The 144179-nt window shown below is 45.3% G+C and overlaps 2 long non-coding RNA genes across 2 annotated transcripts; both read right to left on the bottom strand.

Moving 5' to 3' along the window:
• Positions 1 to 45076: 45076 nt before the first annotated feature.
• LOC149120424 (uncharacterized) lies at positions 45077 to 126718 on the bottom strand. The gene is made up of 3 exons (XR_016226377.1): positions 126403 to 126718; positions 67216 to 67386; positions 45077 to 46822 (listed from the first exon to the last, which is right to left on the bottom strand). It is a non-coding gene; the product is annotated as an uncharacterized LOC149120424 (long non-coding RNA).
• Positions 91509 to 116161, bottom strand: LOC149120425 (uncharacterized). Its single transcript, XR_016226215.1, has 3 exons — positions 116034 to 116161; positions 92042 to 92111; positions 91509 to 91780 (listed from the first exon to the last, which is right to left on the bottom strand). It is a non-coding gene; the product is annotated as an uncharacterized LOC149120425 (long non-coding RNA).
• Positions 126719 to 144179: the final 17461 nt, after the last annotated feature.

Here is a 144179-nt window from a genome sequence, read left to right as displayed (position 1 = left end):
GCATAACAATGATAGTATATGGCATCAAAGTTGATTATTACATCATAATAGTGACTTATGACCTCAAAATTTATGATAATATCACAATAGTGGTTTATGATATACACTTGGATGTGACATTACAGTGATGTTTTATGACATCAGAATGGTTTGATGACATCTAAACATTTACAACAGAAAAATAGATCATGACCATGGTTTGCTTATTATATCACAGTGATAGGTTTATGTGATCAGTTATTAGTATATGACATAACAATGTTTTCATAACATCAAAATTGATTATGAAAACACCATGGTGTTTATTATATTGGACTTTTAGGTTTATGTCTTCTCAATGTTGTTGTTTATGACATCATAATGGTTTTTCCTGACACCCTATTGGTTATGTCATCACAATGATAGTATATTATGTCACACAGATTTTTGCATTCTCAATTGATTATCATATCATAGTGCTTTCATGACATCACAATTGATTTTGACATCAGAGTGAATTTTGTATTCATCACAAGTGATCATCACATCATGATGGAAGGTTTATGGCATAAAATTGGTTTATAACACCATTTCATTACATTGCAATTGGATGATTATCAGAATGTTATCACAATTGATTATGACATCCCAATAATGCTTTATGACATCAGTAGTGAGTATATCACTTGGTACATTTATAATATCACAATGGTTGTTTATCACATCCAAATTGATAATGACATCAAACATTTTTATGAAATTAAAATAGATTTTTGACACCACAATATTAGCTTTATATCACACTGATTTATCATGATGTTACAATTGATACTGGCATCAGAATTGTTTTTGTGACCACATAATTGATGTTTATGACAACAGTGTGTTTTATTTTACATGACAATGCATGAAAATATCAGTGATTTTAGGACATCATGATTTATTATAACACAATAGTGGCTTCTGACATAATATTAGTTATGAAAAGCCAATTGATGACAAAATGATTGATTTATGACATCAAATGGTAGATTTATGTCATAGAAATGTTTCATGACATGACACATGATTATGACATCATGATGCTGTTTTATGTGATTATTATTGATCATGAAGTCACAAACGCAGACCAATAACCTCAGAATTGGTTATGACATGACAGAGATAGGTTTTTGTTTTCACAATGGTGACATGTTATAAACCAATTGTTTATGACATCACAATGGATTTTGGAGCTAAAAATTAAGTTTTGTTATCACAATGGTAGTTTATAATATCACAGTTTTGTTAATGGCATCGAAATTGAATATGACAAAATAAGGGTGGATATATAACAATATTAGGTTTATGAAATAACATTTTATGACTTCGCATTGCTTATTTTTTTAATTTATTTATTTGACAGAGTTAGACATTTAGAGAAACAGAGAGAAAGGTCTTCCTTCCGTTGGTTCACTCCCCAAATGGCCACTATGGCCGGAGCTACACCGATCTGAAGCCAGGAACCAGGTGCTTCTTCCTGGGCTCCCACATGGGTGCAGATGCCCAAGCACTTGGGCCATCCTCCACTGCCTTCCCGGGCCACAGCAGAGAGCTGGACTGGAAGAGGAGCAACTGGGACTAGAACCCGGTGTCCATATGGGATGCTGGCACCAGAAGCAGAGGATTAACCAAGTGAGCCACAGCGCCAGCCCCATGACATAACATTTCATGAGTTCACATTGCTTATGACATCACAATGGATAGTTTTGAAATCACAATTGATTATGACACCACAGTGTTAGTTTATGGCATCACAATAGATTTTGGCATTGTAATCTTCTGTGACATCACAAGTGATTATAACATATAATTGCTCACTGACATGACAAAAGGTTTGACATAATATTTTAAGGTTTCACAATTGCTTAAATATCACAATTGTAGTTTATGACACCACAATTAATTATGAAAACAAAGATTGTTTTATCACATTGCAATGGTCTATGTATGACATCAAAAAGTTTTATGGCATCATAATTAATTATGAAACCACAATAGTTGTTTATGACATTCCAAATGATTGTGACATAACTATGGTAGATTTATGAGATCACAGTGAATTATATGTCTGCACAACTGATTCTGTCCCAACAATGGTTACTTCATGTCATCACAATTCATTTTATGACTTCACAATTGATGTTGACATCACATTTCTAGATTTCTGATCTCAAAATTTCTGTTTGTAATACTAAAATGGTCTTATTAATGTCACAAGTGACTATGACATCACTATTTCAGATTATGACATCACAAAGGTGGTTTCCTACATAATAATTTATTGTCATGTACAATGTAGGTTGATGACATCAAAACCATGGCTTAGTACATCAACATTTATTAAGAGAAACAACAGGGTTGTATATGACATCACACTAATTGTAACTCACTATGGTGGTTTATAGCATCTCAGTCATTGTTTATATTCACAATTTATTGTGAGAACACAATGGTTGGTGTATGAAATCACAACGTAGGTTTATGGCATCACAATATTGGTTTACAGCATCACAATCACTTATTATGACATGATGCCAGTTTAAACACTAGTTCATAATATCAGAATGCTGGCTTTATAAATATTACAATGGGTTTCATTACTTCACAATTGATTTTGTCCATTAAACGGTAGAATTAAGACATCATAGTGGTTATCCAGATATCACAATTGTGACATCATAATTGTTTTCATGTCATAATGATGGAAGATTCATGACAGTTATATTATCACAATGATGTTTTATGTCAGCACAATTGATTAAGTCAAAACCATGCCAGATTTAGAATATAACAATGATAAACTTTGACATTACAATGGATTTTATCACTCACATTGAATATGATATCACAATTGCTTTTAAGGAATCATAATTCATTATGATATCACAATGGATGTTTTGGACATCACAGTTGATTGAGATAACATGACAGTAGCTTTACGACATCATAATGGTGGTCAATAATACCACATTAGGTTTAGGATGTCACAATTGACATGATAATGATACAGTGGTGGTTTAGGACATCATAATTGACTATGACAACACAGAAGTCAGTTTCTGATATCACAGTGATAAAATGTTAGTATAATAATGGTAGTTAATATCATCACAATTGATAATGTCAGCACTATTTGATTTATAGTAACAGGATGTGGATTTATGACCTAATAGCTGCTTTTAATAATAAAATGTTTTGGTTATGACACCTTAATGGTTCTCTTATGAGATCACAATGGCGGTTTTTGACAACACAATGTTTTTTGTTATCATCACGATTTATTGTCATTGCAATGTGGTCTATAACATCACAGTTGAACATGACGCCACAACAAAGGTTTATGGCATCATAATTGATTATGACACCACAGTGATAGTTCATGACATCACAATGTTTGTTTATGACATCTAAATATATATTTATGACATCAAAATTGGTTACAAAATCACAACAGTTTAATAACACTACGATTGATGGCACCAAAGTGGTGGTTTATAATGTTGCTATTGATCATTACAACACAAATGAATGAAGAACATTCCAATAGATTGTTGATTTAAAAATTTAGGAAAACACAAATGTTCTCAAAATACAACAAAAGGGTAGGCTCATGATATATAAATTTTGGTTTAAGACATCATAATATTTTTATGACATGACAATTGATTGACACCACAAAATATTATGCCACCAGTGGTGTCTGGGGATATCCCAAGTGATTATGAACAGATAATGATTGGTTTATGACATCAAAATTGAAGCCTTGTGACAATTCAATGGTGTTTCCTCTGGATATTAACAAAACAGATGTCATGCATTTACCATGTTCAAGTAAAGTTAAAGTAGAATACCACACTGCCCTCCCTTCTGTTTTTCATCAAACTCCTCCCTCCTTCCCCTGTCTTCTTACATCAGCTTTTGCAAAGACATAATTTTAAATCATTCTATATTCACAGGCTTCATTTATGGCTAGCCATAATATTCAACAATAAAAAGTGAGAAGACTAAGGACATTAATAGTATGAACAAGTACTAAAAATGGCAATTATATCACAAAGTGTCCATCTCATTCCTACATACTTTTTTGTATTCTATCTTAGTTGCAAAGATCAGGAAAAATATGATATTTGCCTTTTTGGGATTGCTAATTTCCCTAAACACAATGGTTTCCAGTTGCATCTGCATCCATTTTGTTATAAAAGCCAGGATTTCATTGTTTCTATGGCTGAGTAGCATTTCATAACATGTGTGTATCATATTTTATTTTTCCATTCATCAGTTGAATTGATTCCATGTCTTAACAATTCTTAGCTGACCTGTCATAAACATGGAAATACAAATAATTCTTTCATATGTTGTTTTCATTTTCATTTTGTTTGAGTAAATTCCAAGGAGTGGGATGGCTGGGTCATATGGATGATTTATTTTCACATTCCTGAGGAATCAACATACTCTGTTCCATAATGGTTGAACTAATCGACATTCCCTGCAACCGTCAATCATGGTACATTTTTGGCCACATCCTCTCCAGAATTTATTTTTTTTTTATTTCTGTATGATAACCATTACAAGGTGGTATCTCTTTGTGCTTTTATTTACATTCCTAAGATGGAAAATTACCCTGGGATTCTTTTCATCTGTCTGTTGGCCACTTGAATTTCATCATTTGAAAAATTCATGTTCATGTCCTTTGCCCAATCCAGTTATTAACTGGATTGTTTGACTCTTTTGTGGTTGTTGAGTTTCTTGAGCTCTTAATATATCCTGGACATTGAAGCCAGTGCTGTGGCACAGTGGGCTAGAGCCCAGCCTGCAGCACCGGCATCCCATATGGGCACCAGTTCAAGTCCCAGCTGCTCCACTTCTGATTCAGCTCTCCGCTGTGGCCTGGGAAAGCAGTGGAAGATGGCCCAGGTCCTTGGGCCCCTGCACCCACATGGGAGACCTGGAAGAAACTCTTGGCTCCTGGCTTCAGAACAGCTCAGCTCTGGCCATTGTGGTCATTTGGGGAGTGACCCAGTGGATTGAAGACCGACCTGCCCATTCCAGCTCTACTACTGTATGTAACTCTGTATTTCAAATAAATAAAATAAATCTTTGAAAAATATATAGCCTGGATATTATTCCTTTATCAGTTGTATAGCTTGCAAATACTTTCTCACATTCTGTGGATTGTCTCTTCATTTTCTTGAGTGTTATCTTTGAAATTCAGAAGATTCTTAGATTGATGCAATCCCATTTTCTCTATATTTACGTTTATGCCTGGGCTTCTAGAGTCTTTTACAATAATGATTTGCCTGTACCATTGTCTTGTAGTTTTCTCAATGCTTTCCTTTAGTAATTTGAAGGTATTGGGTCATTGATTTGGATCCTTGATCCATTTTCATTGATTTTGCATAAGATGTATGTCAGGAGTCTTGTTTCATGCTTCTTCATGTTGAGATCCAATTTTCCTGGCACCATTTGTTGAAGAGAATATATTATATATTTTCTCCAGAGATTGATTTTAACTCCCTTATCAAAGATTGGTTATAGATGCATGGATTGATTTCTGGGGTCTCTGTTCTGTTCCATTGATCTCTATGTCTATTTTTGTGCCAGTACTAGGCTGTTTTGATTATAACTGTCCTGTAGTATGACTTGAAATCCTCTGATATTGTGATGTCTCTGGGTTTGTTTTTGCTGTTTAGGATTGCTTCAGGGGTTGGCACTGTGGTGCTTTAGGTTAATCCTCCACTTGCAGTGCTGGCATCCCATATGGGTGCCGGTTCTAGTCCTGGCTGCTCCTCTTCCAATCCAGTTCTCTGCTGTGGCCTGGGGAAACAGTAGAAGATGGCTCAACTCCTAGGGCCCCTGCACCCACATGGGAGACCAGGAAGAATCACCTGGCTCCTGGCTTCAGTTCGGCACAACTCCGGCTGTTGCGGCCATTTTCGTGTGAACCAATGAAGGAAGACCTTTCTCTTTGTCTCTCTCTCTGTCTGTAACTCTACTGCTCAAATAAATTAAATAAAATCTTTTAAAAAATTGTTTCAGCTATTTGGAGTCTTCTCTGTTTCATATGAATTCTAGAAACATTTTTTCCTAAGTCAGAGAAGAATGTCACTGGCATTTTGATTGGGATCATAGTGAGTACTATGAACATTTCCATGATATTAATTCTCCCAATCCATGAACATAGAACATATTTTTGCTTTTGTTTCATCTGTTATTTCTTTTGTTAATTTTTTTTTAATTTTTCATTGTGGATATTTTTCACATCCTTGGTTTCATTTATACCAAGGTATTTGAATTTTTGTAGTTATTGTTACTGGGACTCATTTTACAAGTTCTTTCTCAGTCATGGCATTGTTTGTGTAAATATATATATATATATATATTTATGTTATTACCATATATATATGTAATTGATTTTTGTATGTCGATTTTATATCATGCAACATTACCAAGATCTCTTTTTATTAGTGGACTTTTTATATTGAATATTAGAGAATTTTGGTTCCCCTACACATAGGATCATGTCATCCACTGACAGTAATAATTTGAATTCCCCTTTCCATTTTGTATTCCCTTGATTTCTTTTTCTTCTCTAATGTCTCTGGCTAAACCTTCAAGAACTATATTGACTGTGGATATAGTTGTATGGTTCTGGATGTTAGTGGAAATTTTTCTAACTTTTCTTCATTCTATTAATAAGATGCTGGCTGCGTATTTGTCATGGATTGCCTTGATTGTGTTGTGGAATGTTCCTACTGTATTCAATTTGCTTCAGGTTATAATCATGGAAGAATGTTATATTTATTCAAATAATTTTTCTGCCCTTATTGAGATGATCATATGATTTTTATTCTTTAATTTGTTAATGTGATATATCACACTTATTTATTAGTGTATGTAGAACCATCTCTGCAAATAAAGGTTAAATCCCACTTGGTCAAGGTGAATGATCTTCTGGTTGTTTTTATTCCATTAGCTAGTACTTCGCTGTGGATGTTTGCATTTATGCTCATCAGGGATACTGGTCTATAATTTTCTTTGTTGCATCTATTTATGGTTTTGGAATTAAGGTAATGTTGGCCTCCAGGAAAGAGTTGGGAGATTTCCCTCCCCTTAAATTGATTTGAATACTTTGAGAATAATTGGATAAATCATTTATTTAAAGGTTTGGTAGAATTCAGCAGTGACAACATCCAGTCCTGGGCTTTTCTTTCTATTTTTTTTTTTTAATTTTTTAGGCCAGCGCCGTGGCTCACTAGGCTAATCCTCTGCCTTGCGGCCCTGGTTCTAGTTCCGGTCGGGGCGCTGGATTCTGTCCCGGTTGCCCCTCTTCCATGCCAGCTCTCTGCTGTGGCCAGGGGGTGCAGTGGAGGATGACCCAAATACTTGGGCCCTGAACCCCATGGGAGACCAGGATAAGTACCTGGCTCCTGCCATCGGATCAGCACGGTGCACCGACCGCAGCACGCCAGCCACGGTGGCCATTGGAGGGTGAACCAACGGCAAAGGAAGACCTTTCTCTCTGTCTCTCTCTCACTGTCCACTCTGCCTGTCAAAAAATGAAAAAAAAATTTTTAAGATTTATCTACTTATTTGAAATTGAGAGTTACAGAGAGAGAGGAAAGGCAGAGGGGGGAGGTCCTCCATCCAATGGTTTACTCTCAAGATGGCTACAATGGCCAGCACTGCGCTGATCCAAAGCCAGGAGCCAGGAGCCTCTTCCAGACTTCCCACATGGGTGCATGGGCCCAAGGACCTGGGCCATCTTCCACTGCCTTCCCAGCCACAGCAGAGAGCTAGATTGGAAGTGGAGTAGCTGGGTCTCAAACTGGCACCCTTATTGGATGCTGGCACCTCAGGCCAGGGCGTTAACCCACTGCACCACAGCACCGGCCCCCTGGGCATTTCTTTCTTAGAAGTATCTTTATTACTGATTCAATCTGTCTTGGATACTTGTCTGTTTAGGTTTTCTATCTCTTCATTAATCAATTTTGGTAGATTGTGCATATCCAAAAATCTATACCTTCCATTTATTTGAGATTTTCCAATTTGTTAGCATAGGGCAATTTCAATTTTATTTCTTTTTATTTTGCTTTATTTCATTTCTAATTTTAATTATTTTCTTCCTGCTAATTATGATTTGTTTTGTTATTATATCTCTAGGGCCTTGACATGTATTGTTAGATCATTGATTTGATGCCTTTAAAATTTCTTGATGTTGTCAATAATTGCTATAAACATCCTTCTTAACATGGCTTTTGCAGTATCCCATAAGTTTTGATATGTTGTGTTTCATCTTCATTCATTTCCAAGATATTTTTCTCTTTGATTTCTTCTATGCCCCACTGTATATTATAAGCTTGTTGTTCAGTCTCCATATGATTGCATATTTTCTATATTGTTGATTTCCAGCTCCATTATATTGTGTTCAAAAAAAGATAAATAGTATGATTTCAATTATTTTGAATTTGCTAAGACTTGCCTTATGGCCTAGTATATGTTCTGTCCTAGAGAAATTCTCATGCACTGACAAAAAGAATACATGTTCTGCAGATGCGGGTGAAATATTCTGTATATACATTTATGTCCATTTTACCCATAGTATAGATGAATTATGTTGATTATTTGTTGATTTTATGTCTAGTTAATTGGCACATTGATGAAAATAAGATGTTGAAGTCCCTCGTTATTATTGTATTGGAGCCTATGTGTCGCTTTAGAACTATTAACATTTGTTTTAAATAGGCATGCATGCTGGAATTGTGTGCATATACATTTCCCATAGTCACATCTTCCTGTACAATTGATCATTTAATCAATACATACTTTTTTTTCTTTTAGCAGTTTTTTCATTAAATTCTATCTCTTTCTGATAATAAGGTGGTTACATCTTCTGCTTTTGATTTCCCTTAGCATGGAATATCTTTTCCATTCTTTCACTTTGATTCTGTGGGTATCTTTTCCCACAGAAAAGGGTTGAAAGCTATGTCTAGGATTAGGGTAAGAGCTAGAGCTAGAATTATGAATAGGATTAAGGCTATTCTAAGGTTATCATTCACACTATGTTTTGGGCCAGTATTGGGTAAAGCTTAGCGTTACTTCTATCCCTAGGCCTATTAAGTTTAGAGCTAGTGATAGGGCTATGACTAATTTTAAGTTTCAGGCTAGATCTTGGGTTACCGTTAGTATTACAATTAGAGGTAGAGTTAGATTTGTTGTTGAGATGAGATATAGAGGAAAGATTAGAACTACTGTTAGTTTTAGGGTTAAGCTTAGGTTAACATGTAGGCTAGGGTTAGGGTTAAGTTTAGGGTAAGGTGTAGAGTTAGAACTACTATTAATGTTAGGATGCAGTTTGCATCCATGTTATGGTTAGGGCTATACTTAGGGTTAGGGCTTGGGCTATGGTTTGGTTAAGTGTTAGGGTGATGACTCGTGCTAAGGTTAGGATTAGTTTTCTGGTTAGGGTTACTACTGTGGTTTTGGGTTTTTTTTTATAATTATTTATTTATTTGAAAGTCAGAGTTACACGGAAAGAGGAGAGTCAGAGAGAGAGAGAGAGAGAGAGAGAGAGAGAGAGAGAGAGAGAGAGAAGGTCTTCCATCCAATGGTTCACTCCCCAATTGGCCACAATGGCCAAAGCTGCGCTGATCTGAAGCCAGGATCCAGGAGGTTCTTCCAGGTGTCCCATGTAGGTACAGGGGCCAAAGGACTTGAACCATCTTCTACTGCCTTTTCAGGCCATAGCAGAGAGCTGGATCAGAAGAGGAGTAGCCGGGTCCCAAACCAGATACCAGCATTTCAGGCCAAGATGTTAACCTGCTGTACCACGGTGCCAGCCCCTGTGGTTTGTGTTTAGCCTAGGTTTTCTGCCACAGTTGGACAGGACTGAGATTAGGATTAATGCTAGAATTAGGGCCCTGGCTTGTGTTAAGTTTAGAGTAAATGATAGATTTAAGGACTGTGTGTGGATTAGGACTACAGTTAGGATTAGGCTAATTTCAAGGCAGTTGCCTAGCATTGCTGTTAGAGTCAAGGTTTGGGTAAAATTAGCCCTAGGTCTATAGAATTAGCCCTAGGACTTGATGAGGTATAAAGCTAAAGCTAGGTTCTTTTTTTTTAAATTATGGCTAGAATTAGTTAGGGCCATGGTTAGGTTAGTGTTAGTGTTAGATGTAGGCATAGGGTTATTTTAGGTTTTAGGCTAAACCATGGGTCAGTATTTTAGGGTTAGGAGTATGATTAGGGTCTGTGTTATTACTACATTTTGATTTAAGATAAGGCCCAAGTTTAGTACTATATTTATTGCTGGGGTAGAGTTGAATTTTTTTGTAAGTTTAATTAATCAATTTATTTATTTGAAAGGTAGAGTCACAGACACAGAGATGGAGAGACAAATGTCTTCCATCTGCTGGTTCATTCCCTAAATGGCCACAACCCTTGAGGTGAGCTGATCCAAAGCCAGAAGCTAGGAGCTTCCTGTGGGTCTCCCATGTGAGTATAGCAGCCCAAGGACTTGGGCCATCTTTACTACTTTTCCAGACCATACCAGAGAGCTGGATCAGAAGAGTAGCAGCCAGGACTAGAACTGGTACCCATATGGAATACCAGCAACACAGGTGGAGGCTACACAACAATGTTGGCCCCTAGAGTGCGATTTTCAGTTATGGTTAGTGCTAGAGCTTTATATTTAGGGCTAGGGTTAGGGTTAGAATTAGTTCTAAAGGAAGGGTAAAGTTAGTCCTTCTGTTATTGCTAGTGTTTGAACTAAGTTTATGATTAGGTTTATTGCTATCATGGGATTAGAGTAGAGTTAGGCCTAGAGGTAGGATTAGGGTAAATGTTATGGATAGGATTGGGTTTAGGGATAGATTTTTTTTTTTGGTATGGGTAGGATTTTGGTTACTGTTATTGTTATGATTAGGGTTAGGATTATGTTTAATGTTAGCACTGGTATTATGACTCAGGCTAGGATTATTTGGAGGGGTTGGAGTAGGGCATTGTTGTACTTAGTGTTAGAGTTATGCTTTGCATTAGCGTTAGGAATTGGACTAGTGTTAATTTTTAAATAACTGCTATAACCATGATTAGTAATATGGCATGGTATAGTGTTATATTTAAGTTTGTAATAGAGTTAAGACTAGGGTTGTGGTTATTCCTAGTGTTAGAGTTTAGTATTAGGATTAGGGTTACATTTAGTGGTAGATCCTAAAGTAGCTTTAGAGTGAGAGTTACTTTTAGATCTGAGGAAGTAGCAGTGTTAAGGTCAGGGCCAGAAGCTAGTCTAGTTAGGTTTATGGTTACATATTTATTGGGAAGGGATAGGGATATGCCTAGAGCTAGGGTTAGGATTCAATTGCAGTTATTGAGGGTGAGAGCTAGGCCTGGAATGAGGTTTTGGGCTAGGTTGGACTGGCCTGTTCTTAGCCTGTGTTCAGGGTTAGAGTTAGAAGAGCATTATAGGGTTAGAGTTAGGATCTTGGGTAGGTCTATATTTAGACTTAGGTGTAGTGAAATGGCTAGGGCTAGGCTTAGGATTAGGTTTATGGCTAGGGTGATAGCAAGGTGTAGGGTTAGTGCTAGGGTTTGGTCTAGGGCTATGGTTGGGAGTAGAATTGTACCTAGAGTTATGTTTACAGTTATAGATAGGTTGAAGGTCAAGCAGTGTTTAGAGGTAGGAGAGGGCTCAGGTTAGGACTAGGTTTAAGGGTAGAGCTGGAGTTACAATTATAACTACATTTGAGTTCTGGGTTAGAGCTAGGGTTATAGTCAGGTTAGGTTAGAGTTATGGCTTAGATTATCTTAATGGCTAAGTGCAGATGTAGGGGTAGGTTTAATGCTGCTGTTTGGTTTAGTGTTGGGATTAGTAGAGGACCAGGTTTAGCATTAAGATTAGGGCTAGTTTTAGGGTTATGGCTACAGATAGCTAGGGTTTGAATTACTGTTAAGTCCAGACTTATGCTTTGCATCAGGGCAAGTGTTAGGGCTTGATCTGTTCAGGTGTAGTGCAAGAGCTACAGTTAGTGTTATCACAGGACTTAGGCTACAATTAGAGTTAGAACTAGTGCTAGGTTTACAGTTAGGTTTCTGATTAGAGTTGCAATTACTCTTAGGTTTGGGGTTAGGTTTCGGTTAGAAGCAAACTTAGGAATAGGGTTAGAATTAGTGTTAACATTTGGGACAAGACTTATGTAAAGTTTAGAGTAAATGTTTATTAAGTTAGATATTTTGTAGACTCAGAGCTAATGTTAGGTTTAGGTTTATGTCTATGGCCTGGTGTTGTATTATTGTTATGCTTGGAGTTAGGCCTAGGGTTAGCAATATGGATTGAATTTTGGTGAGGTTTAAGGCTAGGGATATGTTTATGGTTATAGTTAGAATTAGTGTTAGGACATGGGTAGAACTATAACTAGATTTATTTTTAGGGTTAGTGTGAAGGCTATGATTATTGTTGAATCTAGGTTTAATACTAGGATTAGGGCTGCATCTAGGGTTAGCTTTACCATTATGCATAAGGTTAGGATGATTATTAGTTTAAGAGTTGGGGCCAGGGCTGTGATAGGGTCTAATGTTAGCTGTAGAGCCAGGACTATATTTTGATTAAGGCTATATTTTGGTTTCAATTTTGACCTACGGTTAGGATTAGGCCTAGAGTTAGGTCTAGGTTTACATTTAGGTATAGGGATAACATTCAGGTTTTATATATATATATATATATATATATATATATATATATATATGTTTAAAGGAATGGATAGAGCTACTATCAGGTTTAGGGTTAGGATGAGGATTAGTTCTAGAGTGAGGGTTAGAGTTATGAATAAAGACAGAGTTGAAGGTAGGGTTAGAGCTATTGTTAGGAATAATGTTATGGTTGCATCAGGGCTCATTTTAGGTATTTATGTTTAGTGTTACATCTAGGACTATGGTTTGGCTAAAGGGTTTGGGATTCAGGCTAATGTTAGGATTAGAACAAGCTCTAAGCTAAGGCTTAAGTTATGGATTACTGAAATATTATGCTTAGGACTATAATCAGGTTAGGTTTATAGTTAAACTTAGCTCTAGGTTTAGTGTTGGTACTATCATTAAAGACTGGGCTCTAACACAGCAAGGGTTAGGCTTAGAGATTGTATGATGGCTAGGGCTAAGGTTAACTTTAGAGCTAGGTTGAGGGTCTGGTCTAAGGTTAGGTTCCACTTAGGGCTATTGCTAGAAAAAGCCATAAGTTTAGGGCTTTTATGTGGTTTAAAGCTACAGAAAAGTTTATTATTATGGACTTAATTAGGGATATCATCATGCATAAAAATATGGCTACATTTACATTTTGGGTTAGTGATAGGACTATGACTAAATCTGTAGGTAATAGTTGGACTCTGCTTAGTGTTAAAGCTCCGACTAGATCTTGGGTTATAGTGTTTATTACAGTGAGGTTTAGAGCTATGTTTATATTTAGGTTTAGGTGGTAGGGATAGAGTTAATGCTAGAATTAATGTTTAAATTAGGGTTATGGTTAGTACTAAAATTAGGAAGAGTACTAGGGTCAAAATTAGATGTAGGGTTAAGCTTAATGTTAGGGCCAGGGAAGGAGTAAGAGTAGTCTTCCTGGCTGGCGCTGTGGCTCAATAGGCTAATCCTCTGCCTGCGGTGCCAGCACCCCGGGTTCTAGTCCCGGTTGGGGTGCTGGATTCTGTTCCAGTTGCCCCTCTTCCAGTCCAGCTCTCTGCTATGCTCCAGGAGTGCAGTGGAGGATGGCCCAAGTCCTTGGGTCCTGCACCCTCATGGGAGACCAGGAGAAGCACCTGGCTCCTGGCTTCGGATCAGCATGGTGCACCGGCTACAGCGTGCCAGCCACAGCAGCCACTGGAGGGTGAACCAATGGTAAAGGAAGACCTTTCTCTCTGTCTCTCTCTCTCTCTTACTGTCCACTCTGCCTTTCAAAAATAAAAAATAAAAAAATTTAAAAAGAGTATTCTTCCTGTCATTGCTAAGGTTCTGGCTAAAGCTATGTTTAGGTTTTTTGCTAGAATAGGGATAGAGCCAGAGTTAGGTTTAAGTGCTAAGATTAGAGTAAGGGCTAGGGTTGGGTTATGGTTAGGTCTAGTTTTTGAACTAGGCATGGCATTTGGGTAGGGTTAGGATTAGGCAGAGGGATAGGTTCAAAGCTCTGTTAGGTTTAGTGTTAGGGTTATAGTTTTATGGTCAAAATTGTGTTGGGGTTAGGTTGATGATATTTGGGGCTAGACTGATGTCTAGAGCTACAGTTAGGATTAGGGCTAGGGCTATGGTTAGGTTTAGTGTTAGGGTTGGGGTAGTACTAGGTTTACATTTAGGCTTATGGTTAGTGTTATGACTAGGGTTAGGGTTACATTAAAGATTAGAATCAGGATTTGTCTTAGAGTTAGTGTTAACATTAGGACCTGGGCTAGGGTTAGAGTTAGAATTAAATTTGGTTAGTATTATATTGTGGCTTGGATTAGTTTGAGTGCTAGGTCAATAGCTACATTTAGGGCTATGGTTGGCTTAAATTTAGGGCTTAAATTACATAGAGGACATAGACTAGGATCAGTGGTAGAGCAAGCATTACCTTTAGGGATAGGGTGTAAACTATGGATAGGTTTTGGTCTAGGGCTTTGTTTATAGCACTGTTAGTATGAAGACAGGACTAGGTTTAGTATTAGATATATATTTAGCATTAGAGCCATGACCAAGGCTAGAGTTAGAGCTTGGATTACGGTTGTTTCTAATTATGGTTAGAACTATTGAAATCACCAAGTCTATTGTTAAGTTTAGAGTGGAGCTATGGCTACGGTTATATTTATGAGAATGGGTAGCATTAGTGGTAGGGCTAGAGTAAACCTTAGAAAATTCTTGCCAGTGTTTGTTTTTGTTATTTTTTGGGTTAGGTCCTGGGCTTGGGTAAACCTAGGGTTAAAATTGAGTGTAGATTTAGGGTTATAATGTTGAGTAGGTTTGGGGCCCAGCCTAAGTTTCAGGTTAGGTTATATTTAGGGATAAGATAGGCTTAGGGATACAATTAATGTTAGGGTTAGAATTAGAGATTAGATTAATGTTAGGGAAGGGATTAGTGTTAGGTTTATGAGTAAGGCTTTGCCTAGGTTATGGTTGGAGTTAGTTTAGGGCTAGGTTTGTGACTGGGTTAGACTTAGGGCTACAACTGTGGTTAGGGCTGAGTTTAGGTTGATGGTGAGGGCTAGGGTAATTATATTAGGAAACAAAAAGATCCCCATAAGAGACTATCAGAATTATAAGAGAATTCAGCAGCTTCAGGATGCAAAATCAACACAAAACATAATATCATTCATACATGCCAACAACTACCTGAAAAAGGACTTACAAAAACCACCTCACTGGCCGGTGCCACGGCTCACTAGGCTAATCCTCCACCTTGTGGCGCTGGCACACTGGGTTCTAGTCCTGGTCGGGGCACCGGATTCTGTCCTGGTTGCCCCTCTTCCAGGCCAGCTCTCTGCTGTGGCCCGGGAGGGCAGTGGAGGATGGCCCAAGTGCTTGGGCCCTGCACCCGCATGGGAGACCAGGAGAAGCACCTGGCTCCAGGCTTCGGATCAGCGTGATGGGCCAGTCATTGGAGGGTGAACCAATGGCAAAATGAAGACCTTTCTCTCTCTCTCTCTCACTATCCACTCTGCCTGTCAAAAAAAAAAACAACAAAAAACAAAAAACAAACAAAAAAAAAAACACCTCACTCACAAAAACTACCAAAATAGTAATAAATTTAATAAGGAATGTGAAAGATCTCTACAATGAAGATTCTAAAACATTAGTGAAAGAAACAGAAGATATAAAAAAAGAAAAAAATCCATGTTTCAACCACTGGAGGAATTAATACCCCCAAATGTATATACCATCACCAAAATTTACAGATTCATTGCATTCCCATCAACACTTTAGGTCTATTCTTCACAGACATAAACAATCCTAAAATTTAGATGGAAATAAAAGAGACACTGAATGGCAAAAGTAGTATTAACCAATAATAACAATGTAACCAATAATAATGATGGAAGCATTACAATATCAGATTCCAAGACACATTACAGGGATATTGTAATCAAAACAGCATGGCACTGGCATACAAATAGACATGTAACCCAATAGAACAGAATAGAAACACCAGAAATAACTGCACATCTATAACCATTTAATATTGGACAAATTGCTAAAAATTCCTTGAAAAGTTACTGGGAAAATTGGATTTCTGTGTGCAGAAATTTGAAACTAGATCCCTACTTATATTCTATACAAAATATTGACTAGAAATGAATCCAGGATCTAACTTTAAGATCTGAAACTATCAAACTACTAAAGGAAAGCATAATAGAAATATTGCAGGACACTGGCTTAGGCAATGACTCTTTGTATAAAGCCTCAGAAGCATAGTTAAGAAAGCTAAAAAGAGAAATGGGATTCTATCAAATTTAAGATGTTTCTGCACTACAAAGCACAGAGTGAAGACAGAAATGACAGAATGGAAGACAATCTTTGCAAACTATGCATTTGATAAAAGATTAATATCCATAGTATATAAGGAGCTCAAGAAACCAACAATGAAATAAAAAAGTTGAGAAATGGGCAAAGGATATAAATGGATTTTATTTATTGCATTTTCTTCAACCATACATGCATCAATAGACACCTAGGTTAATTCCTTACCTATTGTGAGTTATGTTGGAAATTGGAGCTCAGGTATATCTTTCAGCTGCTTATTTCACTTCAATGAAACATACGACTAGGTGTGGGATAAATAGGTCATAGATAATATCTATTACTAATTTTGTGGGGAACATGCACTCTGATCTGAAAAATGGCTGTACTAACTTTCATTCTCACTAACAATGTACAAGGGCTCCTTTTTCTTCACATCCTCACAAACATTTATTTTTTTCTGAGAATAGCTACTTTAACAGGAGTTCTAGTTTGCATACTTCATTCCTGAAGGCATAGAAAACCTAAACAGAATAATAAACAAGATGTAGTTTGAATAAATAACAAAGAACCCATTGTATGGGTTCTATTAAAATTTATTCCTCAAGCCACAGAAAACAAAACAGATCAGTAACCAAGATGCCAATCAAGACAGAACAAAGACCTTCCCAACAAAGAAAAGCCCAAGACCAGATGGCTTCACTGCTGAATCCTAACAAACTTTTAAAGAGGAACTAATTCCCTAATCTCAATTCTTCTCAAAGTATTCAAAAAAATTAACAGGGAGAAAATCCTCCCAGATTGCTTACATGAGGACAGCATCACCTTAATTCCAAAAGCCAGAAAAAGATACAACAAAGAATGATAATCACTGACATTTATCCATGATGAACAGAGCAAAAATATTCAACAAAATATCACATAATTGAATCAAACAAAACTTCAGAAATATTGTTCACCTGGAACAAGTGGGATTTATCGCCAGTACACAGAAAAGGTTCAACATATGGATATCAATATAAATGACACATCACATTAACAAACAAGTAGAATAAAACCATATGATTATGTCAATAGATGTAGAAAGTCATTTGATGAAAGACAACATCATCTCATGATAAAAGCCCTTATTTCTTACCGCCATCAAGACAATATATGACAAACACACAGCAAGCCTCATACTGAATGGGGAAAAGCTGGAAGCATTTCCACCAAGATCCAGAACCTGACAAGGATGTCCACTCTCACCATTGCTATTTAATATAGTTCTGAATGTTTTAGCCAGAGGCATAAGGCAAAAAAAAAAAAAAGAAAGAAAAAGAAATCAAAGGGAAATGAGGAAGTCAAATTGTCACTGTTTGCAAGATGGCATAATTCTATATATATATATATATAGAATTATATATATTTATATATATATATATTAAACCAAATGACTCCACCAGGAGACTACTGGAACTCATCACAGAGTTTGACAGTGTTGCAGAATATAAAACCAATGCACAAAATCAATATCCCTTGTATACACAATGCCATGGCTGAGAAAAACTTGTAAGATCATTACTATTCACACTAGTTCCAACAAACTTAAATACTTTGGAATAAATTTAATCAAATATAGGAAAGATCTCTACAATCAAAATTACAAATCAATAAAGAAAGAAATAGAAGATGCCACAAAATGGAACACTCTTCCATGCTCATGGATTGGAATAATTAATATCAAATGTCCACTATATCCATTGCAACTTACAAGCTCAGTACAATGTCATTCTTCTCATATGTAGAAGAATGATGCTAAAATTCATATTTAAACAACAGAGACCTGGGTAGCTTAAACAACTAAAACAAGACTGGTGGCATCAAAATACCAGATTTCAATACAGAATATACAGGGTAGTTATAACCAAAACAGCCTGGTACTAGAACAAAAATAGAAATGTTGACAAATGAAAAAGAATAAAAGTACAAGAAACTAACTCACACATCTACAACCAACTAATCTTTCACAAATGAGCTAAAATTAGCCCCTGGAGAAAAGACAGTCTCTTCACCAAATGGTGCTGAAAACATTAGATCTACACATATAGAAGTGTGAAATAAGACCCTACCTTACACCTTATACAAAAATTAACTCAAAATGGACCAAAGACCTAAATCTAGGACCTGATACCACCACATTACTAGAGGAAAATATTGGTGAAACTCTTCAATGCATTGGCATAAGCAAAAACTTCATTAAAAAAGCCTCAGAAGCACAGTCAGTAAAAGCAAAAATATAAAAAAATGAGATTATGTTAAGCTAGGAAGTTTCTGCACTGCAAAGGAAACACTCAAAAACATGAAAGACAACTGACAGAATGGGAAAAATTTTTTGAAATTATGCAATAAAAGACCAATATCCAGAATTTATTAAGAACCCAAGAAACTCAACAACAAAACAAAAAATCCAGATAAGAAATGGCCAAAGGACATAAGCAGTTACTTTTCCAAGGACGAAATGGCCAATGATGAAAAAATGCTCAGGATCACTAGCCATCAGGGAAATGCAAATAAAAACCACAATGCAAGGGTAGCACTGTAACATAGTGTGTAAAGCCACTGCCTGCAAAGTGAGCATCCCTATGGTCACCACTTTGAGTCCCTGTTGGTGCATTTCTGATCCAGCTCCCTGCTAATGTACCTGGGAAAGCAATGGAAGCTCTCTTATGTCCTTGAACCTCTATATTATGTGGAAGGTCCACATGAAGCCCCTGGCTCCTGCCTTTGACCTGTCTCAGTCCTGACCATTGGAACTATTTGGGGAGTGAACAAATAGATGGAAGACTCTCCCTCTGCTTCTGCTCTTCCTTCAATGTAATTCTGACTTTCAAATAAATCTTTAAAAATAACTACAATAGGGAGCCAGTGCTGTGACATAGTAGGTAGAGCTGCCACTTGCAGTGCTAGCATCCTATATGGGCACCAGTTCGAGTCTCAGAAGCTCCACTTCTGATCCAGCTGTCGGTTATGGCCTTGGGAAGCAGCAGAAGATGGCCCAAGTCCTTGAGCCCCTTCACCCATGTGGGAGACCTGGAAGAAGCTCCTGGATCATGGTTTCAGATTGGTGCAGCTCTGGCCATTGTGGCCATCTGGAAAGTGAACTAGTAGATGAAGACTTCTTTCTTTCTCTCTCTCTCTGGAAAGTGAACTAGTGAATGGAAGACTTTCTCTCTCTCTCTCTCTCTCTCTCTCTCTCTCTCTCTCTGCCTCTGCCTCTGCCTCTCTGTAATTCTGCCTTTCAAATAAATAAATATTTTAAAAAAAGAACAATGAGGATTTGCCTCATCGTAGTTTGAGACTATATCATCCAAAAATCAAGAAAAGGTAAGTGCTGATGAGTATGTAGAGGAAAATACACAATAATACACTATTTATGGGAATGTAAAGTAGCACAACCATTATTGGAGACAATATGTAGATTCCTCAGCAATCTGACAATATATCTACCTTATGACACAGATATCCACTCCTGGAAATTTAAGCAAGGGAAATGAAATCAGCACATGAAAGTGTTATCTGTATCCACATGTTTATTGCAGCTCTCTTTACAAAAGCTAATATGTGGAATCAAACTAGATGTCAATCAACTGATCATGTAATAAGAAAATAAGTTATATATACACTGTTGAACAGTACTGGACCTTAAAAAAATAATGAAATCTTATCTTTGGCAATAAAATGCATGGAACTACAAATCATTATACTCAATGAAATAAGCTACTCCCAAAAAATACACATATCTATGTTTTCCATGATTTCTGGTAACTAATATACAGAGTACAAAAATAAAATGTATATGAATAAAACTGACATTTTGAGATTTGATTATTGTTACAGCCCTTGTCTATAGTCTTGAGGAATAGTATTTTTATGGTATTTTTTCTATTTATCAATTGTTGAATTTTTACTTGGTGGAAACTTGTGATTAAACTTGTGATTATAACATAAACTGAAAGTATGTTATTGTAAAAGTTAAAAGGAACATAAAAAGGGATAGAGGGTAAAATGTTGGGACTATGGATAGGTGAGTGGTAGGGTGAGAAGTATCATGCTCCTAAGCCTGTATATATGAAACACATGAAATTGGTTCACCTTATGAAAAATTTTATAGAATAATTGTATTTTAAATAGAAACAAAAAGAATAAAGCACTTAGAAAAAACATAACCAAGGGAATAAAAAATCTAAAATCTGAGAACAATAAAGGATTACTCTAAGGAATCAATGCTCATACAAATAAATGGAAATAAATACTGTGTTCATGGATTATAAAGTATATACAATAAATCAATATGATCCTAAGTGATTTAGAGATTGAAATGATTCTTTATAACACTCCAATAGTTATTTTTGTAGAAAATAAAATAGAAAATACGGAAAACTCTATGGCATGTCAAAGATCCAAATATCCAAAATATTATTAAAAATAAGATCAAAGTGGGATGTTTCACATTCCCTTAATTGAAAAGCAAAAGTAATCAAAAACTGTAGTATTAGCATAAAAACAGATACACTTGAAAAACCTAAGCAGCTCCAAGCTCCTGATTCCTGGCTTTAGCCTGGCATAGCCCCAGCCATTGAGGCCATTTGAGCATTGAACCAATGCATGCAAAGTTTCTCTCTCACTCGCTCGCTCTCTCGCTCTCTCTGTAACTCTGCCTTTCAAATAAATTTTAAAAAGTCTTTAATTTTTTTTTTAAATTTTGAAGAACAAAGTGTTTTTATTTGAAAAAAAGCATAATATTGTAATTGAAACATATCCTGAGGAATTCACAAAAAAAAATTCACAATGTAGCAGAATATAGGATAAAGATACAAATATCAATTACATTTCTGTATAGTAGCAATGAACATTATGAAATATAATTAACATTCAAGATAGCATCAAAGTGAAAATTCCACTAAGAAATTTAAAAATAAAAACACTGAATTTTGTAATGGAAAAATAAAAAATATAGGAACATATAATTTTTAAAATCAGTTACTTCAATAAGACATTTAATAATGCAGAAAGATATGATTACTATTAGTCATTGGGTAAATGCAAACAAAACCTAAAGATATCACTTAATATTCAGTAGAATGATTCTGATTCAGCCATAGATAAATGCTGACTGAGATAGATGGACAACATGGAACCCTCATACACTTTCAGTAAAATAGTGCAACCATTGTGAAAAATAATTTGCAGTTTCTTAGCAAGTTCTACATAGGATTATTTCTTAACTCAGCAGTTTCCTGTATGCCAAAAGATAAAAAAATCCACTTGCTCACGTCTGCTCACTGCAGCAGTATTTATGAAAGCCAAATGTGAAATCAACTCAAATACTGAATGTAAGAATAACAATGTGTAATATATCTTTTATAATGGTACACTATTTGGCAATAAAAATTAATTAACAAATTACCAACTACAAAAGTAAAAACTCAAGAGAAGAAATTAGAAGCAAAACCCCACATACTACAACATTTTACAAATTTCAATTATAGGATATGTCCATAAAAGGCCAATCCTTGGAGATAGATTTTAGATTAGTGCCTGTCTGGGGCAGATGGTAAATGAAACTTTACTGTAAGTAATATGAAGAATTGCGGGATTAATGAAAACATGTTAATATTATAATATGGTTATGATTATGTATACTGCCAGTACAGTACAAAGCAAAGAACATTCACCTAAATCAAGGGACAGTTAGGACTGAGCAGATAAACTCTTAAGTTTGGGCTTCACAGAAGAAACTGAATACCAACAAATATGGGAGAGTTTCACCTATTTTGTGGAACATGAAATTAATATACTCACTTTGGTTCAAAACTACTTAAAACCATAAATATGAGGAGCCTTACAATTCATAGACAATGTTTAGAATGAAATAATATGCATGTTTCAAGGAATTTTTCACCAAAATTAATCTGCTATTTAGTTCATTATTTCTTGTTTGATATTGTCCTAATTCAAATTAATACCATACACACTTAGAGAACCACTTCATTTTGCTTATGTGAAACAATTCAAAAGATTATTAATTGCAAATTTAAGCTAAAATACTGCCTCCTAATTGCTCCACTTTTCCTGGGAAAATACCAATTCAGTTATTTTCAGATTATCTTTGTCTTAATAAAATATTTCCAAAGATACTAATAGTAGTTATGACACTAATTTAAATATTTTGACATCCCTTAATACTATACACCCAGTAAGATGCTGTTCTGGGTTCATATTTTGTTGACAATAATTAGACATATCTACAGGTAACAGTGTGAAATTTTAATCACATATAAAATGAGTAATGATCAAATCAAGATACATTTTCCCTTCTATGACATTACACCTCATAATCAGAGCCTTGGAATATCTTCCTTCTATTTGCTCATAAAATAATGAATGTATTACTGTAAACTATGGTCACCCCACTATTCTATGTAATACTAAGACCTTAATCCTATAATCTAACTCTGATTTGGTACCAAGCGCTCCAAGTAGTTTTTACAAGCTTCTTAATTAATTAGTTTGAAAGAAAAAAAGACAAACACACATACACACAGACAGGGAAAGAGAATATTCCCTTCCACTGAGAATATTCCCATCACAAATGCCTAAAACAGCTTTGGATATATTGTATCTCAACAATGATTCAGATATGACATCAAATGCACAGGTGACAAAAGGAAGTAAGACTGCAAAAACTAAAAGACAAAAGAAAATCTGTGTACTAAAAGGAAAACTAAACAGAGAAAACAAAGAATGGGAGAAAAAGTTGGCAAACATAGTATCATTAAGGGAGTAATACGAAGAAATACACTCATAACTATAAATAAAATTGGACAAAGAATCAGATAGTTTTTCCAATCAAGATATGAAAGCACCCAACAGGTATTTTAAAAGGGGCCGCACTGCTAACCAATACCACAATATTATCACCTCACATATGTAGAAATGGCTATTATCAAAAACTAAAAATATAACAAGTACTGAATCAGATCTTTAGAAAAAATAACACATAAATTGTCTGAGGGAATGTAAATTGGTAAATTCACTATGAAAAAGACTATGGGGCCAGCGCCGCAGCTCAACAGGCTAATCCTCCGCCTAGCGGCACCGGCACACCAAGTTCTAGTCCCGGTCGGGGCGCCGGATTCTGTCCCGGTTTCCCCTTTTCCAGGCCAGCTCTCTGCTGTGGCCCAGTAGTGCAGTGGAGGATGGCCCAAGTGCTTGGGCCCTGCACCCCATGGGAGACCAGGATAAGCACCTAGCTCCTGCCTTCAGATCAGCGTGGTGCGCCGGCCGCAGTGTGCCGGCTGCGGCGGCCATTGGAAGATGAACCAACAGCAAAGGAAGACCTTTCTCTCTGTCTCTCTCTCTCTCACTGTCCATTCTGTCTGTCAAAAAAAGAAAAAAAAAGAAAGAAAAAAAAAAGAAAAACACTGTGGAAGTATCCCAAATAAAATTAAAAATGGAACACGTGACAAAGTAATCCCACTACTGGATGTGTATCCAAAGGAAATAAAATCACTATCTCAAAGGTACACTGGCACATCCATGTTCATATGAGCATTATTCACAAGAACAAGAAATGGAAATAGCATGGTCAATAGATGAATAGAGAAAAACATGATACACATGCACACAATCGAATCACATCAAACAATAAAAGAGAAATTCTAGCATTTTATCACAACATGGATCCAAATAAATTAATGTGCACATCAGGCTGCATGAAGTATGACACAGAAAGATAAATACCATATAATCTCCTGAATTTGTGGAATTAAGAAAATCAAACTTAATCACAGAACAGAATAGTGGTTTCTAGGGGCTGAGAGTGGAGGAAGTGTGAAGATGTTAGGAGATAAATTAACTCCTTGAGACCTAATATACAGGACAGAAATAATATCAATACACTATTCAATACTCACAACTTATTAAGATCTTAAGTATTATTTTAAAGACTATGCAAGGTGATATGGATATGTTAGTTTGTCTTAATCATCTCATAATACATATGTAAAAGGGGATTACAAAAATTTAGTGAAAAACTAGATTAAATGATAAAGTGAATTTCCCGTGGACTTAAAAGCACCTCAAATAACATCAGATTGCAGGCCTTGAATATACACAAATTTTGTCAATTTTATCCCAATAACCTTGAAAAATCACCCTATATCAAAATAAAAATTAAAACTTAGAAATCTAGGCTTATATTTTTGGGGTTGGGAAGATTGTCATGGAACAGAAATAGTTTTTAAAACACCCATAAATGTAATGAGCTAAACTTTCTATTTTGAAAGGTCAAAGACAGCCAACAGCCTATCAAGGGAACGTGTAAGGGCAAAGATGACACCCAAGTGCCAAATTACAGTGTGCTCCTGTCCCCCTAAAACCTGAACCAAAACACTGAGTGAAATAAAACTACTTTGTTTTTAACTTACTGTCTATGACACTGTTATTTCCAACAGAAAATGAGGTCAGACCTCCAGAATGGACTATGCTGACAGATCAGGGTCCGTGAATTAAGACCTGCTTCCGACATATTCAGAAAACTTGTGGATTCATGTCACCCCTGGAGTAAAAAGAGCAACTGAGGACCCCTTAAACAACAGCTCCTCACTGCATGAACACTCCACACATAGCCCACGTTCCCCATAATGACCACCCCGTCCCCTCTTCATAAATGGGGAAGGCAGGGGGCTGCTGCCAGCAGCTGCCCAGAGAATGCCCCTAGGCTGTGAGCAAGAAACGGACAGGACACCTGAAGTCCCCACACTGCAGACCAGAGAGGGCCAAGGGAAGTGTCATTCCAGCAGCGAGATGGGGCCTACGGACTAGAGATGACCTCTGTGAAGCCGGCAACCGTCAGCCTTTTCTGACAACATCCACGAAGTCTGCCTTCCCCTCTCCTCAAGCCCCGCCCCACACACTCACCATTTCCAGTGTCATAGGTGGGTGGCGTTCTTCAATGGAAGATGGTCAGAAAACAGCGGACAGAGAGCAGCAAACGCTGACTGCCTTTAGAGATTCCCAACAACGGAGCCCACTCCTAGAACCTCCCTCCACCTCAGAACTGGAAGACTACTGTGGCATCAAGATCCTGCGGGATTACGTAGCATTTACGCCACCTCATCTGACTGAACAGCTTGCATTGCCGTGAGTGTGCACAACGTCTAAAAGACGCAGCCAATCAGAATCCTCCATAGCGCTGACACACGAGTTCAGGTCGTGCCAGATGGAAAAAATAAGAGGAGTCAGGTTCATTTCCAACACTGCGTCCTCTTTGGCTCCAGCCTCCCTGTAGTGGGAGGGAGTTTCTCCTCCCTGGTCCTGCAAACTGCTGGACTCCCTCCCACCTCTTTCTGGAAAAGACCCTATTGGGTGTTGCAGGAACCTCCTTCAGGTCAGTTACAATTTAATGGCTGTTTATTGGCTCAGAGGCATTCTTATTCATATGTGGAACACATTTTTATGTTGAGTCCTCTGTGTTCTTTTTTATTATGAATTTAAAGAATGTATAAAGATATCTCATAATTTAATCCTTTTTTCCCATTTCTCTTGCAAATTTTTTTCTAGTCTGACTACTGTGCTTTAATATTTTCTTTGTTTCTTGCTTGTACTTAGTAATTAAGACTATGAATATATATATATATATGTATATGATTGGTATTTATAGTAATGTCTTTTACCAGTTGTATTTGTTTTTATAGATTACCTCTGTATATAATCATCCAATATATTCATATTTTATGACTTAGAAATTGATCTTTATAATTTATAATTTCTTTTTGCTCCTTTATACCCCTTACTACCCCTGCAATAGAAAGATTATACAATCTAGCAGTCCCATTCCTGGGTATGTATATCTAAAGAAAATTAATTTGGTATACGATCTTTATATTTGAGAAATGGAAAAAAAAACTAAGTGTCTACAAAATGATGAATGGAAAAAGAAAATGTGCATGCACACAAAGGAAAGCTATTTGATGGAAATGGAAGACATGTTTATCATTTACAACAATATGGATGGATGTGAGACTCCTTATCATATAAAAAATATGCCAAACCCAAAAAGACATGAGCGACATAGTCTCAGTCATATGTGGACTCTAACAAAGTGCTTCTCATAGATGCTCAGAGTATGATGGTGGCTAACAGAAACAGGGAAGAGTAGGAATGAGAAATTGTTTGGGAAAAGTTGTTTAACAGGTACTAGGTGGGCCAGCACTGTAGGGTAGCAGGTAAAGCCACCAGTTGCAGCACCAACATCCCATATGAGTGTAGGTTCATGTCCTGCATGCTCCACATGCTAATGTGCCTGGGAAAGCAGCAGAAGATGACCCAAGTGTTTGAGCCCCTCTTCCCACTTGGGATACCTAAAGGAAGCTCCAACCCCCTGCTGTTGCTGCCATGTGGGGAGTGAACCAGGAAATGGAAGACCTCTCTCTCTTTCTCTCCCTCTATATCTGTAACTTTGCATTTCAAATAAATAAATACATCTTAAGAAACAGCTATATGTAAGAGGAAGAAGTTCTGGTGTTCCCTTGAATGATAGAGTAGGGTGACTATGGTGATGATAATGTACCATCTATTTTTTCTTAAAAAATAGAGTCTACATGTTTTGCTCATAAGAAATCACAAATATTTGAAGAGATTGATACTTTAGGAAAAAACATGGTGCAATATAAATATGTATAGTTGTTTTAAGTTAGTAACTTTTTTTATTATTATTTGACAGGTAGAGTTATAGACAGAGAGAGAGAGAAAGGTCTTCCTTCTGTTAGTTTACTCCCCAAATGGCCACTATGGCTGGTGCTGCACTGATCCAAAACCAGGAGCCAGGTGCTTCTGCTTGGTCTCCCATGCAGGTGCAGGAGCCCAAGGAATTGGGCCATCCTCCACTGCCCTCCCGGGCCACTGCAGAGAGCTGGACTGGAAGAGGAGCAACCAGGACTGGAACCTGGTGCCCAAATGGGATGCCAGCACCACAGGCGGAGGATTAACCAAGTGAGCCATGGTGCCGGCTTCCTAAGTTAGTAACATTTAAATACATTTAAATTTGATGCAATTTGTGTTACATAAGAGAATAGTACATAAGAAAACAAATATACATATATGTGTATACTCTTGTAAACATTCATGTATTTATATATCAACATATAAACACATGTATATAAGCATACATATAAATTTAATATCCAAAGTGTGGAAATACTTAAATAATTTCAATTGCATTTCTGCATCTGGAGAAATGACTCATATTCATAATTCCCTTATTCCACTCTCCAGTCTGTTATTCCCTTTGTCTTCAGAAAGCTCCTATCATACTTATGGCTGTTTCCCTGATGAAATATTCCAGACTTTTCAGAGCTGAATACTTTTGGACAGAAGACTTCCAAATGCCCATAGCAACTGCAGTCCCATGGAAGACCCATCTCCAAGATGTTTTGTAGTCAAGTAGAGGTCAGGAATGATGTTGTATAGGTTAGCCACCCAAAGTGAACCAATACCACCAGTGTCCCCAATGACCAGGCCAACCATATAAAAAGATATTCAAAATCATCTTAAGACATAAGATTGGAAATTCAGTATGGTAAACTCAGGTCCAGGAAGGAGGTTCATAGGAACAATCATCCATATCAAAAGAAAGTTTAATATAAGAATTATGAAGAACTAGGGTTGTACTTCTTATAGAGCTTCTAGGGTTGTACTTCTTATAGAGCTTCTGAAAATATTCAACGTAAAGGAAGCAATATATATATATATATATATGTCAACATCTAAAAGAACATATTGGAAATTTAATAAATGTAAGGAATGAATTTGAGAGACTAATTTTCCATTATTAATGTCAATAATTTTTATGGTAGAGGAAAGGAAAAAATATAAGACAAAATTCATGAAGAGAAAGATGAAGAAATATGTAAATGCTAAAAATATACATGAGTTGTAATAAATAAATACCAGTGTAAACTAACAGAGCAGCATTAGTATTAAAGTGTATCATTCTTGAGCTTATAATTTAATAAATGTGTAAAATATGTCATTACTGTATTTTCTTTTTAATAACCAAATCAATGAATATAATAATTCAATAGAGGGGCCGGCGCCGCGGCTCACTAGGCTAATCCTCCGCCTAGCGGCGCCGGCACATCCGGTTCTAGTCCCGGTCAGGGCGCCGGATTCTGTCCCGGTTGCCCCTCTTCCAGGCCAGCCCTCTGCTGTGGCCAGGGAGTGCAGTGGAGGATGGCCCAGGTGCTTGGGCCCTGCACCCCATGGGAGACCAGGAAAAGCACCTGGCTTCTGGCTCCTGCCATCGGATCAGCGTGGTGCGCCGGCCGCAGCGCGCCAGCCGCAGCGGCCATTGGAGGGTGAACCAACGGCAAAGGAAGACCTTTCTCTCTGTCTCTCTCTCTCACTGTCCACTCTGCCTGTCAAAAAAAAAAAATTAAATAGAGGATCGTAGCTTGAAATAATGTAAACAAACAAACCAAAAATACAGAAAGAAAATAGGAGAGAACGGTAATTCATCAAAAAATAGGGAACAAAAGTAACTCAAATAAAACAAGGTATACAAAGAAATAAGCTTATAATCCTGAATATATTAAGTTATGCATTAAGATTAAGTGATCCTCATGGGGTGGGCATGATGGTGCAATGTTTTAAGCTAGTGCTTGGGACACCTGTATCATATATCCTTGTGCCTGATTTCAGTCCTAGAGATGCCATTTCTCTGATGGTTTCCTGCAAATGGACATGAAAGGCAACAGAGAGTAGCTCATATTTTTGGGTTCCTCCCTACCTACTCAGATTTGAATGGAGTTTCTGGCTCCTGGCTTCAGCCTCACACAGCCATAGTTGTTACAGGCATTTCAGGGGGTGAAACAGCATCTAAAATATTTATCTGCTTCTGTCTCTACTGTCTTGTTATTATGCCTTTAAGTAAGTAAATCCTTAAAAAACAAACAAGGGATCTTCAGATATAATGAAAACCAAATATAGATATACGAATTCTACATGACATGTAACAAAAGTCACATTATAAAAAATTAAATTTATATTTTTAAGGTATACAGATTTCATGTGCTTCATATATATAGATTTAGGAATACAGTGATAATTCACACTATCCTCCCTCCTGACCATGCTCCAACACTTACTCCTCCCTCTCATATTCCCACTCTCAATTTTTGCAAAAATCCATTTTCAGTTTACTTTTTACTCATAAGATTAACCTGTCGCTCCCCCTCTTCGTGGAGGAACGACACAGGACCCTGCGCTGTTCTTTCGTCTGCTCGGCCCTCCCCGGGTTTGCTGCTGGTTCTTCCCGGGTTGGCTACTATCCCTTCCACCTCCGTGGAAGGGCAGTTCCCCCTGGCCACATTCCCCACTTCCGCAGGGGAGCGGCACACCGCCAGCCGGCTCTTCTCGGGGGCTGCACAGGTTCCCTTAGATGTTCCCCATAGATGTTCCTGGTGCATGCCGTCTCTCTCCTCCTTTATAGTCCTCCTCCGCCAATCCTAACTCGGCTGCCCACACGCCGAGTACGCTGCTCTCCAATCAGGAGCAAGTCCTACAGTTTATTAGCTGAACTGGAGGCAGCTGTGCGGAAGCTGTTTACTTCTCTCCCAGCGCCATATTGTGGGAGAGCAGATGCATAGAATAAGTCTTAATTTCAGTAACTTAGTCCAGTCCGGATTGCTCCCCACATTAACCCTACACTGAATTCAACAAATAGAATGAAGAAAAAAAATATTGTTCCTCACCGGTAGAGACAATGGTTGTAAACAATCTAATAGAGAACTTAAAATCCAATGTCTTGGAGTGAAATGGACATTTTGAGTTCTGATGATTGCTTAAATGTACATTTTCTCTGCTATGTTTCATTTGTTGAAAATATGTTAACAAAATGTGTGCTATAATTATGTTACATGAAAATTGTTACAAAAATACACCTATACCTATTTCTTCTATAATCAGTCAAAAATTCTGAGACAAAATATGATAGTAATTGGGGCCAGTGCTGTGGCATAGCAAGTAAAGCTGCAGCCTGCAGTGCCAGCTTCCCAAATGGGTGCCGATTCAATTCCCATCTGCCCAACTTTTGACCCAACTCTAAGCTATAGCCTGGGAAAGCAGTAAAAGATGGCCCAAGTCCTTGGGCCCCTGCACCCACATAGGAGATGGGGAAGAAGCACTTGGCTCCTGGCTTTGGATCCGTGCAGCTCTGGTCATTGCAGCCAATTGGGGAGTGAACCAGTGGATGGAAGACCTCTCTCTCTCTCTCTCTCTCTCTCTCTCTCTCTCTCTGCCTCTGTGTAACTCTGCCTTTCAAATAAATAAATATTTCAAAAACCGCAATGAAACTTTAAAATGATAGTCATTAAATTGCATTGATTTAATTTAATTTCAATCTACACTACGAAGAAAGGAGACATACTTTATTCCCATCAACAGTTATATTTACTGGTTTGTGTGTTAGTCAATATTTCTTATGTATAGTTATTACTTTTTGCTTTTTGTTTTTGTTTTTTACTAAACAAATATATACCTATAAGTGTTCAGCTTCTTTTTAAAAAATAAAGTAAAAATTATTGAAAATTTATTATTCAGATACTATCACAGATAAATTTTTGAATTCTTGAGCAACCTCAATTTTAAACAAGAATAAAGGCAAATTTCTTGGAAAATTAATCCTTTAGTTACCTATACCAAAAAATTAACTACTGAATTTTTTAGCAAACTCATATATGTAAAAGGATAACAAATACACTATTTTAAGTAAAAAAAATATGGTATATCCTCTGCTGAAGAATAGTGTAGTAATACTATATTAACAGTGGTAAAATAAGCATAATATATTTGTGATTAGAAAATGACTGTAAATAATTATATCAACCTATTATATGCAAACATGAATATCAGTATTTTATAAAATAACAGTAAATTCACTTAAGTATAAATATTTATTTATCTTGGAAATGCTTCATCTTTTAATTTTTTTTTTTTTTGACAGGCAGAGTGGACAGTGAGAGAGAGAGACAGAGAGAAAGGTCTTCACCTTTGGTTCAGCCCCAATGGCTGCAGCCAGCATGCTGTGTCTGGTGCACTGTGCTTATCCAAAGCCAGTAGCCAGGTATTTCTCTTGGTCTCCCATGGGGTGCAGGGCCCAAGCACTTGGGCCATCCTCCACTGTACTCCCAGGCCACAGCAGAGAGCTGGACAGGAGGAGGAGCAACCAGGACAGAATCTGGTGCCCCAACTGGGACTAGAATCCGGGGTGCTGGTGCTACAGGTGGAGGATTAGCCTATTGATCCATGGCACCAGGCTTTTAATTGAGTCTTTAATATATACTTGCTTGAGAGGGATAGAAGAAGAGAGAGTGAGTTTGAGAGTGAGAAAAAGAAAACTCCTATCTGCTAGTTCATTTCAAAAATGCCTGCATTTCGGTCCTCAACTGATGCTGAAACTAGGAAGCAAGAACTCAATCCACATACCCCATTTGGGAAACAGGAACTGAACTACCTGGTTCATCACTACTGCACCCAGTTACCTGCATTAGCAGGAATCTGTAATTCAGAGCACAAACAGGTACACCCCAGTATGGGATGTGGTTGTTTTAACAGTTAAGACTAATTCCAACCTAATTGAATATTTTAAGAAAAATCAGCAATTTACATGAAAGATATAGGTGATGTCTCAGTCTGTGGTTTACTGCCCCAGAGCCAGCCAGCAGGGATCTGGGAACTCAATTCAGTTAGCATACAATAAGTATCAAGAACTCAATTATTTGAACCATCAACACTGCCTCCCCAGATCTAAATTAGTGAGAACCTGGAGTCAGAAGGCAGTTATCCAACCCAGGTACTCGAATATGGTTCAAGGTTTCATAACTGCCAGGCCAAATGTCCACCCCTATCCTTCTCTCTCTCATAAGTCCTGGCAATGTTTTCCCTTTGCCTGAAATGCTCTCCTATATCCAACTTCATGACTTACATGTAGAATATTCTATCTTCTGTGTGCTCCAGGTTTCATTATTTTATACACTCTTAATGTTATATGACTAATGAGGAGAAAGCCTCTACCTAATATACTTGTTATGGGAAGAGGTCAACTTTGGAATAGTTAAACACAGGATTCAAGATTCAACAGTGCAGACTTATGTCCCAACTCTGTTGATTACTAGCATGCAACATGCTTTAACTTACAAGCCTGGGATGACCTGAAGACCTAGCTAGCAGATCTAACTAGCACAGCTTCTGTAAGGATCAAGTGATTAATGCATTAATCAAAATACAAATAGCAATAGATCAAACATAACTTTGCAGTAGCAAAGTTAAATACATATAATGATAATGAGTGATTTATCATTGTGGCAATATTTATAATTAAACTTTATGTACCTTGCTTTATATGAATTAAAACTGTGTCAAATGAATCATCATGGCAAAATCTGCAATACTGCTAATAACTAATGTACTTAAAGAAAGTAAATTGTTCATTTTGTCCTGAAAGGAACTAAATACTCTTGGTCCATTGAAGCCTATATACTAAAATTGTATAATGAATTCGAATTGGTAACAATGGGACTGATTTTGACTTTTTTCAAAATTAATTCATGGATTTTGGAATCCTTTGCCATGCTTTTCATCTCACTATTTCTCCTTCACATTTTCAGAAAAAATATACATATAATTGAAAAGATTTTTTCAACTTTTATTTAATAAATATAAATTTCCAAGGTACAACTTTTGGATTATAGTGGCTTTCCCCCATCATCTGCCTCCCACCCACAACCATCCCATCTCCCACTCCCTCTCCCATTCCATTCACATCAAGATTCATTTTCAATTATCTTTATATACAGAAGATCAAACTTAGTATATACTAAGTTAAGATTTCAACAGTTTGCACCCACACAGACACACAAAGTATAAATTACTGTTTGAGTAGTAGTTTTACCATTAATTCACATAGTACAACACATTAAGGACAGAGATCCTACATGGTGAGCAGGTGCACAGTGACTCCTATTGTTGATTCAACAATTGACCCTCTTATTTATGACATCAGTATTCACCAGAGGCTCTTGTCATGAGCTGCCAAGGCTATGGAAACCTCTTGAGTTTGCCAACTCTGATCTTATTTAGACAAGGGCATAGTCAAAAGTGGAAGTTCTCCCTTCAGTGAAAGGTACCTCATTCTTTGATGGCCCATTCTTGGAAAGATTTTTTAATGAGGGAAGTACAACATTGATCTTGTGTCTATCCTTGATTGAAAGTAAAGCTTGCTTACACTGTTGATGGTGAAAAGTCATTTGCAATCTTTACAACTTTCCTCTTCAATCTGACCTTTGCAGCACACCAAAAATGGAATGTTTGCACACCATGCTTAAATTCCATTTTACAATATGGTGTGTCATTCTTTCTCAGCATAGCATAGTCGTTTTAGGCAATTGTAAGCTTGACACCTGATTTCACTTAAACAGCTCCTTCCCAGAGCATAATTAGTAGTGCATTTTTTACAAAGGCACATCCACATGGCACAGATGGCATTCTTCATACCAGACAAGAAATGATGGAGTTGGAAACCAACCAAATCATCGGCAAAAATTGTGAGAATTTCCTCCTGTGGAAGGAAAATGTTCCTTCTCTTCCAAATTGCATATGAACATATGCTAAAACCTGTTCTTCACTTTTCTATTTCTTCTCTTCTTAGTGCATTATTACTGCAATTTGTGCTCATAACCACATTTTTGTTTAAATTTAGTGATGCCTATAACACTGCCCATTTAAAATGTTGTAGCACTCCATTTTTCAACTATATTAACAGGGATTTAAAATAATTTCCTTGGATGATCTCACACCTTTTCATTCATGTATTTATTCAAAAATGTTTACTGATCACTGCAAACTCCCAAGTACAGTCAATGGTTGCACTAGGGCACTTCAAAAGGTTCATAGAAAAAGCAATTAAGAAGTGACTGCTTTGGAGAAAAAAAAAAGTTGAAATCCATGCAGTTTGTTCATTGCATACATTTTCCATGAACTTGTTGGAGATCCTTCTACATATGGCTTTCAAAACTTTTGTGTAGAAAAGATGTGTGACCAGGGTGTAACCATTTGATAGCATCTTGAAGCCCAGGTAAACATCTGGAGATTATTCTACACTATTGGGATTTCTTGGCAAAGGAAGGGCCACGAAATGCTCTGTCTTGGCCAACAGGTGAACAAATGTGTAATTTTTTTTTGACAGGCAGAGTGGACAGTGAGAGAGAGAGAGACAGAGAAAGGTCTTCCTTTTCCATTGGTTCACTCCCCAATGGCCACTGCGGCCAGTGTGCTGTGACCGGCGCACTGTACTAATCTGAAGCCAAGAACCAGGTGCTTCTCCTGGTCTCCTAGGTGGGTGTAGGGCCCAATCACTTGGGCCATCCTCCACTGTACTCCTGGGCCACAGCAGGGAGCTGGACAGGAAGAGGAGCAACCGGGACAGAATCCGGCACCCCAACCAGGACTAGAACCAGGTGTGCCCATGCGGCAGGTGGAGGATTAGCCTATTGGGCCATGGCACAGGCCCAAATGTGTAAATTTTAAATTTGCTAAAGTCACCACAAGCTACTTAATAATGTGAAGGACTGACTACACACAGCAAGAGAGGCCTGGAGAGCAGGAGGAACAGCTGGCCTCTCTGGTTTTCCCTAAAGGTTGCTCCAGGGACACAGGGTTCCTGTGTCCTCCTGCCCAAGTATCCCCATAGAAACTCCAGTTCTGGTCCATACAGATTTATTTGTACTTTGTTTTTTAAACCGAAGACAAGCTTTCTCTTTTATTTAAAGTTTTCCATGTTTATTTGAAAGGTTGAGCTTTAGATAGAATGGGGTGGGGTCAACGGGGAGAAACAAGGAGATCTTCTATATGCTGGTTTACTCCCCAAATGGCCACAAAATCGAGGGCATGGCCAGGCCAAGGCCAGGAGCCAGGAACTCATCTTGGTCTCCCACTTGGTTGGTAAGGTCCATTGTACTTAGATCCATGCCCTGCTGCCCTCCCAGGCACATTGGCAGGAAGATGGATCCAAAGCAGAGCAGCCAGGACTCCAGCAGGCAGTCTTCCATGGGCTGCTAGCATGCAAGTGGCAGCTTAACACACTGCATTATGATGGCAGCTCCAGAAGACCTTCCTTTAATTTTGAACATCTTCATTAAAAATTATCTTGGACAAGGGTGAGCATTTAGCCTAGCACTTAATACCCCAGTTAAGGTGTGTCTTAATTCAGTTCAATTCATATTCAATTTCTGGCTGTGGATCCAGATTCCAGCTCCCTGCCAGTTTGCACCCTGGAAGTCAGCAGGTAATAGCCCAAGCTCTTGGGACCTTGTCAACCGTATGGGAGACCAAGACTGAGTTCTGACTCCTGCCTTCAGCCTGGCCCAACTCTGAGTGTTGAGGAATTTGGAGAGTACACCAGCAGATGGTTAATTTCTCCCTCCCTTTCTCTGTCTTCTCTCAAAAAAAAAAAAAATAAACATTTGAGAGTACTTAAGTCATTATTAAATTATTTTATACAATTATATTATTGGTTAGAAAGATTAATACAGACAACTAAAATTGCTTAAAATTATTTATAAGAGACAATGTATTATCTAATAACATTTCACATAATAGGATAATAAACATGTGTTCATGTACTACTGTAAATAACTGAAGCATAGTTACTTTTCAAATAAATCATGTTTTTATAAAAAAGATAATCATTTAGGTCTTTTTTTTGCCAGAGTGTTTTGGCTTTCCATGCCTAAAATCCTCTCATGGCCTCTTTAGCCAGATACGAATGCCTTAAGGACTGATTCTGAGGCCAGAGTGCTGTTTAGGACATCTGCCCTTCTATGAGTCTGCTGTGTATCTCGCTTCCCATGTTGGATCGTTTTCTCCCTTTTTTATCCTATCAGTTAGTATTAGCAGACACTAGTCTTATTTATGTGATCCCTTTGACCAAAAAAAAAAAAAAAGAAAGAAAAAAGAAAAAGGACCTAAATGAGAGACTCTGTGAGTGAGATCCCAGTAGAAAGAATGGGCCATCAAAGAAGGAGGTACCTTTCTCTGAAGGGAGGAGAGAACTTCCACTTTGACTATGACCTTGTCTAAATAAGATCAAAGTCGGCGAAATCAAAAGGCTTCCATAGCCCTGGAAACTCATGACTAGAGCCTAGGGAGATTACTGACGCCATAAACAAGAGTGTCAAATTGTTAAGTCAACAACAGGAGTCACTGTGTACTTACTCCTTGTGTAGGATCTCTGTCCTTAATGTGTTGTTCAATGCAAATTAATGCTATTTCTAGTATTGAAAGAGTATTTTACACTTTATGTTCTGTGTGGATGCAAACTGATGAAATCTTTACTTAATATATACTAAATCAATCTTCTGTATATAAAGATAATTGAAAATGAATCTTGATGTGAATGGAATGGGAGAGGGAGCAGGAGATGGGAGGGGTGGGGTTGGGGGGGAATTTATGGGGGGAAAAAGCCATTGTAATCCATAAACTGTACTTTGGAAATTTATATTTACTAAATAAAAAAATTAGCATTTTTGTGGACTTTTCAATGACCTGTTATCCATCTAAACAAAAATGCAACTAAGTACTTTCCTAGTTTTTTGTCAAAGTAGAAAGTTGATCATTTTTAACATTATAATTTTACAAATGTATAATATATAACAAGTAAATAGTAAATATATGTGATATTTTAAAATTTCTTATCTAAGAAATCTGAACATTCCAACTGAAAAAAAAATTTAAGGATATGATCAATGATGTTTAAAATACAATTATCGGCCTTCAATGTGGCTCAGTAGGCTAATCCTCCACCTGCGGCACTAGTACTCTGGGTTCTAGTCCCGGTTGGGGCACTGGATTCTGTTCTGGTTGTTCCTCTTCCAGTCCAGCTTTCTGCTGTGGCCCGGGAAGGCAGTGGAGGATGGCCCAAGTGCTTGGGCCCTGCACCTGCATGGGAGACCAGGAGAAGCACCTGGCTCCTGGCTTTGGATCAGTGCAGCACGCTGGCCATAGCGGCCAATAGGGGGTGAACCAACGGAAAAAAAAGAAGACCTTTCTCTCTGTCTCTCTCACTGTCCACTCTGCCTGTCAAAATAAATAAATAAAAAAAATTTTTAAAAAAATTTAAAATACAATTATGAAAGGTCAGCACTGTGGCTTAGTGGGTTGAGCTGCTGCCTGAAGAATGGGCCTTCATGGAACTGTAGTTCATGACTGTAAAATGCTTAGCACTGGGGGCAGCTTTGTGGAGTAGCTGGTTAAGCCTCCACTTGAGACGCTGTTGGAGACCCTGCTGCTGCATTTCCCATCCAGCTCCCTGCTAATGCACCTGGGAAAGCAGCAGAGGATGGCCAAGTGCTTGGGCCCCTGCTTCCATGTGGAGACTCAGAAGAATACCCTGGCTCCTGGCTTCGTCATGGCCCTGGCTGTTGCCACCATTTGGGAAGTGAACCAATGAATGGAAGATCTCTTCTCTCTGTAACTCTGCCTTTCAAATACAATAAATAAATCTTCGTGGCTGGTGCCATGGCTCACTAGGCTAATCCTCTGCCTGCAGCGCAGGCACCCTGGGTTCTAGCTTCTGTCGGGGCACCAAAATCTGTCCCAGTTGCTCCTCTTCCAGTCCAGCTCTCTGCTGTGGCCCAGGAAGGCAGTGGAGGACGGCCCAAGTGCTTGGGCCCTGCACCCGCATTGGAGACCAGGAGAAAGAACCTGGCTCCTGACTTCGAATCGGCTCAGCGTGCTGGCCATGGCAGCCATTTTGGGGTTGAACCAATGGAAGGAAGACCTTTCTCTGTCTCTCTCTCTCACTAACTCTGCCTGTCAAAAATAAATAAATAAATAAAATAATAAATATATGCATATATTATTATATTATATATATTATATATGTTATGTAATACATAACTATGTTATGTATTACATAACATATATAATAAACATAATTATATAATTTATAACATATAATTATATATTAGAATATATAACATTATACTAGATATTATATATCTTAAATATAATATACAATAATAACTATGTATAATATATAATTATCAGCAAACTCAGTAAGATGTTTAATTTATTTAGAAATTGAATAAATACAAATTTAAGTATGTTTTTTTCATCAGATTCAAAACAACTATTGCAACTGTTGACATTTTGACATATATGAGGCAATGGCCATTGAACAGAATGTGAATTTGCAAAAGAAATCGGTGATGTGTACCAAAAGTCTTAGCAATAAAGATTATGTTTATTGTATACTCTTGTCCCAAATAAGCACTTCCTAAAAAAATCTTTCTATGGAAAAAATAGGTTTCAGAAGGGCCTATGGAAACTTTTTCTTAGGGAAACTTCAGGATAGAAAAGTAAATATCTAACAGTACAGTATTCATTAAATAGTATATGATAAATCCATATGAAGACACATACTGTTTAGCTATAAAATATATTTACATTATTAAGCAAAAAAAAAACCTTGCAGAGCAGAATGTATGATATTTATATATCTCCACTATTTTTCAAAAACATGCTTATTTATTTTTTAAATATTGATTTATTTATTTGAAAGAGTTACACAGAGAGAGCAGAGGCAGAGAGAGAGAGAGAGAGAGAGGTCTTCCACCCACTCGTTCACTCCCCAATTGGCCGCAATGGCCCAAGCCAGGAGCCAGGAGCTTCCTCTGGGTCTCCCACAAGGGTGCAGCACTTGGGCCATCTTTCACTGCTTTCCCAGGCCAAAGCAGAAAGCTGGGTCGGAAATGGAGCAGCCAGGTCTTGAACTGGTGGCCATATGGGATGCCAGCGTTTCAGGCCAGGGCGTTAACCTGCTGCACCACAGCACCAGCCCCAAAAACATGTTTATACAGATACATTTCCTCAAGCCTGTGTTACGTGAGCGAAGCCATCTGTTTGACTCACATAAGCGTACCTTAAAAAGATTGTGGAAATGGAATTAAAAGTTAAATTTATTTTGGTTCAAAACATGTTGAAATTTATATATACATGGGTTATTTAAAAAGTTCATGGAAAACATGTATTATGAGAAATACATATTTCAAATGTTATGCACCAACATAAACTTATCTTCTACTTCTATTTCCCATGAAATTTTGAAATCCATCAGAAAAACATGGTGTTCCTGGGAAATATCTGCCCATTATTTAATATATTGTAGAGATGCTAAATCTGCCTGAAGTTACTAAGAAAGAATGTGGTCGTGATTAGACACTTTTTCATTTAACCTCTCTGCGTTGTAACCGATCGTCACATTTAAAGAAACTATTTCCAGGTGTTGTGCAATCTGTGATACCGAAATCAGAGCAGAGAGTGTCTTCTTGACGCGGTGGCTCACCAGCCGGTGCCCTAGGGCCAGTTGAAGGGGCTGCCCGCCAGCAGCGAGTCCCGGGCTAGCCTCTCGGCGGGCGTCTTGCCCACCAGGCGCAGCAAGTGGAGCTGCGCAATGAGGGGCGCCTGGAGCGCGTGCAGGGCCATGCGCACTGGGGCTGGGACGGGTACTGGGCGCGCAATACTCCATGAGCGCCACCTGCGCCTGCTCCTGCAGCCTTTTCGCGCGCACAGAGGCCGAGAGCGCCATGACTTTGAGGCACCGGACTCCACCGAGTCCCCCTGCAGGCGGCCCATCTCGTCCACCTGCTCCTGGTCCAGGAAGGCCACGCGCGCTCGGCCGGCAGTGGCGCCCTGTGCAGGCAGGGGCAGCGCTAAGAGCAGCCGCGCCACCAGCGTTCTCACCTGGTCCATGCCCAGCGCCGCGCCGCCGCCGCCCGCACCTGCCTCACCTGCAGCTGCGCCATCAGCTCCCACACTGGTTGCCTGAGAACGAGTCTCCGCCTCCTGCACCTGCCGCGCCCGCAGCTGCACTGGGAACAAGCCTCTGTCCGCCGCCGCTCCAGCACCCAGCCTGGAGGGCTGCTGGAGGAGGCGGCCAGCGCTGCCAGGCAGCGATTGCGGGATGCGGCCGCGCTGCAGCGCTGCGGGGCGGCAGGAGGGAGAGAGAGAGAGAAGGGCAGGGAGAAGACAGCCAGAGCTAGGCTCTCTCAGAGTCCCCCCCATCACAGCTCCGGGAGATCCCGGGTAGGGAGGGGGCCTGGGGTCTTCCCCAGGTGGGACTGGGAGCTGGGGCCTCGCCCGCAGCAAGCAGGTGAGGTGGGAGGAGGGAAACCGAGGCAGGGAGGGCTGGCTGCCAGGCAGGGCAAATTAAGGAGCCTTAATGAGCCCGCACACCTGGCCTGATAGAATCCATGAGCTCCAGCCTTGGGCCGGCCTCACGCAGGGCACATTACCAGCCCTGGAGGGGACTCGGGGCTGGAGGTGGGACTGAGTCCTGCGGGGGTGGGAGTCAGCTGTCCAGTAGGAGTGGCCAAATGGGGCCCAAAAGTGCTGCCCTGGTTATAAGCCCCGCCTGCACCACTCCTCCCCCCATCCTACCCCAGGGCCTTTGCACCTGCTCACCCCCCCTTCTTCAAACCCCCACCCCCAACTCTCCCACCTCCAGCCCAGGCTGGGGCGTGGGGTTCAAATCCCACCCACAACTCCCTCTTTAACACCAACCCCCAAATTAACAAATCTGCTTTAGAGCAGCATTGGCCATGGAGGAAGGGCTACCCTGGTGGCAACTGAAGCCATGGGCTATTTACTGAGGGCCAACTGTACGCAGGGACCCTGGGGCACAACAGTGCACAAGACAAAGAGAGTCCCTGGAGAAGTCATTGGGTTCCAAAGCAAAGTAAGGGGTTGTGAGCTGTGATGGTGGGAAGCCGTGCATGGGGTGGGGGGTGCAGCACGTGGCTGTAGTCGTGCCAACCTGAGGGCCGGGCCAGCGGGATTTCAGATAAGCCACGTGAGAAGAGGGGCACAGGTGAACCCCCCCAAGCTGAAGGGAGTGGCTTTTCCAAGGGGCTCTGAGCCGACTTTATCAGCTTCCCTCACAGACCCAGTGAGGGGGGAGGACTTCGAAAGCACGAGAGACTGGAGTCAGACCCTGGGAGGAACCGGCAGACAGAAAGCAGGTATGGGGTGCGCATTTATCCTGAGGCTGGAACCCCCTCTACCCCTACCCCGAGACCACCGCCCTCCCTCCCCGTGTGGAGCCTGGAGAAACTGCAGGGCATTGGAGTTTAGGGCCACGCTGCTTGGACTGTGTCTGCCCTGGGCCAGGCTGGGGCTTCTGGGGAGGAAACAAGAGTGGGGTCCCCATGGGCTCAGGCTGCCCAGCTCCTGCCTTAAGCAAACAGAGGCAGGGGTGGGAGCAACGGAAACCAAATAAATGTGTGTTTGTGCGTGTGTGTGCATGTATGTGTGTGTGTCTGTGTATTTCTTCAGGACGCAGTGGCCAGGCCTGGGCAGGGGACCGGGCCCTGGCCACAGCTGTAATTGGATTCCTGAGCCAGTACAGGGTGCAATGGCCCTGGTCTTGTGGTTAGCAGGTGCCAACCCCAGGCCCCACCGGCCGACTGCAGGGAGGATGGGGGCCGCTCACCCTCCTTCCGCAGGCAGCGGGGCTGGGGTGCCATTCACCCACCTACCACACACCCCCACCAGGCTGCAGCAGGGCTGGGGGCCACTCACCCTCCTGCACAACCCCCCTGGAAGCACTTCTTGAGCCGGCAGGACTGGCACTGGTCACGCTGATGTTGGTCCATCTGACAGTCCCAATTGGACCTGCAGGTGTAGCAGTGTTAGAAGCCGATTGTCTAATGAATATACAGTGTGTGTGTTTTTAAAGCCTGATAATTTTAGACATAACTTTCTCCACGTTTTATATTTCTATATTTTAGTTTTCATGTATCCATTTGAAAGGCAGAGAGTAATTCTACTGTGTGTGTGGCAGGAACCCAATTCCTTGAGCCCTCCTGTGCTGCCTCCCAGTGTCTGCATTAGCAGGAAGTTGAAGACAGAAATGGAAACAACACTCAGACTCCCCCATTCCATTGTAGCAAGGTTGTCTCAAGGGGATTCTTAACCACTTGGCCAAATGCTAGCTCCTGCTTACTACTTTTTAAACACCACTCTCTTACATTACATAGGCCCAGGATCACAAAAATTACCAATTCCAATGTTGGCAAAGTCAATGAAAATGGAGCTCTCACAAAGAAAATGAAAGCCAAGCAAATTATTTAATTAGAAGTATTAGCTTGAATAAAATAATACTTTGAGTTTCGTGTTTCATCAGGTTAGATAAGTGATGGATTTTCAATAGCAATATACACTGAACATAAAAAAGATGTACAAATATTTTCAACCATCAGTATTACACATTTGCAAAAGCAGTGGATGCTTGAATAGTTCTACAAAAATGTGTTCCAAAATCATGTGATTAGTCTTTAAATAAAGGAAATGAATGTTTATCTCAATGAACCATTTCCAAAAGGGCAGAAATACAAAATAAAGCCCCTAACAGGAACTGGATATGACAATAATTATCTTTGAAAATTCATTTTGTTTTAAGAACTGTTTCTGAAAACTATATTTTTTAAAAAGTAAACAATATTTTAATGGGGAATTACTAACCATGATATAATAAAATATTTTCTGGAATTCTTGATCACAATTTGAAGCCAGATTTAATTTAAAAAGTTACTAAAGGTGGGAAATAAGGCATACAAGAAAAACTATTTTTAATTTTTAAATGTATCTATATCTTTAAGCATATCAAATGCCAAAATGAGATTATTGAGAAAACACATGGTAATAGAGAATTATTAGATTTATTTCAAAAATTCTTATTGAATTTTTATAGGCTCTCAAAACTTGATGTAGCAATCTATTTTTTCTGGGACCACGTTTGTTCCTTTGTCCAGGCCTGTTAGCATTATTTGGCAAAAGTTGAACGTTGAGGTACACGTGAGAGAATTATTACTCAGTTTTCCTGGCCAGTTTTAGGTAAGAAATCAGGAAACAACCACAACCACCACAACAAACACCACTTTCTCAAGAGCATTTGCAGATCAGTTCTGCAGACTTCAAACGTTTTCAGGTTTGGAATGTTTAGACTACCGCTCTCATGCTAAATTCTCAGTGGCTTTCTTTTTATTTCTGAATTGCTTTTTACAAACAGAATGCAGCATAAGGAACAGACAGCAAAATACACTGTTCCCCAGATGGTTCAAATAATAACTATGCCAATTGTTTGTATTTATATTGCAAACATCATATTTTCACCTAAGTATCACTTACCTCAAATGTTAACTGAATAGTTTTATAGAATTGTTTTTTAAGATTTGTTGTCTTTGAAAGGCAGAGTTATTCTACAAAAAGAAATAGATATCTTCAATACAAGCATAATTTTTATTCCTTCAAGTGATAGAGAAGTATGTTTTGTACCTTCAATTTGAACAGGATCTCCCCAAAATTAGATATATTGTTTACCAGTGTGATAAAATGTATTTCACAAAGAGAAAATATGATACAAAAATATAATTTACTTTATTTCTTGAATACTCATATATGTCTTTCTAGACTAAGAATAGAATCAACATGTTTTTGTCAATCTAATCATTCTGAAACAAAATCAAATAATGAGTAATTTGGAAATGTTTATGAATTATTTTTCTGTTTATTTCTATGGGGGAAGGAGGAATGATGGTAATGTTTCCAAATTCTTCTGGTTAAATGTGGAACAGTTAAAAAATAACATGATATAGTTGTAAGTAGGTCTTAGGTAAAAAATGCATGTGCAACCATGCATGACATGAAATGTATTAAGTTAATACAATCCTTGACTTTTTTTTTTTTAACAGGCAGAGTGGACAGTGAGAGAGAGAGACAGAGAGAAAGGTCTTTCTTTTTCCGTTGGTTCACCCCCACAGTAGCCGGGATCCAGGTGCTTCTCCTGGTCTCCTGGGCGGGTGCAGGGCCCAAGCACTTGGACCATCCTCCACTGCCTTCCTGGGCCATAGCAGAGAGCTGAACAGGAAGAGGAGCAACCAGGACAGAACTGGCACCCTGACTGGGACTAGAACCCTGTGTGCTGGCACTGCAGGTGGAGGATTAGCCTATTGAGCCACAGCGCCGGCCTATAGTCGTTGACTTCTGATACCTGTGGTGTCCATTCCAATGAAGATTCTGATTGGCTAGCTCATGGTAACATCAAGGACTCTGGTTGGTGTGACTTTAAAACAACTATTGGATTGATTCACATATGTTAAACATAAATTTTAAAATATATGACTACTTTACTTATTAGTTGTGGCAGTTACTGTTACCTGTTCCCTTTTATCTTTGCTTTGTAAAACACACAAAAACATTCATTTGCCATATTCTTCAAATTAAGAAAATGGTTTACTGTATGATGATGTTTAGATTCTCTTTGATCACCCAAGGATTGATTTTTTTCTTGCCATAATAAATCTACAAATGAAAACCTGTGACTAATTAATGATCTTGATCTAAATTAGCACAGAGCAGATGAGTCTGGGGCACTCTTAGATATGAATATTAAAATCTATAGAAATTAAAGAAATTACAATGGGGAGACCAAAATTATTTATAAAGGATCATTTATTAAACATTTTTCACAAAATACAAAGATGGTTGTTCTGCAAGAATACATCACATATTAAAAAATAATGTGTTTTTACTGAATTTAATTTGAAGACGTTCAGAATTGTTTTGTCTATCCCCTTGGGGAGCCCATTTGGCTTTGCTCCTTGTCTGACACCATTTCTAAGAAGGAAGAAACATTTTCTTGTTAATTAAGTCATATTCATAACAGCTTTAATTTTATAGAAATAAAATCAGGGGCGGGCGCCGCGGCTCACTAGGCTAATCCTCCGCCTAGCGGCGCCGGCACACCGGGTTCTAGTCCCAGTCGGGGTGCCGGATTCTGTCCCAGTTACCCCTCTTCCAGGCCAGCCCTCTGCTGTGGCCAGGGAGTGCAGTGGAGGATGGCCCAGGTGCTTGGGCCCTGCACCCCATGGGAGACCAGGAAAAGCACCTGACTCCTGGCTCCTGCCATCGGATCAGCGCGGTGCGCCGGCCGCAGCGCGCCGGCCGCGGTGGCCATTGGAGGGTGAACCAACGGCAAAGGAAGACCTTTCTCTCTGTCTCTCTCTCTCACTGTCCACTCTGCCTGTCAAAAAAATAAAATAAAATAAAATCAGACAGTGCCTGCCACAACAAAGCTCTCTCCACAAAGTAACTGATATGCCTATGATCCTATTTTTTTTTCAAGCTACAAGATAGGACAAATCAAGGAGGAGCTAGGTAAGTTGTATAATAACATATTAGCAGCAGTGATAGTAAATGCAACATAATGTTTGTTTTGTCTGTGGTACAAGAATATGTCATATCAGACTACTGTATGTTTCTCTACTTGTACACAAGTAAGTGCATACGGATTGTCTCAGAATGACACATGCATAAAAAGGCAGGAAGCTGGCCTGGCTGGCATTATCAGTGCCTATTTTCATCAGCTAATATGAATGAATTGCTAAAATTAGTGAAGACAGGAAAATGACTTAAGGATAATATATACAGAGTTAAACTGCATCCTTTTTTAAAAATCTGAGTGATCTCAGGCACTTTTGCTGTTCAGGATAAAAGGTTTTATGTTTTATTCTTGATGGCGATTTCTCAGTGCAAGCAAAAGCAAATACCTGCCCACTGTCATAAACATGAACTCGTACATCTGAGAGGGTAAAGTAAGTTCATCTTCAACGTTTTCACTCTGGAAGCATCTCGTGTAGAAATGTGTCATAATTTGTTCTTAGTACCCATTTAATTTTTCAGTTCAAGCAAAGGCAAACATACCTGCTCACTGTCATACACACAACCAAACATCTCTGGACTATTCAAAGAAAATTCACCTTCTGATTTTCATCATGGAAGCATCTTTGATAAGTGGCACTTCCTTCTTCTATAAATCATGCAAAACAGACCCATGATGCCTGAATTTAATAATATTAAAATCATGGCCATGGCCATCTCTCTGTGTAAACTCTGTTGGGTAAGGCTTCGCATCATGGTGCTTCTTTCCTGAGAATGAAGCTGGTCCTGTCTGTGTGGATCATAAGTGTGCATGCTCTGAGCTGTGGTCGCCGTTGTGGCTGTCTTCATTGTCCAGAGAGTCCCCTGTTTGCTGGAGCATGGCTGCACCGATCCCTGACAGCTCTGAAGGGAGCAGGGTTCCTTTCTTCACGTTCACCAGTTCCTTTTCTCAGGCAGCAGTGCCCGGCTGGCCCAATTTTACCCTCTTCCACTTCATCCTCCTGTTCTGGAACCACACTTTCACCTTGGACAAAGAAAGGAAACACACGAAGCAAAACAGAACATTAAATTAAAGTGCTTTCTCCTTTTGGTCTGCCTAGGAGAACCAGATTCTCAAAGGTTTACATGAAGACACCATGGAAGAGGGTAAATATAAAAATAATCCCACCCTGAGTTTAATCAGGTTGCATGTTTGTGATAATAATTTATAAACATTCAGAAGATGCACACAAATGATTACCTTTCATATTTAACAACAAAGGTAATTCATTGTAGTATTACCTCACAGTTTTTGCTTTATGGATTTAAAAATTAAAAATCACAATAATAAAGAGAAGTAGACAAGAAAGGGCTTATCATTCAAGATGTCTCCAAGGTATTTGGTTCTGCTCTTGCATGATAAACCTGTGATGGGACCTATGTGCATACGTAGTCAGGAGCTGCATCAATAGGTTGAATGTTATGTGAATGTTCATCTTAACACACTAATGTGAAAAAAAAAAACTGTTTTCCAAGGTTGTATCAGTTTAGTTTTCTTATTCATTCCAGGGCATAAAAGTTCAAGTTCACCCAAATCTTTGCCGGCATTTGGATTTACCAGGTTCAACTTTTTTTTTTTTACAACACAATGACAATAAATGTTGTCTTACTGTGCTTTTATTTTGCCTTTCCTGTTTTCTAATGGAGTCAAGTATCTTTGAAGAGTTTAGGATCCAGAGTTGGTGTCCATGTCCCATGTTGGAGCACCAGGAGTCCTGGCTGCTCTGTGTCCAATTCACTCCCTGCTGCTGCACCTGGGAAGTGCTGCCATTTGGGGAGTGAGCCGATGTATGGAAGGCCTCTCTCTCTCATTTCTCATAGATAAATTAACTTTGTTTTTTAAAAAAATAATGGCCCACTGTAGTGCTTCTATGAAATACCTCCCTGTATCTGGTATGAATTCTTTTTAAAATTAATCTTACTCTTTATGGACTTTAAAATGTCTGAGTCCTAATTTAATACCTTCAGTTGTATGGAAGCTACTATCTTCTCTGTTTGTGCCCTCCCCTTTTCTTAGAGTATTTGTTGATGATCAGAAGCTCTTAATGTATTTATATTTACACACTGTTTCTTTAATGGTTAGAGCTATTGAAGCATACTCTCTGCTGAGGCCACAAATGTATTCTACATCTTCCAAGAGTTTAAGGTTTGCATTTCAAATTGAACCTGTCAAACCAGGAAGTATTGATTTTAGTATGTAGAGGAAAGCAAATGCTTCCATTTATTCTGTATGAGTAACAAGTTGTTCTTGGGGCCGGTGCTGTGGTGTAGCGGGTTAACACCCTGGCCTTAAGCACCAGCATCCCATATGGTGCCAGTTCGAGACCTGGCTGCTCCACTTTTGATCCAGCTCTCTGCTGTGGCCTGCAAAAGCAGAAGATGGCCCAAGTCCTTGGGCCCCTGTACCCATGGAGAAGATTGGGAAGAAGCTCCTGGCTCCTGGCTTCGAATCAATGCAGCTCCAGCCATTGCAGTCAACTGGGAAGTGAACCAGTGGATGGAAGACCTCTTTCGCTCTCTCTCTGCCTCCCCTCTCTCTGTGTAACTTTCAAATAAATAAATAAATAAATATTTAAAAAGAACAAGTTGTTCTAGGTAGCTTTTTACAAAAGTCACCATTTTCTCAGTGATCACTGTTTCAATTCCATCATCAATAAAGCTTCCATGTAGAAAGTGGCTTCAAAAAGCTCACAGAAAATGGAATTAAATGATAACTTCTTGTGTTCCAAGAGGTTTCTGAGGGTTTTTTTTCAAGATTTATTTTATTTATTTGAAAGTTATGCTAATGGAGACAGAAAGAGAAACAGAGAAAGAAAAATCTTCCATCTGTTGGTTCACTCCCCCAAACAGTCAGATGAGCCCACAACCATGTCCGGGTCTCCCATGTGGGTGCCAGGGAGTAAGTACTCAGGGCATTGTCTGCTGCTCTCCCAGGTGCATTAGAAGGGAGTTGAATCTGAAGCAGAGCAGCCAGAATTCAGGCTGGTGCTCCACATGGGATGCTGGTGTTACAAACAGAGGCTCAGTGCCCTGCACAACAGCACTGGCCCCATCCATGAGCTTTTGAAGGCCTCTCATATGCACAGCTTTCTGCTCTACTCTGTTCTGTCCCTGGGTCAGTTTTTACCTGTGAGAACATCATATTTTTATTCTTGCTGTAATTTTGTACCAGATCTTTGTATCTGATAGGGACAGGTCTGCTTCACCACCAAATATATTTCATTCTCCTACACCAAATATATTTTGAATGTTCTGCATTTCTTTTTTTTTATTTTTTATTTTTTGGACAGGCAGAGTGGACAGAGAGAGAGAGACAGAGAGAAAGGTCCTCATTTGCCGTTGGTTCACCCTCCAATGGCTGCCATGGCCAGCCGGTGCACTGCACTGATCTGATAGCAGGAGCCAGGTGCTTCTCCTGGTCTCCCATGGGGTGCAGGGACCAAGCACTTGGGCCATCCTCCACTGCATTCCTGGGCCACAGCAGAGAGCTGGCCTGGAAGAGGGGCAACCAGGACAGAATCCGGCACCCCGACTGGAACTAGAACCCGGTGTGCCAGCGCCGATAGGTGGAGGATTAGCCTACTGAGCTGCGGCACTGGCCTCTGCATTTTTATATTTGAAATAATCTCAATTTCTGTGAATACACAGTGCCAATGGGAATGTGATGAGAAATAACTCAAATTTCCAAAGACATATTTATATCTGCAACCTTCAAATCACATGATTCATAAAAGTTAGTATAAATTCCTTAGACATTTACACAATTAAATATTGAAATTGAGATGATTCTTAACTAGGGATTGTCACTGCTTTCACTGCTGGGCTCAATTAACATCATGTCTCATTTATTACCTATCTATACACTAGTCCATTTGACAAAAATAATACAATATAGTAAAAATTTGATTTAAAGTTCAGTGGTGAGGGGCCAGCACTATGGCATAGCATGTAAAGCCACCACCTGAAGTGCCAACATCCCACACGGGTGCCAGTTCAAGTCCTGGTCACTCCACTTACAATTCAGCTCTCTGCTATGGCCTGAGAAAGCAGTGGAAGATGGCCCAAGTTGTTGGGCCCTGCACCCATATGGGAGACCCAGAAGAAGATCCAGACTCCTGGCTTCAGATTTGCTCATCTCTGGCCATTGCTGCCATTTGGGGAGTGAAATAGCGGATGGAAGACCTCTCTCTCTCTCTCTCTCTCTCTCAGTCTCTCTCTCCCTCTCTCTCTCTCTGCCTCTGCCTCTCTGTAACTCTCTGCCTTTCAAATATAAAATAAATCATTAAAAAATATTTGATGAGAACTGACATTATTTCTGCTTACTAATCATAAGGATCACTACATGCATCATGTTACAGCATATGTGCTACATGTGCTTTATTTCTAATACACTTTCCCCTCATGTTGTGAACATTATTTCTATGTTATAAATGAGACAATTGAGGTAAAGTTTACATGAACATGACACAGATGGAAACTCTAACCCCAGGATTTAATCTAACACCAGGATTTAAACACCTACGTCTTTATCTGGCTCCAGAATTGGGGTTTGGTTTTTTTATTTGAATTCTATCTCAAACTCCTGTTTTTAGAGCATTCAGGATAAGAAAGTAAAGTACAGGATTGTGAAATGCATGAGCACCATCCATATGGTGACTCTCATTCACGTAATTCCTCCACTTGCTGTGACTGGGTTGGTAAATGGGGCGCTATTTTCCTGCCCTGTACTTTAGGTAATTACACTACTCAACCTAATCACCGTGTGAGCTTGACAGTGCAGGTTGCATTAGATCTGTTGCACATGAGCTGGGTACTACTCTTGGCTTCACTTCTGAGTTTTTGTGTGAATTTGGGAAAACCACACTTTTCTCTGTCTCAATTTTCATATTTGTGATATTGGAATAATGAGGCTTTCAAGATTCTCCATAGGATAATTTCTCCATTGACCATTCCAGATGGGGGAAAAAAAAAAAAAAACACGTAAGTCATCATCATAATCACTGTCACCAAGACTGAAATGTTCATGCAAAATAATCTTGACAGGAAACAAAAAATGGGAGGAATAGAGTTATTGAAATCCATGCTTATGTTCTTCTCTAGGAGAGGAGGTACAGTAATTCTGTAATACCAGCATCCATCTGTCATGTGCAATTTCACGTGAGAAAATTCTAAGAATGTAGGGATTTTAGGAATACGACTTTGTATTTAAAAGAAAGTATGTCCATTCATTTTCTTTCTCATCATATGACATTTTACCATTTAATTTTTAAAAATTATTTGTTTTTATTCATTTGAAAGGCAGAATGAGACAGTGAGAGTGAAAGAGATTATCTTCCATCTCTTGGTTCACTCCCCATAACCACAGGAGCCAGGAGTGGGCCATACCATAGTCAAGAGCCAAGAACTCCACCTGGGTCTCCCACCTGGGTGGTAGGTACCCAAGTAATTCAGCCATCAACTGATGCCTCCCAGGGTGAGCATTAGCAGGAAGTTGTATAGGAAGTGGAGGTGTTATTGGAATCCAGGCACTTTGCACATTTGCATTTAATGTGTATAATATCTGGTCTCCTAGGCTTTACATTAGAGAAGAAAACAAATTATATATGAATCTATAGTGTCTCATAATTTCCTAAGGTGGCCACAGTGAATTAGGTTAATGGGAAGCTGAATCTATATAATGTCATAATACATATTTATATTGTACCATAAATGTATGACTTTTGTAGAAACAACCGTAACACCAAACATCTGGATGAAATCTGAAAATTTCAGTGACATATCCAGATATCTCTACACATCTGGAATTTTTAGATTTAATGTTCCAACTGCTTCCATTTTTGTCTGGGCACTTGAAACACTGTAGACACTGTCTAACAAATATTTATTCACATCATAAAGATGTGAAAACATGGAAAGAATCATTGTAAAAATACAATTTTCAGATTTAATCCTATCCCAGTGATTAAAGTGGCTCTGGCAGTTAATGTAGACAACCCAATGTCAACAGGCCCTGCAGACTTAACCAAGTAGTTCAACGGCAAAGTGGGGAGTTGAAGTGAAGAATTCGAACCAAGGATGCTTTAAGGTAAGAATGAAAAAGAAAGAAAAGAAACCCTCTCCACTTCTCCTGCCTGCAAGGATAGACATATGTCTGCCTGCCAGTGGGGTCCCTCAGCTAGTTCCAAGCCACCAGTGAACTCTGCTCTGCAGATCTGCAGCTGTGCGTTGAGGTTGGGGGTGCTTGATGGAAGGAGTATAGGGATAGAATACATTGCATGACTAACAATTGAAACCCTATTTATTGGGCTGCCTCTTGCCTTTATCATTGATTTTAGCACAAAGCTGGTGATAGATGAATCATTTTTCTGTCTCTATAGTTTTCAGTTCTGAAACTTGTTTTTCCCCTTTACAAATCAATCTTGTAAAACAGGCTCTTTGATGTAGTCATACAAGTTTTACTATCCCACTTTTTTTTGCATCTTTATTTATTTCAAACACACACATATGGAGAGGGCAACAAAGAGGGATCTCCCATACAGTGGATCACTCTCCAAATGCTAGCTACTGCCAAGGCTGGGACAGGTTGAACCAGGAACAAAGAATTCAGTCATATATCCCAAATGTGTGGCAGAGACTCAACAACTTGAGATTTCACCTGCTGCCTCCCAGGATGTGCATTAACCAGGACACTGGAATCAGGAATGGAGGTAGGACTTCAACCCAGTCACTTTAATTTGAGATTGCAGGTGTCCAAAGCAGTCTTAATCTCTACACCAAATGCCTCCCTCCACATGTTTTTAAGAAAACTGAATACTCAACAGCTATTGTGAGCCATGGATAAATAACATGTTGAACAATAAATAACTCTTGTTGTGACAAATAAAATTTGATGTAAGAAATGTTAATCTCTTGATATTATTAAAACCAATCTTATGAAATCTCATTCTTCTTTCCAAAAAAATGAACCAAAGTAATAATTCATGTGATGAGCAAAGTTGCTAGAAGTTTCATTCCTTTGAACTTGATCTTTTTGAAATGTCACAGCCATAATAAATGCTAATAATTTCTTCTTACCTGATGAAGTTCAATGAAAATTACTTATTTCATTAACATTTAATTACAATGGAAACATGCTACTTCGAATAACCACATTTCCATACAAGGTGAAAAAATACGTACTGCTTTTAGTTATTCAAAGTGAAATATCATTTATATGTGACTTTAGCAAATTGAGTGAAAATATCAAAACTAAGTTACTTGTTTTTTTCCTTTACTTTGTTATAAAATTCCTAGCTGGTATTAACTGAAGATATGAAATCTTTGTATTCAAAGCAATTACTTTATTTCTGTCTTTTTCTTTTTTTAACTTTAATATAATAAATATAAATTTCCAAAGTACAGCTTATGGATTACAGTGGCTTTTTCCCCTCATAACTTCCCTCCCACCCGCAACCCTCCCATCTCCCACTCCCTCTCCCATTCCATTCAAATCAAGATTCATTTTCAATTATCTGTATATGCAGAAGATCAATTTAGTATGTATTAAGTTAAGATTTCAACAGTTTGCACCCACACAGAAACACAAAGTATAAAGTACTGTTTGAGTACTAGTTATACCATTAATCCACATTTCTGTCTTTTTCAAACTAACAAGACCAACTAGAATGACAGCTTTTTTTCTCTTATCATCTTGCCTAATCTCTCAATGATGTTTAAAAGCAATTAGAGAGCTGAGGAGGCAAGATGGCGGAATGGGAAGGGAGCACACTGATAGTCCGGGGAGAGACAGTTTAATAAGAGTGGAGATACTGCAGATTCAAGGAAGAGTAGGGGAGGAAACAGCAGAAGAAACTCTTCCGGAATGTGTGATTCACAGCGGACCTGCGTGGAGAGTGTGGGAGCCCACAGTTCGGGACACCAGCGGCAGACTCAACACACCAGCACTGGAACGCGAGGTGAACCAAACCTCAATAGCCCGAGACACCGGCAGGCAAGCAGAGAGAGGAGACTAGAGGGAATGACCCGCAGGGGGGGAAAGTTCACCAGGCTAACTGGAAGAGAGAGAGAGAGAAAAAAAAAGGTGACTGGTACGGACACGGGTTTCTCTCTCTCCGCTCACCTCTCAAGGGCGAGCAAGACAAAGAGCAGGCGCCATCTTGGACATACGTCATAAGCAGAGCGACCTCAGGTCTGCACCGGCCCTGAGCCTAGCAGAAAAACCTGACTCTGGGCGGGGCAAATTAACAGGAGATTAGGACCTAGTAAATTTGTGGTGCTACTGAACTGAGACTGTGAAAAAAGAGACGGTGGGGGAAAGAACTCACAGAATTCACCATGCCAACAGAAATGAAAAAAGAGCGGGCGTAGCCATCTTAATATCAGACAAAATAAACTTTACCACAAAAACTGTTAAGAGTGACAAAGAGGGACACTATATAATGATTAAGGGATCAATTCAACAGGAAGATATAACAATTATCAATGTATATGCACCTAACTACAGAGCACCAGTTTATCTAAAAGATTTGTTAAGGGACTTAAAGGGAGACTTAGACCCCAATACAATAGGACTGGGGGACTTCAATACTCCACTCTCAGAAATAGACAGATCAACAGGACAGAAGATCAACAAGGATACAGTAGATTTAAACGACACTATAGCCCAAATGGATCTAACAGATATATACAGAACTTTCAATCCTACAGCTAAAGATTTTACATTCTTCTCAGCAGTACATGGAACCTTCTCTAGGATTGACCACATACTAGGCCATAAAGCAAGTCTCAGCAAATTCAAAAGAATTAGAATCATACCATGCAGCTTCTCAGACCATAAAGGAATGAAGTTGGAAATTAGCAACTCAGGAATCCCTAGAGCATACACAAACACATGGAGATTGAACAACATGCTCCTGAATGAACAATGGGTCATAGAAGAAATTAAAAGAGAAATCAAAAATTTTCTGGAAGTAAACGAGGATAACAGCACAACATACCAAAACTTATGGGACGCAGCAAAAGCAGTGTTAAGAGGAAGGTTTCTATCAATAGGTGCCTACATCAAGAAATTGGAAAGGCACCAAATAGATGAGCTTTCAACGCATCTCAAGGATCTAGAAAAACTGCAGCAAACCAGACCCAAATCTAGTAGGAGAAGAGAAATAATTAAAACCAGAGAAGAAATCAACAGGATTGAATCCAAAAAAAAAATTACAAAAAATCAGCCAAACGAGGAGCTGGTTTTTTGAAAAAATAAACAAAATTGACACCCCATTGGCCCAACTAACTAAAAAAAGAAAAGACCCAAATCAATAAAATCAGAGATGAAAAAGGAAATGTAACAACAGACACCACAGAAATAAAAAGAATCATCAGAAATTACTACAAGGACTTGTATGCCAGCAAACAGGGAAACAAACCTATCAGAAATGGATAGATTCCTGAACACATGCAACCTACCTAAATTGAACCAGGAAGACATCGAAAACCTAAACAGACCCATAACTGAGACAGAAATTGAAACAGTAATAAAGGCCCTCCCAACAAAGAAAAGCCCAGGACCAGATGGATTCACTGCTGAATTCTACCAGACATTTAAAGAAGAACTAACTCCAATTCTTCTCAAACTATTCAGAACAATCGAAGAAGAGGGAATCCTCTCAAATTCTTTCTATGAAGCCAGCATCACCTTAATTCCTAAGCCGGAAAAAATGCAGCATTGAAAGAGAATTACAGACCAATATCCCTGATGAACATAGATGCAAAAATCCTCAATAAAATTCTCACCAATAGACTGCAACAACACATCAGGAAAATCATCCACCCAGACCAAGTGGGATTTATCCCTGGTATGCAGGGATGGTTTAATGTGCACAAGACAATCAATGTGATACACCACATTAACAGACTCCAGAAGAAAAACCATATGATTATCTCAATAGACGCCGAGAAAGCATTTGATAAATTACAACACCCGTTCATGATGAAAACTCTAAGCAAACTGGGTTTGGAAGGAACATTCCTCAATACAATCAAAGCAATCTATGAAAAACCCACAGCCAACACCCTATTGAAGGGGGAAAAGTTGGAAGCATTTCCACTGAGATCTGGTACCAGACAGGGATGCCCACTCTCACCACTGCTATTCAATATAGTTCTGGAGGTTCTAGCCAGAGGTATTAGCCAAGAAAAAGAAATTAAAGGGATACAAATTGGGAAGGAAGAACTCAAACTATCCCTCTTTGCAGATGATATGATTCTTTATTTAGGGGACCCAAAGAACTCTACTAAGAGATTATTGGAATTCATAGAAGATTTTGGCAAAGTAGCAGGGTATAAAATCAATGCACAAAAATCAACAGCCTTTGTATACACAGACAATGCCATGGCTGAGGAAGAACTTCTAAGATCAATCTCATTCACAATAGCCACAAAAACAATCAGATACCTTGCAATAAACTTAACCAAGGATGTTAAAGATCTCTACGATGAAAATTACAAAACCTTAAAGAAAGAAATAGAAGAGGATACCAAGAAATGGAAAAATCTTCCATGCTCATGGATTGGAAGAATCAATATCATCAAAATGTCCATTCTCCCAAAAGCAATTTACAGATTCAATGCAATCCCAATCAAGATACCGAAGACATTCTTCGCAGATCTAGAAAAAAATGATGCTGAAATTTATATGGAGACACAGGAGACCTCGAATAGTAAAGCAATCTTGTACAACAAAAACAAAGCTGGAGGCATCACAATACCAGATTTCAGGACATACTACAGGGCAGTTGTAATCGAAACAGCATGGTACTGGTACAGAAACAGATGGATAGACCAATGGAACAGAATTGAAACACCAGAAATCAATCCTAACATATACAGCCAACTCATATTTGATCAAGGATCCAAAACCAATCCCTGGAGTAAGGACAGTCTATTCAATAAATGGTGCTGGGAAAATTGGATTTCCACATGCAGAATCATGAAGCAAGACTCCTACCATTCACCTTACACAAAAATCCACTCAACATGGATTAAAGACTTAAATCTATGACCTGACACCATCAAATTCTTAGAGAACATTGGAAAAACCCTGCAAGATATAGGTACCGGCAATGACTTCTTGGAAAACACCCCAGAAGCACAGGCAGTCAAAGCCAAAATTAACATTTGATATTGCATCAAATTGAGAAGTTTCTGTACTGCAAAAGAAACAGTCAGGAAAGTGAAGAGACAACCGACAGAATGGGAAAATATATTTGCAAACTATGCAACTGATAAAGGGTTGATAACCAGAATCTACAAAGAGATCAAGAAACTCCACAACATCAAAACAAACAACCCACTTAAGAGATGGGCCAAGGACCTCAATAGACATTTTTCAAAAGAGGAAATCCAAATGGCCAACAGACACATGAAAAAATGTTCAAGATCACTAGCAATCAGGGAAATGCAAATCAAAACCACAATGAGGTTCCACCTCACCCCGGTTAGAATGGCTTACATTCAGAAATCTACCAACAATAGATGCTGGAGAGGATGTGGGGAAAAAGGGACACTAACCCACTGTTGGTGGGAATGCAAACTGGTGAAGCCACTATGGAAGTCAGTCTGGAGATTCCTCAGAAACCTGAATATAACCCTACCATTCAACCCAGCCATCCCACTCCTTGGAATTTACCCAAAGGAAATGAAATCGGCAAACAAAAAAGCAGTCTGCACAGTAATGTTTATTGCAGCTCAATTCACAATAGCTAAGACCTGGAACCAACCCAAATGCCCATCAACAGTAGACTGGATAAAGAAATTATGGGACATGTACTCTATAGAAATCTATACAGCATTCAAAAATAACGAAACCCAGTCATTTGCAACAAGATGGAGGAATTTAGAAAACATCCTGCTGAGTGAATTAAGCCAGTCCCAAAGGGACAAATACCATATGTTCTCCCTGATTGGTGACGACTAACTGAGCACCAAAGGGGAAATTTGTTGAAGTGAAATGGACACTATGAGAAACAGTGACTTGATCAGCTCTTGTCCTGATGGTTGATGTACAATGTAATACTTTATCCATTTTAGTATTTTTTTGTTCTAGTACCATTGGTTGGACTCTGTAATTAACACAAAATTATTCTTAGGTGTTTAAATTTTAACTGAAAAGTGATCCCTGTTAGGAATTTGGAAAACATTATGTTGAGTGAAATAAGCCAATCCCAAAGGGACAAATGCCACTTGTTCTCCTTGATAGGTGACAACTAACTGAGCACCAAAAAGGAAACCTGTTAAAGTGAAATGAACACTATGAGAAACAGTGACTTGATCAGCCCTCACCCTGACTGTTGATGAGCAGCTTAATATGTTATCCCTCTTAGTATATTTTGTTTGTTCTACTTAATACTTTTGGTTGAATACTGTAATCAATACACAATTCTTCTTAAGTGCTGAAACTTAACTGAAAAGTGTTTGCTGTTAAATATGAGTGGGAATAAGAGAGGGAAGAGATGTGCAATTCGGGACATGCTCAAGCTGACTTACCTCAAACAGTAGAGTTAGAAACATACCAGGGGATTCGAATTCAATCCCATCGAGGTGGCATGTACCAATGCCATCTCACTAGTCCCAGTGATCAATTTCTGTTCACAATTGATCGTAATGATAGGACTAAGAACCAAAGGGATCACATAAACAAGAATAGTGTCTGCAAATACTAGCTGATAGAATCAAAAAGGGAGAGAATGATCCAACATGGGAAGTGAGATACACAGCAGACCCATAGAATGGCAGATGTCCTAAACAGCACTCTGGCCTCATAATCAGCCCTTAAGGCATGCGGATCCGGCTGAAATGCCCATGAGAGTATTTCAGGCATGGAAAGCCAAGACACTCTGGGGGAAAAAAACCTAAATGAAAGATCTCCGCGAGTGAGATCCCAGTGGAAAGAATAGGTCATCGAAGAAGGAGGTACCTTTCTCTGAAGGGAGGAGAGAACTTCCACTTTGACCATGGCCTTGTCTAAATATGATCAGAGTCAGTGCACTCAGGGGGCTTCCATAGCCTTGGTAGCTCATGACAAGAGCCTAGGGTGATTACTGAGGCCATAAACAAGAGTGTCAATTTGTTAAGTCATCAACAGGAGTCACTGTGCACTTACTCCTCATGTAGGATCTTTGTCCTTAGTGTGCTGTACATTGAGATTTAATGCTATAACAAGTACTCAAACAGTATTTTTCACTTTATGTTTCTGTGTGGGAGCAAACTGTTGAAATCTTCACTTAATGTATGTTAAACTGATCTCTGTATATAAAGAGAATCGAAAATGAATCTTGATGTGAATGGAAGGGGAGAGGGAGTGAATAAGGGGAGGGTTGTGGGTTGGAGGGATGTTATGGGGGGGAACCATTGTAATCAATATTCTCTACTTTGGAAATTTATATTCATTAAATAAAAGTTAAAAAAACAATTAGAAACATCACTATCAATATACATTATTATAATTAACAACTTCTGCTTTCCCCACCATCTCAGGCATATCTATCAAATGTATTCAGTTAAAACAGTGAATCTCACCAAATTTATGAGTAAAGAACCATAGGACATTATCAACTTATTATGGTTGAATCTAATTGAATTAATACTGATATATTCTGGTTGTTATCAGCATATATGTGAGCTCTCACTGATCATTCATTTACTAATTTAGAGACTACTCCCTTATATCTAAAATCATTATAAGAATTCACAAAGATTATCATTACTATTGTATGAGTACACATTGATTCCTTTCCCCAAAATAGTCAGTAATTTCAATAACTGGAAGGAAGCAAACAACTAAAAAGTATATATTATGCATAATAATTGGGAATGATAAAATGATTTAAAGTATAACATTTACTTTAAATTGAATGCATCTCTGAGTTTTTTGTAAGTTATGGGAATTTGGAGATCAAATAGCAGACTTTTATAGACAAAGTCTCCAGAAATAGTTCTCTTTGGCCTGAGTTCATTACCTTTTAGAGCAACTCTTGTTGAAATTAAAGATGTCAACACAAAACTTTCACTGGCTTTTCAAACTTTCTAGAATTTTCTCATGAAATAAAAAAATGCATGCAAGGCTAGTGTGAAAAGAAGTGCAGGAAGTGTCCTCTCACAGCCAAAGCTCCTTCTGTAGCATCACACATAAACCATGACATTTGGCTGTGATCCACAATAGCCATCAGAATGTACCTGCTGACTTGTTGATTAAGTGCAAATTAATGTTTTAACTGCTTATTGAAGAAATTCAGGAGCCAAGTATGGAAAATTCTTAGACAATGCTGTCTTCGATGATGTTGTCCTTTCATTGTACTAAATTGATGAATGCTCATGATAGCAAAAAGTACAACAAATTTCAATTATTTAAAAAAAACTCATTTTATATGTATATGTACACATATATATGAACACATATTCACAGACATGTAGGTCTGTGTGTGTGCTCAGAAATATTTCTTCATCTTTATAGCTGTGTGTCTATCATCTACCTATCTACCTCTCTATTATCTATGCAGGTTAAGAATAGCACTTTTAAAGAAAAAAGAACATTCTCAAGGGCAGTAGTTAGGATATGACCTTATTTTTCAGAGTTTTTGTCTTTATCATTTCAAATTTGAATATTATGGTTATGAACCAGTTACTTATTTCTCAGTCTTCTACTTCATATAGGCAATATTTTTGAAAATCAGTGTATGGAAGGTTTGAAATATTGGTCGCTGTATAGCTTTTTTTTTTTTTTTTTACAGGCAGAGTGGACAGTGAGAGAGAGACAGAGAGAAAGGTCTTCCTTTTGCCTTTGGTTCACCCTCCAACGGCCGCCATGGCCAGCATACCGCACTGATCCAAAGGCAGGAGCCAGGTGCTTCTCTTGGTCTCCCATGGGTTGCAGGGCCCAAGCACTTCTGCCATCCTCCACTGCACTCCCTGGCCACAGCAGAGAGCTGGCCTGGAAGAGGGGCAACTGGGACAGAGTCCGGCGCCCTGACCAGGACTAGAACCCGGTGTGCCGGCGCCGCTAGGCAGAGGATTAGCCTACTGAGCCATGGCACCAGCCAGATCTGTCTTTAATGTTACTATTTCTTAAATTATTTTTTTACTTACCATAAACTTTTTGTGTATGTGGAACCTACACAAAAGAAGCAACTGACTTTTACTCCAGGTAAGTGTTAAATACTGATCCAAAGAAAGAAACACTATTATAAAATCATTGGTAAGAAAGACCATCTCAGAACAGTTGAACAGACAATATGGTGGCTCACGGAAACAAAATCAATTAAACTAAGTGTTTTTATAGTAATTTACATAAATAAATCTAGAATGGAAAAAATTCTGTTAAAAATGTGCAAAATTTTTATGTGGTGTACAAAATTATTTCCTTTTTTATACTCATCCAAAAAAAAAGTGGATGGCTATGTTGAAAATACTTGGCATTGAGCCACTGAATGATTTACAAGTAGCAAACAAAACATAATCCTTCTTATTACCGCCAATGCAGTATAATCCAACAAGGTGGGGATTTTCCATTTATCTTGGCAGAGGTATTGAGTTCTCAGTATGTTTATTCCACTCATTTTAGCTGCTTTAAAAATCCACAATATTGCACCTTTGATTAGCACTGTGGAAAAGATTTTGTGAAGTGGCAGGATCTCCCACTACTTCTACATTTGGCAGCCTTCACTCTGTAAAAATGTCCTTTTTACCACTCCCTGTTAAATTCCCATGCAGCTGTTTTCTCTTTCTTCCCCCTGTCAGATACCAGATATCTGGCAGGAGACTTCTCCAAGCTTATCTGGATGAAGAAAAAAAGCCAGAATAAGCTCATCAGACTTAAAAATGCCTTGGCACAGGAGGATCTTTAGACCGACTGGCTCTTCAAAATATTCTAAGTGGCCCTGCCAATTGAAGATTATTAGCCGTGGCTCTTGGGCATGTGGGAGGATAGGTCATAAGCTGGAAGCTTTGAGTTAGAAGCTGGAGAGTGACTGCAGTGATAACTGCTCCACAACACAGCTTTAGAATTAAAAGACTTGAACCTCATCTTTGCTCTAAGGTTAGCATTTTTAGAGGAGCTGGTTTTCAATATGAGCCTCTTGTTTTCTTCCTGGTTGACCAGGTGGATTAGGGAAGAAGACACCATTTAAGAGTCTGCCTTCTTTGAGAAATTTCACAACCACTCTTACAGATGGAATTCTGAAAATTTGAGAGATATTTAGGGATTTAATGCATCTTAGGTTTTTTCTAAAATGAGAACCAAGGATTGCAAGCCTTCAGGATGACATGCATAAGGCTTATTATGAAATGCATTCAATAAATAAGGTAGAGGTAGCTAAAAATGACATCAGTTATAGAAATGGATGTTTCATAGGTAATCACAATAAATTTACGTATGAAAACCTGTCAAAGACTAGTTTTGATTTTAAAGTCAGTTGTCATTTAAGGGAAAATTATTTCTCTTACACAATCCTACCATGGAGCTAGATGAGTTAACACTTACTGTTTTTCCCATTTGCAGGATAGAATTTCTTTGTACTTCAATCTTGAAAAGCTTTGGCAAAGTCAAGACAAGCATTTGTTAGATTTAGAGGATCCTATTTAAGTGAAGGAAAACATTGATCAGTATGAGGTTTGATACAATATTCCTTTGTGAGTATGTGTAAGTTCCTGTACTAAATCACAGTATTTCAAAGTGTGCATTGAAGAATGCAAATGACGAGAATGCATATATGTAGTTAGATTTTTTAAAGATTTGTTAATTTATTTGAAACTCAGAGTTATGGAGAAGCAAAGAGAGGGAGAGAGAGATCTTGCACCCTTTAGTTAGAGCATTTAAAATGTGGAAATCCTGCAAAACAGTATCACTCAAGAACAAGATGAGGATTACATGATAAGCATGTATGGCATTAGTGAAAAATTAAAGTAATTGAATATCTATACTGTAGTTTGAACATTTGTACCTTCTAAAACCCAAATGTTAGAATCCTGTCTGTGAAGGTGACCACATTAAAAGTGAGGTCTGAGACCCACACACTGGTGCAGTGGGCTAAGTATCTGCCTGCAACACTGTCATCCCATATGAGCTCAAGTTCAAATCCCAGCTGCTCTACTTCCAATTCAGCTCCCTGCTGAAGGGCCTGGGAAAGCAGCAGAAGATGGCCCAAGTTTTTGGGCTCTGCCACCCACCCACACAGGAGACCTAAATGGAGTCCTGGACTCCTCGCTTCAGTGTGGACCAGCCTGAGGCAGTTGTGACCATTTGGAGAGTGAACCAGCAGATGGAAGATCACCCTATCTCTCTCTACTTCTCTCTCTCCCTCTCTCTCCCTCTCTCTCTCTCTGCCTTTCAAAAAATTATTTTTGAAAAAATAAGGACTTTTGAGAGTGATTAGCTCATGTGGGCAGAGCACTTGTGATTGGGCTGGGTGCCTTGTAGAACAGGCCCCAGAGAGCTCAGCCAAACCTCTCACCCATGTGAGATGGTTGCTGTCCAGGAAGAAGCAGGCTCTCACCAGACAGGAACTCTGCTGGTGTCTTAACCTTGATCCCAGTCTTCAGCTGTGAGCAACTAGTTTATGCTGTCTGTAAACTACCAAGTCTATGGGATTTTGCTCTGGTAACCCCAATTGACTAGGAAAGGCAACTTCCCAATTTAGGAAGGTAGGATTCTGTGTATAACTCTATGTCTATAACTTTAAGAGCCCAATCTTCAGAAAATAAATTGAAAATATTTTACTGGATGAAACCCAGGCATTTTGGAGAAATATATATTTGGGTTACTAATGATAGAAAAATTGATTGTTCAAACCTACAATATTTCTTCTGATAAGTTCAGCACAGTAAAATTCAGCCCAGAGAATAAAAATAAAGCCTTTAGAATCTGAAGATGCTGTACAGGTGCAGAAGGATAAGAATAAATTTATATTTGATGAAACCAGGAACATATTCGTATATGATCCTGTCATTCTTCTCTTGTGACATTCAATGCTGACCACAGTGTTGTTACTAGTTCAGTTTTTGCCTCTTCTATGTGTTCAGGAAGTTACTTTTCTAGCTTAATGTAACAATATTTTACATCTAATACCTGGCTCAATGTATATTTGTATTATAAAATAATTAGTTGACATGTATATCAAAGATTTTCCTCCTGTGGTTGATGGTTAGGTTTTGTATTTTATGCTAAACACTCTTTCATATGCATTATAACATAGACTTCTAAGGAAAAGAAACAGCATGCAATTTTAATCTCCATGTTGTGTCTTGAAAAGATTGTTACTTACCTAACAATACACAATTCTAAATGGCAAATCTCAGAATTCTAATCAGAGTTCTGCATAACAATTCAATTCTTTCTGAGGAACCCTGAGGACTTACTTTTAATTGGGAATTTACATTCCACACACATTCATCTCCTTTTCATGTTATCTTGCAAAACTGCACCTAAATATTTGTGGAATAAATATAATCTGCATAATATCAACTGTTCAGTTCTTTGAAAACATAATTGTTACTCAAGTGTTTTGCTGTTTGTTTTTTCCACCAAGGCCATGCTTAGATTATTCTAGGAATGTCTGGCAATGACATAATCTCCTTCTCCTGTCCACACTGAGTTTGATTGTATGACTTTCTCTGGACAATGAAACTAAATTAGCCAATATGATTCAAGCAAAACTTGAGAAACCTTGCATGTTGCAGCTTTCCCTCTCAGAGCTCCTAGAAATGCTTCTACAACCACCTGAAGATTGGGATTCCAGCCTATCCTGGTAGAAGATGGAAACACACGCAACAGAAATGCGTTGTTTTAGTGGAGGCCCAGCCAGCTCATAGTCAACCCACAAGCCAAGTACAGATTCATGAGGAAGCCAGGTACTGCTGGCAATAAAACTGGCCAAGTAATTCCAGTCCAAATCTGATGCACAAGATTGTGAGTGAATTACAGCTCGGTATCCATTAAGATCCAGCAATGTGTAGAGTGGTTTGTTATACAGCATTGGCTTAACATCATGGCATTGAAAAGGGACTTCAAAGAAGTAAATAAAGTTGTGTGTGCATGTATGTGACATATGTAGATATATCATATTTACATATCATTATTTTTCAATAGTGTTAAGTCATTTAGGAAAAAAATATCCAAATACCTTCAAAACCTCTCAAACTAGGCTTATAGAATTACTTTTCAAAAGGAATTATGCTCAGACAAAAGTGAAACCTCTGTTGAAAGCCTAGATAGCTGGGGAAAACCAAGATCCCCAGGTTAGTAAACACAAGAGTTTCTACTTTGTTCTTCACTGAAGGCTCAGTATTACAGCCATCATTACATACACTGGAAGCAAACTCCAATTTCCAACTTCCTTCATGTATTATATAAAACACAGTTAGCTTTCCTGGAGTTCACTGTCTCTCTATAATGACAGAAATTTGTGGTTCTCCCTGCCTATTGTCCTGTTCCCAGTTAAAAAAATAATTAAACAAGAGCAAAACACAGGATAGGCTTTAGTCTAGCAGTTATGATGTTGGTTGGTTGCATTCCATATTGGGTTCAGCTCAGCTCCTGGCTCCAGATTCCTGCTAACATAGATCCTGGGATGCCACTGTGGTAGCCTCAGTCAACGACTTCCTTACTACTCACAGGGGAGACCTGGATTGGATTCTTGGCTCCCAGCTTCAGCCCCCAGCCGAGGATCATCATGTACACTTGGGGTATGAGCAAGCAATAGTTGTATCCCCTCTCTCTCTCACTCTCTGCTCTCAAATAAGTAAATAAATAATAATTTTTTAGAAATTAAAAAACAATAAAACAAATGCCCCCTCTCTTTCTCTCTGCCTCTCAAATAAGTATATAAATTTTTAAGTAAACAATTTTTTAGAAATGAAAACATAGTGAAACTATTGTCTGATGATATAGATTTTGGAACAGGTTTTCTTGCATGCCATAAGCTGTACACTTATAGATGGAACTTTGTGAAGTTCAAGGGAAGGAAATGTTATGCTCCATAAGTTAGGTACTAGTCATGATTAATAAAACACAAACTGACAATGTATAAAAACACATGAAAGTGTTCCTGTATGCATTTTCCCCACCCAGAAGTAACCTAACAGGCTTGAGATGTAATATTAACAGAGGAAAGATGATTTAAGAAATTAGATGAACAGTTTTCTCACCTAAGATATGCATTCAAATGTCTGCACCCTGTTGATATTTCCTTGGTTCCAGTGGGATCCCGGAGGAGGTGTGTACAGTGAAAGAGGAAATGAGAGTCCAGCCCTCCAAGTGCCAATAATAACTGCACTGTCCATAAAGATCTTTGCATTTGACTTTCAAGAATGTTTATCTAAAGCTGAACAACTGGTAACCGTAAGTCAGCTAGATTCTCCCAGGGCAAGTCACAGCCCTTACAAAGAGTGTGCTGGGAGCATCATAAGAGGAGACCATTTGTCATCCAAATAAAATTCAAGAAGGGGATCTAGGAAGTAATTAATACAAAATTAATGTAATAGTACTCTTTAGGTCTTACTATTTGAGATCCACAAATTTTTAATAATTCCAAAGTATTCTCTGAGTTTGTAGCAGAAATTTGCATTACCAAGACCAGCACAATTTCAAAAATATTTGGAGTAATGGGACAAAAATATTCATGAGTGGTCTACGTGCCCTTGTATTCCATCATTTCCTTTACGTTGCACCATTTGATGATTTCTGAACCTGAAACATTAATGTGGGTCATGGCCCATGCAAGCATTCAAGGGCCAGTGCATGAACTCGCAATGACTTCTCACCTTCTGCGGTTCCCAATGACATCATAAGTGGAGATGCCAGAGAGCCTCCATGCTGGGAGTTTTTATTTGGAAGCTGGACTTAGGAGACTCAGTATGGAGAGTGAGCAAATGAGCATTTTTGTATCATGCCATTGAGGCTCGGAAGCTAATGTGTTAGCGCAACATAACATACCCTATTCTGACCAATACAGGAAACTACTCAGGGGTTGTCGACTTTCTAACATGCCAAATAGGAGATTTTGAAAGGATACAAAATTCCTCACCACATTCCATCATTATGTCAAATAAATATTTTCACACACACCTCCCGACCACCAACAAATACAGAAAGAATGTTATTGCAGAACACAGAATTCTTCTTTAAACTCAATAAATGTAGGGTTTTTTCCCCCATAAAATCACTCACCAATTTTTAATTTTTTCATTTTGCTGGGTAAAAATACTTAATCATTAAATAGCACACCTTTCTTCCTTTTGATAATTAAGAACAATGATTCGGATATTTTAAAAATGGTACAAGAGGGTTATTGAACCAAAGCAATGAAAACAATCCCTGGCAATGCCCAGCTTTACCTGTCTTTTGGTGAGATCCAGATTCTCTGCTATCTTGTATCTCCTCAGTCTAGTCACATAGTTGTGATGGGCAAATTCTGCTCCTAGTCCTTGGATTTGCTCTTGGTAAATGCTGTCCTTTCCTTCCTGGGTTTGCTGTTGACTTCAGACTTGTAATTTCCTTCTTGGGATCTGAAAAAAATTAGTACCAACTCATTCATTCAAATATATGTAATCATGTGATTTACTGTATTCATCATGGCTGAGTTACTGCTTTCCCAAGTGCTGTGCTAGTCTTGGGACAAATGGAGAGCAGAAGCAGTAAAATACTCTCACCTCCATCATGGGCAACACATTCCTTGGTTTTCCAATCTGCCTTCAAACAACTGATGACCTAATTGGAGATGTGTCAAATTTTCTCCTTACAAAACATGAACTGTATATAACCACTCATCATACGATATTATAATAAGATGGACAAAATCCTCTCTAGAAGACAATTTTAGATATGAAATTAGTAAGTTCTTAACATGCAGGCTTGAGGTCTAAGTATGAACAGAATGATTCTCCATTTTTAAGCATTATTTATTTATTTGAAAGGCAGAGCAAGTGATAAAGTGAGAGGGAGAGACACACAGAGAGAGAGATCCTCCACCCACTGGTTCACTCCCCAAATGACCACAAAGGTCTTGAGCTGGGTCAACCAAAGCCAAGAGCCAGGAACTCCATCTGCATTCTTCTGCTACTTTCCCAATAGAATTAGCAGGGAGCTTGTTGGGAAGCAGAAGAGCCAAGAACTTGGGTCCCTGCCGCCATGTGGGAGACCCAGATGGAGATCGGGCTTGTTGATTCAGCCTGGCTCAGCCCTGGCCATTGTGGCCATTCAAGGATTGAACCTGTGGATGGAAGATCCTTTTTCTAGTTTCTCTCCCTCTCTATAGAGCACTGCCTTTCAAATAAATAAATCTTTGAAATTAAAAACAGAAGAATTAGAAAATACCTCTATTTAATTATGATACTAAGTATTGCTATGATAACTAAGACACACAAGCAGACTCTTGGTTACCCAAGAAGCCACATTCATCTGATGTTAAGAGCACAACCTCTGCCACTCACCTGCTTATTCAACCCTACTTCCTTCATTTCCTGACCTTTAACCCAGAATTCATGTGAAGATGGTTAAATTAAGTAAATAATTTAGATAAATGCCCGCATATTGTAGGGATTCAATGATTAATTGTAAACTCTAACCTTTAAGAGAGGACTGTAGCCTAAGGCCTTAGTATTTGGAAATAATACATTTAATACAATGAAGAATTAGAAAACTTTTTAAAAAATAGGAAAAGTTTGTTCTTAAAATGGAGCTAAGTCTAAAATGTAAAAGTTTAGAATTCACACAATGGGGCCGGCGCCACGGCTCACTAGGCTAATCCTCCACCTTGCAGCACCAGCACACCGGGTTCTAGTCCCAGTTGGGGCGCCGGATTCTGTCCCGGTAGCCCTTCTTCCAGGCCAGCTCTCTGCTATGGCCCAGGAGTGCAGTGGAGGATGGCCCAAGTGCTTGGGCCCTGCACCCCATCGGAGACCAGGAGAAGTACCTGGCTCCTGCCATTGGATCAGCGTGGTGCATCGGCCACAGCGCGCCAGCCATGGTGGCCATTGGAGGGTGAACCAACAGCAAAGGAAGACCTTTCTCTCTGTCTCTCTCTCTCTCACTGTCCACTCTGCCTGTCAAAAAAAAAAAAAAAAAAGAATTCACACAATGGATAAGTGCATTCTAATTCACAGTGAAAAATAGCTGAGCTCCTACAAGGAGCTGTATGTTATTTTCTGCCAGCCCACAATGAAACAGAAGGTGTAGCTATGATTTCCAAGGCCCAGTGGCATCCAGAGATGAATTTATTTCCCTTGGAAAGGTTTTTTTGGAATGTTTGATGAAATATAACTAATCCTAGTCTGCCCAATTAACTAGAATCAGATAGTATAATTGTTTGTGTGTGACTAAGTATGAGTGAGTGTGTGTATGGGTGAGTGTGTGTATGAGTGAGTGTGTATGTGTGACTGTGAGAGTATACATGTGATATATGTGTGACTGTGTAAGTATGGGTGAGCATGTATGAGTGTGTGCCTGAGGGTGTGTGTGTGTAAGTGTGTAAGTATGGGTGACTGTGTATATGAGTGTGTATGAGTGTGAGAGTATGTGTGTCAGGATGTGTGTGTGTGTGTTTCTTCTCCTTTAAAGAGTCCCAGTAAACAGATAAAGAATCACATCATGCCTAACTGTTAGAACATACAAAATACTATAACTTGTACTCTTAAATGATTTTAATCAAGACAAAATTTACTAAAAACATTCCTTAGCCCATTCTTTAAAATATTATGCCTTTATTATTTACTAGGATGTATAATTTTCTTCATTTGGAGGGTTTGAGAAGCAAATAGCTCAGGTATTTTTTATTTCTGGATGATTAAAAGTCAATAATCTACCTATTTATTTCACTTGCCTTCACAGTAGAAACTGTAAATTATAAAAATAAACAATACATAAAAGTAATGATATAAAATAATCTTAAAATCTGAGACAACCTGAGTTTCCAGCTCATGTATTATACAGCAGTTTGCTTGCATCTGCTGCTGGAAAGAAATGTCTTGTGATCATTCCCTGTTGCAGTCGCACTGGCAAGAAAGATCATAGTCTTTGGGTGAATCTTCTGCAACACATTTCTGACTGCTTTTCTAAAAGGACTTCCCCAATATGAGAAGTCAAAAATCATAGAAGTTCCATTTGTAGGACACTGCTTAAATACCCTTCACAGATAGAATTCTGTTCACATTGACTAAGTAGTACTTGCTTTCCAAAAAAGTAAAATCAGCCAAAGAGAAAATCAGTGCTCTGCAATAAAGTCAACTTGTTGTACAACATAATGATTTCCTCAAATAACAGGGAAGCTCTGATGTAAACATGTTTGAGAAAAATAACATGCAAATGACAAAGAAAGGCTTCCTCTTCCCAAACTGTGTAAATCATATCTCCATTGTCTTCTTCATCATTATTACCATTACTTTATATAGGGAGAGGCTGTGTGCAGGAGGGAGGAGAGAGAGAGAGAAGAAAACATTAAGTGACATTTACTTAGAAAACATACTGAGGCCAGCGCCGTGGCTCACTAGGTTAATCCTCTGCCTGCGGTTCTGGCACCCCAGGTTCTAGTCCCAGTTGGGGTGCCGGATTCTGTCCTGGTTGCTCCTCTTCCAGTCCAGCTCTCTGCTGTGGCCCGGGAAGGCAGTGGAGGATGGCCCAAGTCCTTGGGCCCTGTACCCACATGGGAAACTAGGAGGAAGTACCTGGCTCCTGGCTTTAGATAGGTGCAGTGTACCGGCCATAGCAGCTATCTAGGTGGTGAACCAATGGAAAGAAGACCTTTCTCTCTCTCTCTCTTTCTCTCTGTCTAACTCTGCCTATCAAAAGAAAACATACTGAATGTGAGATCCTATGAGAGGAATGAAATGAACATCAAACAATTTCTGAGTGTAAAATGTGAAGAATTGCTGGCCTAGCCTGTGCAGAGTACACAAGCAAAGAAGGTTGGTAACAAGACTGGTGAAGGCAGAATGGATACAGTAGCAATGATTATTAATAACAGCAGAAGAGGCTTGCATGTGGTGCATAAATGCCTTTCTAGAAGAGGAAGAAGAAGGTGAGGTCAGAGGCACTGATCCTAGTGCATTTCTTGAACAAAAGAGGCTATGAAAGGCAGTGAGTGTAGGATTGGCTTATGTGTGTGGAGAAGGGGGAATGGGGAATTGACTATCTTGCTGAAATAGGAAACTCAAAAATAAAGTATCTTTTAAATACCATTTGATACTATTGTCCCTTTTAGAAATGTGTACACATAGCGTATACCCTATGGTGAAAGTGTGATATGTGACGTATGTGACATGTGACAATCATGAGTAGTTTGCTGTACAATATACTATGAAATACACAGATTAAGATGATATACTACCTATCCAGAAGTACCTTACAATCAAGTTTTGGATAGAAGTGACTTAAAATTAACCATAAATAATTATAAATAGTAGTCCTTGGGGTACTATCAAGCTATCATGTGTTAAGGGTTAATACTTTGGGATACATAACCTTTTTCTTTGCTAAATCAATTTATGGGAAATAGCAATGATAATACCATGAAGTGGGTATTTTGTTAAGCAGTTAAGAAGCTGCTTGGGACACCCACATTGCATATTGGAGGGCTTGAGTTCAAGACCTGGTGCTGCCTCCAATTTCAGCTTCTTCTGACTCCTATGCTGGGAGGCAGCCCCATGTGCTTGGGGCCCTGTCTCCTAAATGGGAGATGGAGTTTAAATTCCTAGCTTGAGGCTTTGGTTTGATCCAGCCATGCCTACTGTAGGCATTTGTAAGTGTATCAACAAATGGTAAGTCTCTCTCTTTCTCTTTACCTTTCAAATAAACAAATAAATAAAAATTTTAAAAAGGAATTTTAATTCTGCTATTATGTATGCATTTCAGAGACTAACCTAAATGTTATGTTAAGCAAATTTTCCTAGGAGAGTAGCTTTAACTGAAATCTGATATGTTTTTTAAAAGCCAAATTTTAGATTAGATACAAAAAAAATTTCTACACCTACTTCTTTTTTTTTTTTTTTTTTTTTTTTTTTTTTTTTTTTTTGACAGGCAGAGTGGACAGTGAGAGAGAGAGACAGAGAGAAAGGTCTTCCTTTGCCGTTGGTTCACCCTCCAATGGCCGCCGCGGTCAGCGCGCTGCGGCCGGCGCACCGCGCTGATCCGATGGCAGGAGCCAGGAGCCAGGTGCTTTTCCTGGTCTCCCGTGGGGTGCAGGGCCCAAGCACCTGGGCCATCCTCCACTGCACTCCCTGGCCACAGCAGAGGGCTGGCCTGGAAGAGGGGCAACCGGGACAGAATCCGGCGCCCCGACCGGGACTAGAACCCGGTGTGCCGGCGCCACAAGGCGGAGGATTAGCCTAGTGAGCCGCGGCGCCGGCCCTCTACACCTACTTCTAATTTCTCCCAAATGGCATATGAGTAAGTTTATGTGAATGTAAGTAAGTTTATGTGAATCTGAAGATTTCATCTTGCAGATAATCCAAGGGTACTGATTGTGTATTGGATCAAGGCACTCCATCCAAACCCATGCTTTGATATTTTTTCATATGTCATATATCATGGCTCATAACTTTTGAAATATTTAATAAGTTTTTAGAATTATATACTAGATAGAAGATAGCATTTCATTACACGGAGGGGGGAAATGAACTGGGATTGTACATTTTTCTTGTACTTAACATGTAAGCTGCCACTCTCAAAAAGGGACATGATTTGTTCCTAAATGTTATTTACCAGCATCCCTACCCTTGCATACACACAGCACACAGAAACACGAGTGAAGCACATCATTTGTTTCATATGGCAATAACTGTCAGAGTAGAAAATAAATCTTAGTAGCCGCACATGTTTTTAAAGTTTTGCACTGATTAACTGGAACTCTGGTTAAAATTAGTTTGTAATGGGCATATTTTTGCTTAAAACATTTACAGATTCAGAAAAGAAGAATGACTTGGGGAAAATAGCAGAAGGTTTGACACCTGAAGACTTGAGTTGAAAATCATTGCAATTTGCCACTTCCATGGTCTTCTAAGCCAATTCTCTTTTCAAGTTCAGATTCCTAATCTATAGAATCCATGCATGATTGTTGCAAACAGAAAATTGAGAGAATTTAAAGTACAGATGTGGGAGATAGAAAATAAGTTTAGTAATAATACTATTGATAATATCAAATAAAATGTACCATGAGTGAGATTTAATTAACTGAAAACAATTTTTAAGGATTTACCTTAGTTTTTTTGAAAGATAGAGTGACATAGAGAGAGGGAAAGATAAGGAAAAAGACATCTTCCATCTGCTGATTCACTCAGGAAATGGTTCAATCCCCTCAATGGTTGGGCCAGGCCAAAGCTAAGAGCCTGGAACTCCATCCAAGTTTCCCACGTGGGGAGGAGGCGGGACCCAAGGACTTGGACCATCTTCTGCTGTTTTCTAAGGCACATTAGCAGGGAGCTGGACTGGAAGAAGAGCAGCCATGACTCGAACTGGGGTTCAAATGGAATGCAGGCTTTGCAGGTGGCAGCCTAACCTGTCGCACCAAAATGCTGGCCCCTCAACTGAAATTTTTACTGACACATTTACTGGTATTTTAATTCCACTTAAATCACTTCACTGTCACTTGACATGTAGCATTTAGTAAAATGCATCTTTCTTTTCTTAAAAAATGAAATTCATTTTATAAAGGAGGTGATGCTCTTTCTACTAATACATATTTTTAAAAACGTGGCTGTGCTCACAATTCCTTTGGCCCGTCAGTTAGGGTTAAGTATGCTTGCTTTTAATAAATAAAAGTGTTTTAGCAGGTCTGAGTGCTTTTATTTCTCTCATACTATCTTTTTATAGCTCTGTTACTAAAAACTCCTCAAACTGAAGCATAAGTCAGTTTTTAAACATAATGACATTGTCATCTACTTTCAAAGTAAGTCAAACTAAAAAAATGTTTATATATATTTTATGTATGTGTGCAAATAATTCAGGGAAAATGAAATTAAAAGATAAGTTTCTGGGGTTGTGACACAGTCTCCTTCTGCAGCACCAGCATCCCAAAACACCAGTTCATGTCCCAGCTGCTTCACTTCCGAACAAGCTCTGTGGCCTTGGAAGGCAGCAGGAGATGGCCCAAGTGCTTGGGCCTCTGCACTTGCATGGGAGACCTGGAAGAAGCTCCTGGCTTTGGATCTGCCCATCTCCAGCCATTGCAGGCATTTGGGGAGTGAACCAGCAATGGAAGACCTCTCTCTCTGTCTGTAACTCTGCTTCTCAAGTAAATATATAAATATTTTAAGAAAGTAAAATTATAATCTGAAAAAGTACTTTTTCTATGTAATTTATTTTCAATAGAATTTATTTTAAATGCATGATAACTTCCTAATCTGAAGAAAGTAAGCCTACATTTGAAACTCACTATATTTAAAATATCTTTCTGAGCAGCCTTAGCCATAGAGAAATATGAAGAGAAATTTTGTTGTTAATCATTGTATACAAAATAAACTTGAATGTTTATAGTTGCTACCTAGTGTAATTTAAATATATTGATATAATCACCTTTCTCAAATAAATGTTTTTTAAAAAAAAGATAAGTTTATGTCAGTGTGAAGAACTTTTAAAACTATATACACTTTTTAAATAATATGCAATTTTCATGAACTTTAAAGATTTCCAACATGCATAGCTCCAAATCTTTTGCACCCCAAAATAAAATTACACTTTAATTCCATTTTTCATGAACCTTTTGAAATCCTCTCAGATTTATAGTTTAAATATTTTAAATGTTTTAAATTGAATCATCATTTATCACAGATACATTTATTCAAATGTATGCAACTTTTTTGGTGCATATATAAAAACACTTCTAGAATTTTGATCATCACTCACTAAAGAAATTTCAGAATCCTCTTTATTTAAAACTAATTTGTGTGGTGCAGAATGGGGAAATTGCTCTGACTTGTACAATTGGCCATGTTCCATGGGACATGTTCCCTGCACACAGGGAATTTCAAAGCTGAAAGCTAAGATGACATCAAGCAGGGGGCGGAGCCAAGATGGCGGAATAGTGAGGGCGCGCACCGATAGTCCGGGAAAATTTAGTTTAATAAAAGGGGAGTTACGGTAGCCGCAGAAAATAGAACCAAAAAATTGCAGGGGAAACCCTTCTGGATGGAGCAGGCATGAATTGGAGGACCTACTGGGAGAACAAGGTCGCCCACTGTGCGGAAGCCAAGTCGCGGGACCCAGCCGCAGAAGCCCCAGGGTCTACGCGACAGTGCTCCAAGGGGAGTGCATGCCACACAGACAACAGCGGGGAGACTTGGGACGCTCAGGGCTCCGAGTCCACACATCGGCGCTGGAAGGGGAGGTGAGCTCAATAACCCAAGACATTGGTGGGGAAACGGGGGTCAGAATCTAGAGGGGGGCCGGAAAGTGCAGCAAACTCACTACCTGAAAGAAGGAAAAAAAAAAGCTTCCGGGTTTCTCTTCCCCCTAACCTTGCAAAGGTTACAAGGCTGCAACTGCTTGAAGAATTCCCAAGAGACAAAGAGCAGGCCTCCTCTTTGGATTTACATATCAATGGGGGAGAGTTAAGGAACTGAGTCACTACAATTCAGTAGCCTAGGCAACCCAGTGGGAGTCCAGAGGAGCCAAAGACTGGAAGCTAAATACCATCAATGCTGCACAACCCTGCCCTGCAGTGTTACTTACCCCCTGAATAAATAAAATAAATAAATAAATAAAAAGAGAGAGATTTACCACGCATAACCTGAGGGTGTCACCTTTGCACACCCTTAACCAGGAAGAACCAGGCAGAGCTCTCAGGCCGCACCCATCTCAAGCCTCCAAGGCTCCTCCAACAGCAGGCAGTCCACTTAACACGGACACAGTATAAAAAAAAAAAAAGAAAAGAAAAAAAAAACGCACAGTGACGCAAGAAGAATTAACTATGCCGAGTAACAAACACAGAAATAGAGGGAGCAAGATCAACGATGACACTATGATGCCTCCAAATAAGCAAAACACCCCAAGCCAAGAGTATGAAGATGATGAGATAGAAGAAATGCAAGATACGGATTTCAAAAAATTTATGATAAGAACATTTAGAAGTTTTCAAAAGCAAATCCTTGAACTACAGAAATCCTTAATGGACAAGATTGAAAATCTCTCTCGTGAAAATGAAATTTTAAGGAAGAGTCAAAATGAAACTCAGAAACTAGTAGAACAGGAAAGTGTAATAGTCAAGAGAAATCAAAATGAAATGAAGAGCTCAATAGATCAAATGACAAACACATTAGAAAGCCTTAAAAACAGAATGGGTGAAGCAGAAGAGAGAATATCGGACTTAGAAGATAGAGCACAGGAAAACATACAGTCAAACCGAAGAAAAGAAGAGGAAATTAGAAACCTAAAAAATATTGTTGGGAATCTACAGGATACTATTAAAAAAACCAACATTCGAGTTCTAGGAGTTCCTGAAGGCATGGAGAGAGAGAAAGGATTGGAAGGCCTTTTTAGTGAGATACTAGCAGAGAACTTTCCAGGTTTGGAGAAGGACAGAGATATCCTAGTACAGGAATCTCATAGAACCCCCAATAAACATGACCAAAAGAGATCCTCACCACGACACATGGTAATTAAACTTACCACAGTGAAACATAAAGAAAAGATCCTAAAATGTGCAAGAGAGAAACGTCAGATTACTCTCAGAGGATCTCCAATCAGACTCACAGCTGACTTCTCATCAGAAACCCTACAAGCCAGGAGGGAATGGCGAGACATAGCACAGGTGCTAAGAGAGAAAAATTGCCAGCCCAGAATATTATATCCTGCCAAGCTCTCATTTGTGAATGAAGGTGAAATAAAGACCTTTCATAGCAAACAGAAATTGAAGGACTTTGTGGCCACTCGTCCGGCCCTGCAAAAGATACTTAAAGATGTGCTACACTCAGAAACACAGAAACACGGCCATCAATATGAAAGAAGGGAAAGGAAGAACACCTACCAGTAAAAGAGCATGGGAAGCTCAAAGCATATACTAGAAAATATTTCCGGGAAAATGGCAGGGCAAAGTCACTACATATCAATTGTCACATTGAACATTAATGGTCTGAATTCTTCAGTTAAAAGACACCGTTTGGCTGACTGGCTCACAGAACACAACCCAACTATTTGTTGCCTACAAGAAGCACATCTCTCTAACAAAGAGGCATGCAGACTGAAAGTGAAAGGTTGGAAAAAGATATTCCATGCCAACAGAAACCAAAAAAAAGCAGGTGTAGCCATATTAATATCAGACAAAATAAACTTTAATAGAAAAACTGTTAAGAGAGACAAAGAGGGACACTATATAATGATTAAGGGTTCAATTCAACAGGAAGATGTAACTATTATAAATGTATATGCACCTAATTACAGGGCACCGGTCTATTTAAAAGATATGTTACGGGACTTAAACGGAGATTTAGATTCCAATACAATAGTACTGGGGGACTTCAATACTCCACTCTCAGAAATAGACAGATCATCCGGACAGAAGATCAACAAGGAAACAGCAGATTTAATTGACACTATTGCCCAAATGGATCTAACAGATATCTACAGAACATTCAACCCTACATCTACAGACTTCACATTCTTCTCAGCAGCGCATGGAACCTTCTCTAGGATTGATCACATACTAGGCCATAAAGCAAGTCTCAGCAAATTTAAAAGAATTAGAATCATACCATGCAGCTTCTCAGACCACAGCAGGATGAAGCTGGAAATTAGCAACTCAGGAAACCCCAGAAAGTATGCAAACACATGGAGACTGAACAACATGCTCCTGAATGAACACTGGGTCATTCAAGAAATCAAAAGAGAAATCAAAAACTTTCTGGAAGTAAATGAAGACAACAACACAACATATCAAAACTTATGGGATACAGCAAAAGCAGTATTGAGAGGCAAATTTATAGCAATAGGTGCCTATATCAAGAAATTGGAAAGGTACCAAATAAATGAGCTTTCAGCGCACCTCAAGGACCTAGAAAAACTGCAGCAAACCAAACCCAAATCTACTAGGAGAAGAGAAATAATTAAAACCAGAGAAGAAATTAACAGGATTGAATCCAAAAAAACATTACAAAAAATCAGCCAAGCGAGAAGCTGGTTTTTTGAAAAAAGAAACAAAATTGACACCCCATTGGCCCAACTAACTAAAAAAAGAAGAGAAAAGACCCAAATCAATAAAATCAGAGATGAAAAAGGAAACGTAACAACAGACACCACAGAAATAAAAAGAATCATCAGAAATTACTACAAGGACCTGTATGCCAGCAAACAGGAAAACCTATCAGAAATGGATAGATTCCTGGACACATGCAACCTACCTAAATTGAACCAGGAAGACATCGAAAACCTAAATAGACCCATAACTGAAACAGAAATTGAAACAGTAATAAAGGCCCTCCCAACAAAGAAAAGCCCAGGACCAGATGGATTCACTGCTGAATTCTACCAGACATTTAAAGAAGAACTAATCCCATTTCTTCTCAAACTATTCAGAACAATCGAAGAAGAGGGAATCCTCCCAAATTCTTTCTATGAAGCCAGCATCACCTTAATCCCTAAGCCAGAGAAAGATGCAGCACTGAAAGAAAATTACAGACCAATATCCCTGATGAACATAGATGCAAAAATCCTCAATAAAATTCTGGCCAATAGAGTACAACAACACATCAGGAAAATCATCCACCCAGACCAAGTGGGATTCATCCCTGGTATGCAGGGATGGTTCAACATTCGCAAATCAATCAATGTGATTCACCACATTAACAGACTGCAGAAGAAAAACCATATGGTTATCTCAATTGATGCAGAGAAAGCATTTGATAAAATTCAACACCCTTTCATGATGAAAACTCTAAGCAAATTGGGTATAGAAGGAACATTCCTCAATATAATCAAAGCAATTTATAAAAAACCCACAGCCAGCATCCTATTGAATGGGGAAAAGTTGGAATCATTTCCACTGAAATCTGGCACCAGGCAGGGATGCCCACTCTCACCACTGCTATTTAACATAGTTCTGGAAGTTTTAGCCAGAGCCATCAGACAAGAAAAAGAAATCAAAGGAATACAAATCAAGAAGGAAGAAGTCAAACTATCCCTCTTTGCAGACGATATGATTCTGTACTTAGAGGATCCAAAGAACTCTACTAAGAGACTATTGGAACTCATAGAGGAGTTTGGCAAAGTGGCAGGATATAAAATCAATGCACAAAAATCAACAGCCTTTGTATACACAAGCAATGCCATGACTGAGAAAGAACTGCTAAGATCAATCCCATTCACAATAGCTACAAAAACAATCAAATACCTTGGAATAAACTTAACCAAGGACGTTAAAGATCTCTACGATGAAAATTACAAAACCTTAAAGAAAGAAATAGAAGAGGATACCAAAAAATGGAAAAATCTTCCATGCTCATGGATTGGAAGAATCAACATCATCAAAATGTCCATTCTCCCAAAAGCAATTTATAGATTCAATGCAATCCCAATCAAGATACCAAAGACATTCTTCGCAGATCTAGAAAAAATGATGCTGAAATTCATATGGAGGCACAAGAGACCTCGAATAGCTAAAGCAATCTTGTACAACAAAAACAAAGCCGGAGGCATCACAATACCAGACTTCAGGACATACTACAGGGCAGTTGTAATCAAAACAGCATGGTACTGGTACAGAAACAGATGGATAGACCAATGGAACAGAATTGAAACACCAGAAATCAATCCAAACATCTACAGCCAACTTATATTTGATCAAGGATCTAAAACTAATTCCTGGAGCAAGGACAGTCTATTCAATAAATGGTGCTGGGAAAACTGGATTTCCACGTGCAGAAGCATGAAGCAAGACCCCTACCTTACACCTTACACAAAAATCCACTCAACGTGGATTAAAGACCTAAATCTACGTCCTGACACCATTAAGTTATTAGAGAACATTGGAGAAACCCTTCAAGATATTGGCACAGGCAAAGAATTTCTGGAAAAGACCCGGGAGGCACAGACAGTCAAAGCCAAAATCAACTATTGGGATTGCATCAAATTGAGAAGTTTCTGTACTGCAAAAGAAACAGTCAGGAGAGTGAAGAGACAACCAACAGAATGGGAAAAAATATTTGCAAACTATGCAACAGATAAAGGGTTAATAACCAGAATCTACAAAGAGATCAAGAAACTCCACAAAAACAAAACCAACAACCCACTTAAGAGATGGGCCAAGGACTTCAATAGACATTTTTCAAAAGAGGACATCCAAATGGCCAACAGGCACATGAAAAAATGTTCAAGGTCACTAGCAATCAGGGAAATGCAAATCAAAACCACAATGAGGTTTCACCTCACCCCGGTTAGAATGGCTCACATACAGAAATCTACCAACAACAGATGCTGGCGAGGATGTGGGGAAAAAGGGACACTAACCCACTGTTGGTGGGAATGCAAACTGGTGAAGCCACTATGGAAGTCAGTCTGGAGATTCCTCAGAAACCTGAATATAACCCTACCATTCAACCCAGCCATCCCACTCCTTGGAATTTACCCAAAGGAGTTTAAATTGATAAAGAAAAAAGCAGTCTGCACCCTAATGTTTATTGCAGCACAATTCACAATAGCCAAGACCTGGAACCAACCTAAATGCCCATCAATGGTAGACTGGATAAAGAAATTATGGGATATGTATTCTTTAGAATACTATACCACAGTAAGAAACAATGAAATCCAGTCATTTGCAACAAAATGGAGGAATCTGGAACACATCATGCTGAGTGAAGTAAGCCAGTCCCAAAGGGACAAATACCATATGTTCTCCCTGATCGGTGACAACTGACTGAACACCAAAAAGGAAACCTCCTGAAGTGAAATGGACACTATGGGAAATGGTGACTTGATCAGCATAGCCCTGACTGCTAATGGACAACTTAATATATTATCCCTCATAGTATTTTTTTTGTCTGTTTTACTTAATATGACTGGTTTAATTCTGTAATTATCACACAGTTATTCTTAAGTGTTGAAAATTAACTGAAATGTGATCCCTGTTAAACATAAAAGTGGGAATAAGAGAGGGAAGAGATGTATAATTTGGGGCATGCTCGGGCTGACTTGCCCCAATTGGTAGAGTTGGAAACATACCAGGGGATTCCAATTCAATCCCATCAAGGTGGCATGTACCAATGCCATCTCACTATTCCAAGTGATCAATTTCAGTTCACAAATGATCATAATGAAAGGACTAAGAGTCAAAGGGAGCACATAAACAAGTCTAGTATCTGCTAACACTAACCGATAGAATAAATAAAGGGGAGAGAGATCCAACATGGGAAGTGAGATACTCAGCAGACTCATAGAATGGCGGATGTCCTAAATAGCACTCTGGCCTCAGAATCAGCCCTAAAGGCACTCAGATCTGGCTGAAAAGCCCATGAGAGTATTTCAGGCATGGAAAGCCAAGGCACTCTGGCAAAAAGATCTCTGTGAGTGAGATCCCAGTGGAAAGAACAGGTCTTCAAAGAGGGAGGTGCCTTTCTCTGAAGGGAGGAGAGAACCTCCACTTTGACTATGACCTTGTCTAAACAAGATAAGAGTCGGAGAACTCAAGGGGCTTCCATAGCCTTGGAAACTCATGACTGGTGCATAGGGAGATTATTGATGCCATAAACAGGAGTGTCAATTTGTAAAGTCAACAACAGGAGTCACTGTGCACTTACTCCTCATGTAGGATCTCTGTCCTTAATGTGCTGTACACTGAGGCTTAATGCTATAACGAGTACTCAAACAGTATATTTCACTTTGTGTTTCTATGGGGGTGCAAACGATTGAAATCTTTACTTAATGTACACTAAACTGATCTTCTGTAAAAAAAAAAAAAAGAAATTATCAATTCCCAACTTGACTCTCACTGGGACTAAACATGACAATAGGTCTGATCTGATTTCATCATGATTTAAAAAAAAATCATCTATTATTTTTCACTTTATGTTTCTGTGTGGGAACAAACTGTTGAAATCCTTACTTAAGGTATACTAAGCTGATCTTCTGTATATTAAGATAATCGAAAATGAATCTTGATGTGAATGGAAGGGGAGAGGGAGTGGGAAAGGGGAGGGTTGTGGGTGGGAGGGACGGTATGGGGGGGAAGGCCATTGTAACCCATGAGTCGTACTTTGGAAATTTATATTCATTAAATAAAAGATAAAAAAAAAATTCTAAAAAAAAAAAAAAGATGACATCAAGCAGCTCTTGAACTTCTGGAAAATTTAACAACTGGCTACCTGAAGCCCCTATTAACCTGTTCCAGCACACTCAAGACTGCCACACTTTATTATTTCAAAAAAACAAAATCCTGGTGTTCAAAAGCTGTCATACAATGTTGGATAGTGAGAACACGTTAAGAGAGAAGAAGATGAGTCTAAGAGGATAGGATTACTTCTTTCACAAGTGATGCTAATGATCAGACACTAGTATTTAGAGTAGTATAGAGTAGTATTCTATTTTTTTATATTTTAAGCTTTTATTTAGTGTGAAAGATGCATAGGAGAGTGAGGGCTTTATTTATAGGAGAGAGAGAGATCTGCGTTCATACCAAGTACAACCAGCCACATGGAAGAGCATCCAGGCCAGGAAGCATAGGGCAGGTTGGCCCGAAGGCCATGTGCCCTGAAGGCACAGGGCTATAGCCAGCCCCCTACTGGCAAGAGGCCAGGGTGACAAAAAGGAATAAAAGGGGGGATAGACACACTGTGTCACAGATTTTTAATCCATTATCAAAGGGGAGTGGCTAATTAACCTGATTAGCCAGTGGGTGCTCAGATGTGGCCAGATAGGGGCATGAGGTCACACAGGGGTGTGGCAAAGGCATGGTCTTCCAGCTCACAAGCCTAATCAATTTTAACCTGTATGCCTGTCTACTTCATTTCCCCCTCAGAGACTTCATCCCTTAATCCTAAGGGAAGTTGATAGGTGTAGAATTATCTCTTCTGTAAATGCTTCCTGCTTATGGGGGCATAGTGCAGGCCCTGCCGATGGGTCTGGAATTCTCTGCATAGCCTATCTAACAAATTCGCTTTGTGAGCGGGAGCAGTCTTGGTCATTGCCAATGTCTGTGTCCCCTGCATGGTCAGTTACTCCCAGAGGTTGAGTTCTGAAACATATAAGTTTGCTGATTAGCATAAACAAAACTGGAACAAAACCAATTATATTTGGGGTGCCCCTTAAGATGAAAACAACATATTTTTCAGATTCCCAGATAGTGGGTAGTGAAAGGTTACCCTTATGTAGATTATAACCCATTTAGCTTGAGTATAGAGAAATATAATAGAAATAACTCATTAGGTAGCTTTATTATCAATAACAGTTCCCAGAGATAATGAAGAAATGCAGGTACAGCATTTTTGCCTTAAGGTACAGCAGTCTTGATGTGACAAAGGCAAAACTTTACTTATCTTATTGCTTTGAAGAGGTACTAAGGTCTCTGATTGGCTTACAGGAATAATCAGGCATGTCTTTCACATTCACCTGTGAATATTTAAGAGGCAGAAGTTTAATCTTAATTTAACAGAGGTGGTCATGCTCAATATCACCTGGTAAGGTCCCTTTCACTTAAGCTGAAACTGATCTGAAGAGAATCTTCTTATGAATGGTTTGCTCAGGAATTGTTAATGTTGGAGTTTTTGTTAAAAACGCCTTGATTCCTTGGAACAGCTTTTGTAGCTCCCATGCCCAGAACATTGTGTCTATGTCAGAGGCTTTTTAAGCAAACACACAGCTTAGAATCCAAATCCTGGAATCCATAACAACTTTTGTTGCTATATTTTTCAGTACAGAGTCTGCATCAGGGCCTCTTTAAAGCTGTATACAAAAGCTTGGAATTCAAATCTTGGAATCCAAATTCCACAGAATTTTGTCATTCTCAGAAATCTCCTCAGCTGCCTTTAAATAGCTGACCCTATGTTAAAACATATGAGACAGAAATTTCACAGAGAGACTTGTATCCAAGATTTTACATTTGAGGCACTTAATAAACTTTAAATAAATACCTAAGAATACAGGCAATGGACCTTGACACTTAGCCACAGCTAGAACTTATGATGAATAATATCACACAATAGCACAAAGTAAATCTTTGGAATTAATTTTTACCATTAATGTTAATACTGTAGCTCTTTTGAGAACAGAGGTCCTACATGGGAAGTTAGTACACAGTGACTCCTGTTGTTAATTTAACAATTAACACTCTTATGTGTGACATCAGTGATCACCCGAGGCTCTTGACATAAGCTGCCTAGGCCATGGAAGCCTTTTGAGTTCCACAAACTCCATCAGTATTCAGACAAGCCCATAAGCAAAGTGGAAGTCCTCTCCTCCCTCTGGAGAAAAGTACATTCTACTTTGATGACCTCTCCTTTCCACTGGGGTCTCATCCAGGGAGGTTCTCCACATAGGGACACTTTTTCCACAAGTGCCCTGGATTTCCATGCCTGAAATGCTCTTGCGGGCTTTCTAGCCAGACCAGAATGCCTTCAGGGGTGATTTTGAGGTCACTGAGTGCTACTTAAGGAGATTGCCACTCTGTGAGTCTGCTGTAAGGACTCCCTCCCATATTGGAGCATTCACTCCTCTTTAATTTTATTTACTATTAGCAGTCAATACGTAATCCTATAGACAGGATCACTTTAAAACTTAAGATGTTAGCATTACCATCTAGCCCGAGGGGATTTGTGATCCCATATCAAGTTCTAAACTGTACCCTTAGAAGTAAGTCTGTAGGAATGTATGCAGAGCTATACAGCTTTACAGTCTCTGTAGGACCTGAGAAAATAAAAACAGACACAGGTCTTCATGAGCTTAATTATTCTTAAGCATTTTACATGGATACATTGCATTAGCTATAATTTCTTAATCCTTCTAGTCAAAGGGCCTCCCAATTATTAAGTGTACATCTGTCATGGAGTCTCCAAAGGAGCAGATGTAGAACTATCCATAGTTAAATCACCTTGTGGGGCCAGCGCTGTGGTGCACTAGGCTAATCCTCTGCCTGCGGAGCCAGCATCCCATATGGACACCGGGTTCTAATCCTGGTTGCTCCTCTTCCCGTCCAGCTCTCTGCTGTGGCCCAGAAAAAGCAGTGGAGGATGGCCCAGGTGCTTGGGCCCTTGCACTGCATGGGAGACCAGGAGGAGGCAACTGACTCCTGGCTTTGGATCAGCGTAGCTCCAGCTGTTGTGGCCATTTGGGAGGTGACCCAATGGATGGAAGACCATTCTGTCTGTCTCTCTCTCTCACTGTTTGTAACTCTACCTGTCAAATAAATAAATAAATTCTTTTAAAATCACCTTGTAACCTGGGGAGACAGGAGGTAAATAGGGCTAAGCTTTGGCCCAGTTATATCTCTGATCATCTACCTTAACACTTAATGTGACATCTCAGAGCTACTATACCTATTATAGAGCTTAATGTATAAAATCACACTCAGAGAGAAAAATAAGGAAATAACATTGTAAAATCTCATTCAGAGGTGAAAATAACAAACTAACATAATAAAATCCAGCTCAGAGGTGAAAGTAACAAGCTAATATAATAAAATATGATTTAATATACATTGCTCTATTAATCAGCCATGTAGTATGTGGTTGGTCATGGGGGCCACCACCTTGGGGTGGAGTCTGTTGCCCATCTTACTATGAGGGTGGAAGTTCCCATGGTGGGTCACCATCTTGGGGCATAAGTCCCACCCTCCACATAGAGTGGTATTCTAAAGTTCAACTGTAATGCTCAGAACATTTTTCTGATTCATTATTTATATTTCTTGCTGTGTTGATCTGACAAAGAACCCATTGAAATATATAAATTGCTCTGCTGAAGCCATGGTATACAAAGAAAATCCTCAGCACTGTTGTACATAGTGAAATATATTTCTTTTCAATCATATGTAACACAAGTGTACATGCATTAACAATTGCTACTCATAGATTATTGGGATATCCAGCAATGATCACCACATCCAAATGTTTTGTTCTTTAAATTAAATAATAGATATGTCCATCCCAAAGCATAGAAAAAATTATAGCACAAAGAACTTCCCTTTGAGATCTCAATATTAGAATGTAAAAGAAGAGAAATGGTTTCACACCAGTGGGAAGAAACTACACATTTCTCCTGATTGTAAGAACATGTTTCTTTCAGGATAGATATTGGAATCGTTTATAATAATTCTACACTGGTGTTACTTGAGGGATTGGCAACTCAGCTTTGGAAGTAATAGAGAATCCAAATTGGCAAGACTCAACTCAAAAGAAGCCTTGCTCAAATCTCACTTGACCACACTTTGAAGCACTGTACAATGTAGCTGAAGCGTACAAGTACCTGCTCTCTAGAAAAGAGCTGTCTTACATGGGGTGAACAGAAGGGAAGTTGCCACAGGAATACACAAACACATCTTGTCTTCTGGGTAGTGTGCATGGGTATTTTTGAGTAGTCAAGTTTTGTGTGTTTCTACGCATGTACTGTGGCATTCCTAAAGATAAGTTTTCCTACTTTATACCTAATATTAATTACAATATCAAGGGGAATCTTCCCTACTGTAAAACACTAAACATGAATAAGAATGTTTTTATGATTCAACTCCCTGTTAGTAGCCACACAGCATAATTAATCTGCCCTGCAGCTCTATTGTGTGGTGATAGCTATGGGAATGAAAATGGCAACAGCCTTGTCATTTTGTTTGCTACCTAACAGTTGTAATCCCTCTATTTTCTATATATTGCCAGCTTCATAGATTCCTTAAATGGCCAAATGTGATAATATCCAGGAAATCACTTTACAAGCTGTCCCATAAATAAGTATGGAATGTCATCTGAGAAGTGTCTATGGCATATTGAAAACATATTTTCACAACACGGTTGTACTTTATTCCAACTCTTATATTAGATTAAGTGACATCCGTTCTCTATTAACCAACTCCTTCTACTCTGGAATATACTATCCCTCAATTGAGGGAGAGGCTCCTCTACAACACAGAAGACTTAAGTGTGAGGAGGTATGTCAAACTTGGTAAAGTTCATGCCAGTGAAGGCCTGGAGTGTTAGAGATACTGTTCCTTACTTGATTATATTTTAATGCCTTTATTTTGAAAGAGCTCTGTTATATACTTAGCTATAAAACAATGTCACATGAAAAAAGAGTACTGCATGGAACATGATAAGGTTTTATAATGAAGAGTTGTATAATTCAAAATTATATCTAATAACAAATTTGGCAAGGTTGCCAGGATTTTTCACTTAAAAAAATCACACTGACATACAACTAAAGTCCAGAATATGAAAAAATGATGAATGAGTTAGCAAATCTGTGTCCATCCTTCCTTTTGAAGGTAGTAATTTATTTCAATGGTGTTTTCTCTTTATATTCCATTATTCTCAATTACTATATTCACTGTGTTCAAGTGCTTACTTCAAAATGTATTTGCCACATTAAATGAAATTCTTATATAGTATTATCCATGTATCCAGTGGGTTTAAATGCATATCCATTGAAAAATAAATATAGCATATGTATTTATCACAATAAATAAATCATAGGTAAAGCTTACACTTTAATATTCACAAATAAAATTCAATATTTCAGGGGAAAGCCTTAATATAGGTATTTAATTTGTTCTAAGAAAAGTTTTTTTTTTTCAAATTAGGAGAAACATAGATTTCTGTTCAGAAAAATGAATAATCATGTAATTCTCATAAATCTTTAACACTCAAACATACACAGAGTGGGTGTTGGAAGAACATTCTCAATGATAATATTTACCTATAATGTAAGTTTGCCTCATGAGCTCATCAGGACAGTGTCTCAAAGACATCCTGTACTTTAAAGATTAATGGTAAGGCTGGCACCATGGCTCACTAGGCTAATCCTCCTCCTGTGGTGCCGGCACCCCAGGTTCTAGTCCCAGTTGGGGCACCGCTTTCTAGTCCTCTTCCAGTCCAGCTCTCTGCTGTGGCCCGGGAAGGCAGTGGAGGATGGCCCAAGTGCTTGGACCCTGCACCTGCATAGGAGACCAGGAGGAGGCACCTGGCTCCTGGCTTTGGATCAGCACAGTGTGCCAGCTGGAACAGCCATTTGGGGGGATGAACCAATGGAAGTTAGACCTTTCTCTCTGTCTCTCTCTCTCTCTCTCTCACTTTCTAACTCTGCCTGTCAAAAATTAAAAAAAAAAAATTAAATGGTAAGATAGTCCAGACATGCAGGCCATAAACAGATTTTAGTAAATTCTACAGCTAAGCTCAAAAGGCAAGGGTCTACTTTGATGGTACTATTGCTTTGTCTCCTCATGTTACACTATTTCCTTTCCTTAGCAATCTTACGTATTCATGAAAATCCTCAAGGATCATATTCTAGGTTCCAAAAGGTAAAGAGAGGAAGCTCAATTTTACGGAACAGGAAACTAAAGCTTCTGTGAACAGTCCTTACATATTAGCAGAACTTTCTAACTGTAGGAGCCAACAACAAGTTATGAAAAATTTCATTACAGCAACTTTCCCAAAATGTCTAGAATGTAAATTTCTCAATTTAAGAGATAACCATTTAATACAACATAAGACTTTTAAATTTTAATCAACTTCAAGAAAATAATCAATTTTCCTAGGATTACCATGAGTGCATTAGCTCATCTTATAAAGAAATGACTTCAGAATTCTTTTATTTTTGAACTTATCATTTTACAAACTGTTTTGAAGGGCTCATAAGACAAACTCAACTAATGGAAGCAGAATAATATCAGAAGAATGTCTTTTACTCACTTGTTGAAGTAAGGGAATCTAGTCTTCAAAATTATGACTATTAATTTGTTGATTGCATCAGGCTAGAGATACTCCTGTGGCATTCAAATCCTTCCTTAATGATGTCCACTATTTATTTTAATATTAATTATGTCATGATATAATAGCATTATATTTATATATCAATATGATTGTAATATTTAAGAAGCCATTAGGACTTAGTGTAATACTTGCTTCTCTGAATTATTATTAACTGCATAACTAATGAGTATTCATATAAAAAACAGCTACTTTGAAAAAGAAAGCTTTATTAGCATTCTTTAGTTGAATAAAAAGACAAGTTTGAGCCATGCACTCCAGATGTGGGGATCGCTTTGTTTCTTTAAAATGGAGCCAGCTACACAGGGACAATAATTGGAGAAAGAAGGAGAAATCACATCACCAGCCTTTGCAGGAGGGATTGTGCCCCTTTTTTTTTTTTTTTTTTGGAAGCTGCATCATCCTTACTGGGACAGAGGCAGGCAGGTCAGGCCAGAGAACTGATCTGGGTCCTTCATTGTCACTCTCAAAGTCTTACATAAAATTGTCTCCACATTCCATAGAAATGCCATGGTTTTTCAGGAAAAATACAGACCTGAGACAATAGTTTATTTTGCCTGGAACTACAGTTCCCAAACTGAAAAATTACTGCCAGAAATAGAAATGAGTTTGGAAAAAAGTTTCTCTGAACTGAGATGCAGGAAAGTGCTCCTGCATTAATTCCCTGGTGCTCTGGGACCCCAATCAAGGGTCCTTTGTTAAGAACCTCTCAAAGTGATGAGTCACTCATGGGAAGTGGGAAGCTTTGGGTCTGCAGTCTACTTACCAAGGGAATTCCCTTTTCCTCGGGCACCCCCTTGCCAGCAAAGGTATAAAAAGGCAACAGCAAGGCCTACCTGGTGATGATGAGGCATTGCCCAAGTGTGGGCAGCCAGGTCATTCACTCACTAAGGCACAACCACCCTGGGCTCTGGGCAGGGCTCTCACAACTCCTTGAGTCCCCCAAGCATCCGCTGCTCCTGGGCTTCCCCATCTTTGTTTCCTTGTACTCTTTCCTTAAGCATGGCAACTGCTCCCCAGGCTGATCTCCCCTAGGATTCATCCCCATGTCTTCCACAATTCGCCATTGTCAACATGTTACTTACCATGTGACTTCCACTCAACCCATGTTTATTGAATATTTGCAGTGGGAGGTATTCTGTTCCTCACTAGGAAACTGATGAGTAAATAATATACCATGTGACTTAATTAAGTAGCTTATGGAAGTAGTGGGCTTGTGTTGGGTGGAAGGTGGGGTGTTGGGGGTATGGGAAGCGGGGGTGGTACAGGAGGGCAAATCATGAACAAGAATAAAAATAAGTTCATAAATATCTAGTAACATCAAAGTACTGATTTGTGACTGAAGAGAGATGCAAACATCCATTGGTCATCAAAGAAGAAAAGGGCACATACAACTGGGGAATCATGAAAAGCTTTCATGAGCAGATCAGGTGTACCACAGCTCTTAAAGAAAGGACAGAGCCTCTACAGTGGCAGAAAAGGGCTTTCCAGGTGACAAGAAAAATAAAAGCCAAAAACATGAGCAGGAGGCATAAAACAGTATCTGGAGTACAAAATACAGAAGGGAGCGATGAGAAACAGATTCCAGAATGATAGGTTAAGGCCTCACGGGACCTTGAATGAATGACAAGCTGAGAGAGGCAGTTGTTTGAGGGCTGAAAAAGTGTTGTCACAACAGAGAGGAAGGGGGATGGCAAAAGTACAGGCATCCGATCTAGGGGACCATGGGCCCTGAAGACTAGACAGGGAATGGTGATGCTGACAAGCCATCATGAAGTCAGGAATGAGCTGAAGTCCAGCAGAGAGTCCAACATTCCGGGAAGAGTAGGTGTCGCTCCCCCTCTTCATGGAGGAACGACACAGGACCCTGTGCTGTTCTTTCGTCTGCTTGGCCCTCCCCGGGTTTGCTGCTGGTTCTTCCCGGGTTGGCTACTATCCCTTCCACCTCCGTGGAAGGGCAGTTCCCCCTGGCCACATTCCCCACTTCCGCAGGGGAGCGGCACACCGCCGGCCGGCTCTCTCGGGGGCTGCACAGGCATTCCCTCAGATGTTCCCCTTAGATGTTCCTCCGTGCATGCCGTCTCTCTCCTCCTTTATAGTCCTCCTCCGCCAATCCCAACTCGGCTGCCCACACGCCGAGTACGCTGCTCTCCAATCAGGAGCAAGTCCTACAGTTTATTGGTTGAACTGGAGGCAGCTGTGCGGAAGCTGTTTACTTCTCTTGCAGCGCCATATTGTGGGAGAGCAGATGCATAGAATAAGTCTTAATTCCAGTAACTCAGTCCAGTCCGGGCTGCTCCCCACAGTAGGAATAAATTTCACTCACCTAAAAAGACTAAAATGTTTTCCTGCCCCTTTTTTCTACACAGCCAATAAAACTTTACTGCAAATTATATTTGGTTTGGATTTTTTTCTGTTCCAAAACCTCTAACAAATAATGAGTTGCCTATACACTTAATTGTTTGGTTTAGTGCTGTACTATATATACATACTTCTTTCCTGGGCTTCTAAAATATCCTGAATCTAATCATTTACATTTTTCTACATTTCCATACTTTTAATAAGCAATCTCAACTCATATATTCTAACATAATTGCACCCAGGGATATCTTTGCTAATGTTCAATAGTAATAATGCCTTTTCCACCACACAAGGCTTACAGAGCAATCTCAATTAATTCCCAACTAACCTTTATTTAAAAAAATTCACAAGTGAATAGTCCTCCTGCTTCCCACATCTTCACGCCCTTTGTTGGGGCAGTTTCATTGCACAATGTATGGCTGGAAACCCCGCAGGCCCAGATGTTTTCATGGGAGAGATGCTGCACCCCCTCAAAATTCTCTACGTTGACTCTCCGCAAATCCAAGATGAACGCTTTATCCCCACTGTCCTGCTAAAAGTGCTTCAAATGTCCTTTAGGAACTCCTTCTGCTTGTCAGCTACCTGACTGGCAATTCTGGAATTCAGACTAGAAATACCACTTGTTCTCCTTGATAGGTGACAACTAACTGAGCACCAAAAAGGAAACCTGTTAAAGTGAAATGAACACTATGAGAAACGGTGACTTGATCAGCCCTCACCCTGACTGTTGATGAGCAACTTGATATGTTATCCCTCTTAGTATTTTTTTTTGTTTGTTCTACTTAATACTTTTGGTTGAATACTGTAATCAATACACAATTCTTCTTAAGTGCTGAAACTTAACTGAAAAGTGATCACTGTTAAATATAAGAGTGGGAATAAGAGAGGGAAGAGATGTGCAATTCGGGACATGCTCAAGCTGACTTACCTCAAACGGTAGAGCTAGAAACATATGCAGGTGCTTGGTATAATTGGAGCTACTTTATTTATTACTTTACCTGGACACAAAGACAAATAAAACTATAGGTAAAATTCAATTTCACAAAATTGCCTTAAAATAAAAAAAAATTTGAAGAGGAAATAGATTCTTCAATTCATCAGTGGTTATCCAAAATATTATTCTATTTATGGAAACTATCTCTAACTTATAATAGATCCCATGTGTACATGACCAGATATGACACATTAAAAGGCTATGAGGTGTCAAAAATATTCAGGCACTTTGTTAGCAGGAGCTACATCACTGGAATGTTCAAAATCTGAAGCTAAGAAAATGTATCGATGTTTATATTCATAAAACAAGGATGAAAAATGACTTAGGTAATCATAAAACCTGATTCAGAGAATGGTATCTTACACCCAAGTAAAGCGTTTTGTCAAATTTCATTGTGTTCACTCAATGGCAGTAGCCAACATTTTAAATGATGCTGAGATTTATTTTTATTGGGAAGGCTAAAACTTAAGGTTTCAATAGGGGCACCGGTTTGAGTCCTGGCTGCTCCACTTCCAATCCAGCTCTCTGCTGTGGCCTAGGAAAGCAGTAGAAGACAGCTCAAGTCCTTGGGCCCCTGCACCCACGTGGGAGACCTGGAGGAGGCTCCTGGCTCCTGGCTTCGATATACTTCCAGTGTTGTGATAAAAGCCAATGTTTTCAAGCACAGAGGGAAAAGGGGTAATGAACAAAACATGTTTTTTTTTTTCAGTTTAAGAGTAGAAATCAGCTTACAGGGTGTCAACATAATGGCCTCCATTCATAGTTACTATGAAATAAAGATTAAATGTTAAATATTTAGCATCAAATTTCTAATCTGAAGGAAAACATATATTGTCATATCTTGCACTTAATGGTTTTCCTTTTCAAATATTTTAGAGATTTACACAGAACTGGAAAATATTCCCCTTTTTTATTTACATTCTTCCTTTCATTTATTGATGGCTTTCAACAATAAAGCATCTTCATTTCGAAGCGTTCTTACCCCAAAATTAATCTACTACTCCAAGAAATAGATTCTATAGTTTTGAGACTTTTAAATTGTTCAAGATTATCCTTAATCTTTGAGATGCAACAGAGTATTTTTTTCTACTCTAAAGAAAATACTAAAATAGACAACTCAGTAACACAGAAATGAATAGTAACACACAATGATGGAATATCTAGGAAAAATTACAATATGATGCACAATCAGTTTGAGTAAGATGTAACTTAGAGTTTAACTTTCAGTTTATTAAGTGCACTGTGTACCTGTCATTCTACAATGCCAGGCATATAGACAAACACTGTTCCACAACAAATGTTTTATGAGCTGGTAGCTATAAATAAAATATTTGCCATTCTACAAAAATCTAATATAATGCAACATCTAATAAAATTCATGTCCCCAAATCATGTCCTGTTTTGGATTAAGTTCTGATTTTTAGGAAATACATACTTATATTCACTAATTTGAGAGAACATACTTAAAATATATATTGTATATCCCCCACAAAAAAAAACTAGCATTACACCAATTAATCAATTTTAGTTATTTTAACTGAAAGTGGGCAGTTTATAACCTGTTCCCACACTGCTTGGAGAACAATCAAATGTAATGGAAGCCAAGCAATTGACACTATTTATAGACATTCTCAGAACCACCTACTTTGTATTGATTGTTTTAAGCACCACTGTAAACTTTTGATTTTTAAGAGTCCCTTTGAAGATGTAGCAGACGTTGGCTTGCTAATCATGCTGGAAAGCATAGTGGGTTCAAAGTTACAAAAATTTCAACACATATAAATTAGTATTAAACTTGGTTATTTTCAATTGTCAATAAACTATAATGAAGGCCTAAAGTCCATAAATATTTGTTTCTGAACCCCTAAGCTTCTATGATTTGTATGTGTGTGCATTCATGTGTTTGTGAAACGGAAATGCATATAAACGCGTACTGGGAAATGTTACACATTGTACTTTTAGCATCATTACTGTGAATACAGATGCGAGGTTTATAAATATTTGGGTGCTTTTCAATATTTCTAGTGATTCAAATGCTGTTAGAATTTAGCATGGTCATTAACACTACATGTACAGTTCGGTGTTAGATTCAGGCGTTCAGACTTTACCATAGTTGTATGCATCATGTTCACTCTCCACTATAACTAGACAGTGATTATAAACTTTATGACCAAATGCACATGATCTCCCCAATGCATGATCTGCATTTTACTTAACACAATTTCAATTTTCCAGAGTTCAGAAATCAACTTTATTATAGGTTTCAGAAATATTAGAGGGAGCAGGGGCAGGCCCTGGAGGGCATGGAGGGAAGTGGGGTCCCGCACTGAAGGGAGGCTAGGGGAGCAGGGTCAGGCCCTGGAGGGCGAGGATGGGAGAAGGGCCCAGGCCCTGGAGGGCAAGTGTGGGAGTGGGGCCGGATCCTGGAGGGCGAGGAGGGAAGTGGGGTTCCACACTGGAGGGCAACAAGGGGAGCAGGGTCCAGCCTGAGAGGGCGAGGAGGGGAGCAGGGCCTGGCTCTGGAGGGTGAGGAGGGGAGCAGAGAAGGACCATGGAGAGTGAGGAGGGGAGCAGGGCCTGGCCCTGAAGGCAAGGAGGTGAGCTGGGCCTGGACCTGGATGGCAAGGAGGGCACCAGGGCCTGGCCCTGGATGGCGAGGAGGGCACTGGGGCCTGGCCCTGGATGGCGAGGAGGGCACTGGGGCCTGGCCCTGGATGGCGAGGAGGGCACTGGGGCCTGGCCCTGGATGGTGAGGAGGGCACTGGGGCCTGGCCCTGGAGGGCATGGAAGGGAGCTGGGCCCAGGCCATGGAGGGCATGGAGGTGAGCAGGGCCTGGCCCTGGAGGGCAAGGAGGGGAGCAGGGTAGGCCCTGGAAGGTGGCAGGGGGAGCAGGGCCTGGCCCTGGGTGGTGGCAAGAGATGCAGGGCCTGGCCCTGGAAGGAGAGGAGGGGAGCAGGGCTCAGCCCTGGAGAACAAAGAGGGGACCAGGGTCCTACACTGGAAGGCAGCTGGGGCAGAAGGGCCAGGCACTGGAGGGCAAGGAGGGGAGTGGGGCCCGGCCCTGGAAGGCAGCGAGAGGTGGGGGGCCTGGACCTGGAGGTTGAGGACGGGAGCGGGGTCAAGCACGGGAGGGCAACAGGAACAGGGCCAGACCCTGGAAGGTAGTGAGGAGATCAGGGCCCTGGCCATGGAGGACATAAAGGTGAGCAGGGCCAGGCCTTGGAGGGTGAGGAGGGGAGTGGGGTCAGGCCCTGGTTGGTGGCAAGGGGATCCAGGCAAGGAAATGGAAGGCAGTGAGTGGAGCAGTGTAAGGCCCTGAAGGGCATGGAGGAAAGCAGGGTCAGGCCCAGTAGGGCAGCGAGCGGAGCGGGGCAAGGCCATGCAGGGCGAGGAGGTGAGCAAAGCCCAGCCCTGGGGGGTGAGGAAGGCAGCAGGGTCAGGCTCTGGAGGGTGCAGAGGGGAGTGGGGCAGGGCCATGGAGGTTGAGGAGGGAAGGAAGGTCTGCCCATGGAGGTCTGTAGGGGAGTGGGGCCCAGCCCTGGAGGCAAGGAGGTGAGCTGGGCCTGGACCTGGATGGTGAGGAGGGCACCAAGGCCTGGCCCTGGAGGGCATGGAAGGGAGCTGGGCCCAGGCCATGGAGGGCGAGGAGGGGATCAGGGTCAATCCCTGGAGGGCGAGGAGGGGAGCAGGGCCCAGGCCCTGGAAGGCGAGGAGGTGAGCAGGGCCTGTCCCTGGAGGGAAAGGAGGGGAGCAGAGTAGGCCCTGGACAGCGGCAGGAGGAGCAGGGCCTGGCCCTGTAAGGCAGCAAGAGATGTGAGGCGTGGTCCTGGAAGGAGAGAGGGGAACGGGGCCCATGCCCTGGAGGACAGCAATGCCTGTTCAAGAGGGGCATGGGGCCTGGCCCTTCAGAGCAAGGAGGGTAGCAGGGCTCGGCCCTAGAGGGTGAATAGGGGACCGCGGTCCTGCATGGGAAGGCAGCTGGGGGAGAAGGGCCCGGCACTGGAGGGCAAGGAGGGCAGCAGGGCCCGGCCCTGGAGGGTGGCAGGGGGAACAGGGCCTGGCCCTGGATGACAGCAAGAGGTGCAGGGCCTGGACCTGGAAGGCAAGGAAGGGAGGGGGGGTCCATGCCCTGGAAGGCGAGGAGGGGAGCAGGGCCTGGCACTGGAGGGTGAGGAGGAGAGCAGGGTCCAATCCCTAGAGGTTGAGGAGGGGAATGGGGCCTGGCCCTGGAGGGCAAGGAGTTGAGGAGGGCCCAGCCCTGGAGGGCAAGGAGGGGAGAGGGGCCAGGCCCTAGAGTGTGGCAAGGGGAACGGGGCCAGGCCCTGGAAGGCAGTGAGGGGAGCGGGGTAAGGCCCTGGAGGGCGTGGAGTGGAGCGGGGTCAGGCCCTGGAGGGCAGCGAGTGGAGCGGGGTCAGGCCCTGGAGGGCAAGGAAAGGAGTGGGGCCAGGCCCTGCAGGATGAGGAGGGGAGCAGGGCCAGGCCGTGGAGGGTGAGCAGGGCCGTGGGGCTCAGGCCCTGGAGGGTGAGGAGGGCCGTGGGGCTCAGGCCCTGGAGGGTGAGGAGGGCCGTGGGGCTCAGGCCCTGGAGGGTGAGGAGGGCCTTGGGGCTCAGGCCCTGGAGGGTGAGGAGGGGAGCAGGACCTGGCCCTGGAGGGTGAGGAGGGCCTTGGGGCTCAGGCCCTGGATGGTAAGGAGAGAATGGGGCACAGGCCCTGATGGACTAGGAGGGAGGCAGGGCCCATGCCCGGGAGGCAGTGATGGCAGTGCCCAAGAGGAGTGGGGCCTGACCCTGGAGGGTGAGGAGGGGAGGGGGACCTAGCCCAGGATTGTAAGGAGGGCTGCAGGGCCCTGGAGGGCAAAGAGGGGAGCAGGGCTGGGCCCTGAAGCGTGAGTAGGGGAGCAAGGCCCGACCCTGGTGGGCATCAAGGTTAGCAGGCCCAGGCCCTGGAGGGCAAGGAGGGGAGCAGGGCCTGGCCCTGGACGGTGAGGCGGGGAGCGTGGTCCTGCCCTGGAGGGTGGCAGGTTGAGCAGGGGCCGGCCCTGGAGGGCGGCAAGAGGAGCAAGGCCTGGCCCTAGAGGGCAACATGGGGAGAGGGTCCATGCCCTGATTGGCAGCGATGCCTGTTTATGAGGCCTGGGCTCTGTTCCCCTCTTCACCCTCCAGGGCCAGGCCCTTCTCTCCTCAGGAACAGCCATCACTGCCCTCCAGGGCATGGGCCCTGCTCCCCTCCTCACCTCCAGGGCCTGACCCCACTCCCCTCCTCTTTCTCCAGGGCTGGACCTTCCTCCCCTCCTCGCCCTCCAGGGCCTGAGGCCTTGTGCCCTCCTCACCCTCTAAGGGCCAGGCCCTGTTCCCCTCAGGCATGGCCATCGGGCCCTGCAGGGCATGGGCCCCGCTCCCCACTTCACCCTCCAGGTCCAGGCCCGCTCTTCATGCCGCCCTCCAAGGCTGGACTCTGCTCCCATTCTCACCCTCAGGGCCAGGCCCTGCCCCTTTCAGACATGGCCATCACTGCCCTCCAAGGCTTGGGCCCCACTCCCCTCCTCACCCTCCAGGGCCAGGCCCGCTCATCTTGCTGCCCTCCAGGGCAGGGCCCTGCTCCCCCGCTGCCCTCAAGTGCAGGACCCCACTCCCCTCCTTGCCCAAGAAGGCCGGGCCCCACTTCCCTCCTCGCCCTCCAGGGCCAGGCCCTGCTCCACTCTCCTCCCTCCATGGCTGGCTGGGCCCCGCTCCCTTTGCCGCCCACCAGGGCCAGGTCCTGCTCCCCTCCTAGCCCTCCATGGCCCTGCCCTGCATACCTCCATGCCCTCTAGGGCAAGGCCCCACTCCCCTCTCTCATGGCCCTCACTTCTGTCCTGGGCATGGGCCATGTTCCCCTCACTGCCTTCCAGGGTCTGACCCTGCTCTCCTCCTTGCACTCCAGGGCCAACCCTGCTGCCTTCCTCACCCTCCAGGGCTAGGCCCCACTCACATGTACACCCTCCAGGACCTGGGCCCACTCCCCATGATGCCCACCAGGGTCGGGCCTCGCTCTGCTACTCAGGCTCCAGGGCCCAGCCCTGCTCCCCTCCTCACCCTCCAGGGCCAGCTCTGCATCCCTTCTACCATCCCAGGCTAGGCCCCCCTCCCCTCCTCGCCCTCCAGGGTCAGGCCCCACTCCCCTCTGGCACGGCCATCACTGCCCTCCAGGGCATGGGCTCTGCTCCCCTCCTCGCCCTCCAGGGCCTGAGCCCCGCTGCCCTCCTCACCCTCCTTGCCATCCATGCTTGCTCCCCTGCTTGCCATCCATGGTGCTGTCCCCTCCATTCGTTGCCCATCAGAGCTTGACCCCACTCCCATCCACACTCTCCAGGGCCTGACCCCGCTCCCCTCACTGCCTTCCAGGGCCTCACCCAGAAATCCTCGCCACCAACCAGGGTCTGACCCTGCTTCCCTATTCACCCTCCAAGGCCTGGCCCTACTCACCTCCATGCCCTCCATGGACTAGGACCCACTCACCTCACTGCCTTCCAGGGACTGGCCCTATTCTCCTCCCCACCCTCTAGGGCCTGACCCCGCTCCCTCCCTCGTTCCCCAGGGCTGGACCATGCTCCTCTCCTTGCCCTCCAAGGCCTGGGGTCCGGTGCCCGCCTCACCCTCCAGAGCCTGGGGCCTGGTGCCTTCCTCACCCTCCAGGGCCAGGCCATGTTACCCTCAGGCATGGCCATCACTGCCATCCAGGACATGGTCCCTGCTCCCCACTTTGCCCTCCAAGGCCGGGCCGCTCCTCTTGCCTGCCTCCAGGGCAGAGCCCTGCTCCCCCACCACCCTACAGTGCAGGACCCCAGTCCCTTCCTTGCCCTCCAGGGCTGCACCTTGCTCCCCAACTCACCCTCTAGGGCCTAGACCCAGCTCCCCTCCTTGCCCTCCAGGGCCACGCCCTGCTCACCTCCTGGCCCTCTAGGGCCTGGAACCTGCTCCCCTCTTAACCCTCCATAGCCCTGCCCTGCATTACTCCATGCCCTCTAGGGTAAGGCCCCATTCCCCTCAGTCGTGGCCATCACTACCCTCCTGGACATGGGCCCTGCTCACCTCACTGCCTTCCAGGGCCTGACCCTGCTTCCCTCCTCGCCCTCCAGGGCCTTTCCTGCTGCCTTCCTTGCCCTCCAGGGCCAGGCCCGGCACCCCTCCTTACCATCCGGGCTAGGCCCCCCTACCCTCCTCACCCTCCAGGGTCAGGCCCCACTCCCCTAAGGCATGGCCATCACTGCCCTCTAGAGCATAGGCCCTAGTCCCCTCCTCGCCCTACAGGGCCTGTGCCCCATTCCCTCCTTACTCTCCAGGGCCTGAGCCCCACTGCCCTCCTTACCCTCCGGGGCCAGGCCCCGCTCCTCTTGCTGCCAAAAAGGGCCGGGCCCTGCTCCCCCTGCCACCCTCCAGTGCAAAACCCTGGTCCCTACCTTGCCCTCCAGAGCCAGGGCCTCTCCCCTCCTCAACCTAAAAGGCCAGTCCCTGCTCCCCTCCTCACCCTCCAGGGCCAGGCCCGACTCCCTCCTTGCCCTCTTGGGCTTGGCCACACTCCCCTCAGGAAGGGCAACACTGCCCTTCAGGGCATAGGCCCTGTTCCCCACCTCACCCTCCAGGGCCAGGCCCCACTCCCCTTGCAGCCCACCAAGGCTGGTCCCTGCTCCCCTCCTAGTCGTCCAGTGCCTGGCCCCTGCTCCTATTGCCCCCGACCAGGGCCAGACCCTGCTTCCCTCCTCACCCTCCAGGGCCTGGGACCGCTCCCCTTGATGCCCACCATGGTCGGGCCTCGCTCCGCTACTCAGGCTCCAGGGCCCAGCCCTGCTCCCCTCTTCATCCTCCAGGGCTGGGCCCTGCACCCCTCCTTACCATCCTGGGCTAGGCCCCCCTCCATTTCTTGCCCTCCAGGGTCAGGCCCCACTCCCCTCAGGCACTGCCATCACTGCCCTCCAGGGCATGGGCCCCACCCCCCTCCTCATCCTCCTGGGCCTGTGCCCCATTTCCCTCCTTGCCCTCCAGGGCCTGGCTCTGCTCAACTCCATGCCCTCCAGGTCCTGACCCGTTCTAGCTCCACTCGCTGCCCTGCATGGCCTGACCCAGTTCCCCTCCATGCCCTCCAGGGCCTGACCCCACTCCCCTCCACTCCCTCCAGGGCCTGGCCCAGATCCCCTCGCCATCAACCAGGGCCTGACCCTGCTCCCCTATTCGCCCTCCAAGGCCTGACCCTGCTGCCTTCCTTGCCCTCCAGGGCCAGCCTCCGCTCACCTGCATGCCCTCCAGGGTCCATTACAGGACCCTGCTCCCTTCCTTGCCCATGAGGGCCGAGCCCCACTTCGCTCCTCAACCTCCAGGGCCAGGCCCTGCTCCACTCTCCTTACTCCACGGCTGGCTGGGACCAGCTCCCCTTGCCACCCACTGGGCCCTGCAACCCCCGCCTCCCTCCAGTGAAGGACCCCACTACCCTCCTTGCCCTCTAGGGCCACGCCCTGCTACCCTCCTGGCCCTCTAGGAACTGGACCCTGCTGCCCTCCTAGCCCTCCATGACCTTGCCCTGCATACCTCTACACCCTCTAGGGCAAGACCCCACTCCCCTCAGTCATGACCATCACTTCCCTCCTGGACATGGGTCCCGCTCCCCTCACTGCTTTCCAGGGCCTGACCCTGCCGCCTTCCTTGCCCTCCAGGGCCTGGGCTTCTCCCGTTGATGCCCATCAGGGTCAGGCCTCACTATGCTACTCAGGCTCCAGGGCCCAGCCCTGCTCCCCTCCTCACCCTCCAGGGTCAGGCCCCACTCCCCTCAGGCATGGCTATCACTGCCCTCCAGGGCCTGGGCCCCACTCCCCTCCTTGCCCTCCAGGGCCTGGGCCCCATTCCCTCCTCACCCTCCAGGGCCTGGCACTGCTCACCTCCACGCACTCCAGGGCCTGGGCCTCATTCCCTCCGCACGCTCCAGGGCCTGACCCTGCTTCCCTCCTTGCACTGCATGGCCCTGCCCCGATCCACTCGCTGCCCTCCAGGGCCTGATCCCATTCCCCTCCATGCCCTCCAGGGCCTGACCCTGCTGCCCTCCCTGCCTTCCAGGGCCTGGCACAGATCCCCTCGCCACCAACTAGGGCCGGCCCTGCTCCCCTACTCGCGCTCTAAGGCCTGGCACTGCTCACATCCATGCCCTCCATGGCCTGGGCCCCAATCCCCTCACTTCCTTCCAGGGCCTGGCCCTGTTCCCCTGGACACCCTCCAGGGACTGACCCCGCTGCCCTGCTGGCCCTCCAGGACCTGACCCGCTCCCCTCCTCGTTCCAGCGCCCGGCCCTGCTCACATCCATGCCCTTCATGGCCTGGGCCCTGTTCCTTCCTAGCTCTCCAAAGCCTGGGCCCAGTTCCCTCCTCACCCTCCTGGAACAGACCCTGCTCCCCTCCTCACCTCCAGGCCTAGGCCCTGCTGCCCTCCTCACCCTCCAGGGCCAGTCCCTTCTCTCCACAGGAACAGCCATCACTGCCCTTCAGGGCATGGGCCCCGCTCCCCTCCTCACCTCCAGGGGCAGGCCCGCTCCTCTTGCCAACCTCCAGGGCAGGACCCTACACCTCCCCCGCCTCTCTCCTGTGCAGGACACCACTCCTCTCCTTTCCCCGGAGGGCCGGGCACTGCTCCCCTCCTCATCCTCTAGGGCCTGGACCCTGCTACCCTCCTTGCTTTCCAGGGAAGGGCCTTGCTCCCCTCCTAGCCCTCCAGTGCTGGGCCCTGCTCCCTTCCACGCCTTCAGGGCCTGGGCCCCACTCCCCTTACTGCCCACCAGGGCCTGACCTGGCTCCCCTCCTTGACCCCCAAGGCCTGGCCATGCTCACCTACATACCCTCCATGGACTGGGCCCCGATCCCCTCACTGCCCACCAGGGCCTGACCCCGCTCTTCTCCTTGACCCCCAAGGCGTGGCCATGCTCACCTACATACCCTCCATGGACTGGGCCCCACTCCCCTTACTGCCCAGCAGGGCCTGACCCTGCTCGCCTCTTTGCTCTCCAGGACGTGGCCCTTCTCACATCCATGCCCTCCATGTCCTGGGCCCCGTTCCTTCCTAGCTCTCCAGAGTCTGGTTCCCTCCTCACCCTCCAGGACTGGAACCTACTCCTCTCCTCACCTCCAGGGCCAGGGTCCTGCTCCCCTCCCTTACCTTCCAGGGCCTGGCCCGGATCCCCTCGCCACCAACCAGGGCCCGACACTGCTCCCCTCCTCACCCTCAAGGACCTGGCAATGACACATCCATGCCCTATGTGGCCTGGCCCTGTTCCCTACTCACCCTCCAGGGCCTGGGCCCTGATCCCCTCGCCACCATCCAGGGCCAGGCCCTGCCCCCTGCTTGCACTCCAGGGCTGGGACCCCTCCGCTAATCCCAAGGACCAGGCACTGCTCCCCTCCTCACCATCCTAGGCAAGGCCCCACTCCTTTTCTTGCCCTCACGGCCCAGGCAGTTTCCCCTCCTTGCCCTCCAGGGCTTGGCCCACATCCCCTCTTGCCCTAAAGGGCCGGGCCACGCTCCCCTCATCGCCCTTCAGAGCTGGGCTCTGCTCCCCTCATCACAGTCCAGGGCCGGGCCCCACTCACCTCAGGAACAGCCGTCACGCCCTCCAGGGCATTGGCCCCGCTCCTCTCCTCGCCCTCCATGGCCAGTCCCCACACCTACTGCCACCCTCCAGGGCCAGGCCCAGCTCCCCTTGCTGCCCACCAGGGCCAGGCCCTGCTCCCCTCCTAGGCCTCCAGGGCCTGGCCACGCTCCCCTCCTCACCCTCCAGGGCCTGGGCCCGCTCACCTTGATGCCCACAAGAGTCAGACCTGGCTCCCCTACTTATGCTCCAGGGCCCAGCCCTGCTCCCCTCTTCACCCTCCAGGGCCAGGCCCTGCACCCCTCCTTAAAATCCTGGGCTAGGCCCCCTTACTCTCCTCGCCCTCCAGGGTCAGGACCCACTGCCCTCAGGCATGGCCATCACTGGCCTCCAGGGTATGGGCCCCGCTCCCCTCGCCTTCCAGGGCCTGTGCCCCATTCCCTCCTCACCCTCAAGTGCCTGGCCCTGCTGACCTCCCTGCCCTCCAGGGCCTGTGCCCCATTCCCTCCTCGTCCTCAAGGGCCTGGCCCTGCTGACCTCCCTGCCCTCCAGGGCCTGGGCTTCATTCCCTCCTCACCCTCCATGGCCCTGCCCTACTCCACTCGCTGCCCTCCAAAGCCTGACCACACTCCCCTCTTTGCTCTTCAGGGCCTGAACCCGTCCCCCTACTGCCTTTCAGGGCCTGGCCTGGCTCCCCTCCTTGCCCTCCATGGCCTCACCCCTCTCTCCTGCCTAGACCTGCTCACCTCCATGCCCTTCATCGCCTGGGCCCCAATCCCCTCACTGCCTTCCCGGGCCTGGCCCCATTCCCCTCGCCACCCTCCAGTGCTGGATATCACTCCCCTCCTAGCCTTCCAGGACCAGGCCCTGCTCTCCACCTCACCCTCCAGGGCCTTGGCTATGCTCCCCTTGTCACCCTCCAGGGCAAGGCCCAGTTCCCCTCCTCACCCTCCAGGGTCTGGGACCTGCTCCCCTCCTTTCCTCCAGGGCTGGACCCCACTCCCCTTGTTGCCCCCCAGGGCGGGACCCCACTTCCCTCTATGCCTTCCATGGCCCTGCCCTGCTCCCCTTGCCGAGCTCCAGGGGCTTACCCTGCTCACTTCCTTGCCCACCAGGGCCTGGGCCGTGCTCCCCTTGCTGCCCACCTGGGCCACGCCCCACTCCCCTCCTCACCCTCCAGGGCCGGGCCCTACTCCCCTCCTCACCATCCTGGGCCAGGCCCCACTCCCCCCTCCTCCTCCAGGGCCTGGGACCTGATCCCCTCACTGCCCTCTAGGGCCAGGCCCTGCCCTCTCCTTGTCCTCCAGGACCAGCCCCCTCCCCTAATTGCCCTCATGGACCAGGCCCTGCTCTCCTCCTCACCATCCTGAGCCAGGCCCCCCTCTTCTCCTTGCCCTCATGTGCCAGGCCAAATTCCCCTCCTTGCCCTCCACGGCCCTGCCCTGTTCCTTCCTCGCCCTCCAGGGCCTGGCCCTGCTCCCCTCCGCGCCATCCAGGGCCAGGCCCTGCTCCCATCCTCACCTTCTAGGGCCTGGGGCCTGAACCCTGCTCACCCTCCAGGGCCTGGCCCTGCTCCCCTCCTCGCCTTCCAGGGCCTGGGCACTGCTGCCTTCCTCACCCTCCAAGGCAAGGAGGGGAGCGGGTCTCATATCCTGGAGGGCATGATGGCTGTGCCTGAGGGGAGTAGTTCCTGACCCTGGAGGGCGAGGAGGGGAGCAGGGACAGAACTTGGAGGGCGAGGAGGGGAGCGGGGTCAGGCCCTGGTTGGTGGCAAGTGGAACAGTCCATGAACTGGAAGTGGAGAGAGAATGGGGCACAGGCCCTGGAGAACAAGAAGGGGAGCAGGCCCATGTCCTGGAGGGCAGTGATGGCCATGCCTGAGGGGAGTAGGGCCTGACCCTGGAGGGTGAGGTGGGGAGGGGGGCCTAGCTTAGGATTTTAAGGAGGGGTGCGGGGCCTGGCCCTGCAGGGCAAAGAGGGGAGTAGGGCTGGGCCATGGAATATGAGACGGGAGCAAGGCCAGACTCTGTGGGCATCAAGGGGAGCAGGCATAGACCCTGGAGAGCGAGCAGGGGAGCATGACCTGGCCCTGGAGGGCAAGGAGGGAAGCAGGGTCAGTCCCAGGAGGGCAAGGAGGGGCGGGAGTCCCAGGCCCTAGAGGGTGAGGATGGGAGGAAAGGCTGACCCTGTAGAGTAATGAAGGGAGCTGACCCGGCCCTAGAAGTCAAGGAGGAGAGCAGGGCCAGACCCTGGAGGGCAAGGAGGGGAGCAGGGCCCATGCCCTGGAGGGCAGTGATGGACATACCTGAGAGAGTGGGGCCAAGCCCTGGACTGTGAGGAGGGGAGCAGGGCCCAGCCCTGAAGGGCTAGGAGGGGAGTTGCGCCCAGGCCATGGAGGGCGAGGAGGGGAGCAGGTCCTGGTTTGGAGGGCGTGGAGGGGAGATGGGTTAGGCCCTGGAGGGTGAGGAGGGCAGCTGGGCCTTGCCCTGGAGGGTGAGGACTGGAGCAACGCCTGGCCCTGGAGGGTGATGAGGCATCGTGCCCAGGCCCTGGAGGGCAAGGATGGGAGCAGGGCCTGACCCTGTAGGGTGAGGAGGGGTGCTGGGCCCAATCCTAGAGGGTATTGAGGGGAGCGTGGCCCAGCCCCTTAGGGCAAGGAGGGGATGGGGCCCAGGCCCTGGGGGGTGAGGAAGGGAGCGAGGCCCATACCCTGGAGGGCAGTGTTGGCTGTTCCTGAGAGGAGAAGGTTCCGGTCCTGGAGGACGAGGAGGGAACTGGGCCCAGGCTCTGGAGGGCTAGGAAGAAACGGGGCCCAGGCCATGGAGGGCGTGGATGTGAGCAGGGCCAGGCTCTGGAAGGCGAGGAAGGAAATGGGGTCAGGTCCTCTAGGGCAAGGATGGGAGTGGGGGCAGGTCCTGGAGGCTACAGAGGGGAACAGGTCCAGGTCCTGGAAAGCAATGAGGGGATTGGGGCCCAGGCCGATGATGGAATGGATGTGAGCAGGGCCAGGTCCTGGAAGGCGAGGTGGGGAGCAGGGCCTATGCTCTGGAGGGCAGTGATGCCCTTCCTGAGGGGAGTGGGCCCTAGCCTGGAAGGCAGTGAGGGGAGTAGGACCCAGGCCCTGGAGGGCGAGGAGGGGAGCAGGGCCCAGTCCCAAGAAGGCAAGGAGGGGAACAGGGCCAGGCCCTGAAACAGTGAGGGGAGTGGGACCCAGGTCCTGGAGGGTGAGGAGGGGAGCGGGGTCAAGTTCTGAAGGGTGGCGAGGGGAACAGGGCCAGGCCCTGGAAGGCAGTGAGAGGAGCGGGACCCAGGTCCAGGAGGGCGAGGAGGGGAGCAGGGTCAGGTCCTTGAGGGCGAGGAGGGTAGAGGGGGCAGGCCATGGAGGGTGGCTAGGGGAATGGGGCCAGGCCCTGGAAGGCAGTGAGGGTAGTGGAACCCAGGTCCTGGAGGGCGAGGAAGGGAGTGGGGTCAGGCTCTGGAGGGCGAGGATGGGAGAAAGGCCTGACCCTGTAGGGTGATGAGTTCACCCGGCCCTGGAGGTCAAGGAGATCGGGGCCTGGCCCTGGAGGGCGAGGAGGGGAGTGGGGCCCATGACCTGGAGGGCAGTGATGGCTGTTCCTGAGGGGCATGGGGCCTGGCGCTGGACTGTGAGGAGGGGAGCAGGGCCCACCCCTGAAGGGCTAGGAGGGGAGCTGGGCCTAGGCCATGGAGGTTGAGGAGGGGAGTGGGTCCTGGTTTGGAGGGCATGGAGGGGAGTTGGGTCAAACCCTGTAGGGCGAGGAGGGGAGCAGGGCCTGGCCCTGGAGGGCGATGAGGGGTCATGCCCAGGCCCTGGAGGGCAAGGATGGGAGCAGGGCCTGACCCTGTAGGGTGAGCAGGGGTGCTGGGCCCAGCCCTAGAGGGTGTTGAGGGGAGCATGGCCCGGCCCTTTAGAGGAAGGAGGGGATGAGACCCAGGCCCTGGAGGGTGAGGAGGGGAGGCTGGCCTGGCCCTGGTATGCAGCATGGGGAGTGGGGCCGGGAGTGTGGAAGGGAGCAGGGCCCAGCACTGGAGGGCTAGGAGGGGAGCAAGGCCCTTCCCTGGAAAGCAGGGAGGGTAGCAGGGTCCAGGTCCTAGAGGATGAGGAGGGGAGCAGTGCCTGGACCTCTTGGCCAAAGAGGGGAGTGGGGTCCTGACTGGAGGGCAGCGGGGGAAGTAGGGCCCTGCCCTGGTGCGCCAAGAGGAACAGGCCTGGCCCTGGAGGGTGAGGAGGGTTGTGGGGCCCATGCCCTGGAGGGTAGTGATGGCTGTTCCTGAGGGGAGAAGTGCCTGGCCCTGGAGGTTGAGGAGGGCAGAAGGGCCTAGGCCTGGAGGTGAGGAGGGGAGAAGGTTCCAGTCCTGTAGGGCGAGGAGGGGGCAGGGACTGGCCCTTGCGGGCCGTGAGGGGATCAGGTCCCAGACCCTGGAGGCAGAGGTGGGGAGGAGGGCCTGGCCCAGCATGGTGAGGAGGGGAGTAGGGTCTAGCCCTGGGGGGCAAGGAGGGAGCAAAGCATGGCCCTGGTGGGCAGCAAGGGAAGCACAGCCCAGGCCCTGGTGGGCAAGGAAAGTGAGAAGGGTAAGGCCCTGGAGCACAACGAGGGGAGCAGGCCTGCACTGGAGGGTGGCAGGGATAGTAGGGCCCTGCCTTGGCTGCGGAAAGAGGAGCGGGCCTGGCCCTGGAGGGTGAGGAGAGGAGCAGGGTCAGGTCCTGGAGCATGAGGAGGGGGCAGTGCCTGGCCCTTGAGGGCCACGAGGGGATCAGGTCCCAGGCCCTGGAGGGGGAAGTGGGAAGGAGGGCCTGGCCCAGGACCGTAAGGAGGGCAATAGGGCATAGCCCTGGAGGGCTAGGAGGGGAGTGGGGCATGGCCCTGGTGGGCAGCAAAGGGAGCACGGCCCAGGCCCTGGTGGGCAAGGAAGTGAGAAGAGTAAGCCCCTGGAGTGTGGCGAGGGGAGCAGGACAGGGCCATGGACAGCATAGAGGGAAGTGGGGTCCTGCACTGGAGGGCAACAAGGGGAACAGGGCCCAGGCCCTGGAGGGCGAGAATGGTAGGAGGGCCTGACCCTCTAGGATGAGGAGGGGAGTTGGGCCTGGACCTGGAGGGCCAGGAAGGGACCATAGCCAAGGCCCTGGAGGGCTAAGTGGGGAGCAGTGTCCAGCACTGGAGGGTGGTGAGGGGAACGGAGCCAGGCCCTGGAAGGCAGTGAGGGGATCGAGGCCCAGTCCATGGAGGGCATGGGGTTGAGCAGGGCCAGGCCTTGGAGGGCACAGATTGGAGCGGGACCCAGGCCCTGTTTGGCAAGGAGGGGAGCAGGGCTCAGGTCCTGGAGGGCAAGCAAGGGAGCAGTGCCCGGCGCTGGAGGGCCAGGAGGGGAGCGGTGTCCAGCTCTGGAGGGTGGCTAGGGAAGCAGTGCCTGGCACTGGAAGGCAAGGAGGGGAGCAAGGTCCAAGCCCTAGAGGGCGAGGAAGGGATCAGGGCCTCGCCCTGGAGGGCAAGGAGGGAAAGTGGGTCCTGCACTGGAGGGCAGTGGTGGGAGCGGGGCCTGCCCTGGTGGGCAGCAAAGGAGCAGGGCCCAGGCCCTAGAGGGCAAGGAAGTAAGCAGGGTCAGGCTCTGGAGCGCTGCGAGGGGAGCAGGGCAGGGCCATGGAGGGCATAGAGGGAAGCAGGGTCCCGCACTGGAGGGAAAATAGGGGAGTGGGGTCTGGCCCTGGAGGGTGAGGTTGGGAGCAGGGCCTGACCCTGGAGGGCGGGGAGAGGAACGGGGTCCAGGAGCTAGAGGGCCAGGAGGGGAGCAGAGCCGACCCTCTTGGGCAAGAAGGGGAGTGGGATCTTGCACTGGAGTGGGGCGGGGGGAGTAGGGCCCTGCCCTGGAGGGCAGCAGGAGCAGGCCTGCCCCTGGAGGTGAGGAGGGGAGCAGGGCCCTTGCCCTGGAGGGCAGTGTTGGCTGTTCCTGAGGGGAGAAGGTCCTGGCCGTGGAGGTGAGGAGGGGAAGAGGGTCCGGTCTTTGAGGGCGAGGAGGGAACTGGGCCCAGTCTCTGGAGGGCTAGGAAGGAACAGGGCCCAGGCCATGGAGGGCATGGATGTGAGCAGGGCCAGGTCTTGGAGGTCAAGGAGGGGAGAAGGGTCAGGTCCTGGAGGGTGAGGAGCAGAAGGGGGCAGGCCCTAGAAGCTGGCTAGGGGAATGCGTCCAGGTCCTGGAAGGCAGTGAGTGGAGTGGGACCCAGGGCATGGAGGGCATGGAGGGGAGCAGCTCCAGGCCCTGGAGGGTGGCGAGGGAACTGGGCCAGGCCCTGGAAGACAGGAGCAGGACCCAGGTCCTGGAGGGTGGCGAGGGGAACTGGGCCAGGCCCTGGAAGGCAGTGACACGCTCAGGGCCCAGTCCATCGAGGGCATGGATGTGAGCAGGGCCAGGCCCTGGAGGGCGAGGAGGGGAGCGGGGTCAGGTCCTGGAGAGTGAGGAGGGGAGAAGCTCCAGGCCCTGGAGGGTGAGGGGAACTGGGCCAGGCCCTGGAAGGCAGTGAGGGTAGCAGGTCCCAGGACCTAGAGGGCAAGGAGGGGAACAGGGTCCTGCACTGGAGGGCAGCGGGGGAGCAGGTTCCTGCTCCTGGAGGGTGAGGTGGGGATCAGGACCCATGCCCTGGAGGGCAGTGATACCCTTCCTTGGGGAGTGCGGCCTAACCCTGGAAGACAGCGAGAGAAGTGAGCCAGACTCTTGAGGGCGAGAAGGGGAGCAGGGCCCAGGCCCAAGAGGCCAAGGATGGGAGTGGGGCTCTGGCCCTGGAGGGCGAGGATGGGAGCAAGGCCTGACCCTGTAGGGTGAGGAGGGGAGCTGGCCCGGCCCAGGAGGTCAAGGAGGGGAGCGAGGCCTGAGCCTGGAGGGCGAGGAAGGGAGCAGGGCCCATGCCCTGGAGGGCAGTGATTGCCATTTCTGAGGGGAGTGGGCCCCGGCCATGGACTGTGAGGAGGGGAGCAGGGCCCAGCCCTGAAGGGCTAGGAGGGGAGTTGTGCCCAGGCCATGGAAGGTGAGGACGGAAGCAGGTCCTGGTTTGGAGGGCGTGGAGGGGAGATGGGTTAGGCCCTGGAGGGTGAGGAGGGCAGCTGAGCCTTGCCCTGGAGGGTGAGGACTGGAGCAACGCCTGGCCCTGGAGGGCGATGAGGGGTCGTGCCCAGGCCCTGGAGGGCAAGGATGGGAGCAGGGCCTGACCCTGTAGGGTGAGCAGGGGTGCTGGGCCCAGCCCTAGAGGGTGTTGAGGGGAGCGTGGCCCGGCCCTTTAGGGAAAGGAGCGAATGGGGCCCAGGCCCTGGAGGGTGAGGAGGGGAGGCTGGCCTGGCCCTGGTGGGCCGCAAGGTGAGCAGGGCCCAGGTCCTGTAAATGAGGAATTGAGAAGGGCTCAGCACTGCAGGGCTGGGGGGGAACAAGGCCTGACTCTGCAGTGTGAGGAGGGCTGTTGGGCCCAGCCCTTGATGGTGTTGAGGGAAGCATGACCTGGCTTTTTAGGGCGAGGAGGGGATGGGGGCCAGGCCCAGTGGGCGAGGATGGGAACTCCGCATGGCCCGTAAGGGCAAGGAGAAGAGGGGGGCCTGGCCCAGGACTGGAAGAGGGGGAGCTGGGCCTGGTCCTTGAGGACAATTAGGGGAGGGGGGCCGGCCCTGGAGGGCGAGGAGGCGGTAGGGTCTGGTCCTGGAGAGCTGCAAGGGGATCAGTTCTCAGGCACTAGAGGGGGAGGTGGGGAGGGGTCCTGGCACAGGATGGTGAGGAGAGGAGTAGGGCCTGGCCCTGGAGGGCGAGGAGGGGAGTGGGGCGTGGCCCTGGTGGGCAGCAAGAGGAGCACAGCCCAGGCCCTGGTGGGCAAGGACGTGAGCAGGGTAAGCCCCTGGAGCTCGGGGAGGGGAGCAGGGCGGGGCCATGGACAGCATAGAGGGAAGTGGAGTCCCGCACTGGAGGGCAGAAAGGGGAACAGGGCCCAGGCCCTGGAGGGCGAGGATGGGAGCAGGGCCCAACCCTCTAGGATGAGGAGGGGAGTTGGGCCTGGACCTGGAGGGCCAGGAAGGGACCATAGCCAAAGCCCTGGAGGGCGAGGTAGGGAACAGGGTCCGGCCCTGGAGGGCCAGGAGGTGAGTACTGTCCAGCACTAGAGGGTGGTGAGGGGAATGGGCCAGGCCCTGGAAGGCAGTGAGGGGATCAAGGCCTAGTCCATGGAGGGCATGGAGGGGAACAGGGCCAGGCCTTAGAGGGCAAAGAGGGGAGCAGTGCCCAGCGCTGGAGGGCCAGGAGGGGAGCAGTGTCCAGCTCCAAGAGGGCAGTTAGGGAAGCAGTGCCTGGCCCTGGAAGCTAGTAGGGGAGAAGGGTCCAGGACCTAGAAGGAGAGGAAGGGATCAGGGCCTGGCCCTGGAGGGCAAGGAGGGAAGGTGGGTCCTGCACTGGAGGGCAGTGGTGGGAGCGGGGCCTGCCCTGGTGGGCAGCAAAGGAGCAGGGCCCAGGCCCTAGAGGGCAAGGAAGTAAGCAGGGTCAGGCTCTGGAGGGCCGCAAGGGGAGCAGGGAAGGGCCATGGAGGGCATAGAGGGAAGCAGGGTCCCGCACTGGAGGGAAATTAGGGGAGTGGGGTCTGGCCCTGGAGGGTGAGGTTGGGAGCAGGGCCTGACCCTGGAGGGCAGGGAGAGGAACAGGGTCCAGGAGCTAGAGGGCGAGGAGGGGAACAGAGCCCAACCCTCCTGGGCAAAGAGGGGAGCAGGATCCTGTATGGAGGGCGGCGGGGGGAGTAGGGCCCTGCCCTGGAGGGTGGCAAGAGGAGCAGGCCTGCCCCTGGAGGGCGAGGAGGGGAGTGGGGCCATGCCCTGGAGGGCAGTGTTGGCTGTTCCTGAGGGGAGAAGGTCCTGGCCGTGGAGGGTGAGGAGGGCAGCAGGGCCTAGGCCCCGGAGGTGAGGAGGGGAGCAGGGTCAGGTCCTGAAGGGCGAGGTGGGGAGTGTTGTCAGGAACTTGAGGGTGAGGAAGGGTGAGGGGGCAGGCCCTGGAGGCTGGCGAAGGGAACAGGGCCAGGCCCTGGAAGGCAGTGAGGGGAGCGGATCCCAGGTCCTGGATGGGAAGGAGGGGAGCTTGGTCAGGCCCTGGAGGCTCGCGAGGGGAGCAGGGCCAGCCCCTGGAAGGCAGTGAGGGTAGCGGGGGCAGGCCCTGGAGGCTGGCAAGGGGAATGGGGTGAGGCCCTGGAAGGCAGTGAGGGGAGCGGGACCCAGGTCCTGGAGGGCGGCGGGGGAAGCAGGGTCCAGCTCTGGAGGGTGGCAAGGGGAGCGGAGCCTGGCCCTGGAGGGCAAGGTGGGGAGCAGGGCTCATGCCCTGGAGGGCAGTGATGCCCTTCCTGAGGGGAGTGGACCCTAGCCCTGGAAGGCAGTGAGGGGAGTGAGACCCAGGCCCTGGAGGGCGAGGAGGGGAGCAGGGCCCCGGCCCAAGAGGCCAAGGATGGGAGTGGGTCCCAGGCCCTGGAGGGTGAGGATGGGAGCAAGGCTTGACCCTGGAGGGTGAGGAGGGGAGCAGGGCCCATCCCTAGAGGGCAGTGATGGCCGTTCCTGAGGGACGTGGGGCCCAGCGCTGGACTGTGAGGAGGGGAGCAGGGCCCAGTCCTGAAGGCCTAGGAGGGGAGCTGGGCCCAGGCCATGGGCGAGGAGGTGAGCGGGGCCTGGTTTGGAGGGCATGGAGGGGACCTGGGTTAGGGCCTGGAGGGTGAGGAGGGGAGCTGGGCCCAGACTTGGAAGGCAAGGTTGGGAGCAGGTCCTAACACTGGAGGGCGAGGAGGGAACTTGGCCCAGGCTCTGGAGGGCTAGGAAGGAATGGGGGCCAGGCCATGGAGGGCGCGGATGTGGAGGGCGAGGAGGGGAGTGGAGACAGTTCCTGGAGGGTGAGCAGGGGAGTGGGGTCAGGTCCTGGAGGGCGAGGAGGGGAATGGAGCCAGGTCCTGGACGTTGGCGAGGGGAACAGTTCTAGGCCCTGGAAGGCAGTGAAGGTATCGGGGCCCAGACCATGGAATGCATGGAGATGAGCAGTGTCAGGCCTTGGAGGGTGATGTGGGTGGTGTGCCTAGGCCCTGGAGGGCAAGGATGGGAGCAAGGCCTGACCCTGTGGGATGAGGAGTGGTGCTGGGCCCAGCCCTTGAGGGCATTGAGGGGAGCATGACCTGGCTTTTTAGGGCAAGGTGGGGATGGGGACCAGGCCCTGGAGGGTGACGAAGGGAACTCAGTGGCCCATGAGGGCAAGGAGAGGATGGGGGCCTGGCCCAGGACTGTGAGGAGGGGAGCTGGGCCTGGTCCTTGAGGGCGATTAGGGGGGGGGGGGTCGGCCCTGGAGGGCAAAGAGGGGGCAGGGCCTGGCCCTGGAGTGCTGGGAGGGGATCAGGTCCTAGGCCCTGTAGGCGGAGGTGGGGAGGAGGGCCTGGCCCAGCATGGTGAGGAGGGGAGTAGGGCCTAGCCCTGGAGGGCGAGGAGGGGAGCGGGGCATGGCCCTGGTGGGCAGCAAGGGGAGCACAGCCCAGGCCCTGGTGGGCAAGGACGTGAGCAGGGTAAGCCCCTGGAGCACAGCAAGGGTATCAGGGCGGGGCAATGGAAGGCATAGAGGGAAGCAGCATCCTGCACTGGAGGGCAGCAAGGAGAGCGGATCCGGCCCTGGAGGAAAGGAGGGGAGCAGGGCCCAGGCCCTGGAGGGCGAGGAGAGGAACCGGTCAGGTCCTGGAGGGTGAGGAGGGGAGCGGGGTCAGGCCCCGTAAGGCAGTGAGGGGAGCAGGACTCATGCCTCGGAGGGTAAGGAGGGAAGCGGGTTCAGGTCCTGTAGCACAAGGAGGGGAGCAGGTTCCAGGCCCTGGAGGGGGAGGATAGCAGCAAGGCCTGACCCTGTAGGGTGATGAGGGGAGCTGGCCCAGCCCTGGAGGTCAAGGAAGGGAGCGGGGCCTGGGCCTGGAGGGTGAGGATTGGAGCGGGGCCCATGCCTTGGAGGGCAAGGAGGGAAACTGGGCCCAGGCCCTGGAGGGCGAGGAGGGGAGCGGGTCAGGTCCTGGAGGGCAAGGAGGGGAGCGGGGTCCTGCACTGGAGGGCAAGGAGGGAAGCAGGTCAGGTCCTGGAGGGTGAAGAGGGGAGCAAGGCAGGGCCCTGGACAGCGAGTAGGGGATCGGTGACTAGGCCCTGGAGGGCAAGGAGGGGAGCAGGGCAGGGCCGAGGAGGTGAGGAGGGTACGGGGCCCAGGCCCTGGAGGCTGCGGTGGTGAGCTGGGCCAGGCCTTCAAGGGCAAGGAGGGGAGCTGGGCCCAGGCCCTAGAGAGCGAGGAGGGGAGCAGGGCCGGGCCCTAGAGGGCAAGGAGGGGAGCAGGGTCCTGCACTGGAGGGCAGCGTGGGGAACGGGGCCCAGGTCCTGGAAGGCAACAGGTGAGCTGGGCCCGGCCCTGGAGGTGAGAGATCTGAGCCTAGATCACGGTTCACTTATTTTAGACTGAGCCTCCATCTTGTTATTTGGGCCTGATAGCCACCCTCCAGGCCAGACACCACTCCCCTCCTCACTCACCAGGGCCTGGGCCCTGCTCCCCTCAGCGCCTTCCAGGGCCAAACCCAGCTCCCCTCCTTGCCCTAAAGGGCCTTGGCCTGCTCCTCTGCTTGCCCTAAAGGGACTGGGCCCTGCTCCCCTCCTTGCCTTCCAGGGCCAGAAAATGCTCTCCTAAGGTGCAGGCCTCCTCGCCCTCCAGGGCCCGGCCCAGCTCAGCTTGCTGACTTCCAGGGCTGGAGGATGCTCCCCTCACAGCCCTCCAGGTCCAGACCCCGCTCCCCTCCTCACACTCCAGGGCCTGGGCCTTGCTCCTCTGCTCGCTCTCAAGGGGCTTGGCCCCACTCCCCTTCTTGCCATCCAGGGAATGGGCCCCGCTCATGTCATCACCCTCCAGGGCTGGATCCCGCTCCCTTCCTCGCTATCCAGAGCCTGGGCCCAACTCCCCTCCTCACTCTCCAGGGACGGCACCACTCCCACCTCACACTCCAGGGCCGGTGCCGTGCTCCCCTCACCGCCCTCCAGGGCTGGGCCCTTCTCCCCTCTTTGCCCTCCAGGGAGTGGGCCCCGCTTCCTTTCTAGCCCTCCAGGGCCTGTGCCATGGTCCTTTGCTCGCCCTCCAGGCACTGGGTCCTGCTCCCCTCCTTGCCCTCCAGAGCCCAGCCGGGATCCCCTCCTCACCCTCCAGGGCCTGGGCCCTATTTCCTCCTCACCCTCCAAGGCCTGGGCCCTGTTCCCTCCTCGCCCTCCAGGGCCATACCCTGCTCCCCTCCTCACCCTCCAGGAAATGGGCCCCACTCCCTTCATCGCCCTCCAGGGACTGGACCCCACTCCCCTCCTCACCCTCCAGGGCCAAACTCTGTTCCTCCTCTAGCCTTCCAGGGACTGGGCCCCGCTCCCCTTGCCACCCTCCAGTGCCGGACCCTGCTCCCCTCCTCGCTCTCCAGGGATGGGTGCCACTCCCCACCTCGCACTCCAGGGCCTGTGCCCTGCTCCCCTAGCCACCCTCCAGGGCTATACCAGGCGCCACTCACTGCCCTCCATGGCCAGACCCCACTCCATCCTCGCCCTGCAGGGCCTGGGCCCTGCCCCACTTCTCTCCCTTCTGGGAGAGACCCCACTCCCCTCCTGGCCCTCAAGGGCCTGGTCCCTGCTCCCCCATCACCCTCCTGGGAGTGGGCCCTGCTCCCCTTGCAGCCCTCCAGGATCAGACCCTGCTCCCCTCCTCACTCTCCAGGGCCTGGGCCCTGCTCCACTCCTGGCCCTCCAGGGCCTGGGCCCTGCTCCACTCCTAGCCCTCCAGGGCCTGGGCCCTGCTCCACTCCTCGCCTTCTTGCCAAGCTCTGCTGCACTACTCGCCCTTCAGGGCCTGGCCCTGCTCCCCTCCTCACCCTCCAGGGTCTGGGTCCAGCTCCCTTCATCGCCTTCCAGGGCCAGACCCCACTGCCCTCCTTGCCCTCCAGGCACTGGGCCCAGCTCCCATCCTCCCCCTCCAGAGCCGGACTCAGCTCTGCTCCTCATTCTCCGGGCAAAACCCCACTCCCCTCTGGCCCTCTAGAGCCTGGGCCCACTCCCCTCCTTGCCCTCCAGGGCCTGGCCCTGCTCCCCTCTGGCCCTCCAGGGCCTGGGCCCCACTCCCCTCCTTGCAATCCAGGGGCAGACTCTGCTCCCCTCCTCAGTCTCCAGGGCCTGGGCCCTGCTCTACTCATGACCTCCGGGTCCGAAGCCCGCTCCCCTCCTCGCCCTCCAAGTCCTGGGCCTTGCTCCCCTCCTTGCCCTTTTTCCTTTTACCTGCTCTGACTCCCCATACTGAAGGCCTCAATGAACGCCCATGCAAATACAGCCTGTTCAGGCTGCACTGCCTCACTCTGCAGTCTGTTCATCAGGAACTCCATGCAGTCACTGCCACAATTCTCCTGCTTCTTAAAGCTGTTCTGACCCACAGCTGATTTTAATTTCCTCCCACTCTACCTCATTAATGAGCTCTACCCTCTTCCCCCCAGCCCTCCAGCCCACTACTCTCCTAAGATAGAGAATCTGCAACAATCTTGCCTCACTGCCAGCCATTCACATCCTGTCTTCCTACCAGGTGTGAGAAGAGCAATTTTCAACTAGAAAAAATTATATCCCTCTTTTTTTTTTTTTTTTTGACAGGCAGAGTGGACAGTGAGAGAGAGAGAGACAGAGAGAAAGGTCTTCCTTTTGTCTTTGGTTCACCCTCCAATGGCCGCCGCGGCCAGCGCGCTGCGGCCGGCGCACCGCGCTGATCCAATGGCAGGAGCCAGGAGTCAGGTGCTTTTCCTGGTCTCCCATGGGGTGCAGGGCCCAAGCACCTGGGCCATCCTCCACTGTACTTCCTGGCCACAGCAGAGAGCTGGCCTGGAAGAGGGGCAACCGGGACAGAATCCGGCGCCCCGACCGGGACTAGAACCCGGTGTGCCGGCGCCACTAGGTGGAGGATTAGCCTAGTGAGCCGCGGCGCCGGCTGAATTATATCCCTCTTAAAACCTATCACTATTCACCAAATCTATCGATTCAGATGTAAGCAATTATTTTATTTCGCTCTCAACCATTCAGAGAACATACAGATGTATGCACATATGACATTCCTGATGGATGTATCTAAAAATAAATTTCTATTTAATATTAACCTATGAAAACAGATCATGACAATATGCTCCTGAATTATTTGGAAACAGATTCACTAAGTAGTTTCTATACAAGTGTTACCTATTAAATCTCCTTTTTATAATTTCTTTCAGTGCTAGTTGCTTATAGCATTCATAAAAGTATATAATCTTGTGGCCAGCACTGTGATGTAACAGGTAAACACATTACTTGCAGTACTGGCATCCCATACGGGTGCTGGTTTGAGTCCTGGGTGCTCCACTTCTGATCCAGATCTCTGCTATGGCCTGGGAAAGAAGTAGAAGATGGCCCAAGTCCTTGGGCTCCTGAACTCCCATGGGAGACCCAGAAGAAGCTCCTGGTTTCTGGCTTTGGATCAGCTCAGCTCCAGCTATTGTGTTCACCTGGGGAGTGAACCAGAAGTTGGAAGACCTCTCTTTCTCTTTCTCTTTCTCTTTCTCTTTCTCTTTCTCTTTCTCTTTCTCTTTCTCTTTCTCTTTCTCTTTCTCTTTCTCTTTCTCTGCCGCTGCCTCTGCCTCTGCCTCTGCCTCTCTGTAACTCTGACTTTTAAATAAATAAATAAATCTTGAAAATATAAATCATCTAATATGGTTTCCTCCTTCTATCATGAATCTGAATAAAATGTGAATGTGAATGTGAATGTGAATAAAACATAAGCTGGACAGTGGCCATGGGGTAGGGGATGGAGGGAGAGTTGACGAGGTCAAGGTGGGAAGGCTAGGTTAACACTGTGACTCGCAGGGTTTTATAGTAACAGATTGCTGGTTTACTCACTGTACAGGTCCATCATTTGGGCAGGGGACTCTGCTCACAGAAGTCATACTATCTTTGTTACCCAGGCGTGCCAAGCAAGAATAGTAGAATCCTGTCCCATGATAGCACAAGGAAAAGGGAACATGGTAACACAAAACCTATCCCTTTCAACTTCTTCCTCACATGGCTTTCCTTAGTCAACACAAGTTAGTCAAGCCTAACCTACACCTGGGAGGGGAAGTGGCTGCTGATCAAGTGTATCTTTTTAAAATTGAATTTACTTCTTTGTATTGCAGATCGAAAGCAACATTGAGAGAAAAAAGGGAGAGAGAGATTTTCCAACTGCTGGTTCACACTCCAAATACCTGCAACAGCTGGGACTAGGCTAGGCCAAAGTCAGGATCCAGGAACTCACTCCACAAGGGTGGCAGGAACTCAAAGACTTGGACCATTTTCTGTGTCTCCTGGGCACATTTATAAAAGCTGGAAAAGAAGAGTAGCAGGGACCCAAACTAAGCATTTGATATGGGACATGGGCACTGTAAGTGTTGACTTAACCTACTGTGCCACTACGCTCACCCTAATAAAGTTTATTTTATGAAAGATTCTATGTGCAGCAAAACTCATGTTCAATTCATATGAATATGAATTATGAGCATGTTCTTAATTTTCTTTGTTGTTTTCACCTGAATCTTTACTGTTTCTGAAGATAAGTTCTTTCTCTCACTAAATAAAAAGCTTAAAATTTTAAGAAAAAAAAGGACAAGTGCTAAAACTCTTCCCATACTAACCTACATAAGAATTCTATATCTTCCCACTGAATTGATAACTATATCATTATGAAATCTCTCTGAATATATCTAGTAATAGTTCCTGCATGAAAGTCTGTCTTGTCAGATCTCAAGAGAGTCTTCTATTCAAAATGTGTAGGTATATTTTCAACATTTTTACTCTTAAACATTTAAGGATTGTATCCTAAATAGCAAATAATTAACTGGTTTTCCATTAAATAAGAAAATTTTTATTTCTAGCTGGATCACTTAGTTAATTACATTTAAAATTTTGTGATATGTTTTACCTGAATTTAGCATCTTACTTTGTTTCCTGTTTTAGTAGTTTCCTCTTCTCCCTCATTTTGAATCTATATAGTTTGTTACTTAATTTCCTCTCCATTGGTTTGTTGGTTATGTATTCCTTAATTATTTTTGTGGTTACCCTAGCAATTGTCAGATTTACTGCTGACTTATCATCAGTATTTCAAATTTACTACTTTTCACAACACTAGAATCATATTTACTGTAATTGTTTCACTTTCATCTTTTTTCCATTATCAGAATTTAAATTATACACATTTTGAACAAGTAAGGTATCCATGTGATTGCTTTCTAAAGTCAATAACTTAAATTTACCCTTACATTTAATCCTTCTGTTGTTTATCATTCCTGCTTATATTGCTTTGCTTTTATCTTAGATTGTTTTTCTTCTGCCAAAAGCAAAACTCTTTTAAGAATCATTTTCATACAAATTTCTTGCCAATGTATTTTTTTAAGATTCATTTATTGTCTGAGAGTAAGCAAGACAATGAAACAGATATAGATTTGATAGATAGATAGATATGTAGATAGATATATAGATAGATGGCAGATCATCCGATAGAGATAGAGAAAGAGAGAAAGAGAGAGAGCTCCCAATCTGGTAAGCACTTTAAATGACTACAGTGATTGGGGTTGTGCCAAGCCAAAGCCAGGATCTGAAAGCCTAGTCCAAGTCCCCATATGTGTTGCAGGAACTCAATTACTTGAACCATAACCTGTGCCTCACAGGGTCTGCATTACTAGGAAGCAAGAATCAAAAGCTGTAGGTGGGTATTGAATCCACGTACTCTGGTGTGGAATGTGGGCATCTTTACTGGCCTGTTTAACTGGGAGACCCAACACCTTGCCCCACTGCACTTTATTTGGTACATAAACCTATGTACAAGAGAGGTCTTCAAAAAATTGATGGAAAACACATATTTTGAAAAATGTACATGAATTCCAAAGCTACAGCAAAATAACTATTTTTATTACCAGTTCTACACAAAATTTTTGAAGTTCACTGCTATTTTGCCTTCCTTGGTAAAGTTTACTCTTGCTTGTACACTTCTAGGTTCCTCTAGTGCTTTCTTCACCTTCAGTCTGTTGCTCCATGGTTTTTTTTGTCTCTGAGAAGCTGACTCTCAGTCTCACTGCTGTACTTCAGAAAGCAACATGAGTTGAGCTTTTCGCTGGTATTAAGAGGATCTCTTAGATTTCAGTTATCAATACTTGTTGTAGCTCATAATGAGATGTGGTTTTCATTGAATATATCCTGTTTACAGTTCACAATAGTTAGTAACAAGCCCTGAGGAGGGCAGATCACTTAGCCTGGTATCACAGAGGAGCTGATGAGCCTGGGGCTGCCCAGCAGGGGCACAGGAGACCTGGGGGAAGCTCAGGCCCCTCTCCCTAGACCCCAGGGCCAAGCCAGAGGCAGCTTGGGACCCTGTCTCGACTCCAGGGCTGACCAGAGGCAGCTCTGGCCTGTCTCCCTAGACTCATGGGCTGGCAAGTGGGGGACGTAGGCCTGTCTCCTGACCCCAGGGCTGGCCAGGGGCAGCTCGGGCCTGTCTCCCTAGACCCCAGGGCCTGTCTCCCTCTTCTCCAGGGCTGGGACAGGGAAGCAGCCCAGGCCTGTCTCCCTAGACCCCAGGACCGCCAGGGGCAGCTTGGTCCAAAATCCCTACACTCCAGGGCTGCACGCTGAGGGGCTTAGGCTTGTCTCCTGACCCCAGGGCTGGCCGGGGTCAGCTTGGGCCCGACTCCCTAGACCCCAGAGCTGGCCAGGGAGCCTGGGCCTGTCTCCCTCTTCTCCAGGGCTGGGGGGGTTAGCCCGGGCACATCTCCCTAGACCCCTGGGCTGGCCTGTGGGGGGCTTAGGCCTTTCTCCTGACCCCAGGGCCAGCCAGGGAGCTTGGGGCTGTCTCCCTCTACTCCAGGGCGGGGGGGCGGGTTGGCTCAGGCCCGACTCCATAGACTCAAGGGCTGGCTGGGGGCAGTTCAGGCCCATATCCCTAGACCCCAGGGCCAGCCAGGGGCAGCTTGAGCCCAGGTCTCGACTCCAGGGCTGGTTGGGGACTGCTCGGGCCAGTCTCCCTAGAGCCCAGCACCTGCTAGGGGCAGGTTGGGCCTGTCTCCCTCTTCTCCAGGGCCAGGGGGTTGGCCCAGACCTGGCTCCCTAGACCGCAAAGCTGGCCAGGGGTAGCTCGTGCTCATCTCCCTAGACCCCAGGGCTGGCCGGGGGCAACTCATGTCTTTCACGACCCCAGGGCTAGCAGGGTGGGGGGGGCGGCCTGGGCCCATTTCCCTCGACCCCAGGGCCAGCTGGGGGCAGCATTGGCCTTTCTCCTCTTCTCCAGGGCCGGGGGAGGGTGTGGCCCGGGCCCCTCTCCCTAGACCCCAGGGCTGTCCGAGGCAGCTCGGGCCAGTCTCCCTAGACCCCAGGGCCAGCCAGAGGCAGCCTTTCACCCTCTTCTCCAGGGCTGGAGGGTGGGCAGCTGGGGCCCATCTCCCTAGACCCCAGGGCTGGCCGGGGGCAGCTCAGGCCAGTCTCCCTAGACCCCAAGGCCAGCCAGGGGTAGCTTGGGCCTGTCGCCCTCTTCTGCAGGGCCAGGGGGTGGACGGCCCTGACCCATCTCCCTAGACCCCAGGGCCGGCCAGGGGCAGCTTGGGCCCGTCTCCCTAGACCCCAGGGCTGCCCGGGGCAGCTCAGACCTGTGTCTTGAACCCAGGGATGGCTGGGAGTGGCACGGGTCCGTATCCTGACTCCAGGGCAGGCCAGGGGCAGCTCGGACCCGTGTCTTGACCCCAGGGCTGGCTGGGGGCAGCTCAGGCCCGTCTCCCTAGACCCTAGGGTTGGCCAGGGGTGTGGCTCAGGCCTGTCTCCCTAGACCCCAGGGCCGGCCAGGGGCAGGTTGGGCCAGTCTCCCTAGACCCCAGGGCCACCAGGGGGCAGCTTGGGACTGTCTCCCTCTTCTCCAGGGCTGGGGTGGGGGACAGCCTGGGCCATCTCCCTAGACCGCAGGGCTGGCCGGGGGCAGCTCAGGCCCGTATCTCAACTCCAGGGCCGGCCAGGGGCAGCTTGGGCCTGTCTCCCTCTTCTCCAGGGCTGGGAGGGCAGCCCGGACCTGTCTCCCTAGACCCCAGGGCTGGCTCGGGGCAGCTCAGGCCTGTCTCCCTCTTCTCCAGGGCTGGCTGGGGGCAGCTTGGGCCCATGTCTTGACCCCAGGGCTGGCCAGGGGCAGCTCAGGCCTGTCTCCCTAGACCCCAGGGCCAGCCAGGGGTAGCTCGGGCCAGTCTCCCTCTTCTCCAGGGCTGGAGGGGGGTGGGGGCAGCCCGGGCCCATCTCCCTAGATCACAAGGCTGGCTGGGGGCAGCTCAGGCCCATCTCCCTAGACCCCATGGCCGGCCAGAGGCTGCTCGGTCCTGTCTCCCTCTTCTCCAGGGCCAGGGGTGGGGGTGGCCCGGTCCCATGTCCTAGACCCCAGGGCTGGCTAGGGGCAGCCCAGTCCCATCTCCCTAGACCCCAGGGCCAGCCGGGGGCAGTTAGGGGCTGTGTCTTGTCTCCAAAGCTGTCTGGGGGCAGCTCAGGCCTGTATCCCTAGACCCCAGGGCTGGCCAGGGGCAGATTGGGCCTGTCTCCCTCTTCTCCAGGGCTGGGGTGGGGGGCGGTCCGAGCCCGACTCTCTAGATCCCAGGGCCATTTGGGGGAAGCTTGGGCCCATCACTCTAGATCTCAGGGCTGGCTGGGGGCAGCCTGGGCCCGTGTCTCGACTCTAGGGGCGGCTGGGGGCAGTCCGGGCCTATCTCCCTAGACTCCAGGGTTGGCCAGTGGGGTCTTAGGCCTGTCTCTCTCTCTCTCTCTCTCTCTCTCTCTCTCTCTCTCTCTCTTTGACAGGCAGAGTGGACAGTGAAAGACAGAGAGAAAGGTCTTCCTTTTTCTGTTGGTTCACCTCCCAGTGGCCACTGTGGCCAGCGCACTGCTGCCGGCACACCATGCTGATCCGTAGCCAGGAGCCAGGTGTTTCTCCTGGTCTCCCTTGCAGGTGCAGGGCCCAAGGACTCCATCCTCCACTGCACTCCTGGGCCACAGCAGGGAGCTGGACTGGAAGAGGAGCAACCGGGACAGAATCCAGCACCCCGACCGGGACTAGAACCCGGGGTGCAGGCACCAAAGGCAGAGGATCAGCCCATTGAGCCACAGTGCCATAGGCCTGTCTCTTGACCCCAGGGCTGTCTGACAGCAGTTCGGGGCCTGTCTCCCTAGACCCCAGGGCCGGCCATGGAGTTTGGGCCTGTCTCCTTCTTCTCCAGGGCTGGGGGGTGTGGCTCGGGCCCATCTCCCTAGACGCCAGGACTTGCAGGTGTTTGCTCGGGCCTATCTCCTGACTCCAGGGCCAGCTGGGGGCATCTTGGGTCCCTCTCCCTAGACCCCAGATCTGCCGGGGGGCTTGAGCTGTCACCCACCCCTGACACTTATCACTGGTGTCCCCGGGAACCAGGCAATATGGCAGCCACTGGGCCATCCCAAGGAAGTGGCACCTGAGTTCGCAGCTGCCCACCTCCAGCCATGTTCAAGTTAATCTTGGCAACTACCTCATGTCTGGTTTCCGTTGGCAACCAGTCAGGCTCTGGGCATGACCCTCTCCAGTGGACAGCCTCTGCCTCCACGTAGCTTCTGGCATATGACCCTGGCCTTCCTTGGGGTGATCCCGGGGCCGGCGGGTGGCTGGGGGCTGGGGTGTCCAGGTGAGCCCAGCTCAGAGGGCTAGGCACGCGCTGGGGGTGGGGGTGGAGATCAATGGGTATTGATTGGGGGAGGGGCTGCAGAGGAGGAGGCTTGGGGGTGGGTGGGGGGCTGAGTGGCACACTGCCAGGAATAACACCAATGGGGGAGGAAGTGTGGACAGAGCTGGAATCAGCCCTGATGGGGCCCAGAGCGGGGCTCTGGCTTCCTCCCCCCTCCCTGGCTGCAGGGAGCGGGCAGCACCTGCCCTCACACCCCCTCCCAACAGTCACAACCTGTCCCAGCGCCCTGACCCGCTGTGGACCCCCCTCCCTGTGAGCCCTGCCAGGGAGGCCCCTCCCCTCCTCTCTCTGCACCCTGGCCCCCCACCCCATCCTCGCTGGGGCCTTGCTTGGCGTGGTTTCCCTCTGCTCTCAGGCATGTGGCGGGGGAAAGAGTTAGGGCCAGGCCTGAGCCCTATTAGCTTTGGTTTCTGAATCAATTAGGAGCTCAAAGCCCCCACTGGAGGGGGTCTGGGCCCGGTCAGTGCCGCCCCAGCTCCCAGTGACCTGGGTGTGGGAGCTGCTGGCCCCCACCCTGTGCCCGAGGCCCAGAGGGGTGCAGCAGGGTCCAGCCACGGCCTTGGGGACCTCCCCCACATGACCTGGAGATTCTGGGCTGGCTTCTCTGTGCATCTGAGACCCCCTCCCCAACAACACGGTGGGGGGCTGGGGCTCTGGGGCCCCCTCCTACTGTCTCAGGCCCAGGGTCCCCGAAGGTGGGCAGGTTGGGGGACACGTGGGCCCCGGGGTCACTCACCTCCCTGCTCTGAGCCCCTCCCCGGAGCAGGGTCTCCCCCCAGGCCTTGGGTCTGGGGCACAGGGTAGGGGTGAGGCAAGTTCCAGCCGACGGCTGTGTGACCCTGGGCAGGTCCCCGGCCTCTCTGGGCCTCTCCCCATCTGGACAGATGTTGGGCAGGAGGCAGGAGGGGGAGCCCAGGAGAAGGCAGCCCAGGCTCGCTGGAGGACCCCGGAGCCCGGGCTGTGGCTGGCAGCAGAGGCGGGCAGGCTCCCCTCTCCTCTCCGTGTGCCCCCCAGGCCAGGCCGGCCCCTCTGACTGGCTCCCTGCTCCCCTCCGGCCGGCCTCTCGGCCCCTACCTGTACCTAAAAGCTGCCCACAGGATCCCTTGGTCCTAATCCCAAAGGAACGGTTTGCAGGGAACATGTTGGTTGCAGAGTAGGCTGCAGGGAGGAGAGAGACCAAGAGCCCATTAGCGAGGGGCCGGCCAGGTCCAGAGAGGGTGTCCGCTGCCTGGGGTCACACAGCTGGCCCTCTGCACGCACTCCCGCGGCACCCCGCACCCCGCGGTCCTGGGGGCCGCCTGTCACCGAAGGCATTTGGTAACTTCCAAACTGCTGTGTGGGGCAAGGCAGGGAGGCCGCAGGTCTGCAGGCCTCACTCCCTCACTCTAATCATGCCCAGGGCACTTGGTCAGGGGCTGCAGAGGGGGAGGGGAGCAGGGGCCTGGCCAGGCCTGGGGGCAGGAGCCTGGGTTTGTGGTCAGAGCCCAGTGTGGCTTCCAGGGAGGGGATCTACGTGCTGTCCACATCTATTAAGTGCCTACTGCATGCCAGGCCCTGGGCATGGCCCAGTTCACCCCCAGGGGAGTCTTCTCAGGACACAGTTGCCCTCCCCCACCTCACAGGTGAGTGGGCGGGGTAAGCCTGGGCCTTCAAGCTGGCTGAGGCAAGATTTGAATCTGGGGCCAGCTTCCTGGCAGTTCAAGGGAAGCTGGTTCCTGGCCTGGGTGTGAGAGGGGGCGGGGCAGGGCGGACAGAGGTCACCAAGCTGTGATCCAGGGTTCTCAGCTGGAAAAGTATAGAAGGGGGTAGGGGGCTTCCAGGGCCAGGCGGAACTCTCCCTTGCACTGGGAGATGTGGCCCATGGCGGGCTGTGCACAATGCCAGCACCCACGGAGTGCTGGTTCGAGTCCTGGCCGCTCCACTTCCCATCCGGGTCCCTGGCTGATGGCCCAGGTGCCTGGGCCCCTGCACCTGCGTGGGAGCCACGGATGGAGCTCCTGGCTCTGGCCTGGCCCTGCCCCAGCCATTCTGGGAGTGACCCAGTGGACTGAACACCCCTACCTCTCTCTCTCTCTCTCTCTTCTCTCCCCCCCCCCCGCCCCCAGCTCTGCCTTTCAGATAAATCATAAATGTATCCTAAAAACACCCAGAATGGAGTGGGCCAGCCTGGGGCTCCGTCCCCCTAAGTCCCCAGAGCTGTGAAGTCCGGATCCTCGTTCCCGAAGCCCGCGGACACCTGGGGCCTGAGACCCCTGAGCCCCTGGTGCTGCCCCCCCCCCCCGCCCCTCTGGCCCTGACCACGTGGCCCTGGGCTCTCTGGAGGGCAAACCGCGGGTCCTGCAGGGGAGCCCTGATTCCCACCGGCTTCCTGGGAGGCGGCTCCCCCTGGCGGGCGGGGAGCGGGGGGGGGGGGGGGGCGCCGGGAAGGAGCTTGGTACGTGCGGGGGGAGGGGGAGGAAGGAGTAGACACGCGCGCCGCCCCTTCCGCTAGACTGGGGCCAGAGCCTTCGGGCAAGGGAAGAGCACTGGGTGCCCGGGCTGAGCGGGGGTGGGGGGCGGCCGCGGAGGGACCAAGGCGCCGGCAGGGCTACGGGGGTTGGGCAGGCCCGAGACCGGCTGGAGGTCCAGGGGGCTGGGACCCCTGCACCCCGCCTCCCTGTCTGTTCACAAGGTGCCACCTCGCCTGCCGCTCCCAAATACGAAACCCCAGGACAGGATGCGCATCGCTGCGGGGGCCTGGCAGGAGCCCAGGAGGAGGAATCTGCGGCTGCCCGCGGAACCCTGTCCGCGGCGCCGCGCCCCCTCCTCCACCCGCGGACCCCTGCCAGCGTCGCCGCGCCCCCTCCTCCGCCTGTCGGCCACCCCGCACTCACCAGACCAGGCTGCCGGCTGGCCGGGTCGCAGGCCAGAGACATGAGATCTTTGAGCGGGTCCTGAGGGTTGAGATGCGGCGGGTAGCGGATAGCCGTGTGCGGGAAGTAGGTGGACGCCATCTGCTGCAGGATGGACGTGGTGGGGAAGTGCAGGGCGGAAGACGGGTGCGGACTCCGGACGATGCCTATGCGGCGGGGCGGTCAGCGTGGGGCTTGGGCCCAGCGCCCCGCGCCTGTGTGTGCGCTCTCTCCAAGCCCCTGGCCCCGGCCCCCCGCCTGTGTGTGCGCGCTCTGCCCCTGGCCCCCGCCCCGCCCCCGCCCCTCCCCGCGCTCACCTCTGTGCAGGACGATCACGGGCCAGTGGTGCTGCGTGAATCTGGGCAGGCGCGGCGAGTCCTGTGGCGAGGGGCTGTTGAATGGCGACTTGTCCATCTCTGTCTTTTTCAAGGGCGAGGAGATGCCTGCGCTGGACGGGGACGCCGCTGAGCCGCGAGGAGCCCCAAGCCCCGGCCGGCGTGAACGCACCCTCGTGGGTCCGCTGCTCACTCCCCAGCCGCCGGCCTCAGCTGGGAGCTCCGCCCCCCGCGGGTCTCCCCGAGGACGCGGCAACTCCAGCCCGAAACCGCCCCCGACCTGCCCTGTGGGGCCCCAGGGTCTGTGCCCCAAGCCCGTCCTGCATAGTCCCTTCCGTGCTTGGCCACCTCCCCCTCCCCAGGCAGGGGCCGGCCCGCCGCCCCCCACACCGCCCTCCGCTGGGAGGGGCGTCACTGGGACGTCTCTGGGGCCCAGGCCCCGGGGCTAAGGGCTGAGCCATTCTCGGGGGTCCCACGGCCCACCAGGTGCCACCGCCCAGGGGTCTGGGGTTCCCTGGGGGGGGAACCTAGGGGAGAGGAAGCTGGGCTGGCCCTGCAGACTGCGCGCGTGCACCTGTGTGTGCATCCGTGTGTGCGTGCGTGTACTTGTGTGCACCCGTGTGCATCCTTGTGTGTTCACCCTTGTATGCATGTGCACCTGTGCATGTGTGTGTACCCGTGTGCGTGCGTGTGCATGTATGTGTGCAGACGCTCGCTCACAGGCTCTCCCAGCAGAGTTCCCCCGAGTGGAAGCAACGCCAGGAACCCATGGGGCCGGACCAGGGCTGGGGGCAGCTGGGGGGTGGGGGCAAGGAGGGCGGGGCGGGGGCGGGGCGGGGGGGAGCGAGCCTGAGGTCCTCAGAGTAGACCAAGGGGAGTGGCAGGAAATGGCTCCTCTGAACTTTCCTGGAACTGCTGGGGGAGCGAGGCTAGGGTCCTGGAGGCCTGGGTGGGATGGCCAGGAGGCCGGGACCAACGCCCCCTCCCTCGTGTGTTTCTCGCTGGAGCTTCCTGAGCCTTTATTCTCAGTTCCCCCTTCCCCAGTGACCAGGACACCGGCTAGGAATTCTCCTCTCCAGGAGGGCTTCGCCTGCATCCCAGCTCTGCTCACCTGGGCCCTGCGCCAGCATGGGGGACCTGGATGGAGCTCCTGGCTCCTGGGTGCAGCCTGGCCCCGCCCCGGCCATGGTGGCCATCTGGGGAGTGACCCAGCTGGTAGAGGACCCCTCTCTCTCTATCCCTCCCTCCCTCTCTTGTTATCTCATTAAATAGATAAACAAACCTTTAAAAAAGTTTATATTTGTCATAGTCACCAATGTCTTTGGAAAAGTTTTTAAGTATTGGGAAGCTGTCAAGATTATAATGATGGATAGGGGCTGGCGCCGTGGCTCACTTGGTTAATCTTCCATCTGCGGTGCCCGCATCCCATATGGGCACCAGGTTCTAATCCTGGTTGCTCCTCTTCCAGTCCAGCTCTCTGCTGTAGCCAGGGAGGGCAGTGGAGGATGGCCCAAGTGCTTGGGGGGACCAGGAGGAAGCACCTGGCTCCTGGCTTCGGATCCGCGCAGTGCTGGTCCTAGCAGCCATTTGGGGAGTGAACCAACAGAAGGAAGACCTTTCTCTCTGTCTCTCTCTCACTGTCTATAACTCTACCTGTCAAATAAATTTTTAAAAAAGATGAATAAAAGTTTTCCAAAAACTCAAACTTTAGCTTTAAAGCTCAAATTTAATCAGTTACAGAATATATTTTCAGTTATTTTATTACATATTAAAACTTTATTTGAGGAGGCCGGCGCCGTGGCTCAATAGGCTAATCCTCCGCCTAGCGGCGCCGGCACACCAGGTTCTAGTCCCGGTTGGGGCGCCGGATTCTGTCCCGGTTGCCCCTCTTCCAGTCCATCTCTCTGCTATGGCCCGGGAGTGCAATGGAGGATGGTCCAAGTGCTTGGGCCCTGCACCCCATGGGAGACCAGGCACCTGGCTCCTGCCTTCGGATCAGCGCAGTGCGCCGGCCTCAGCGCACCGACTATGGCGGTCATTGGAGGGTGAACCAACGGCAAAAGAAGACCTTTCTTTCTGTCTCTCTCTCTCACTGTCCACTCTGCCTGTTAAAAAAAAAAATTACTTGAGGGTCAGAGGGTCAGAGAGAGATTTGGAGAGAGAGAGAAAGAGAGTAGGCTGAAGCTAGACTGGTTCAAAGCCACAAGCCAGGAACTCAGATCTGAGTCCCTCATGTGGATGGCAGGAAGCTAATTATTTCAGTCACCTCCGCTGTCTTTCAGAATCCTCATTAGCAGGAAGCTGGAGTCAGGAGCCAGAATGGGTATAGAACTCAGGTACTCCGACATGGCATATGGGTATCTTAACTGGCATCTTAACCACTGGGCCAAAAGTCGACCCCTTGGTTATTTTTCTTGATGTTTTATATCACACTTCATTTATTTCCCAGAAATTGTCTTGAGATATCGAAGCCCAAATACCAGTGTTCATCAATTTTTCTTACAATTGACAGTGTTTCATAAAAAAGAAATAACTATCTCTTGCCACTCACAGAATCTGTTATTCTCAAGACAACCAACATGTCTATGTACAACGTAAGTGCTTTATGAGGGCTCATTCTACATTATTTTCTATTGTTATTATGAACGTGTGTGGGAAATAGCATAATGAGCAATAATACAATTTTGTGGCACTGCCGAGCTGAAGATCAGCAGGTATTTTTATCCACCATTGCTTTTGAACCATCACTGTAAGTGTTAACACAGTGGGATAGGCAAATTACACCTTGGTATTGTTAAAAAAAGAAATAAAGGAAGGAAGGAAGGAAGGAAGGAAGGAAGGAAGGAAGGAAGGAAGGAAGAAAGAAAGAAAGAAAGAAAGAAAGAAAGAAAGAAAGAAAGAAAGAAAGAAAGAAAGAAAGAAAGAAAGAAAGAAAGAAAAGAGAGCATCCTGGACCCCATCAAAAAGTCTCAGGGATTCTCAGGGGCTCAGGGACCATATTTTGAGAACATTTGTTCTAGTCTTTTTTTTAAGGTTTATTTATTTACTTGAGACAGAGTTACAGAGAGATGGAGTGACAAAGAGAAAGGTCTTCCATCTGCTGGTTCACTCCCCAAGTGGCTGTAATAGCTGGAGCTGGGCATATCTGATGCCAGGAGCCAGGAGCTTCTTCAGAGTCTCCTATATGGGTACAGTGGCCCAAGAACTCAGGCCATTTTCTACTGCTTTCCCAGGCCATAACAGAGAGCTGGATCAGAAGTGGAGCAGCTGGGACTTGAACCAGCGCCCATGTGGGATGCTGGTGCCACAGGCCTCAGCTTTACCTATTCTGGCACAGCGCTGGCTCCCCAACCAGTCTCTTAACTGCAAGGCCAAAAGGTCAGAGTTACCGAGAGAGACGGAGAGATAGAGAGAGAGATTTTGTCTGCTGCTCCACTCCCCAGATGATCACATAGGCAGGGGCTGGGATGCTGGCATTGCAGGTGGCGGCTTTTCCTGCTATGCCTCAATGCTGGTCTCCTGCAATTCATTTATAACTGGGTTTTGAAATGCACACCAACCAATGTCTGGTTTTCAAACTAGACTTGGGCAGATGTGCCAATATATCAGCAGTTATACAGAAACAGATACTCTTGAATTTGTAGTAACTTATTTGCATTCTTAGTGAATAAGAAGTTAGGGAGCAACATTTTCCCAGTAATTTAAATGTTTATTACCAATTGTAATTAAATGACTAGAAGTTACTGTGATGCCCAACATAAACAAATATAGCGTCTTTGTATAATCTATGCTAGAGTAAACCATGCCATAGAACAGAATGTTATCTATAGAAGAGAACTCAACTAATGTTAGGGAAAATGAGAGAATTTATATATTCTAAGGGGTAGCAATTTTCAGAGTAGATCCAGGGAAGAGACCACCACAAAGAGTCGTTTTTTGATTTGGTTAATTTTTCTTTTTTTACGTTACCCATATATAATATTTCCTCTTAAAATAAGCCTCCTATTCTTCATATCTTTGTGCTATTGTTCTCAAAAGTAAGGTAGCAGGGTCATCCCAGGCGGTCCTGGGAAATCAGCACACAGGACTCCCTTGTATCCTCCCCTCCTTTTTTGCAACTGTTGCAAACATAGGAAATGGTGATTTGGTCCACTAGTGTGGCCAGTAGGAAGAACACCAGCTTTGGGACCAGTTCAGACCTGCTGGACCTCTGGGCAAGTAAGTTCCTTTGGCTTTCTGTGTCTTTTTTCCACCTGGCAGATGGCAATGAAAATCTGTCCACCTCAGGGCTCCTAGGAGCACTAAACGAGGTAAAGCACAAGGCCCTGGGCACAATGCTGGATGCATAGTAGGTGCTTTGTAAGAATTATCATTATGTTAGTTCAGTGTCCAAGGGACTCCTTTATATTCTATAAGATCTTTCTAATTCTCCTTCAGTTGTTGTACTCTAATGCCCCAGACTCCCCTGGTAAGCTGTTCTGGAAAGTTAAGCAATTATGCAGGCTTCTTGGTTGGTTTAGCATGGATTAAAACAAAAGTCTCTAGTTTCTCATGACTGTAGAGTCCTTTAATGAAGAGTGAGTGCTCTTTGTCCTCTTGATTTCAAAAAGGAAGTTACCTTTCCTAGAATGCTTTTGTGTTATGGTTACATGCATTACTGTGTATCTTGAATGTCTATTATTTATTGTGTAGAAGCCTCTGTAGCAAGACAGCTACAACTCAAAACAGGTCTGTGGTGATATAAAATAAGAATGTAACCTTTGTAAGAACATTTTTAAGACTTTATTTCTTCATTTTCAGTTCTTTCAACTTGACATGGCAGAAAAACCAACATGTATGCCTACAAAGAAACCTAATGATGAAGAAACAGTTAAGTATATCTTCCCAATAGAACTCTCTGGGCTTCAGTAAGATTGGAAACTATTGACTGAGTACACTGGTGTAGACCCAGATGTTAAAGGCTTGCTTTTTATGCTTGCACATGAATTAACTTTTCTTAACTTTTATATTCCTTGCAGTTAAATATCAATGACAGTTTAAATCATGATTACATTTTTTGAGTCTCCTGACTTTGTTGGTAATTCAGAAGACTATTCCTATTTAACAGCAAAGGAAAACATATTAAAATTCCAGAACTTACCAATAGGTGAGAAGAAAAATGCTATCGTGATGAGGATATTTGTACAGTTTATGCACCAAAAATGAATACCTTTTATTTTTATAGTTTTATTTTATTTATCTGAAAGAATGGCAGAAAGAGAAAAAGAGGAAGTGAGAGAAAAGGGAGAGAGAGATTTTGCTCATAGCTGGTTCACTCCCCAAATGACCACAACAGCCAGAGCTGGGCCAGGCCAAAATCAGGAGCCAGGAATTCCATCTCCCCACTTGGGTGGCAGGGACCCAGGGACTTAAGCCACTACCTGATGCCTTACCAGGTGCATTAGCAGGAATCTGGATCTGAAAAAGTGCTGTAGGGACTAGAACTGGCATTTCCATATAAGATGTGAGCACCCTAACCAGCAGCTTAACTCACTGTGCCATGCCCATGGCAATGAGAACTTTTTAAATGAAGTTATTTTAGGAAGTGGTTGGGTTGATGCTTGCTGATTGCTTTATTGAGTGTCAGTTTGAATCAAGTTCAATTTTTTTTTCAAATAATGTCTTTTTTTTTTAATTTTTAATTTCTCTTTTTGACCGGCAGAGTGGACAGTGAGAGAGACAGAGACAGAGAGAAAGGTCTTCCTTTTGCCGTTGGTTCACCCTCCAATGGCTGGCGCAGCCCTGATGGCAGGAGCCAGGCACTTTTCCCGGTCTCCCCTGGGGTGCAGGGCCCAAGCACTTGGACCATCCTCCACTGCACTCCCTGGCCACAGCAGAGAGCTGGCCTGGAAGAGGGGCAACCAGGACAGAATCCGGCGCCCCAACCAGGACTAGAACCCGGTGTGCCAGTGCCGCAAGGTGGAGGATTAGCCTAGTGAGCCGCGGCACCGGCCACGTATCAAGTTCCATTTTAAGATGAATCTCTGTACTAGGGACTCATCTTAAAATATTTTTATTAAATAAAAAATTATTAAATTAATGTATATTAAAATTTACATTAAAAAAGTAGTATATCCAAAAAGTAAAATGTCCTAAAGAGTGAAACTTGAGTTTCAGAACTCTTTATGATGGAGAACATCAAATTTATACATGGATATTCAGTTAGGTTAAATAGTGTTTGTTTATGTCTTAATTACTAATGGCATTCCTGCGGTGTTTTCTCTTTTTTTCAAATTCTATATCTAAGTTTGAGCTGCCAAACCACCAATTTTTTCCCCTTTTCCTTCTCAATGAAAGAATGGTCTGTTTCACCTTTATTTTTCAATCATCCACACTTTTTCTTTTTTTAAAAAAAGATTTATTTATTTTCAAGTCAGAGTTACACACACACACACACACACAGAGAGAGAGAGAGAGAGAGAGAGAGAGGGAGGGAGAGAGAGAGAGATCTTCCATTGGTTCACTGCCCAATTGGCCGCAATGGCCGGAACTGCACCAATCGGAAGGCAGAAGCCAGGAGCTTCCTCTGGGTCTCCCAAGTGGATACAGGGGCCCAAGGACTTGAGCCATCTTCCACTGCTTTCTCAGGCCACAGCAGAGAGCTAGGTCAGAAGTGGAGCAGCCAGGTCTTGAACCGGTGGCCATATGGGATGCCAGTGCTTCAGGCCTGGGTGTTAACCTGCTGTGCCACAATGCCAGCCCCTCAGTGTATCCTTACATGGCAGAAGAAACAGTTTCTATCAAGCCTTTTTCATGAGGGCAGAACTCTCACAGTCTAATCACCTCCCAGTGGCCTACCCCTTGACATCTTACTTTGGTGATTGGGGCTCAACATACAAATTTCTAGGGGAACCCAATATTTCAGACCACAGCAGTGAGTAATCTTCCAACCTTTTGTTGAATGCTTTTACAACTGGACAACATAGTTTTAAGTATTACAAAATACCATTCTCACATTATTAAAGAATTTAAAGAATAGGAGAGAGAAAACATCTTTTCAACTCAGCAATAACTAATCTTTGGCTGACTTTTTGTATCAGCAAACACAGGTCAACCTATTCCTTTTAAGTTCTGTACTTTCTCGGTGCATAGATGTCTTGTTCTTCAGTAGCCAGTCCCCTCTGGGTAGTTGAAAGGTGATATTTTCTCTATTTCTTATAATGCTGCAGCACTGAACAGACCTATCTTTTCATGCCTATTTTGTGCTATTTTCTTATAAACGGAATTGTTGGGTCAGAAAGTGTACAAAGTTTTAAAATTGGGTAATCATTGTAGATACTATGCCAAGATACACTCTCATCATTAGTGACAATGCCCGTTTTTCATTCCTTTCCTATGTGAATTTAAGGCTTAAGTGGACACACTTAATTTATAAATTTAGGATTTTTTAAATTATGAATTTGAGAAGGGGAGAGAGAGAGAGAGAGAGAGCACTCTATCTGCTGGTTCATTCTCCAAATGCCTGCAGTGGCCAGGACTGGAGCTAGGAGCCAGGGATATAATCCAGGTCTTCCAGCTGAGTGGCAGGAGCCCAATCATTTGAGCCATCAGAGCTGACTTCTAGGGTCTGGATTCTAGGAAGCTGGAGCTGGGAGCCAAAACTGAGCATCAAATGTAGGCACTCTAATGTGGGATAACCACTAGGCTAAATGCTCATTCCTCCACCACTATTCAATTACTGAATGACTTTATGATAAATTCCCTTTCATATGTCATAGAAAATTAGTTCTTTGGAACTTGCTCTCCTTTTGCCATTCTTTTGGGCATCCCACAATAAATGTAATACCTTTTCCATATGATGATCTTCATGCATTTTCAGGCTTTATTCCTCTAAAATGCTTGTTTTATTCCCTCTCCAAGTCTTCACTTTGCATATACAAGGTTCTGTTATGCAGCTAAGCACTCCACTTTGGGTTCTTTCCATCATTTTCCTATCCCTCCTCCCTCTTCCTCTCCTTTTCCTTTCTTCCTCCCTTGATGCCTTTATTCCTGGTTATTTAATAAAAAATGCCGTATCAGGAACTCTGCAAATCATGGGATGACATGCAGTGTTCCAGTGTGCCCCTTAGAGTTGAACCTGAATTTCCTAAAATTTTGACCAGCAGAGACAAGTTCAGCTGGCTGCATCCTTTTATCTTGTTACATGGACTATCATAGTTTTTTTGAAATTATATTACACCATTAACTCTTTCTTGCACTTGTAGTCATTTTAGTTTCTTGCCTCCTCCCTTTATGCTTTTATTAGATTTAATTTGTCATTAAGCTACAGTATATATATATAACATGTTATGTTTAATTCTTTTGTATTTCACCTAGTTTTCTCATTTGTTATAATATGTTTTCAAAAAAATTATTTGGGCCAGTGCTGTGGCAGCCATTGGAGGGTGAACAAACGGTAAGGGAAGACCTTTCTCTCTGTCTCTCTCTCTCACTGTCTACTCTGCTTGTCAAAAAAAAATTATTTGGAAGGCAGAGTGAATCAAAATGTGGTTCACATATTGCTTTGTGGGGGATGCCCTAGCTCCAGTGGTGCTCCTAAGCTGGCTGGCACCTAGCACTTGGCACTTAGTGAGAGCTCTGCATTCCAGGGCATTATGCAGGTGGCTTGAAATCAACAACAGGCCAGTGTTAACCTCACCAGTAAGCCAAGTGTTTAAAAATATTCATTATAACTTAAATATAGAAACGATTTGTGTGAAACTTATGACAGGAATAGGCATATAGTAGAAAAAGGCTTGAAGCAAAGGCAGGCACAAGTGGTGCATTGCTTTAAATAGTTATTAGGAAAAGAAAATGAATATCACCTTAGTACTTTAGTCACTTTGTTGGAAAATGTTTTTGAAATACAGGGTTAGGACTGGGGCAATAGGCTTAATAAGGGTGGGCATTGTGTCACAGTGGGTTAAGTCGAGGCTTAAGATACCTGCGTCTCATACCTGAGTGCAGGTTGGAGCCCTGGCCACTCTGTTTCTGATCCATCTCTCTGCTGCCCTGTCTGGGAAGCAACAGATGATAGTTTAAATATGTTAGTCTCTTCCAGGCACATGGGGATTCAGGTGGGAGTTCTGGGCTCCTGGCTTCAGCCTGGCCAGCCGTGGATATTCTAGCCATATTGAGGGAGTGAACCAGCAATGGAAGATTCTCTCTTTCCCTTTCAAATAAGGAAGTTTTAAAAAATATTAATACTTTGTACACATTTGATTATATTATGGATAAGATCTACAATAGGTAGTGCGTCTTGTATTAGTTTTCTGTCTACAGCAACAAATCTCTCTGGGTGCCCAGTGCAACAATCTTTTCTCTCCCATTTAAGGAAAAGACACACAACAGCCCACTTACCCCCACTTTCGTGGGCTGTCCCATGGGGTTAGGAAACAAAGGAGGAAGCCAGGAGTGGCCCTGGAGGGGCTGCCCACCGCTTTGTAGAAATGCCGGGATCCCAGAGAGAAAATGTTACCGGAGAAATTGTCTTCGCGCAAGAAAGAATTCAGGCATGAGACAGAGAGTAATGGGAGGTAAAATAGCAAGGTTTATTAGGGAAGGGACATCCATAAGAACGGATGGGCACCTCTCCAGACAGGACCTGAGAGACTGGGGTGGGGGGGAAGGAGAGAGGTTACTTGGTTGAGTGGAGAGATTACACCTGACCAGGCCAGGTGGGGTGGCTCATCAGAGAGGCAGAGGGCTGAGCACACAGTCCGGTTGAGACCGGGCGGGGGTGGGGGTGGGGGTGGGGGTTTAAGGAGATGGGTCTTGCTTCCCCACCTCTGCTCTTCTTGGAACAAAGGGCTTTTTGGATGTAAATAGAAAAACTTCTATCTGAGTTTTCCCCTGAAGGTATCAGACAGGAGGAAGCCTAGCTGGCACCATCCTGAGTTTAGAGGAAGGGTGAGCAGGACCCCTGGAGAATGGGAATCTGGAGCAGGGTGTTTGAAGTGCAGACACTGGGCTGCACCTGGGAGATTGTGGAAGATTTGTCAGGCAGGAGGGGCTGGGACCTCCACCTGGCAGGTTATCAGGTAGAAGGGGGCAGGGCAGGATGCGAATACCTGGCTGTCCCTGAAACATTGTCAGGATGACTTTGAGATGCAGATGCATATGCTGGACATAGATGTCTTCTCTTTAGGCCTTTATGTCACACACACATAAGCTCATAACTGACTTCCTACCTAACAGAATGAGGTTGAGGCTAAGGCCTGTGTTGGGGCTGGAATGTGCACGCACGCCACCCATGGCATGGGAATGTACTTGCGGGATGCGGTGCGGGCAGGTGGCTTTTAGGATGAGGGTGAGGGGCCAGAGGCCCCTGTGAGCCCCAGGGTGTCTCTGCGTGAGTCCCAGGGCGGGTCTGTTTGTGGTGACCACATCCTGGCTGCCGGTGGATGCGTGTTGGTGGCTGAGAGTGAGGCCAGGCTTTGCCTCAGAGCCAAGGGGTTCCCGGAGCTCCCGCTCCCTCATGGACAGAAATTTCTCCCGCAGGAGCCCTTCAGCCAGGCACAGCCAGCCCGGAAACGGTTCCCGCGGGGTCCCGCAGCTGGAGGGCGGCGGTGGCGGCCCATGGAGAAGGCGGCTCATCCTTCCTCATGGGCGACGCCCGCCCGGGGCCCGCACCCCGCTCGCCAACCGCCTGCGCCCCGTGGCTCCGAGTCCGCAGTTGGGAATGCTTGGGCACGCGGCGTCCCAGCGTGCAGAGGGTCCCAGGCCGAAGTGCCACGGGACCCCCGGGGCATGGCCGGCGGCCCAGGCAGAAAGGTCAAGGACCAAGGACGCGGAAGGTGGAGCCTGGGCCGGGAGGCTGCGGCACAGCGCGTCCCCCGAGTGAGGACCGCGGCAGGCGGCGCCCGCCTTGGCTCCCGGGCGTTCCAGGTGGCGTCCGCGCCCTCTCCGCGCGGGGCGCTCGCTCTTGGTGCCGGGAAGCGGGGCTCCTGCTCCGACTCGCGGCGCCCCGAAGTCACGAAGCCACAGCAGGGGCAGCCCGGGCGGCGGGCCCGGGGCGACCTGCAGGGCTGGAGTGGGCAGCGGCAATGAGGGGCAAGGGAAGGCCGCCCCCAAGTCGCTGGGCGCCGACGCGGAGGCCAGACAACTACAAGACAGGAGCTCGCAGGATCCAACATAATGTAATGATAAAGAGAAAAGAGATCCGTCCTTGCAAGATCAATATCCTGAATTATCAGTGTAGCCCATAAATATGTAAAATTATTGCGTGTCCATCAGAAATATAGAAAATCTCCTGTGGAATGTAAAAAATGTAATTATTAAAAAGTAAAAAAAAAATCGAGGGGCTGAAAGAAATAGGGTTATGCCAGAGTCTTTTCTTTGAAGGATGAAAGTACTTTTGAGACTTTTAGCTTGCTCTTTTAAAACTAGTCGCTGAAATTGGCATTTTTTTTTTTTGGTGTCAAGCAGATGAAGGGTGCTAGCGTTGATAATGCAGAAAGAAGTGGGCGTAGCTGCCTGATGGCTGAGTCAGAACAGGGGCCTAACCCAGGCCTGTGATTCCTGTAGGGCTGGAAGTCTTACACTACGCATGAAATCATAAAGTCACAGAATTCATTAGAAGTATGTCCCACCCAGTTTCCAATGCAAATCACTGGATAAAATGAATTCCGTAATTCTACTGTGCCTTTGTGAAGTTTTGTTCTATTAAAATACTACTATCTGGTTTCTAGGATGGTTAATCACTTGTAATCTTTCTCTTTACTGTATTAACATAAACGTGGCTTGAAGTAGGATGGGATTTTTTTTTTTTTTTTTTTGACAGGCAGAGTGGACAGTGAGAGAGAGAAAGACAGAGAGAAAGGTCTTCCTTTTGCCATTGGTTCACCCTCAAATGGCCGCCACTGCTGGCGCTTTGCACTGATCCGAAGCCAGGAGCCAGGTGCATCTCCTGGTCTCCCATGCGGGTGCAGGGCCCAGGGACTCAGGCCATCCTCCACTGCACTCCCGGGCCATAGCAGAAGCTGGCCTGGAAGAGGGGCAACCGGGACAGAATCTGGCGCCCCGACCGGGACTAGAACCCTGGGTGCTGGCACCGCAGGTGAAGGATTAGCCTATTGAGCCTTGACGCTGGCCCTATTTTTAATACAGAAAACTTCAACTGTTAATGAAGAAAGTTAATGAAGAAACTGTTTCAAGAAGAAAGCATCATGTTGGCCACATCCTTACTAGCATTTGTTATTTTCTGTCTTTCTGATTAGAGCCATTATAATATACATTTACTGACTCTGGAATGTGAACGTCCCAGTTTTCGTGGGATAAATCCCAGTTGATTATGATGTATGATCTTTTTGATGTTTTGTTGGATTTGATTTGCTGGCATTTTGTTGAAAGCTTTTGCATGTATGCTCATCGAGTATATTGTTATCTATTTTATTTGTTGTGTCCTTTTCTGCTTGGGGAATCAAGGTAATGCTGCATTCGTAGACTGAGTTTGGAGAGTTTCATCTGATTCAGTTTTGAGGGCTGGTATGAGAAGAATTGGTGTTAGTTTTCCCTAAAGATTTGGTAGAATTCAGCAGTGAAGAAACCCATGGGTCCTTGGCTTTCCTTAGATTAGAGACTTTTAATTACTGAATTGATTTAATTACTCATTTGTCTGTTTGTGTTTTCTATGTTTTCATGGTTAAATATTGGTAGGTTGTTTGTATCCAGAGATATGTGCATTTCTTCTATGTTTTCCAGTTTGTTGGTATATTGTTGTTATAGTAATCTCTAATGACCCTTGTATTTCTGTTCTATCAGTTGTCCCATCTACTTTTTCACATCTGATTTTACTTATTTGTATCTTCTTTTTTCCTTAGTTTATCGCAGCTAAAGTTTGTCAGTTTTACTTATGTCAAAGAACCAACTCTTGGGGCTGATGCCGTGGCTCACTTGGTTAATTTTCTGCCTGCGGTGCTGGCACCCCATATGAGCACCAGGTTCTAGTCCCGGTTGCTCCTCTTCCAGTCCAGCTCTCTGCTGTGGCCCAGGAGGGCAGTGGAGGATGGCCCAAGTGCTTGGGCCCCTGCACCTGCATGGGAGTCCAGAGGAAGCACCTGGCTCCTGGCTTCAGATCAGCACAGCGCTGGCCATAACGTCCATTTGGGGAGTGAACCAACAGAAGGAAGACCTTTCTCTCTCTCTCTCCCTCCCTCTCTCTCACAGTCTATAACTCTACCTGTCAAAAAAAAAAAAAAAGAACTCTTATTTTATCAATCTTTTGTACTGCATTTTAAGTTTCTACTTCATTTATTCTGCCTTTTTATTTCTTTCCTTCTCATTTTTGTTACTGTTTTTCTAGATGTTTGAGATGTATAGTTAGTGTGTTTAATTGGTATTCTATTTTTTATGTATATACTTCTTGTTAAAAATATCCCTTCTCATATTGTTTTGCTGTATCCCAGAAGTTTTGGTATGTTGTGTTTCTATTTTTATTTGTTTCAAGGAATTTAAAATGTTCCTTTTGGTTTCTTCAGTGACCCTGCTGTTCACTGAGAAGCATACTGTCAGTTTCCACATATTTGTGAAATTACTAGAGTTTCTTTTGTTGCTGATTCCTAGTTTTAATCCATTATGGTAAGAAATGATGCATGATATTATTTTGCCTTTTTTTTTAATCTGATGAGGCTGGCTTTGTGTCATAATATATGTCTGTACTACAGAATGCTCCATGTGCTGATGAAAAGATTGTGCATTTTGTACCTGTTTGATGGGACGTTCTCTAAGTATCTGATGTGTTCATTGGTCCTGTATCATTATATAGCTAAACTCTAATATGTTTTTGTTGATATGTTTGTCTAGATGTTCTGTTCATAGATGAAAGTGGAATGTGGAATTCCGCTACCATTGTTGTACTGGAGCTTATTTGTCGCTTTTGATCTATTAATGTTTGGACAATCTAGCTTTAAGTATATGTTCATCTAAAACCATTGTATTTTCTTGTTGAGTTGACCTATTGATCATTATATGGTCACCAGTTGTGTCTGTTTTTACATTAAAGTCTAATTTGTCTGGGATATTTATAGCCACCCCTGTTCAAAAAGCTTTTGGTTTCTGCCTGCATGGAGTGTGTTTTTTCATCTTTGTACTTTCAGTCTCTCTGTGTCTTTTCTGGAGAAGCAAATTTTTGTTGGCAGCATATTGTTGAGCCTTTTTCTTTTATCCATTCAGCCTGTCTGGTTCTTTTAATTGGGGAATTTAGATCATTTACATTTAAAGTTCTTATTAATAAGTAATGACTTAGTCCTATAATTTAAAAGTTGCTTCTGCTTATTTTGATTATCCTTTGTTCTTTTTCGTGGGCATTGTCCTTCTAAATGGTAGGTTTGTTTCATTGTTTTTGTATGAAGGAGTCCCTTAAGCATCTTCTGGAAGCCTGGCATGGTGGTGATGAATTCCTTAAATTTTTCCTGTCTTTGCATGCTTTTGTTTCTCCTTCACTTATGAAAGATAGTTTGACTTAACAAACTATCCTTGGTTGGCAGTATTTTCCTTTCAGAACTTGGAATAATTTCAGTGATCCACTCTTCCATTTATATGTCATGTATTTTTCTGTATTTGTGATGGGAATTTTCATTTCAATAGGAGAAGTTGTAGAATTGCTACTGACTGGCTGCCCATGACTGTATATGTGTCTGTCTTGCTCTTCTACTTTGTGGTGATATAATGTTCCCACATGTCAAGGCCTAGAGTGCCTACCTTTTTTTTTTAAAGATTTATTTATTTATTCAAAAGTCAGAGTTACACAGAGGGAGAAGAAGCAGATACAGAGGTCTTCCATCTGATGGTTCACTCCCCAGTTGACCACAACGGCTGGAGCTGCATGATCCGAAGGCAGGAGCCAGGAGGTTCTTCCAGGTCTCCCATGTGGGTGCAGGGGCCCAAGGACTTGGGCCATTTTCAACTGCTTTCCCAGGCCATAGAAGAGAGCTGGATTGGAAGTAGAGCAGCTGGGTCTCAAACCGGCACCCATATGTGATGCCGGCGCTTCAGGCCAGGGCGTTAACCCACTGTGCCACTGTGCTGGCCCAAACATTGTTTTTCTCTGTATTTACCTAAAGACACTTATTATCCCAGAAATGGCAGACACTGGGCCATGGTGTTTGCTGCTGTCTGCTGTATGAGTATATTTTGCTTAACAGAAGATGGTCAGAAAATGTTCCAGGTCTGTGATGTTTTAGCAGATCCCTGTTGGAAGTCAATGTTACACTTGCTGCAGACAAAGATTTCTCTTGTGTATGTGAATATGTCTGTTCTACCCATGCTGACTCTTGTTGATGACATTCTCATTGCGGTGACAAATCATATGAGGCACTTAGTCTTCCTGTTGCTAACATTGACAAGATATTAGATGTATGACCATGGGTAGGTATTGTGACACAGCAAGCTAAACTGCCACTTGAACCCCTGCAGCCCATATCAGATGCTGGTTCAAATTCCAGGTAATCTGCTTCTTACCTAATTTCTTACTAATGCATCCTGGGAGGCAGCAAATGATGGTTCAAGTGCTTGGGCCCCTACCACCCATATGGGAGACTCAGATGGGGTTTTGGGTTCACATGGCCCAACTCCAGCTGTTGCTGGAATTTCGGGGCTGAACCAACAGATGGATGATTTTTACACCACCTCTTTCCCTGTTTTTCAGGTAGATAAAAACAAACAAACAAACATTAAGAAATAGATATGTAGCTGTTTTGAGCAAAAGTATTTCCTTGTTTTAGAGGTGTTGTTTAGGGAAGGATGATGTAGGTGCTTTTCTAAAATTTCAGTTTGTAGGCACATGAGTGATGCCATGTATTAAAATGGAATTCTGGACCAAAGATGAACCCAGAAGCAGTGCCTCTAATACTTGTCCATCTTACTTTTGGCTTCTTATTTGCCTTATTAACACTCCAGTCTCAATCCTTTTCAGCTTGCCCTGCATTTCCCCCTGTATTTGTGGAAACTCATGTGTCAGTTCATCCAGTAATTCTAGAATGATCGTTGGAATTAGGTATTCCCACCAGTACTTTTCACCAGTTGCCACAGGATTCTCCCAGTTCGATCATTTACAAGTGAAATGAATGAATACACATGCTATTATTGTTGGTTTGTAGTGAAGACAAGTAGTAAGTAGAAAACCACTGTTCCTTAGGAATATGGACAAGGGCTGTAAATAATAATCAAATTTTAAAATGTCAGTTTCACTCAAAACATTATTTTTTGTACTGTATATATTAGTTACCACAAGTCAGGGAAAATATATAATATTTTGAGTTTTTGTGTATTTCAGTAAGCATAGTGCTCTCCAGTTGCATCCATTTTGTTGCAAAAGACAGAATTTCATACTGTTTTATGGGTGAGTGGTATTCCATCATATATATATACCAAATTTTTTTATCCATTCTTCAGTCTAGGGTTGATTCCATACCTTAGCTATTGTCAGTTGAACTGCTAGAATCATAGGTGTAAAGATAACTCTTTTGTATGATGATTTCATTTCCTTTCGGTAAATTCCCAGAAGTGGAGTGGCTGGGTTGTATTGTAGATCTATTTTCAGATTTCTGAGGAATCTCCATACTGTCTTCCATAATGTTTGTACTAGTTCACATTCCCACCAATATTGGATTAGGTTACCTTTTCCTCTATATCATCACTAGCATTTTTTTTTTTTGACAGGCAGAGTTCGACAGTGACAGAGAGAGAGACAGAGAGAAAGGTCTTCCTTCCATTGGTTTATCCCCCAATGGCTGCTACAGCTGGTGCACCACGCTGATCCAAAGCCAGGAGCCAGGTGCACTTGGGCCATCCTCCACTGCCTTCCCGGGCCACAGCAGAGAGCTGGACTGGAAGAGGAGCAACTGGGACAGAATCCAATGCCCCAACCAGGACTAGAACCCAGGGTGCTGGTGCTGCAGGCAGAGGATTAGCCAAGTAAGCTGTGGCGCTGGCCTATTTTTTGATTTTTGGATGATAGCTGTGCTAACTGTGGTGAGGTAATAAATGTTCATGTTTGTTGTATTTCTCCGTTTATTTTTAGACATTTGTGGAAACACTTGGTTTTCTCCTCTGAGGGCTTTTGTCTTTGAAATATACCACTGTGGCTTAGTGGAGTGTCTATGCCATCAGTGGATATCCAGAAGCATGTGCTGGGTGTGGCCATGGAGCCCTGGTTAACATTCTAGTGTGGAGTAAGAGTCTGGGGTGACACCCCTGTTGGGCATGGTAGATCTCGGTTGTCAGCCGAGGGTGGGTATGATCACTTTGGCTGTCATGATCACAGCCTCAGCTTCTCTCTACCAAGTGAACCATTTGTTCAATGTGAGCCCACAGTTGGTATGCACCTCACCCACTCAGGTGCATGAAGAACCCTCTGCAATGACCCACCCAAGACACTCAGGGAACTCTGAGCCTCTGAAGCCAGAC

Source organism: Oryctolagus cuniculus, chromosome 19, assembly GCF_051225735.1.
Source record: "Oryctolagus cuniculus isolate XC-2025 breed Fujian yellow rabbit chromosome 19, ASM5122573v1, whole genome shotgun sequence".
Taxonomy (NCBI): domain Eukaryota; kingdom Metazoa; phylum Chordata; class Mammalia; order Lagomorpha; family Leporidae; genus Oryctolagus; species Oryctolagus cuniculus.
This window is presented reverse-complemented; position numbering and strand designations above follow the sequence as displayed.